Source organism: Phaethon aethereus (assembly GCF_964289735.1).
Source record: "Phaethon aethereus genome assembly, chromosome: 1".
In the NCBI taxonomy this organism is placed as follows: Eukaryota; Metazoa; Chordata; class Aves; order Phaethontiformes; family Phaethontidae; genus Phaethon; species Phaethon aethereus.
In genome coordinates, this window is record NC_138575.1 from 192,660,076 (window position 1) to 192,804,254 (window position 144,179).

A 144,179-nucleotide genomic window follows, 5' to 3' on the forward strand; every position below is an offset into this window, starting at 1 on the left:
CACCTGAAAGGAACCAGGAGTGCCTCCCCAAGCACCTAATGCTTTGTGAGCCTACAGTTCATCCCTGCAAACGTGCACACGGTTCTGTGTGTGCCAGAGTTTCAGCTCATAGGGTATCACAGAACATTTTCTGTTGCATTTTTTCCACAGTCTTTTTAAGAATTCCCTATTTTTACCCTCAGCTGCTGCTTACTGAGTTAGAGGGACTGCACCTGCAGAGGATATTAATCCCTGACATTCATCCCAGGTTACCTGGACGGCTGTCTGAGAGCCTTCATGTACATGTTTGTTCATAACTTCTTGAGCCCTTGTCCCATGGTATAGCTTCTCTTGGAGAAACCTGGCATCTGACCCTAGCATTGCTCCTCCATTCCCGTGAACAGTTTTATGGTTTGCACGTTCAAGGCTGTGTTCTGCCTTTCCGTCTATCTAGTACACAAATACTCACCGCTGGAATGATCCTCTAACTCTGAGCTGCCCACGAAATGCTGTGTTCAGCAAAAGCAGGTTCGCTCCTCAAAACCTGTCGTGCTGCCTCTTGGTGCATCATCAGCGCTTTGTGAATCAGTGTCTCAGTTCTAACGGTGAAGAGTCCCATTCATAGTCAAGATGATGTTTCTGGCACTGAACATACCGTTCTTTTGAAAAGTCTCTCCTGCTTCTATTTAATCTTTCCCTTTTTAACTGTGTGGATTGCGCATCTTCTGCTTCTCAGTAGGTACTAGAAGCCCTTGTCTGAAGATTCTTGCAAAAAGGTTTTGCTACTTTTAAGTGAAACAGCTTTTTGGAGAGTCTGACACTGCTAGTGTGTGTTTCTTTCCATGTTTCAGACAGTCTTCCCCACTGTTTTCTCTAAGTTTATTCTCAGTGCTTCTTGCAGGCATCTCCCTGGACCTTCAGTTTTCATCCCCTTTCTGCACACATTGCTTTAAAGTAGTTCTTCTTGTCTTCACAAAAAGGTAAAAAATCCTCTCGCTGTGGTCAGTGCATTCCTGGGATGCTTCGGTGCCCTAGAATCCCTAGTTATTGCCACAAGGTTCCTGCTCTGCTGGTTGCCCTGCCTCCCCATGGCTCTTTGCCCTGCCTCTACTTCTGGTACGAAAGCAACGTTCTCTGCTGGTAGATAAGGTGAGACCCGTGACAGAGCAGCTAATGAAGACGAGCCTTTGATATAATAACAGGTTAACAGGTGAAGGGAGCAATCTGAGAGGGGAAATCTACTTTACCCTGTAGTACCAGTACCAGCTGACTCCATCAGCAGCTCTTCCAAACAAGAATATTCTGGTTTCCCAAAGGCCACTATAATTTTTTGACTATAACCCATGCAGGGGATCACACTTTAAAGTCCTTGTCAATCTTTTCTCCCTTTCCACTGGCACCAGCCTATTTTCAGGTCAACACTTTCATTTTTAGCTTGCTATTAAGTCTAGAACACTGGCATGGCATTTGAAGGAAATTCAGTAGCAGAGGTTGAACGACATTCTCAGATTACTAATTTATGTAGCTTTTATCAATAACAAACATCAATACTATTATTACATGGTACTATCAAACATAAAACCTTACATTTAATTGTGAATTTATTTTACAGAAAAGAAGATGGTTTGCAATTCCAGCTGAAGATCTTCCAGGTTATGAAATGGTGTTGTATATTGTATGGCTGCTGGCTTTGATTTCTTGTCTGGAATGATGTGATTCACCTTTGTATAAAGAAAATGCTCACTCTCTCAGTCTTCATTGCAGTTGGGAACCTGTAAGTCGCCTCAAAACTTACCAATATGTGAAGGTTTTCCAACCAGAATTGAAGTGATGGTGCTAGCCAACACGTTGTCTTCAAACACAGAAATTGCCTCAAAAGTATCAGTTGATATTTGCTGTAGATTGGATCAAGCATTTGACAGGCCTTTAAAAAAAAGGCAGTTGATTGACACCTGTGAATCATTGAATCATAGAATCATTTAAGTTGTAAAGGACCTTTAAAATCATCGAGTCCAACTGTAAACCTAACACTGCCAAGTCCACCATTAAACCATGTCCTTAAGCACCACTTCCACACACCTTTTAAATACCTCCAGGGATGGTGACTCAACCACTTCCCTGAGCAGCCTGTTCCAATGCTTGACAACCCTTTTGGTGAAGAAATTTTTCCTAATATCACATCTAAACCTCCCCTGACACAACTTGAGGCCGTTGCTTCTTGTACTATCACTTGCTACTTGGGAGAAGAGACTGACACGCACGTTGCTACCACCCCCTTTCAGGTAGTTGTAGAGAGTGATAAGGTCTCCCCTCAGCCTCCTTTTCTCTAGGTTAAACAACCCCATTTCCCTCAGCCGTTCCTCAGAAGACTTGTGCTCCAGAGACCCCTCACCAGCTTTGTTGCTCTTCTCTGGACATGCTCAAGCACCTCAATGTTCTTCTTGCAGTGAGGGGCCCAAAACTGAACACAGGATTCGAGGTGCGGCCTCACCTGCACCAAGTGCAGGCATACAATCACTTCCCTACTCCTGCTGGCCACACTATTCCTGATACAGGCCAGGATGCTGTTGGCCTTCTTGGCCACCTGGGCACACTGCTGGCTCATATTCAGCCGGCTGTCAACCAGCACCCCCAGGTCCTTTTCTGCCGGGCATCTCTCCAGCCCCTCCTCCCCAAGCCTGTAGCGTTGCATGGGGTTGTTGTGACTCAAGTGCAGGAGATGGCATTTGGCCTTGTTGAATCTCAGTGATGAAGGCAGATTACTTTTTTTTAATAGTGCTTTGATGGAGGTCTTTCTTGGTGAATGTCCTGTCAGTGGTGTGACGGTAAAGTTTGAGGCAGAGCCAAAGCTTACCAATTCTTTTGGTCATTGATGTGCGCTGATGTCTGGTTTTGTGAGGTTTGAGATTGCCCTTGGAGAATGAGCACAGGCTACTGAAGCAGCTGCACTTATTTCTAGCAGCCTGTGGGAAGGGTGAGCTTTGCACCCAGCTGTAGAGGTGTGAACGTAACTTGTGTCCAGGCCAGCAGTAGCTCCTCTACATTGTTCCCATCAAGTCAAAACAGAGGACTGCTCAGCTCTTTGACCTTTAAAAGTCCTTCCAACCCAAACTATTCTATGATTCTGTGATTCTATGATTCGCCTGGCTTTCAGGCCAGGCTTTGGATAAGTGAATTTTCTCTGCCTGTTCTTCCTCAACTACAAGTGGAGATGAAGGTGGTTGGCAAGGACCTAACTGTTAAGTTTTAGATGCCTGAGTCATGGCAGGTGAATCTCACGCACACGTTGAACTGCTGAACGAAGCTGCATGTGGACTCTTAAACACCCATCTCCCCAGAAGCCTTGGCCAGCACAAAAACGACTTGAAAGTCGCTCTTCCACCTTATGACTGGAAAGATTGCAGGTACTTTCCCCTTTGCCTGGAGATATTGTTAGAAGGCAGTAGAGCCCCTTTTTACCACCGTAACAAGTTAATTAACTCCATTTTCCCCCAACTAAGCTGAGCAAGGCTTTTGTGCAAGCCACATGCTCTATGCTGAGAAACAGAGCTTTTCTCCCATGTTCATTCTGTGCCCGCAGTGATATGGCTAACAAAAGCTGTTGTCTTCTCAAAAGGAAAAATCACACTTCTGAATTGTTTCCAACGGCCTGGGTTGCTCTTTTAGTTTCTAACTAAACTCGCTGCATTAGAAGAAATCCCTGTCGTGAATTGCCTGCTTCCTTCACCAAGCCCTTGTGAATCATCCATGAGGGAACAACACGGCGCCGCTACCGTGCTGAGCACAGCAGCTGCCAGACTGCTCTCCTCGTCTGCTGCAAGACGATGCCCAACATGAGCATTCAACAGCTTTTGTGGGTCGTTCATATGACTTACAACATTTTTGGTCTTTTTTATCCCCAGTTGATTCAAACAAGATAGGCCACCAAGGTTTTGCAAAAGAGGTTTCCAGATAGTTTTTTATAGCAGGGTTGCCTACAACAAGAAGTGTAAAAAGCCTCTGCAAATCAGGAAACTTATTCTGCGGTGCAATCTGTGTAGGAAAAAGTTCGCTTGCCACTTTTTGTGCTTGGCTCTGCCAGTGCAGATTCAACATCTTGCAGCTTCGATTCCTGTGAAGCACTCTCAAAATATTTGTCACAGACTGCTTTTGCTCGAAACCTATAGGAGCAGAGCAAGCTGTGCAACACAGCATGCCAGCATGCTTGTGAAAAATCCCTTCTGGATGCCTGTCACCGCTCTGCTTAGCATTTACCTTTTCACTCACTATAGCCATTTTCTTGACCTTGCGTTTACCTCCATGGCACTTACCCACTTCCTTGGCCAGGTGCAGATCTCGTTGTCTGGCTCAGACATTGCTGCACACACAGCTAGACCGTAACACCACTGAGGAAGAGATGTGCTGATTTCATCTGACATTGGCACATGAATTTGACTAAAATATCAAAGAAAGAATCCATTGACGTAGGCGTTTTTGTAGACCCACTTGCACGACTTCACAGACGTTGCTCAAATAGATGTTTTTTCTGACCACCATAAGAAAATCTTGGGTTTGATCATGGAGGAAGAGTCACTACCCATGCTGTAAGAGTGATGTTTGGGGTGAAGAGTTGTGTAATCAATGTGTCAGTGACCCACAGCTGATGATTTGCAAGCCACCCATCTGGCTGCTGAGCTACTCTGGCTGCTGATTTCACAGCATCAGCAACCACTGAGTCTTCTTTCTCACCTGCAGCTGGATCAAGCTGAAAACAAAAGAGGGGATGGAAGTTATCTGGGTGACTGCTTCTGCAGGGACTTTCTTCTGGGCTGTGTTGGGCCACAGAGTACTGTCTTGTCCTTGGAGAAACAAGAATCGAGGGGAAAGATTATGATGCAAACCCGTAATGTGGCAAAACTGCAGGAGGACAAAGACATATTCCTGAAAACCTGTCAGAAAAGCAAATGAAACTGAGAGCTGTTCTGGTGAGTCAGAAATGTTTGGCCATCACTGTCTGCAAACTACAACCCTTGACAAGCATTCAGCTGCTGAGAAATTCAGCGTACTGAATGATGAGTTTTACAATCTCCCCTCTCATCTACCAGATTTTTGTAGCTTTTTAGGAACATGATGACATCTTTTTGGAGTTTTTGCCTTTGTCCTCTCCCTTTGTTGTCTTTTCCTTTTCTTATCCTTCCCACCCTTCACAGAGACCCCCACAAGTTGACTGAACATTGCCGCCTTCACTCTTTCTCCCTCTCTTCAAGCTGCCAGATGTTCACCACTGGTTAAAGTTGGTGCCCTAGAGGGGTCTAAATGATGTACGTGCCAACACCATAAGAAGTGTAAAACACAGTTATTGTCCGTTGGTCAGTCTCCAGGTTTGTCACCCTGGAGACTGTTGGTGACAAAACCAAGTCATCTCCCAGCCTTGAGCTCCTGCCTCTGTAGCTTCCTTCTCCACAGCCTTGGGACTGTGGAGAGGGTAAGTCCTTTCTTCACCTGTGTGCTTTTTGGCAGGCTGAGGCGTGGAGCCTGCCTGGTTTGTGGAACTGACTTTTAATGTTACATGCTACTGTGCTGGATTTCAGGTGTTGCTCTGGAGAAGACTAGATGTGCTTGACACTGTAAGTGCCCCTCCTGCTAACAGGGCGTTGAGGAGGAAGGGTCTAGACAAGGTCAGACTGGTGCCTGTATTTTCATTCCTGATATAGTTCCAATATTAAAAAAAACCCAACTCATTAGATTCACATGATGGAACATCAAAGAAAGTGCCTATTTATGGAGCCCGAGGAGAATCCATGGAGATGTGGGTTGCTGTCATTTGTCTGAATGGCGCCTCCTGACATCACGAGTGGCTGGAAAGGCTTGTTCAGGAACAAAGGAGGAGGCAGCTCTGCCTGGCTGTGCTAGAATCATAGAATCACAGAATCATAGAATCATAGAACAGTTTGGGTTGGAAGGGAGCTTTAAAGGTCATCTAGTTCAACCCCCCTGCAATGAGCAGGGACATCTTCAACTAGGTCAGAGCCCTGTCCAACTTGACCTGGAATGTTTCCAGGGATGGAGCATCTCCCACCTCTCTGGGAAACCTGTGCCAGGGTTTCATCACCCTCATCATGAAATATTTCTTCCTTATATCTAGTCTGAATCTGCCCTCTTTTAGTTTAAAACCATTACCCCTTGTCCTAAAGCAACAGGCCCTGCTAAAAAGTCTGTCCCCACCTTTCTTCTAAGCCTCCTTTAAGTACTGGAAGGCTGCAAGAAGGCCTCCCCGGAGTCTTCTCCAGGATGAACAACCCCAACTTTCTCAGCCTGTCCTCAGAGGAGAGGCTCTGATCATTTTTGTGGCCTCCTCTGGACCTGCTCCAAGAAGTCCATGTCTTTGCTGTGCTGAGGGCTCCAGAGCTGGATGCAGGACTCCAGGTGGGGTCTCACCAGAGCAGAGTAGAGGGGCAGAATCCCCTCCCTTGATCTGCTGGCCATGCATCTTTGGATGCGGCCCAGGATATGGTTTGCCTTCTGGATTGCGAGCGCACATTGATGGCTCACATCCAGCTTTTCATCCACCAGTACCCCCAAGTCCTTCTCAGCAAGGCTGCTCTCAATCCCTTCATTCCCCAGCCTGTATTGAGACTGGGGGTTGCCCCGACCCATGTGCAGGACCCTGCACTTGGCCCTGTTGATCCTCATGAGGTTCACATGGGCCCATTCCTCCAGCTTGTCCAGGATGTCTCTCAGGCATGACGACCACACCACACCACTTCATCAAGAGCCATCAGTCCCCGGCATCCCTGAGCCCGTCAGTCGATATGTTGCGCCTGTCTGTTTGAGACGGAGCACCACTGGGCGAGGGTTACTTTACCAACTCCAAATCTTGTGCCTTTTTGCAGCACCGCCTGGCTTTGCTGGAAACACTGTGGGGAAACGCAGCCTGAGGGTGCTTACTCTGGACTTGTGGGTGCTGCAGGGCGATGTCAGCCGTGCCCCAGGATTAAAGAGAAAGGAAATGCTGACTGGCTGACACATGGCAGAAAGCAAGGTGCAGGACCAGCTTTGTAGCACACACTCGACCGGGTGAACTTCAATGCAGTGTAAACTTTGGAAACGCAAAATTACTTCTGACTGCACCAGGGGTAGGAGGTCTGGACCCGTTTGCCCATTAAATCTCTGCAGTGCACACTGTGGTGGGGACAGGAATGGGGCCAGGGTGAGCTCTCTGGGAGACACTCGTGCAGACCTGCCCTGGACACCTGCGGAGGTCACCTGTTGTCCTTTGGAGGCACAGATCTGGGGTGACAGTCCTTCAGTGCCTTTTAAGTATGCTTGTGTGTTCTTTGTTTTGCAGAAGTTCCAATTCAGGGTGCTTCGATACATGTCCTCTTTCTTCATACACTGGCCAACTTTAGTTTCTTTCCTTGTTTCATGCTCATTTTCCTCCTTTCTCTTTTTTCCTTCCCTTTCTTGCCGATTTTTACCTTGTTGCAACTTCTTTTTGTGATTTCCGTATCTCCTCCCACCTTTTCCTCCTTGTCTTTTTTCTCTCTGCTCACCTTTTCCCTTCTCCCCCTTCATTGTGTTTCCCATTCTCCAGCACCTCTGCACCCATCGGAGAGGACGAGGAGTCCCTGCGAGTCTGTGCCTCAATGAACCAAGACCCCCGCCGCAAAGAGGGAATACCAGAGACTCCAGTTGCTGTCTGAGACTCCACTTTGGTTTGGTTTTTTGCTTGGTTTTTTTTGTTTGTTTGTTTGGGGTTTTTTTTTTTTTTTTTTTGCAAGCTGCTTCAGCAGCCAGCGAGGTTGATAGCCACAACTGGAGCAAAGAGTGAAAGTGGGTGGCTTTCAGAGAGCCACTGCTGATTCCTTTGCAGCTGCAGCAGCATTTCTGTAACGTGTGGGTGGACGGACCTGAACAGCCCCACCATCTACCCCTTTGCACCTGATGATTTTCTCTACCCCAAGTCCCCTCTTAAATCCCATCGGAGATACCCATCTCCTTCTCAGGTAAAAGAGAAGCCACCAAACTGCCATGTGCCTTCCTATTACTGATCATGTGGCACAAGCTCGTTGGATCCTGGTTGAGGTTCACTATTTGGGGCTTGGCAGATGAAAATGCAAAATTGAAACTGCTAGTTGCTTTTCTTATCTGCTTTCAGGCCGGTACATGGTGAGCCTCTGCCTTTAGGCAGAATCTGCCGCTGGGACATTGCTGGTTTCAGTTTCATCGGTATATTCTCCTCGCAGGCCAGGCATAAGCAAGGTTTGCATTTGCAGCACCAGATCTCAAAGCTCTTAAACTGGTAACTAACAGGGTTGCAATAAGCAGACATTTTTTATACCCATTTTACAGAGGTAAAAAAAAAAACCCCACAGAGTTACTGTGTTTCACAAGAAGAGAGTGTAGCTTCCTGGGGTTGTCATCCTTCTGCTGTGGACTTCTATGCTGTGGACAGCATTTGTACACTACAAACATTACCTATTGAGCACACTGCCCAAACACTCTTCTGTAATGTGTTAGTCACCAGCAGCGTAGGAATATATGCATATATGTCAAAATACTGTCTTACTATTATTGTCTAACCACGTGTCCCTCTATATAAATCTAGTGTAAAATGTATATAATGATACCATGCATATGCATTAGTGTAGCATATACATAATGCAGTAATTTGTATGCAAATACATTTGTATACATATATAAATATGCTTTTCAAGCATGAATTCAACAATGGAAAAGTATATTTGCTTTTAAAAAATAAGCCTTTATTGTGCTACAGCCTCTGTGCTAATTCTAGCTATACATTATTTTTCTCGCTGATGACAGGTAGCTATCAGTTTTCTGGTGAAACAAAGGGAAAGAAGATGAAATAGTTGTCAAGCATTGCATTGTACCATGCTGTGAATTTTCCTTCCTACAGGCTGAAGAGAAACCACTGAATTATACCATAACTGTCAAGCGTCCTGTTTTTAGTTTGTTGCTCAAACACAATAAAATTATTTAATATACAAAAGCTATCATGCGAAGCCAGTCAGTTTTTCCTCCAGCAACATATCAAGGAAAATAAGAAATGAGAAACGCACCTGAAAATGTTGAAACATTGACCGTAGGATGTGGGAGAGTATTGTAATAGATCATATTTACGACAAAACAGAAACCCAACACCCTGGAAAACATACACACCACTTGAACTGTGTTTACTTCCAGGCACATTGGCCTTTGCATAGGGGTGGGCCGGGTGATTCAGCTGAATCTGAAACCTGATAAACTCTCGCCTTCTGTTTTTACATCACAGCCAGAGATTGCACATGACACATTAAAAACAGATATCGCTACGTAGACACTACCTTTGGTATTTATCATATTGATCCTGGTGAGGATCACCTCTTGGGCATATTGTACTTCAGTCTTTCACTCGTGGATATATCTGGGTGCAAGAGAATATACGTTTAAGTAGGAGGTCTTGAGCCTGGATTGTGAGAGAGTCGAGAGATGAGTTTGTGTCAAGTATTTTCTTTAGTTTACCTTCTTCTTCTGTTTATGAAATGTGACTGCAGACGGTGGTTCCCGGTAATGTACGCCTCATTTGAGCTTATTCAGTGAATATGGTTTTGTCCAAATGCTAAGTAAGGGCCACATTTAGTAGGAATTTGAGCTGCATTAATTGCACCAACCAGTAAAGTTGTATTATGGTTTATTTTCTTTGTCTGGAAAAACATACAACTGCTTCTGACATAAGCTCTTGTACAAGGAAATTTAAAATTAAATTCTGATTCCTTCAAATAGTGCAACTTAGAAATGGTTTCCGTGAAACTTTGCCCTGAAATCTTAATTGTTTACATTTTTGCAGATGCTGAGGACAAATGAGGTATGAACAACATCAAAGGCAATTGCACAAAAATACATAGTAAATATTTTTACTAGTTATTTTTAATTAAAAAAATACTTCTTTTTTTTTTTTTTAACGAATCCTTTTTTTATTTATTTAACTAAATACTTATTGTGGCACTTCTTTTGAGCCAGGGTGGCCTAACCTCAGCAGCCATTAGGTCTGCATCAAGATTTTGGGAGTCCACACCGCAGCAGCTCCATCTCCCAGTCTGGAGAGCACAACCCCCACCTTCACCCCTCTTGATGGCTCCCTTTCGTCCTTCCTCCTGGCAGCAGCGCCCGCCGAGCCCTCCGGCCGCTCTCTACTACCGAAGCTGCTATAGAGAAATTGGGGAAGGAAGAAGGGTTTGGCTGCGTGTTGCTGCTGTCCGGTTTGGAGACTTGTGGTCGTGCTGGGGATGCAGCAGCTGCTGTGAGACGCCCGGTCGCAGCAGCCCGGTTGCCTGTGGCAGGCAGTGAGGACGTGAAGGAGAGGGCGTTTGGCTGCTTGGGCAGCTCTCGCATCTCCAACCCTAGTTGCCCATGTCCTCTGAGAAGAAGGGGTGGGCTGCCTGGAGGCTTTCTGGGGGCTGGAGCTGCACCACACTGTGTGAGGATCTGGCAATTCTTGACTCTGAAATACATCCAGTGAGGCGGGCAGGCAGCGTGCAGCCAGCATTTGCAAAGCTCTCCCAGCCCTATTTTCAGCCATACGGATGTAAATCCATAAGGGCCTTGCTGCCTCTACTGGGAACATTTAAGATTTTCACCTGTGTGTTGCAGAAGGTGGAGCTGAAACAAGGCAACTTCAAACCCCTCACCAGCAAGTACCCTGACAAGTATTTGGTGATGTGAATTTTTTTAAGCCTAAGGACTGGGACTTGGTAGACCTGGCTTCAAAGCCTGGCTCTGCCCATGCGTTCTCTGTGAGGTCCTCTGCACACTATGTGAGTTCATGGTGGCCCAATTTCTCCCCCTGCAAAGCAGGACTAATAATTTTGCCTGCCTTTTGCTGTCTGTCCACAGTGCTCGGTTGGCCTGTTAGCCCGACGCTCTGCGGCATGGCTCCTTTCTTACTGTTGAGCTCAGGAGGGTTGCAGCCCTCCTGGGGTATACCGGTGCTAGTGTAAAATCGGTAATAACAAGGAACATGAAAGTTGGTGCCAGGCAAGGCTGAGTGCCACTTGTTTTTCTTGAGCAAGTCATCCCTTGAGTTCAGCATCGTCCTGCCCATCACTTCTGGCTTGTACAGAGCCACCAGATGCTTCTGGAGCCCCGAAAATCCTGGGACGCGATGGTAGGGGAAGTGGCGATTACGCGTTCTCCACGTGCTACAGAACGCGACGGGTGGGATTTGCTGGCCTGAAGGCACCTGGGCTGAAAATGAGTGTGAACTACTTGGAGTGAGAGCCTGGCATCCCCGTGGCCAGTCAGCCCTACCATCTGGGGTGGTGAATCATCCACAGTGGGACATGTTTCCCTCCATCAACTGTGGAGGGACCCTAAACGTGACACCCACCTCTCCCTGGGACAGCTGGACCTCAACCTGCATCTGGGTGCTGCTGTGCGAGGTGGGAGGCGAAGGGCAGGATGGAAATGGGGTGAGGGCATTAGCACCGCCAAATTGTGGCAAGGGATTAGCAGATCCTTAAAGTCCTTCTGTGGCTCATGGTTGGTGGGGATTGATCATAGAATCATAGAATACTTTGGGTTGGAAGGGACCTTTAAAGGTCATCTTGTCCAACCCCCCTGCAATGAGCAGGGACATCTTTAACTAGATCAGGTTGCTCAGAGTCCCGTCCAACCTGACCTTGAATGTTTCCAGAGATGCGCACTCCCAGGGCAGTGAAATTAAGCTCCTGCTCCAAAACGTGCTGTGGAGGGGCTGCCTTTCTCCAACAGCTGTATAGGAAGCCTCAGACCAGTTGGGAGAGCTTCAAGCACCTTGAACTCCCTCAGCTGGGCAGTGCGAATGCCCCGTCCACCCGGGACATGTCCAAACCCTGCTGTTTGGGGAGGCCCTGAGACACCCCAGGTCGGGAGGGGATGAGATTGATGTGCCACACCACCCATATGGAACCCAGGCACCTCGGAAATGCAGACTGCAAACCAAAATCAGTCCCTTCTGAGAGACGTGAGAGGAAACTGGAGGTGCTGAACTCCCCCATCCTTCCTCAGAAAATAAGCTTTCTCTCAGCTCTTACGATACGAGGCGCAAACTGGCATTTCATCGTTGCTTTTGTTCTGTTAAAACATTTGTACTCTCTCACTGTGCACATATATGTAGAAAAACCAGCTGTACATAGAGTACAACGGCTTTCAACTTCATGTAATCTCCTGCTGAATTTGATCAAAACTTCGGAAAGTGAATTATACAGACAGTAGTAAAAAGACAGTACAGATCCTTTATTTTGTCTGCCTCGAGCCCAGAATATGAATAGAAGGCTACGCTTTATCCCAGTGATGATAAAAGGTCTTTAATTTGAAAAAAATACAAGTTGATGCTAAGGATGATAGGAGATACCGTATTGTAGAGGAGTGGAAAATGGGAGCAGGAGTAGGAGTAGAGAAATGAAAAGGTGGAGTGTAGGAGGAGGACCGTGGGAGTAGAAAATGAATTGTGGTGCATCCATCAGCATTTCAGCGTTGTGGGAGATGAGATAAACTTAATGCTGTCATTTGTAGATGTGGTAAAATCTCTTGTACTGAGCTGTGCTGAGCTGCTTTAGGGGGAGGAAGCCGCCCTTCAGCAGCTGAATGGGTGGGTTTGTTCATGGCAGTGTGTCCTAAGGGTGGTCAACAGTGTTGGGGTGCACTGAGAGAGCGGTGCAGGCGAGGTTACAGCACGCAGCTCGTGCGACCCTCATATTGTGCATGGCATGTGTGTCACTTTGTTGCTTTGACTCTAAAATTGGTTGACATGAAAGAATTCAATCCCCCAGAACTTGGCGGAGAGAAGTCCTATGAGGAAAGCAGAGGATTACATATGCGTGGACCGGGGCCTTACAGAAGGACTCACTCCCTCACCCAGGCAGTTCCACCAAAGTCAGAGTAGACTGCCTGGATTACCCATCCCAGGAAAGTGCACAGCATCGTCTCATTGGCCTTCGTCCTTCCTCCAACCCTCGGCAGACCTGGACTCAGCCGATAGCATGCAACGGTCAAAATCCCCGCGGCAGAGCTGAGTTCTGCGTGTTGTGAGTCACGGGGCCCAGCTCACTGAGGAAATGCAGCATTTTGAAGGCTCTGGTTTTGTTGCTCTCTACCTCCATGTCCCTCACCCTTCACTGCAAACTGCTCTCCGACTGTATGCACTGCTAAGGTTTGAGCTGGAAGCAGTGACATTGCAGTCTGGAGAAGAGGAGGCTGAGGGGAGACCTTATCGCTCCCTACAATTACCTGAAAGGGGGTTGTGGCGAGGTGGGTGTTGGTCTCTTCTCCCAAGTAACTAGTGACAGGATGAGAGGAAATGGCCTCAAGTTGCACCAGGGGAGGTTTAGATTGGATATTAGGAAAATTTCTTCACCGAGAGTGGTCAAGCATTGGAACAGGCTGCCCAGGGAGGTGGTGGAGTCACCATCACTGGAAGTGTTCAAAAAACGTGTAGACATGGCAGTTCAGGACATGGTTTAGTGGGCATGGTGGTGTTCGGTTGACAATTGGACTTGATGATCTTGAAGGTCCTTTCCAACCTTAATGATTCTGTGATTCTGTGATTCTGTGATTCTGTTACATGGGGCACAAAGGTGGCAGAGACCTGCCAAGAAGGAGAAGTGGGTGACAGCAACGCCATGTAGGGCCAAGAAAGGGTGATACAACCCTTATCCCGCAAAACGAGCAGGGCTGAACTACAAATATGCCAAAGCTTCCTAAAATCCCCCAGCAGCAGCTTTCTTCCCAGTTTTCACAGTTGGCATCCGAGAAGGGAAAGCTGTTTTTTCAACATCTGCGTATACCAATAGAGGTCAGGGAATAACATCTCTACTTCTGACAAAATAAAAAAGCAAAGAGTGCAAGATTTTAAAGAAATCCTTAGAAGAAAGCCTGGGTAATAAATCCATTTCTTTTAACAGGATGGGTGCCAGTCTGGCTCTTAGATTTATTTCTTTTTTTCAGACTCCAAGGAAAAAAAAAGAAAATGTTTCAGTGTTCTCGGGCACTTCTTTTGTTTTGGCTCCCATTTAAACTTGTCCATTCGCCGCGCGTCCCTGGCTGCTTCTCACCATTATATAATCCCTGCTTCTCCAAGGCAGGGTGCTCTCCCTTGTTGCAGGGCAACTACTGTAGCCGAGTTGTGTAACACTGCCGGATAAAGCTGTTCCAAGCTGAAACGTGGCATGCAAGTTATTAGGTTGAACTAGGACTATTTTACCTTTTTTTTTTTAAACTGAAAAAAAAAAATTGTTGGTTTTTGGTTCCCCCCCCCAAAAAAAAAATCTGTGGGCTAAACAATGTGGATTTGTGGGTTGAATCCTTTGCAGGATTTGGGAAACACAGAAATGACTTAAATGCAAAGCAACTCTGCAATTTGACGAGCAGCCAAGCCATAATAAGGTATGATCACCTTTGGCATTTGGGAAAATAAACATGACAAAAACTGTGCTTTAAAATTTGATCAGTTACTATGCACTTATGCATATGTTGCACTAACTGTATAGTTAGGTGTCACCGTGTGTCTTCAAAAGTGTTTTGGTAATAGACAGTATGTGTAAATGTAAATGTGGATGATCTGTCACTAAATTATATGCTGTGGGCCTAAATCCAGTCTCATACTCTCCCTCTCTCATTATTGTTACTCATTTTCAGAAAATATTTTTATAGGAACAATGAACCGCATTTAAATAACATTAACGCTCTCCGCCTTGATGCAGAGAGGAGTGAAGAGTAACAGGTTGGCCATCTCAACAGTAACAGTTACCCCACTCCAGCGGTTCTTTGACGGGCAACACCAAATGCCGTGGCTGGTCATGAATTTTGTGACTTACTAACCCGTGTCTGAAATGTGTTTTTTAAAAGCACTCCTGCTACTGAAAGCAAAACAGATTTTCTAAAAAGAAGGCTTTGCCAGTTTGAACACGGTGTGTTGGGATCGTTTCTCTAGCTTCAGCAAACGTCATCCCTTCAGTTTTAAGCAGAACAGCGCTTCTGTGTTGCCTCCGACATATATCTCTCTTTATGGGCTTGGGGGGCAGAGGTGGCACGTCCTGTAGCCGCTGCCTCCGTGGAGGGGAGGGGGAACACAAGCCTTGCTGAGTTGTGTGGCCTTGGTATTTGCCGGGAAAGAGATAAAGTACGTTTAATAGTCGGCTTAAAATGACAGGATCCCGAGCTCCCATGCCTGCCCACGGAGTCAAACACCATCCCGCCGTAGGAAAACACGCTCAGCCGAAGGGGAGGGTTACCACCGCGGGAGGCGCAGACACTTTCTGGCGAGGAGCGGTCCGGGAGGGAGGCAGGGCGGCAGCGGCCCCAGCCCCCGGTCCCGTCCCCCGGGACGGGGGCTGCCCGGAACCCCGTCGAGGGATGCCCCCCAGGCCCCCGCCGGTCCCCGGGGGCTACGGGCACCGCGGCCGTCGGTGCGGGCGGCAGGACCCCGCCTGCAGCGACCAAGGCAGAAACACTGGCGGGGGCATTTTCTGTGGCCGCCGCTGGCCGTGCGAGCCCCGTCACCTCCTTCGCACCCCGCTGCCGAAGGGCGCTCGCTGCCCGGCGGGGCAAGGGAGCTCCGGCGCCCAGCCCGGGGCTGCAGGGGGGGCACCGCCGGCCACACGCCGCTCCTCGCCCCCCTCCGCCGCCGCCGGGAAACAAAAGCCACCCAGAAACAGGACGGGGGCACCGGCACCCTCCTGCCGAACCGGCCCCGCGGCGGGAGGCGGGCGGGCGGCGCGGCGCTGCCATTGGCGCGGCGCGGGCCGTCCCTCCCCGCCGGGAGGAGGAGGAGGAGGAGGAAGGCTGGAGGCGGGTCCGCACGGGGCGGTCGCGCCAGTCGGTGCGCGCCGGGCGGTCGGGTCGTTGCTGCTGCCGCCGCGGAGGGCAGGGATCAGGGAGCCGGGCAGGGCGGCGGGGCCGGAGCCCGAGCCCCGAGGGGAGTTGGCGGCCGCGCCGTCGGGGCCGCGGCGGTCCGCGCCCGGAGCCTGCATGGGGCGGCGGCGGCGCTGAGCCCAGCCGCCCCGCTGCCGCCGCCGCCGCCGCACTCGCGCCCCGGCCCCGCCATGGCCGAGGCTCCGCAGCTGGTGGACATCGACCCCGACTTCGAGCCGCTGCCGCGGCCCCGCTCCTGCACCTGGCCCCTGCCGCGGCCGGAGTTCAACACCCCCAGCTCGGCCACCTCCAGCCCGGCGCCGTCCTGCGGCGGGCAGCCCGAGGGGGCGGCCGGGGCCGCGGCCGGGGCCGGTGCCGCCGCTTCGGGAGGGCTCAGCGCTGACTTCATTAGCAACCTCAGCTTGCTGGAGGAGAGCGAGGACTTCGCGCCGCTGCCCCCCGCCGCCGCCCCCCCGGAGGCGGCCGCCTGCCGCTGCGGGGACTTCTCGGCGCCCGAGGCCGGCTGCCGCCTCCACCCGCCGGGGCCGCCGCCAGTGCCGCCGGTGCCGCCGGGGCCCGTGGCCGGTCTGTCGCCGGGCCCCGTGGCCGGGCAGCCCCGCAAGAGCAGCTCGTCGCGGCGCAACGCCTGGGGCAACCTGTCTTACGCGGATCTCATCACCAAGGCCATCGAGAGCTCTCCCGAGAAGCGGCTCACCCTCTCCCAGATCTACGAGTGGATGGTCAAGAGCGTCCCTTACTTCAAGGATAAGGGCGACAGCAACAGCTCGGCCGGCTGGAAGGTGAGGGGCGGGTGGTGGGGGTGAAAGGTGAGGGGCGGCTGACCCCCCTCCGCCGTCGGAGGAGGGTCCGAGAGGTTCCGCCGCGGGGCTGCGGGCGTCGTGTTCGGCGCTGCACACGCTGCCGCCCGGGCAGGGAGCCGCGGCGTGGCAAACGGCCAGACACGCTGTCCTCCGCCGCGCTGCCCGCCGCCGAGTTTGCAAGGCTCCGTCTCCATGCTTTTGTGTTTTTTGTTTTTTTTCTTAAGATTTTACTTTTTGCACCCTTCCCAAAAGGAAAAATCCTAAGGGGGGCGGGGGGGAAGCGTTTCTGCCCTCCCCCCCCGCCCCCTGCCGCCGCTCTCCGCCTCCCCCCCGCCCTGCCCCTCCGAAAGCAAAAGTTCACGCCGTGTCACGGTACCGTCCCCGGGCAAACCCGGCGGGAGCGCCGCCGTCCCCGGCTCCCCCGGGGCAGCCGGTGCCGGCGTTCAACTCCCGTGTGGTGGGGTGGCCGTTGGGCCCTGCAGAGGCACCGCCGTGTCCCCTGGGGTGCCTGGGGCGGGCGGGGGGGGGTCCGGGCCGGCAGCCGTCCCGGCGCGGCGGGGTTTGCCGTCGGGCGGCGGGGAGGGGGCAGAAGCAAACAGCGATGGGGAAAGAGCGGAGGCAGGATAAGGGTTGCAAAAATACTGTGTGTTTAATGAGTAAGCCGCCGTGTTATTTGTCTTGATGGCTTTGTTAAACTTGGGTTGCGGGAGCGCCTTTCTCCTGTTAAATCGCGGGACGGAGCTGAGCCCTAATCCCCGACGCCATCGGGCTCTGCAGCCGCAGCGGGCCGACCGCAGGAGCCCGATGGCGGCGGGGATTTGGGCTCAGCCCTGCGCAGGCCGGAGCCCGGCGGCCGCTGCTGCTCAGCGCCGGACCGTAGGGCCAGCTCCCGGGGGGACCTGCTCGCCGGGCCCCGTGGGCATCGGCCGCCCCTGCCGGGCAGGTGGCCCTAAGCCTGGCGTGGCTTTGCGTGGGGCTGTGTGGCCATGCTGGTACCTCGCCCACCATGGTGGTGGCTGCGTGGGGCCGCTGGTGGCTGCGTGGGGCCCGCGGTGCCCTGCGGCTCGGCATCCCGGTGGGTGCCGAACGCTTAACACTGCTGCGGACAACTCCTCTTCCTCCAAGGCCTCTGTTGCGAAAGCGTCACCCACTCGTGCCCCGGCTGAAGGCAGAGGCAGAGCGCGTAGTGCCGTGGCACCGTTGCGTGAGAGCGTCGTCGGAATAAGCTTGAGCTGTCTGGCGTGGAGGCAGAGCCTCCTCCGCCCCGCGAGGAATTAAATGATGGCGATAAATGTGTGAGGTGCACGCACTTGGCACGGTGTCGGCCTGGTCTGCTGTGTTCGTGACTTAGTTTCAGTTAGGGCCCGCCAGACTCTTCGCTTCACTTTCTGGCATCTGTACTACTTGCCTCTTTAAAAAAAAAAAAAAAAGTGTCAGCTCAAATCCTGTATTTATGCATTTTTAATTGCATAGCTAGGCATGTTTGTTACATCCTATTTTTGTAAATTTACTGTTTTCAGAGGTAAGGGGCATACTGCTAAGGAAATGCAGATTAATCTTAAACTCATTTTTAGCTGAAGGCTTTTAAGGCTTTTAAAAGTAATTTATTAGTTTCTATCGATGTATTTGACTAGAAAATGTAAAGGATAATTGTGTGAAGACATCTTTCATGAAAACCCTTAATAGGAGTGAAATGATTGATAGCTGACAACTTTTAAGTAAGGTAACTTGTCACTTGAAAATGCTGGATTTTTTTTCCAGTGGTATTTCAGTCTCCTTGAAAAAAGCAAGATACATCAAGTGCCTTTTCAGAATGAGTAGAAGAGAACTAAAAACCAAACAAACCAAAATAAAATCAAAGCGAAGAACTCCCAAATTCAAGCGAGCAAGTAAGAAACTCTGCTATCTGCGTAACTTCTTAGATGCTTCCTATTTTATTGCTGCTCTTCCTGTGGTGGTTCAGCAAATAATCTGTCAGAGGGAGGTGTGCAAGACTTCTTGAGCTCTTCCTATGCCCACATGACTCCGCTATGACAGGGAGAGCCATTACCGGTATGTTTTTTTGGCTGTGTTACCCTCTGCTAGGGTGCAGTAGGTATGGGGGGGGAGTAAATACGCGTGTACTCTCCTGCTGTAATTAAATAGTTACCGTGTTCTGCGTTGGGCACATGTTGCCCTAATCCCTTCCTTTGGCTGCGTCACTGCCAGGCTGCGCAGAAAGTTAAACGCTTGCAGGTTTTACCGCTTTAGCCAGATAAGCGCAACGTCTCTTAAACACGTTTTCAAGTTTAGTTACTGGCAGCCGCTGGCTGTCAATGCTATAACTGATCTGGTTGAGGCGTGCAGCCCCTTTGCCTCGTTTATCGCCGTTTCTCCGCGGCTCAGCTCGAGTAAGGTTTATTTTGATTTTTCAGGTTGGGAGCTTGTTGGTTTGCTCGTGCTCTGGGGGCCGGGGACCTGCCGTAGGTGCGGGGCTGGGAGCGAAGCCTGAGTCAGCCCAGGGCCCCGGCAGAGGAGGAGCGTGGCTCCAGCCGCGAGCACAGATCGGCAGCCGACTTTTCTGCTGACAGAGGGAGCGCAGCTTCGCATTAGAGCCTGGCACCGACTTAGGGCTGGGAGTATGTTGTGCGCGGGTGTTTCGCAGTCTGAGAAAGGGAGGATGGTTTGTGTGTTGTTTTAGTTGGGGGTTTTTTTGGTTGTTTTTTTTTCCCCCCTTTCTATAAAGCTTCGAGACACTTCATCTTGTTGGAGTTTGCATATTTGTAAGAGCAACAAGGCACCTCTCCAGTTATGCACAAAATCTATGAAATACACAAGAAATTAAAAAGAATGTGCCCTTTCTGCATAGTGGCAAGGCTGCGTTTCTCACCCTGAAATTGAGGGCTAACTGCTCTAATGCTTGTGAATATGTACTGCCCTCATTTAATATCTGATGCTGAGCTGCTTTTTCATTTTTCACTGAATAAAGAAGTTCAACGGTGTCAACGTTATCTGTTCAGAGCTCAAAATAGCATCCAAAGTTCTTCTGAATAAAAACATTCAAACGAAAATGGCTTTTTAAATAAGGGTAGAAGCCAAAGGTAGTAACATAAAACAATACTAGCTTATTGAAGTGGGTAAAATTGTTCTCAGCTTTACATACAGAGTGGTTTATTCCAGACTTTCTTAGCACAAACTCTGCTTTATGAACAAACCCCCCGCTGAGCTCCAGGGGAGCGAAGTCCTTGTGACGCCCGTGCGATGGCTACCTTGAATGAAGCACTTGAGGTGTGCTCTGCCAGCCCTGCTGTATTGTTGATTGTGAACGATAGTGACTGGTGTTGCTCAGAGAAGGCTGAAGCAAGAACAAGATCTGTTTCAGAGATAACAAAGAAATTGTTGTGAAAGTTGCATGGAAGAATGAAACTTTTCTCCTAGTAGTCGTCAAGTGAAAGCAACGTTTTCCCTTACCTGTGCTAGTGGGAGACACAGGGCTTAAGACAGTCTATAGTCCTCCAAGAACTTCACCGCAGCTATAGATAACTCTTCCTTTACTCAAATCTGATAACTTTTTGGCTAATCATCATGTACAAAATATAACACATCTGTGATGTGCATATTTCATGATGTCTTTGCTTTATGGCAAGATTGTTGAGATTTATTGTAAAGGAGCTATCACAGTTAGGCTTCCTTGAATGGTCTTATCCTTTTGGCCTGCTTTTGAAGATGGGTTCAAATCAAACCCTATAATTTTTCTTAAACGGAAAACACAGAGTTTTGGTAGCACTCATCTTGAGGTGGATGTGTTGTTTATTTTTCACAGTGGCGGGTGTTAAGGTCACTTGGGTATTTATACCTCCTCTACTTCTAGTCCCAAGGAAACTTGATCACCTAAATTTATTTGTTGCCATTGCTGAAGGAATGAGAATAGATGATACCTGGCTGAAGAAGGATAAATGGCTGTAAGCCTGGAAGCCTGAAGACAAAACAGGTGTGGGATGGGTGCGTTGGGTGGCCTTACCATAGGAATACTCTGTGGTCATGGCTCTGTTTGGTAGTGAATCAGTCTCCATGCAAAATAAATTCTGGGTTGTGGTGAGTTGGATTTGAAAGCCACACATAGCATGAAGTGTTTGAAAGACTCTGAGAAAACAAGAATAATCTTCACCGAAGTTGTCCAAAGCTTTTGATTCTAGGTCAGTGAACAATTTAAACTGCAGAAATTTATACAGTTTATTTAAAGTGAAATGGATACATCTTTGTGAGGTTTTTATCACGCATTTCTTTTTCTACATGGAAATACCACAACTGAAGATTGCCTTGAAGAATTGCTGTTCCCTCAGTGCTGGTTACACACCTGTAGACATTTACCTCTGTCCCTTTAGAGGCTTCCCTAGGTGATTTGTGGACTCCCTAGCATCACGCGCTGTATCGCACATACATACAGCACACATACGCATGGCAGTATGTATGTTTGGTTTTCCATTTATGGATTCTGACAAGTTGAATGCTATTGCAGTCGAACCTTTTTACATGTGGCACTAGTAATAGGCTCAGCTGCTGGAAGCGGCAATTGCATCTGCTCTGCCGTGGTGCCTGACCTCGGCTGGGACGCGCTCGGAGAAACGGCCGGTTCCAGCCTCTGCCCACCCCGTTGTGAATTTTATTGTGCGGTGGCTTGCGTCCCCGCTCGCTGCCGTGGAAAGGGCCTTCGTAGCAGCCGTCGTTGGCTGCCTGTGAGTCACCAGCTCGCGTTTCGCTTAGTTTCAGGTATGAAAGTTCAGCTTAATCTTTGCAGGCGCAAGGTCCTCTCCTTGCCTGCGCCGGAATAACTCATGGCGAAGCTGTATCCCAATGCCAGCCCTTAACTGTTTCCTTTAAACTTAATTTGGTTTCTTCTTTTATGTTGACCCTTTTGACCTCAGCCCTTGCTTGAAGGAAAAAGCCCATTCTAACCTCAAACCTGTTTGTTGCTGCCCTGTTTTTGGGGTGGTGTGTGGGCTTCCCCGACCCCATCCCGCAGGCAGGTTGCGGCCAGGAGGGACCGAGCCGCCTCTCGCAGCTGGGGATGCTCCAGATGTGCCCGCTCCCAGTGACTTGCGCTCTCCGGTGCGGCCTGTCCCGGTGTTCATCGGTGGTTTTGAGCTTCCCGCCGGGGCCTTGAATTACGTGTTGGAAATACTCTTCATTTTCATTGCCCACTTTCTATTTGCTGTCATGTCTGTTCGGTTACTTGTATGACTACAGGTAAGATTAAACACCAAAACGAAATGCCTGCGTGGCTTTGTATGCTGACATAATGAACTAAATTTTCCTGAAGTGCTGGACTTTAAAGAACCTCAATACAAAAACGAGGTAACCGCTCTCATCGCCGCTGTATTCCTTAGGACGTGCTCAGCTGCTTTTTACTAAGGCATTATTTTTGTATCACTCACTTAAGGCATTATTTTTGTGTCGCTTACCCGGTTTCACAAGTTGTCAGTGAAGTTGGTGGTTTAGGGAACTGCGGCTTTTGCTGCCTGGGATGGAAAGGAGAAGCAGTGTGGTACAAGGGGATAAAGATGTTTAGGTAAGGTATGTGAGGTTTTTATTTTTTTTTTTAATACAATGATCAACAATAAAATAGGCAATATTTTTGGTGTATTAGTTTTTTAATAAGACTGCAGAAATGATGTACTCTGGAGATGTCTGTCAGACTTTTTTCAGTTTCCAAAAGCATAATACTACCTAAATGTGTGCTCCTCTGTTTACACAACTGGTGAATATCTTGTAAAACGAGTGCTTGGCTTTTGGAACAAAAATGCTGATACATTTTGCAGCCACAGATTTGTGAAATATGTAGGGCTGTGGCTACAGAGATTCAGCCTTCAGCCTTTTCTGTTTTGGGAGAAAGTTTGTATATGAAACAAGCATTTCTCATGGGAATGATTTTATAACCTTGAGTAATGAAGTAAGACGTAGTGGAGATACCTGGCAAGTAGTTTATTGTTTTCCTTTTTCAGAAATGTGTGAAAGATAGATATATTTATGGTCAACTCCAGTGAAGAAGGAACTTCAAATTCACTGATGCTGGCTGCAGCTAGTCATAGTTAAGCATACAGTAGTGCATACTAATATTTTAATGAACTTTATAGCATTTTGTTTGTAAGTCTAGTTGCCAAAATGGGGTTTAAATATTGGGGAAACACTGCTCTTCGTGATGATAGGCTGCACTTCAGAAATGAAGTGCACTGGGAAGAGTCACATTGCGAGTAACAGCATCTCTGCTGCTCCAGAGAGAACTTCAGCATGAATTAAATTGACGTCTGAGGGCAAGTGCTATTCACGTTGAAGTATTGTTTCTAGATATACTTAATAAATGTTATTCACTTGTGTTCATCGAACAAAGGTGCTTCATTCCTGCGCTGTAGTTCGTGATATGCAGATGTCTTAAGTTAGCAGTGCAGCAGCTCTATCATGAAGGTTTTTGGTAGGTCTCCGTTCCTAACGGGGGAGGCGAAAGAATAAAAAGAACGAAGTCAGCTGCTGTTACTGGATTGATGATTATCTGCTAGGAACTTCATTAGGCCTCACGCTTGTGCTAGATTTCAGTAGTGGATACTGATCTTTGCCAGATCACTTAAAGGTAATACCTAAGGAGGCAAATACATTTTATTTTGAAGCACTTCTGCAGTAAATGGTAAAGGTTTAGCGATGCTTTGCTTTGTGGTAATGGGACCAGCAGTGGCTAGGTTTAAAAATGTAGTCTCTGAAAACCTCCTGGGACTCTGACAGCTGCAGCATCAGACAGAGATTAGAAATTTGCTGGAGGAGCGGAGGGCGGCACTCGCTTTGCTCGGACAACTTACTGTTGTTAAAGGCATCTTGCATCACTGCACAGTATCAATGATGGTATAGTTCTGTTTGAAAATGCATCTTATTCTAGAGTTAATTAAACTTAAAGGTACAAGTCTTCTCTTGTTCTAGCCTTAGAAACCTAATTTTTGGGAATGCTAGGAATCCATGCAGCTGGAAGTGCGTTCAGTCCCGTTGCCGCTTCAAGCCAGCGTGCCAGGGATGTCTGTGATTGCATTTCTGAGCAGCCCGTGTTTCCCGAGTGCTTTGCTGGTGTGTTAACTGCAGCCCAGCCCAGACGTTGGTGTGAGCATGTGGGGCTCCTTTTTCGTTTTGTCAAGGCTGTTTTTGTTGAATAGGTCTAAGGGGTGTGTGGGTTCTGGGGCCTGGCATGTGCGTACTTGAGAGAATGTACTGTGTATGTATGGGACATGGTCTCTAAAATAGGACATATTTCAGATTTAAATTTGGATTGATTGCCGGAAAAAGTGTTTCCGAGCAGTGGTGCCCTTAACCCATAGTATTTGCCAACTAAATTGTATCTCCTAGCTATGCTTTGTAATATGTAAGAGCTCTTATTTAATTAGCATCATCTTTTTTTTTTTTCAGTATCTGTCATTCAGAGGCCACTTCATGCCAGGCCTCCATGCTTCTCCTGCATCAGGGTGTGAAAGGGTGAAGTGGGCTGCTCTGCTTCTTGGGTGTTGGCATCTCCCTCTAAAAAGGTTAGAGGCATCCTCCCCTTTTAATTTACTTAGTGCCAGAATAAAATTTTCATCATGTGCAGAAATCAGGAAATTAATTTTTTTAGTGAAATGAGCGGCGTGCGTACATGGAGTTATACATGCAAGCAGCCTTGGTGCTCGCTGTGGAAACTGTAGTTCTGGGGTAAGTGGGAGGTTCATGAAGACAGGAGATGCCGCGGGCAGCCGCTCGCTGGTGAGGCTGATGCGCAGCTGGGGAGCTGAGCCGCCGGGGCACCGCGCTCTTGCTCCGCTGTTTCGGAGGAGGAGGGCAGCAAGCCAGCAGAAGCGCTGTATCTGGGAGGGCCCTACACCACCGCTCTTCGCCTGGACCCGGTCTTAAGTCTCCGGGCTGGAGCTGGCCGTGTGTAGACGGGCAGCAGCCGCTATGTGCAGGCTGATTGCCGGGCTGCCCCGCTGCCCTTTCTGCGGGCAGATCCGCCTTGGGGGGAATGCCTGTTCTTGCTGGTGGTCTCAGCTTCAATGCTGCGGTGGTATGTGCCTCCTGGCACAGGCAGAACTTGTGACCGTTTTGTTATATGCTGACCTGTTTAAATTTATACAATTTAATTCAAGTTTGATTCGTTTTCCTTTTTATTTTTTTTTTCCCCCCCTTTTTCTTCTTTTTGGCAGTTACCGCGAGCGGGCAGCAGAGGGTCTTTGACTTTGCTTTTTTTGGGAAGGAGATCTCTGGAGCTTTGGGATACAGACGTTCTTTTTGTAGAAGAAAACTGAAGTGAAAATTGCATGCTTTCCCCCCCCCCCTTCCTAAGAAAGGGCTATCTGCGTAGTTCAGAATCTGGACTCTAACTGTCCAAATACTGCTGGCAGTCTCGCTTGCAATGAGAAGGCAGCAAGTTCTTCAGTTTTCTTGTGCTTAACTCCAGAAACTGTGACGTGGGTGGAGTTTCAGTTACCCATCACGGACTTTTCAAACTACGCAGTTAGATAAGACTGAAGCAACTTGCTATAAATGTGGTGACTTGTTAGACCGCATTTATTGTGCAAATGAGCTTACATCCTGCAAGATCAGCAGAAACGCTTAATGTTTGCCTGGATGGAAATTAATTAAAATTTGGCGACTGAAATTAAAGGAATGGATTTGTTGCCCGTTGTGTTACATGAAGCTGCCTTTCAGTTCCCACAGTGGGAATTAGCGCAATTGCAAATGTTTTTTTGGCATGTGTGAGTTTCAGGACCGAGTCGGTGCTAAGTTCTGGCATCCGTAGCTGCCTTAGATTTAGACAAAACTTGTTTCACTTTGTCTGCTGCCCTTTAATATATGTTAAATGTATTTGATGCCGCTAACGGGAGTACGGATACTAAGAATCCAAAAATACACTGTTGTGGTGGTGGTGGAGGCTGATTTGCTTGTAACTTGCATTTGCTTAAAACTGATTTGAGTTAATCTGCCAATTGAATGTAATTATTAGATTAAAAAAAAGTACTTGTGCCATACATATCTCGGATATATATCCAGATTTAAATTTTGATTGCCAAAAGCATACTTACAGACTGAGAGATCTTTAGTGTTTGCCAACGAAATTATATCTTACAGCGATGCTCTGCAATATATAGAAACTCCTAATTAGGTATTCAAAAAATGAAGATGCTGTTCTTCAGAGATGCTTCATAGCAGGCCTCCGCAGTTCTCCCCTGTCAGGATGTGAAAGGATTACGTGCTCCGTGCTCTTGCTCGATGTTAACATGTTGATTTCTCTTTCCAAAAATATTCTCTTTAAACATGAACCTTCGAATTAAATGTAATTGTTTGCAACCCCCACAACCCCTTTTCCCAGAAAACCTGGCTCTGAAAGCATCCCGCGGAGGGAAGAGGGGTTATTCCTGCTGTCGTCTCCCCTCTGGAAATGCGTCGTTAGCGGGTGTAATCTGTAACTGTTTGGTTAGACCCCCTCTCCTTTCCTTCCCCCCCTCGCCCCCCTCCCCTGCAGCACTGCCCGGTGAGGCACCGGCGTCAGAGCGCCGCGGCGCCGGGTCCGAGTGCCCTTAAGGGCGGTCCTCCGCTCCGGTGCGTCCTTGGGAGGCATGAAGAGGTGGCGAGGTGTGAGCAGAAGGCTTTTTGGGAAAGCCTGGAGCCTGCCTTCTGCCCCGGCGCTGGCAGGGTGCTGCGGTGCAGGTTTCTTTGGGCGTTGGAGCTGTGATCCGGCGGCTGCTCCGCGCCGGAGCTGAGCCCGGGGATGGGGTCCTGCCGAAACGCTGCTGTCTGTTGGGCTGGGTGGTGGGTACATCTCTGCTGCTCAGGTGTGAGGGGATGGTCAGGGAAAGGGATCACACTTGCTCTTAGCGGCTACAGGGAGAAGTTTGTAGTGCAAACTTCACTACTTGAAGCAGTTAAGGTGCATCCCTTGGCCTCTCCGGAGGACACTGTGCTGCTGTGTTGATTCCTCAGTGAGGTTCCTCGATTCCTTTCCACAGATTTAAGGTGAGGAAAGCCATGTTTGTGCTAAAGTGAGAGATTCATGATGGAAGTCTTGGTCCAAGATAAATGTTTATTGATTAGATTCATTAGTGTTACTAGTATTTATTTATTTATTCATTTATTTAAATGAGCATTGTGGTGGTGTGAACGAAAGCGAGTTGCCAGAGCCAGATCTGGTGCAGGTGTTTGCAGTCGCTGTTTGCCTGTCGCCACTGCTGCGCTTGTCCTACTTCAGCCCTGCCGCGCTGAGCTGAGCTCTGCTCAGCTGAAGGATCTGCAGCTCAAACCAGAAGCTGTTTGAAATTCAGGGTGAGGATACAGCCTCACGTGTGATCTCATCAGATTGTGTTATATAATTCAAACATAAATAAAAATGCTCTACGTATTTTTATCCAGCTAAATATATTTAGCTCTTAGTTAATATCTAGGAATCTATAGTGAAGGAAGCAATACCAAAGAAAGGTATAATTTATTTTTTTCCAGATGTGAAGATCCAGAGTGTGACTGCGTATTTAACTCAGAGCAGCTTCACTTTTTCATGGTTGTTATGATGTCTGGGCCCTGCCATTCTTGGGATGGCATTAAGGCAGAGCTGGAAGGCACTTCTGCATTTTAAGCGCAGGCGGCACGATGCTTGGAAACCCTGGAGCATGATGGAGGGGGCTGAACCAGAAGCTTTCTCTTTCGACTCAAGTTGAGGGATTAATTTTTTTTTTTTTGCCTTATTTCCCCTTCTTCCTTGAATATATACAGCCTCCGAGTAAAAGTCAGATTTTTATGGGTGAGGGTTTGCCCTTGCTGCAAGAGCTGAACATTTCTCTCCTAACATTATGTGAGCATATATTCTAGCTGGTGGAGTATTAATGCTGGTCTAGGGTCTGGTCTCTGGTGCCTGTTGGTGTGTTGCACCCTTATCCACAAATGTAGTAAATCCAGTAAAAGCCTTCTTGAAATAAAAGCAAGGATGGGAGTTTCAAGCAGTATTTTAAAATGCGGCCTGTTGCCACTGATTTTGGGAAAATAAAAAGATGCTATCTGAATGCAGACTTTTCCATGCTTGGTAGGAAACTTGAGTCGCTCTTGAATAATCCAGTTTGTTCAGTCTATGAAAACCTGATACTGCACTCTTGCCTATTTCTTCTGTACAGTCCTGTGGCAATGACATAGTAATAAGTATTAAAAGGAGAAACCATAATCTTCTCTGCTTTGCAGTCCAAGCCAACGCTAGTCATTCCCTGATGCTATGAAGTCATCCTTTGCTTTGAGGTTTCTAACTAAGACTTTGCTCCCAACGTCCGCTCTAGGTGAGCGGTAGTGGCATTTGTCAGGGAGTCCTGGCACCCCCCCACCGCCTCCGACCCCTCTTCAGACCATCCTCCTGTGCCGAGGAGACCAGTTCTGCCAAGTTTGACAATGATCCCTCCTTCCCCCTTCTGGAGCACTGGAACAAAAAAGATGATGTAAATGAATTTGCCATGATTGCACAACCCGGTTATGCAACGAGGCTGACGTGGTAGCGTATACATATGTAGAAAACGCCTTTTTGAAGAGATGACATTAAGCACAGTTTCACCACCTTCTCCCCAAAGATGAGGGCAACTGTGTTACTGGCTTCACCCCCTGCTTGGTTAACCTGGGTATTAAAGCACACAAAGTATTCAGCTGCTGTTGACTGAGGATTATTGTTGGTGGAGCAAAGGAAAAAAAAAAAAAATTGGTTCTTGTGGACTGTTTATTTGAGAAGGAGTTTTTTAGCTTGGGGCCCAGAGTCAAGGCAATTAATGTTACAGTAGTTACTCCTGGGGAAGTGTCCTGTGCTTTAGTGAGTTTTTGTACTGTCAGCATAAGCTAAACCATCTTTTAAGTGTGTGGTGGGTTTTTTTTAAGTTTTTTTCAAACGAGTGATGGAGTTTCAGTTGGAGGCATCGTGTGCTAGTCCAGCAGGTCTGTGAGCGAGTGCTCCATGTTCCTTGCAGCTGGGAACCCAATTCCTTACATCCTATGGTTTTTAATTTCTCTGGAAGAAGTTGCGCGGCACCGCTGACTCCTGCCTTTCGTGTGAAGGAGGGGTCTGATGGTGTGGTCCTCTAACTGCGTTTTTGGGGCCGGCTGGTTGGTAAGGCTGCCTTGACAATGAATGTGACGTGGGCATTTTTGGTTTTTTGGCACTTCCCTGGCGAGGTGCCCTGCGGGTCATGGGGGCTGGTGGCCAGTGCTGCCCGGGGAGCCCGGAGCAGGGCTGTGGCCGAGCAGAGACATGATGCCCCTCAGTGCATTCACTCCCCCCACAGGGGTGTCTGCTGGCTACCTGTGTCCTCCGTGGAACTGTGAGTGAGCTGGGGGGCTGCGACTGGGGCTGGAGGTGGCTCCCTCGGTGGATGTTCTTACTAGGCAGCTTCTTGCAAACGTCTCGAACTTAACTGCTGGTGCCTTGGGAGAAGGGATAGACTTCCTGAGGTCCCTTCCGTGTCTTCAACTGAGCAGATTTACATTCAGCTACGGGGCCTGTGGGAGGCTGCTCTCCCAGCTAGGATGTGTGGTCTCTAGAAACTGAATCCATCCCATCTCGCCAGAAAGTGGCTGGTGCCGTTGTTAATGTGATGTGCTGTGGCTCTTGGTCTGACTTTGGCTGGTACTTCTTTACTTATGTGTGGGAAAATAAACCTTTTTGTTCCCTCAGTTGCTTCCCTTCTTGCTTCTGTATTAATTCCTGGTAGGTAGAACAAATAAATGACAGTATCTTCATATGTAATGCTTATTGCTGATCGAAAGAAAAATTCTGCAAACTAAGCAAGTAGACTGACCTGATGACTCCTCATGACAGCTGCCTAATTTGAGTTAACATTCAGAGTATTTTTATCCTAGTTTACTCCTTAGAGGCTAATAGAGTGCTGCTAGAGTAATTTTCAGATGAATCATGCCATCTGCCATGCGTGCTTTGCTGTTTCAGCAGTAGGGGAGGAGAGAGGATATATACATACAGCGGTCTGAAACTGTGTGTTTGCATTCACTGTAAAACTAATTTAAGTTTCAGAGTGCTTTTTTTTTTTTTTTTTTTTTCCCTAGCAGGCATTTTCTGTTTCTTGCTTTGGTTATCAGTTTAACATGTGGCTCCAGCACTGACGCTGTTCTGCTGGGCGGTCGGTGCCAAACTTTGCAGGGACCCACAAGGCACAGGGCATGCTTGATCTGGCTTGCCGGTCAGTTGAAGTGGAGCATTGCAAAGTCCATTTTTGAAAACACAGTTCAAATGTTTACCCTTGGGACTGCCAAAGTGAGCCAGCTGTAATTTGGACCCCCCTAAAAATAAAAAATAAAAATAACAAAAAGGTTGTAGACAAATGAAACTGGAGCGGGTAGCCTGGCAGCATAGAGGAAAAGGTCACTTGTGGAAGGAGGTCTGGAGGGCTGATGTTCAAGACTTGTTCTTCCAGGAGCTCTCCTGAGCCGGGGAGGAGCGTCCCTAGCACACAGCCCTCTTACCTGTGGGAAAGAACAAGCTGGCATTTGAAACCAAAAATTCATAACCACAGTGGAGCACTGGACATGTTGTGTCCCATCTTGTGTTTTGTCCAGAAGCAATTATTTGGGAGACTGGCCAACCTGTTATTAAGGTTCATGGGTTTGCATTTGGGTTTGGAGAGGACTGGAATACTAATCTTGAGGAGTTTGTACTTCAACCCTATCCCATCTTTGAGAACAGGCTATGTTATTAGCTAATGCTTTAATTATTACCAGGCAGAGTAAATTCTTCTGTTCTAATATATTAAAAATCTTCCCTTGCTGCCTGTCTTAAAGATCTAATTTTCTCATAAACTGATTTGGCTGGTGAACTGTTGCACTGAGAAGTACTAACAGATTTTGTGCTTTGTTCATGTCTTTAAGCTTTTTTACGAGAGTTTTATCTCATGTGCTTGGTTTTAGTGTCCTGACAAATGGTATTTGAAGAAATTGAGAGTAGAATACTGGAGTGTGGAGCAATTAAACTGTTTTCCTCTCTTTTCATGCATTTCACCCCCACCCCTCAAGGGAATGATATATCTGGTAAACTCCAGAATTAATTATGTGAGGTCAGATGAAGGCCTGAACAATAGCATGCTCTCTTTTTCAGGCAAGACAGACAATTTTTAAATGCCAGGAATTAAAAGCAAAGATTGCTTGCCTATGGAGAGGAGTTGTTGCACCAGATACCGAGCTGACATGCAGGCAGATCTCTGCTACCCTTAGATGAGGATTAGTTTATGCCCTGAAGCAAATGGGTTATTAACTCTTGTAATTTTATTTTAGCATGTTTAACAACAGATACTGTTGTTTATAAAACCCATTTAATCCCTTTTTAATCACTGCAAGTTATTTTCCAGCAGTTATCCTGCAGCCATGGGTTCCAATGGTTAGTTATTTACTGAGCAAAACATAGCATTTGTCTCTTTGTGTATTTTTTTAAGTAATTCTTTAATGCCTTGGATTAGTGTTAAGTTAAAAAAAAAAAAAAAAAAAAGTTGGGCCTCTACTTCTGTTACCTTCTCTTCCCTCTTCATTCCCCAACTCTTCAGATACCTGTAGCAGCCCCTTTCTTTTGCTCTTTAGTCTTTGGACTCTTTGCTGCATCCTCATTTCCCTCCACTTTTCCCTGGCCACTGCTGTTGCTTGTGTGAAACACCAGCAGATAATCCTACCAGGTTTTTATTAGCTTGGGCTTTGCTCTGCACCTCAAGGCATTTATTGATAAATAGGGGCTTTGTATTATGGGATGTATAAACAGGAGCATGTGACTGCCCTCTGCATTGGATTTGAGAACGTGGGAAATAGCGGCGGCGGTGTCGTCATGATGCTCTGAAAGGAGGCAGTGATGACTCTTAGAGCCGAGGGTGCTGTGGGGGAAAGGCTGGCAGGCTTTCAGGAGTGCAGGAGGTTCTTCGTGTGTAAAATAAAAGCCGTTGACTTCAAAACGATGTATGGCTGAGAAAAAACGTTTTTGTTTTCAGAGATGATCAGAGCAAGAGCATCGTTGGTAGGTGGAGAGAAAGCGCACCGGCGGGGTGGAGGGCTGAGTGGCTCTCCCAAGGGAGAGAGAGATGGAAGCTGTTGGAGCTTGAAGAGGTCGGTGGGAGGAGAGGAAGATAGTAACTCAACACAGTTATTGGCATCATTGCTTGATCTTTTCACCATGTGTCCTGTCTACTCCTGGAGCAAGAGCTGGTATTTGCTGTGTTTTTTCCCTGCCAGCCAGCTGCTGTGCCGTGCGGCACAGATACCCAGCAGTCAAACTGATGCTGCAGCCTGTCCTTTGGAAACCAGGCTAAAGCGAAAGCGCACCAGACGTCTTAATTTTCAAGTTACAATCCAGGTTGAGACAGAGGTAAGAAATATTTACACCAAAAATCATAGTATCATAGAATGGTTTGGGTTGGAAGAGACCTTTCCTTTAAAGGCCATCTAGTCCAACCCCCGTGCAGTGAGCAGGGACAGCTTCAGCTAGGTCAGGTTGCTCAGAGCCCCGTCCAATCTGACCTTGACTGTTGCCAGGGATGGGGCACCTACCACCTCTCTGGGCAACCTGTGCCAGTGTTTCATCACTCTCATCATAAAAAATGTCTTCATTATATCTAGTCTAAATCTGCCCGCTTTTAGTTTAAAACCGTTAGCCCTTGTCCTGTCGCAACAGGCCCTGCTAAAAAGTCTGTCCCCATCTTTCTTATAAACCCCCTTGAAGTACTAGAAGGCTGCGATAAGGTCTCCCTGGAGCCTTCTCTTCTCCAGGCTGAACAATCCCAGCTCTCTCACATTATCAGTTTAGGTGTCGTTGTGTAAAAGTAGCAGCAAACGATGTTTAAAATGTGACTCCTGCCAAGGTCTCTGGTCCTTTCACGTTATCCCGTCTGTGACCCAGGGCAGTGCTGTGGCTGCAGCGATTTCTTCTGAGGTAGAAGTTTCCAAACCGTTCCAGTTGTTCTGCTGAACGACAGGGTTTAGTAACACACCAGCTGAATTCGCAGCTGTGGCTCAGGGCAGCGTTTTGTTTTTGCAAGCCAGCTCTCGGGGCGGCATCCCTGCGGTGGCCGGGCGGCTGGTGTCCCTGCCCCACGGCAGCGTGCAAGGCTGGGGACGCGGGCATGTTGGGGGGGTTGTCCTCTCTAAGCTATTGGGGTCACTGACTTGAATCCTATCTCCCGTCCTCGCTGGAGATTGAGGACATGGGAAAGGAGAATTTTGCTCTTCTGGACTAAGTATGTTTGGATACACGTGGACGGCTCATCTGCACAGAAGGAGGGGTGGAGAGCCTCAAGCCTTTTCAGGTTTGCCAGCCACTGTGCCAGGACCTTTCAGCATCTGTCCTTTCTGTGCCAGCCACTGGGATGCCATGTAGCAATGCTGCCTTGCACGTGCAGGTAATTTTGTGCTCTGTCAAGTGTGCGTCTGGGGGGGAAAATATATATATATATGCACCCTATAAGCTACTTTCCAACACAGTGTGAAGGATTAGGAAGGAGAATGAGAGAGTGATAACATTTCTGTCTTTCTGGCTGTAGGAGCTTTGCCTCTTGGCTCTGGTTAAGCCAGTGTTTAGCCCGTGAATATTTTTTTCCTTAATGTTGGGAGATCTGCTATTACAAGAGATTTTGCCATCGGGGCCGGATGGCATGAAGCGAATACCTGACTGACTTGAAATAATTTGATTAGTCTGTCTTTTGCTGGGAGAATCCCTTGCTCAGGCCTATCCCAGGGATAAATGAATCATGCAAAGGAGAAATTGAAATTGCCAACCAAGGCTTTAAGTTTGTTGCTGTTAAGTGACTGTTAAATGAGCTTTGCTGTAGGAAACGTGCGTTTCCTAGAAATGTCTTTAACATGGTCTGAATTATACTGAAATATGAAACTTCTTTCCAGATTTAAGGAAAAAAAATCCGAGGGCAGAATGTGCTTTTATTGTCAGAAATTTGCGACCGGCTTTGTTGCTTGTGCTGCTGATTTGCTTAAGTACCTCTTGAACTGAGTTTTGTTATATGAGGAACAGAAATAGAGTAGCAAAACATATCTGTACTGACCTGAATATTCCCTCTCCCCATTAACACCTTTTCTCCCTGCCATGTAAAACTTGTGTTTATGTTCACATAGGTGGCACTGGTGAGAGAAGTAGATCCTGTTTACGATTTGAGATTTGACTTTTCATCTTGTACTGGCAACCTAAAGATCAAGTGTGTAACTGCTGATGGGAACTGGTTGTCTGAGAGTCCAATGAGGTTCTGAGGTTCCTCTGCAGCACTGAAGCTTCAAAGTAGGAAAGAGAGGTTTCTTGTCCCTGACTGGTTAGCTGGTGTGTAGACCATAGTCCTCTTCTGAACTCAGTGTGAGGTTGCCTGAAGTTAAAAAGCCTAATAGCTGCCTTTAGTCAAGTCTAGTGGTTCCCTTCCATGTGTTGACTTTTGTGATTCAAAGTACCTCTTGGTATTGCAAGGAGTGCCCTTGGGTAATGGGAGGAGGGAAAGAAGACAGCTAGATATGAAGAGGGTTACTTAGTCTGCTTTTAGCTTAGGAGGCTGGTCTTTTTGGGATTGGTAGTTGGTGAGGGAGAAGAGGTTCCTGCTCTAACCGTTCGCAAGGAGAAAATTCATCAGGCATGGTGAATAACTCCCTGGAAATGCCCTTGTGAACATCTCCAGAGATCCTGTTAGGTTCAAATTACGAGATGCCATCATGTTAGGGAAGAGGACAAAGGACAGTTTCAAGTGTTGACAAATAACCTCATCAAATTCAAACCAGTAGTCCTGAGTGCATGGGGCTAAGATGGTATCTCGGACCATGTTGTTTCCAGCTCATGTGAGGACTTTGTATTTTGTCTCCTTGTGGGATTGGCCCAGTTTTCCCTGTTGTGCAGATGTTGGGAGTTTAGGAACCTCTGTCTTTCTCTGTACAGGCTATATTTTGGCAAACTGTTTTGGAGACCAAGTTCTGTCCATCTTGTCCATACCACAGTGTCCACTAAAGGAAGAAGGTCCTCTTAAGAAGGATTAAAAAAGCAAGAATCTCCTAGTCTGTAGAGAAGTCACGGATGTCACATGCAGTAGCAACAGTCTGCTCCTCCAAGGAGGTGGAAAGGTGACGGTCTTACATGGGATTTAACCAGCGCCTGACTCCCTGCTTGCCAGTGCTGGGAAGTCTTAACTCTGGTCTCTTAAAGACTGAGCACAACCACACAGTTCACACAATAGCATTTTTTTTTGTTGTTTTTTTTTTTTTTCTTTCAAATAAATAACATAATTTCCATGCATGTGCAGTCTGAGAGGTTTCTCCTCCTTTTCCATTTCGAAAGCCAAATGGGGTATGGAGCAGTACGCTGTGCATCCTGGTTACCTATGATGAAATGTGCTCTTTGAACCAGAGATGGCCATGACGTCTGTCAGTCTCAGGCTTGTCCGCTCCCAGGGCAGACGTAAGAAGTATCTGAGCTGCAAGTTGTTCTGTGCTTCCTAGAAAGTCTGCGAAGTCAGGATGGTTTCGATATGGAGACAAAGGCTATAATGTGCCGGTAACCTCAGTGGGTTGCAGAGACATTTCCTCATATTTGGGAGTAGTAGGGTTTTGAAAATCAAACAAATGTGTCTTGGTTGTGGTGTTTATAAGAAAAGACAAGAGATGAAATGAGAAGACTTTGAAATGTGAGTTAAATTGTGAATGCCATGAGTTGTTGTGTTTTTATCATTTTTTGCTTTGTAAAAGCCCACTTTCTCTTGCTGAGGCTTAGTAAGGACAGTTTTACTTTCTAAAGCAAAGACTATGTGTGTCACAAAGAAAAGGAATATCTTAAAGGTATACAGTCTGCTATGTAATGGAAGGATTTGTTATGAAGAAAAGCTACAACATTAAAACCTCATAGGATTTCCTATTAGTTCAAAAAACCAGTCTTTACCTGGAAGCATGTATTCTTCAATAATAGTGTAAATGCAGATGAGAATAAAACAAAAATATACAGAATAACATGAATGAGACAAAAAGAACAAGCTGCAATTAAAAAGGAAGGTAACTTGCTATGAATTTTATTTGTGAAAGTGGCTATTTCTGTGAAGAAAATTAAAATAATAAAAAGAGTCAAAGGAAGAGCTTGTGTAATTCAAAGCTTGTCTGCTTTTTCCAATTTTGTTGTCCAGTACAGGGTACAACGTCTGTCTGCAGATCTTGTCTTTAGACTTATGTATTCTTTTTCCATGACCTTTGGGTCAGAAGGATGAGGGTTTTTTGCTCTTACTGGTGTAGGATGGAAAAGAGCAGACTTTTGCTTTCAGAAGCAGTGCTGTGTAATGTCATTGAATGGATCTGTTCACATCACAGGCCAAAATGGAAATAAAAAAAACCCCAAAACACTCAGAACCTTAAAATGAACCATTCTTCCTGTATTTTTTAAGGGTTGAAATGCAAAGTGTGAAAGGGATTAAAAAATTATAAATGTGTTTGTGGGATATTTTTAAATCCTAATTTCTTGCCATTCCAGATTCTGTGTTCTTGTGCTTCCCTGTAGTGTTGTCATCAAAATTGTTTTGATTTGTAACGCTTTTGAAGTGCAGCTCTGATGTGAAATGTGGCCCCAAAATTATGGAAACTTTACTCAGTTTAGAAAAAACCTTTAATGAGTCACGAGGCTGTTATGAATCCAGCTTCTGTGTTCATCACTGTAATATTCATTATTATGGCTTACTGTCATAAAACAAAACAAAAAGAAGGTTCAGTTCAAGAGTTAAGTAGCCTTGCTTGGGATCACCTGTTTTGCTTCTGGTGGGTAGCAGCTTGGTGGCCAGTCCACGCTCTTTCGTGAACCTGGTGGACCCCCAAGGGACATTGTTTAGGAGGGGCCGAAGGGTGCTGTGGAGTTCGGGGGCCATGTACTGGGGGTTTGCAGTGTTTGGGGGCCGCAAAACATAAAGGAGTGAAAGTAGCTAAGTTGAAAAGGGAGTGCAGATCGTGGGGTTGAGGTTATGCCCGTGGGAAGCTGTGCGGGACATGAGGCAGGGGTAGATCTGCAGGAAACCGTGGTATGGCTTCTGGTACTTGCATAGCTTTAATGTATCAACCCTTCACGTGCCAATATTGTCACTTATTTTGACATGTATTTGTATTGAGGGCAGCCAAGAGGAGGAATTGCAAGCGAAGGCAGCCCTGAATGTATCGGAAACCTCCACAAAATAGTCCAAAGCCTAGGGAGGCCTAAGAGGAGAAGGGTTTTGCTGTCCTCACGGGCAGTGGTGGGGCAGCTGAGGACAAACATGGGGCAAAGGAGAGGGCTAGAGCTTGTTTGGGGGCTGGTGGTGAACCTGGAGCTGAATCTGGGACCGTGAGTCAAAGTCCCATGACTCCATCGCAAGACCATTAGTCCTTTTAAGTAGCTGCCTCAAGGTCTGCCAAGAATTAGGGCTGGTGGATAGCACCAGAAGAGAACTGGAGTTATTCGGGGTTTTCAGCTAGAAAGCAGCATGGGGTGGTAACCGACACTGCAGTGTGTCTCGCAGGCAAACGCTGGCACAGCAGAACGTGCATGGCAAGAAAAAGTCTGGCCTGCTGCAACTGTAGCTCCGAGTCCTGACCACTGGTTACCCAAAGGGTCTTGAGGTTCTAAAGGTCATGATAAACCTGAGTTACCGAAGCACGCATAAGAAGCTGCAGAAAGGATATGCGAGAGGTGGAAATTGTTCATTTGTACATTTAAATTGTACGTTTAAAAAACTTGCAGTCAGGAGGCACCACTTTAAAAGCAACTTTGTACTTTTATCTGCATTTTAGGTACAGTGCTAGACTCTTGATCATAAATAGCTTAGTAGTTATTGATTACCAGTTTATTAGCAGCACTACTTTGGGAATTTACATTTGCTTTTCATGCTCCAGTCTAAAGCATTAGTTTACAATTTGTTATTCCACATACAATGCAGAAAAACACCATTTTTTTTCCGACAATGAAATATTGGAGAAATCTTATATTATCAGTACATGTTATTTTAATTCAAAGAATTTTGCATTCTTTGTATGTCTAATGTCAGTACACATATGTCTAATGTACTATATATTTCAAATACGTAGAATCGTAGAGCTTGCAATTTTTTGAGACGGGAAACAATCAGGGCTGTCTCTGTGATACCCCAGATTTTTTTCTTTTACAGTTTCTGCAAATACTGGTCTATTTGTGTTTTCTACTATTTTAGGTATTATTCTTTCTTTTAAAAAAATGGATGCTACTTAAGACTTCTAGATGTAATTTTTTTATAGATTTTCCTATATTGTTCTATTCTATTTTTTTCTATATTACTCTGTTTTAAGTGTTCTATGTATATAAGACACTGTATGTGTGTGTATAAAAAGATAGGTGCTCCAAATTTGAGCTTGAAATAGCCATCTTAATATGTCTGTGCTTTTTGTCGAAGTCCATAAAATAATGATGCTTATTTTCTTCTACTTGTTACAGTTCTTTTAGTTTGCAAATGGTGTAAGGACTGATTGCACCTTGCTTGCAATACTCCTGCTATTACGTATTTCTGTGTTAGGTAAAGGATGAGTGTGTTGGGGATGCTGATGTTTCATCTGTCCCTTAATACTTTTCAGTGGGACAACTTGTGTGGTTTGTATGTAGTTTTTGGGCAGACCTGCCAGAAGTAGGATACTATTTGCTTGCTAGTAGCAAGCAAGAGATAGCACCTTTCTTCTGGAGTTTACAACCAGAAGTCCCGAGTGTGCAAACGCTCGGCTGAGCAGTTGTGAGCGTGTTGTGAGCACTGGAGCCTGTTTTTTGGGAACGACTTCTTGGGAGCAAAAGTGCAGGTGAGGTTAGAGCCTAGACCTTTACCTCAGCTCAGGCAACCCGTTGTTTACAGGAGCAAAGTGGTGGAATCACTTTGGCAAAGAGGCTATTTGTCACAAATTTCATATTCTTTGGCTACTTGTGCAGTATTTTTTCTTCTGTATTTTTTCCTAAGGTATTGTTTTTGCAGACCATATTGAAAACATGATGCTTTTTCTTTTCTAATTTGATTGTAATAAGGGCTTTGTTAATCAAAAATAAGTGCAATAAGGCAGAATGAGTTGGTTATTTTTACATTTTCCTGTTTTAAAAAAAAAAAAAGCCTCAGTAAGTGAGCCACAATGAGCCGTGATGTATTTCCTCCATCAGGATGGAAAATAAGCCATTTATTATTTCAGCTCTGACTCACAGTGAACCTGCTGACACTGAGACATTTTATAATCATAAGGAACAGGTTAGGGCAGTAACTTGGACGCCAGGCTGGGGATTACCTACTTATTACAGTGTTTTACAACCTGGATGCTTTAGGTTTTCTGGCAGAATGTCCTAAACCTCACACTAAACACCACGTTGTTATTGTACAATTACTGCTTGCAGGTCTTGCTGTAGGTGGTGCCAGCTAGACAGATGCCTTCATTATAATTATCCTTTTTACTATATATAAAGATTTCATCCCTTTAATCCATGTAAATTTTACTGCTCTTGAAAGTGACACTAATAGTTATACTTCTCGCCCTTCCTCCTTGTCCTGCGTTGTTCCCAAACCAACCGGGACTGGGCTTGCTCAATCCAGAAATGGAAGATTTCCAAGGAGAACCCGGGTTCTGCGGGAAGCGGCGCTGATGACTCAGTAGACAGCACTGGTGGTCATTGCATAGTCCCCTGACACAGTCTGCAAGAACAGCAGCGCAAACTCCAGCCTCCTGGCCAACCTCCAGCTAAATAATTGCTTTCTGCCTGCCTCAAATTCCTCTGCAGCTTCAGCTGGAGAAGATGAGCTTCGTTTCCCTTTTTATAAACAATCCCATAGTGTTCAAGCAGCGTGGCTGCTTCATCGCACCTTGGAGGTAGCTGTATTTTGATGCCGTGTGAGTGACTTTATCCTCGCGCTTGTGTATAGCCCGAGAAATGCTCTGGTGCGTTTTTGGGTGGTAAGTCCTGGGTTTCATTCTTTGCATTCATGAAAGCATTTGTCCCGTCATGTTTGGCACTTGTATAAATAACTTCAAAATATACGGCCTGGGAATAAAAATAACCAGAGTTTGAGTGTTTGACTGGCCAAGCCAACTGCTAAAATGCTGCTTTTACTGTGAAATGTAAGACAGATCATCTTGTACTCTGCTTTTTCAGTAACAGCCTGTGAATACTATTGTATTTACTGATAAATGAGGGCATCTGTGAAATTCATAGCCTTTTGATAGCTAAGTGTTGAAAGATGACTGGGAAGGGGTTATTGAGATCCTCGTTAGAGGATGAGCTAAGATGACTCCACATAGCTACTTAAGCATAGTAGGTGGTCTCTTACTCTTTGATAAGCGTAACAGTGGGCGACCTCTGACTGGATGTCCCAATCTACTCAAACCCACAGCTCTACGTATATAGTGAATCAGAGAAGTAGGAAGGTAGGTCAGAAAGTCATGTCTACTTTGAGAGTGTCTGCAAAAATAAGAGCATAGCCAGTGCTCTGCTCTGCTCTGGGCCTTGGTGTTCAGACTACCTCATCACCCCATATTGGGAGGAAGGCTGGCTTGCTCAGGTGGGTGCTGCACCCCCTTCCATATACGGGGGTTTTGCCAATAGATTGGGTTTTGCTGGTCAGTTGGTTTAATTTGGTATCTGGCTAATGTGTTCCCTGAGCTGTGTAGCTGATTCTCATCTTGACTTGAGTTTTGTCAGTAGGTGACAAATGGAGTGTGATTCAGGTGTGCCCTTAACCATTTAACACAAGCAAAAGTTACTTGCAAGAAACAAACTGCATGTAGAAGAGCCGGTTGACATGGCTGAAGATCTTGTCCCCTTGATTTTGTGTTGGAGCTCGTGTGCACAAGAGCTTGAATTGCTTTCTTGTGAGGAAATAGTGAAGTTAACCTCAGAGTTAAGCTTACACTGACATTTGCTGTTAAGCTTATCTGACAAACTCTATACTTTTGCTTGCCAGGTATTGAGTACATGTTTGAGTACAAATATGAAAAAAAGATTCAATGAGACTTCCAATGCATATAAGAGCTACCTTTCCCCATTTTTTCTTCTGAAGAAGTTAGGCTTTGCATGATACACTCTTAAACTGCCCTTTGATTGTTTCATCCCATCTCTTCTTGATGAGGAGTCTACTTATGTCTTCTTGAAGCCTACTACTTGACAGTGTTCTGTAACCATCAAATCCTCTATTCAACACACACTTTCCTATTTTGCCTCTTCTCTCCCTGGCTGCTCAGGAAGTACACCAGTGTTTGAGTCTCACAATATTGGATATATGCAATATCAGATGTTTGACGGGAGTCAAAATAATTGGTTGCTTAACCAATGCAGGTTGCTCACTTAGCTGTGATGGGTAATTCGAGCAAGGCATCAGAAAGACTGCTTGGTAGGTTTCCATTGCGAATTCTGCTTGGCAGTTTGTTTTGAAATCATCTTTAGGGAGTATGTGGTACTTCAATGTGTTGTCAAAATCGGGATGGAAGAAAGCATATTGTACTAAAACTTAGCAGAGAGAATCTGATACCTTCAGGCTCCTCGGAAATGGCCAAATGGGGGAGGTACAAGCAGTTCATCATAGTAGCCCAGGAACTTTCACTAGCTGTGTTGAAGCTGTAGCGTGTGTAAGAGTGTATGAAAGCTGAAGGTGTAGACTTCCAAGAAAAAAATCTGATGGTGAACATGCAGTTTTCTTAATAAGTAAACGTTAATGCCAGACTTCATAACTTATTGTATGATAGAGGAGGCAAATAAAGTTATCGGTCTCCTTGCTTTCCTTCATTTCTTTTTCATGGAGGCAGGGCAGCTCTGTCTATGAAGACTGTTTTTAAGCTGCTTCTTCATAAATGCATAATCTCTGCATATCTGCATGCAGAAGAAACTAAAGCGTGCAACCAGTGTAGTTCTGTCCAAGGATACAAAATCTTACCTGTTTTTTTGTAGGCTTGTTATCTCCCAGTGCCATGGGTCTGCAAAGATCTTCCAAGATGAAGAGGAAATACTAGATTCTAGGTTAAAATACTGTCATATCTAATCTGAAAAATCACAGTATGGGGAGAGGTTATACAAAATACACAAGCTGAAAGGTGATCTGGGCCCAAGGGAGAATTTATATTATGAATCCTTCATTTATCATATGAAGCATGTTGGTAATCTGTCATTTACTTTAATGAATGATGATGATTATTATTTTTTTTTTTCCCCCTGAATTTGTGTTGAAGGAAAACTGAAAGGCACAGGTTTTGAATGGACTTTGACTGTGTTGTTTGCAGAACCAGAGTGCTTCTCACAGAACAGGATTAACATGTGAATGGCACTGGACCTCCTCTGTGAGAAAGGTGGCAAGTTTGGAGATAGAGCTGTAGTTGGTAGGTGCTTTCTTTGGGGCCATGTGGGTGTGTAAGTAGGAGGAGCTGTCTGATTTAAATTTAGAGTAAGAAATCAGCCTTGTATGTGTATCAACAAAGAATGTTAAAGCTGTAAGGTGGTTGTTTTGTCAAAATACTTTGTGTTTTCTCTGCTGTTGTTACTTAGTCTGGCTGTAGCGCTGCATTGCGTGTTTGTTACCACAAGTTCTTTTCTAGGTGAGCCACATATCCAGCTAAGAGAGCTTTCTGCTTGATACCTCTTTTAAACTTAGAAAGACTGATGCAAATAATTATTTATGAAATAGCAAAGGCGTTATTGCACATGTTTTGGGAGAAAAAGTGTTGAAATAAAAATGAGAGTTGCAGGACTAAATTCTAGGTACTTAAATCCAGGTTAGTAAAGAAACATATAGGGGTTGCATCTTCCCTTAGAAGCACAGTGCTGGATAATGAGTGGCTTATAATCATAAGGCAGGAATGTACTGATGATTAACTCTACTTTACACGTGCCAGGCATCTTTCTACTACAGTTATTTGATATTACTAGCTTACTATGAAAGATGAGGTTAAGGCTAAGAATTATTTAAATCCTACCAACCCATATTCCCATCAATTTATCAAGGTAGATTTGTATTAAGCTCAAGTATGTGGGCCTCTCTCAAGCCATTTGCTTTACGATAAGAATTACTGTTGAGAAACTGTAGCTGAATATATATATGTATATTTTACCATATACTTCTGAGGAAAACTTGGGAGCATTCATTAATAAAAAATTGAATTATTCGTCTAAGAACAAGTATTTATAATTGGACCATTTCTGGATTTGTCCTACATAGAGACTGAAAAAATTCTGTGAGCAGTATTTTGCTAGGGCCTATTTGTGGTAGTTATCCCAAATACTTAATAGGAAGGGTCTTTCAGGGAAGCATATTATTTCTTTAAAAAGGCTACAGTGAGAGTACTGAGCTCACAGTGCAGAGAAAACCCAAACCATAACGTGTCATAAACCATGGTGTGATCCTTATTGCACCTGGGTCTTCACTCGCCTCATTTCTTTGCGCCATTGCTTGCTCTGTGAACCCACCACTAAATATCCAGCTCAGAAACCTCTGCCCCCGCAAGGTGATACCCATGGAAAAATCAGAGAGGGCAGCAAAGAAGTCTTAAGCAGTTGCATTGCAGGAAGTATTTAGGTGTGGTTTTGACTCTTCTTTCCTTCTGGGACATGGAAACAATCCTTTTTTTAAGTGTATTGCCTGGACACAGTGCTTTTCTTGGGATGGAAAACTCCATTGCTTTGTGCAACTATGCCCCATTTTTTTTTGTTTTTAAGTTAAAAATGGCTTGTTCTTCCTTGCTACAGTATTCCTGTTACCTCCCTTCTGTTACAAAATACGCACCCTTTCTGCTCCCAGAAAGAGGTTCTGCATTGCAGCGAGCTGCTTTTTCTTGACACCTGTTGGGAGATGGACCTTCTAATGAAGATTTCTACAGAGCTGGGGTGAAATCACCTCCTTGTGTCCCTGAACACTAGCCCTTGTGTGAGTCATGGGGGGATGTCTGGGCATGCGATGGCATGGGTGAAGCTGACAGGGTGATGGCTGCCAGTGTTGTTTGAACCAGAGGCTGTGAGGACCAACCTGGATGCCAGGTGGCTTATTGTACTTCTCCTCCACATAGCCCTCCGCTGCATTGGGAGGAGCAGCCTGCATTTGCATGGGAGGAAAGCCCTCTTCAGCAGCATCAGTCGTCACACCAGCTTTGTAAGACTAGAGTAAAAGAAGAAAGCCCAGCTCTTAGTCCTGGTGCTTTTGCCCCATCCCACTGCCTCCTTTCCCCAAGGCAAAGAAACCCCCAGCCTGGTGCTTCCTTCCCTGCCGCAGCAGCCTGAAAGTTGCCTGACCATGATTAAGGATTGCAGCAGGGCGAGGTGGAGGATGAATAGCTTTTGTAGAAGGAATGAGGCTTGGACAGATGTGGTTAGTTGAGTCCAGGTTTGAGAAGAGAGAGGACGAGCATGCTGCAGTGGGAATGTATATGAGGTAGACGGATGGAGGAGGTTATGCTGCAGGGAATGGAAAACACCTTTTTGGGGCTGTTCTCAGCTTCCCACTTACCATCCCGGTAATGCCACCAGATTCAATTTTGCCTCTGCTGTTGAGAAACCTTGAGCTGGTCCTAGGCAAGTATCAGTCACACGTACTTTGTCTGGGTCAAGGTTTGATGCCAGAATTACTAATCGGATCAGGAAGTCTGGGTATGCTTTTTTTCCTGCAGCAACGTGTGGGCAGAATGTTGTGCCTCCTGCTCCCGCAGGTGATTGAACTTGCCGGGTTTTACAGCTTTGAGACTTTGGCCTCTATCACATGCATCAGCATGAAAGCGGTGCCAGGCTAGAGCTTCTCAAAGAGGCGTTTATGTGGGGAGGCTGAGTTCAAAACCACCCTTGGAGTCACTGGCTGCAGTAACATGACAGAGGGGCTGTAAAATATAAGGGAAGCTGTTACTAGAAGTATGAAAATACGCACAGCCGAAGGCCAGTGTTTCTGCTGTGAATGGCCTGGGCAAACGGGAGTGTTGACTGAAATGGGCTAGAGAAATGCAAGTGAAGGTTATATTTTTATTCCAGTATATATAGGTAAACAAATCAGAAACTCTGCTATTGCTAGAATGGGCTGCTTTTAGAGGATTTTCAACTCATGTTTATATTGGAATTTCAAAACTTACAAATAAATGGCGTGAAATTAGAAATGTGGAAAACAGGATAGACACATGACTGAGTGTTTATGAACATCTGTCCTGTCCCAGACCTGCAGCGCAGCATGTGATGTTGTTGTTTCTTCTCCAGCAGAGGTGAGGGGAGAGACAGCACGGTCACCGGGAAGGAGCGAGCATAACTTGCTTTAGCATAATCTGAAATCCTTTCACAAGGATTTTTTTAATTTAGGACACGCAGTACTCTGAATCTTCTAAAATAAATGTATTCATTTTTCAAACATCCTTTTTAGTTCATTCCTTACTGCACGATTTCTGTTGTAGTCAATGTTAATGGTGTTGGAGACTGCAGCAGCTCTCAAATGCACCCTAGTCCCTTGGAAGCCGCAAGTCTGTGTTTTGGTTCGGCAGATGCTTTTCTTTAAAGGACTACCTTGTTGCCACCGTTGGAAGTCATCTTGGGAGCCAGAGAAGTCCTTCCTCTAGGGGAAGCAGTGCTGAAATTTTTCCCGACTTGAGCAAGAGAGATGCTTGAATCCCTTGCGTGGGGCTAAAGCGCTGCGGAGCAGAGCCCGCGGCGAGCTTTCCAGCAGCGCGGAGCCAAGCAAAGCGGGCTTTTGCAAGCGTGAATCTCTCAGGTCTTTTGTAAATGCAAACGTCCTGCAGCCTGTGCTGTACAATGGCTTTGTACCTCGATTCCTTTCAAACAGTAAAGAGCAAAATGCATTTCTTCCTCCTCTTCCCTCTGCTGCCCGAAAGTCGTAGCCCTGAGAGGCCCGTTGCCAGCCAGGACAGGGTCCTGGTCTCGGCATCGTTTCCTGCGCGAACCTCTGCCCTCCCGTCTCGAGGCACCATAACTCTGCGGCCGGGCTGTCACAAGCTCTCTTCCTGTGATTGTTATCCCGACATCTCCCCTCCAGTTTGTTTTACAACACAATGATAGCGAACGCAGGGAGGAAGGAGCGGGGAGGAGCTCCAGTTGTAAAAGGATGTCGTGTCCCCCGCCCCCCCCCGCCCCGGTACGGCTGTCTGTCCGGGCGAAGCTGTGCCTGGCTTTCTCACTCGCTGGGGAAGGGCGGATGCACAGGGAGGAGGCAGGCGGTACCCCATGGCAGGGCATCCCTGAGATGGAGCAGGTGAGAACGGGAGATGTTTGACCCGTTGGGCCTGATGTCAGCATTAAAAACAGTTAATCCGAGTACACTGGTCACTACCTGCCTGCAGGCTGTGTTCACTACCTGGCCCCAGCCAAATGATGCTTTGAAAGTGGATTTCAGAATATATAAATGACCTTTAGTGAATTAGGCCGAAGATCTTTCTACTCCAGTCTTTTCTCTGCCTTGGACCTATTGTATTTAGAGTTCAAGATCAAACCATGCATCTATCCAGTGAAACATCTTCACCTTCAAGCAAGGACTTTGAATTTATTTTGTAGAAAGCATGTAATTATAACTTAAAGCAGATGCATAGCTGGAACACACTGAATTTTCAGGTTACACATGTATCTTGATAAGTACTGTATTTTAATTTTCTTAATTTGTCATGTTAGATTAAATGAATAGCAAATAATGCTAATGGTGTCACATCGGGCTCCTGAAATTCGATGTAGTATTACTGTCATAGGTGTGCGTAAAATGCTTGTTAAATTTTACAAGCCGCGAATCTTCATCAAGAAGGTACTTGCTGCTGTTGAAGCGTTCAGTCATATTACTTGTTAAGAGGAAGAAATCACAAAAATATCAAATAAAATAAGTGAATGCCACTGGCTGTCTTAAAAAAGAATGCAGTAAGGGTCTCTAGGCTTGTAGAATAACTTTCACTAACACTGTTAAAACTTTCTTGGAAATAATGTCTTGTGTATACTACCTGAAGTCCTAGAAGCAAGAAGGCAGAATAAAGCTGACGTGCATGTGCAGACACGTCTGCAAGTAGCAGTAAGGACAGAGTTCACTTGTCAGCTGTGAATGGGACTTGTGAAGGCAAATTGAAATACTATGGGTTACTTAATATAAACTTTCGGTTAAACATGCAGTCAGAGCAAATGTGATACACAAAAAGCAATTGAAAATACATGCCATGCAAAAATATTGTAGCATTTGTGTGCTGCTATGAACCTTAGATGAAAGTAAGTTATCTGAGCCTGCCTCTGCTTATTCCTTTGAGGGTGGAGAAGGGGAAAAGGAGGTGTTACCAGCTGTTGAGCAATGTATGTCTGCAGGATGCCTCATCTAAGGATTTACCTACACACATATCTAAAAGTAAATGTGTGTATATGTGTGTGTGTATATATATAAAAATATTAGTGTTTTCTTGCTAATTTGTCTATGGTGTGTTTATATTTTAAAAAAACCCTAAACCATGTAGAGTGGCCAATACACAAGTAACAGTGCTGCTGCAAAGGCAGATGCTGTAATTGCATGAGGCTTTTAGGAGACATGTAACATCTATGTGCTAAAATCCTGTTTCTGCAGCAGTTATTTTCATGTCGTGGATGTAAAAGTGGAGCAAATGCGTTGTCATTGTCTGAAGATTAAGGTGAATCAGAGTTGAGACATTTCTACTAGGGATCAAGTCTTTCATTTTTGTAGTCTTACTGCTGAGTTTCCACACATACAGTTTCTTTTTGAATAGAAACTTTTGTTGCTCTCATCTTTTCTCTGTGCCGTAGGTCATAGTTATTTTCACTCTCCTGGCACATGGTTTGATAAAGCCCATTTTCATAGGAAGTCACTAAGTAGGAAATACTGTTTGAAGGGTAAGACTTAGACTTACCTGTGCTATACAGGGCGTTGTTTTCAGTTCTTACGGGGTTGCCACTAGATTTAATGCGTACCCTGGGAGAACTACTTTTTAGTAATGTCTACATAACTAACTTGGCTTTAGCAGTGTGAATGGAACGAAGGTATCCCAAGACCTGATTTCATGCTTAATCCATTTCCTCTATTCACTTTTCACTCGGTTGTTAAGGGTGAAAGATATTCTGGAAACCAAAAAATCATATTCATGGAACTGGAGGGAGGAAGAAGGATTTTCGCAGGATCATGGGCTGTAAATAAGAGTATGCTATAAATTTTGCAGGTAGAAAGATTTGCAATGCCAGAGCAATGTTCACGTGCAGCGTTTTAAAGGAAACTTTGTAGGAAACAAAGCTTCAGTGTGTGGTGCTGTTAATGAAGCTGCTAGCTGTTATGTCCAGAAAACAAATGCCCACTTTGATTTTGCCTTTGAAGCGTGGTCTTCTGATGCATAAAGAAGAAAATGTCCTGAAGATAAACCAGTCCTCTCCCCTCTGAAAGTCACGTTTCTCAGCACGGTGGGAGGTTGGTGTGGAATAGATGCTTCCAATTTCTGTCTCCAGATCAATTATGACTTGCAGGAGAAGCCTTAATGGGCAGGTGTAGGTGTATTTGGGAGGAGGACTTGTTTCCACTGTAGTACATGTAGTACATACCCTCCTCAGTCTCTTTTCGTAGCCTGGTTGCCCTGGGCTGCCAGCTTTTTGGGTCACTGACTCGGTAAGCCTCTGTGCCTGGCACAATGAGGCCCCTTTCTGCTCAAGGTCTCTGGGTGCTACTGCAATACAAATATTTAACGATAAAACATGCTTATCTCCCGCCAAAAATCTGGCAACATCCTTATCGAGATATTATTAAATTGTCAGTTCAACCATATGCCGAGCATTTTAGGTGAACAAATGTTCACGCTGGCTCTCGTGCAATACGTGAAGATTTGGAGAGAGACAGGTGGCCATGTTTACACCATTGAGTACTGCCTGGTTCCTTACAAACAAAAAGTTGCATTAAGTGATTCTTGCTTTATAGCAGCTGAAAAATTTATGGACTTGATACGCTTGAGACAATGTTAATTTGATAACACTTAAAACATTAAGTGTAGGTTGGTGGAACCTATGTAGTTTGCATATTAAAGATGTCTCTGCACTGCCCGTGAAAAAGAAATGTGAGAAGCAGATTTATCAGACCCTCCCCACAAAAAATAACCACCCTTGGCAATGAAAGTATGGCTTAAAGTTTAATAGTGTTTTTTATTTCAGAGTAATTAACAGAAAAATGCTTTCATCCATAAATTTCAGGATAAATGCTCAGGAAAATCCTGGTGCTTTTTTAGACACTCTGTTCTGTCTTGTCTTCTGCTTTCTGCGGATGACATCACTTATTATTGCACCTTGTTTTTTGGAATACATGAGATTTAAGATCCATCAAATAATTGTCAACTCTTTCATTTTATCTTCAGTTTGTCTCTTTTAGGAGTGAGAAGTGATGATGTTGCTCTGTCACTGTACTTGAATTTTTTCCCACACTTTTATTCTTGGAAGGTAGCCTGTCTGGCAAAAAAATCAAAATACTGCAATTTTTGTGCTTGGAATTTTCTTTCATAAATCTGTAGTAATACCGCACAGTTAATCAAAATGGTATTTTGATTGATTTCAGCGTTGAAGATTTTTTTTTTTTCCTCTCCTGTGGTCTTGCTTTAAAAATAAATTAATAAATTAGTCCATTGTAAAAGCTATCTACTATGACAGCTATTTGCATTCCTTTCATTAAGAATTGTATTCTGTTCTGGGGGCCTCCTACAGCTTGTGGGATTTGATTCCTCTTCCTTTTTTTCTTTTAATTTTATTGAAGGATAGACTGTGTACCAAACTTCTGTAATGATAAATGAGTCAAGAGGGAGATGGTGTTTCTTCTTTCTTGTCTTTATTTGTTGATGGCATTTAAATGCATTGGGACGTAATAAGCTGAAAATGAATTAGAATTTATACTGAACATTTTCTTCAGAAAAAGAAACGCTTTCAGAATGCTTAATGAAAATTAATTTGAAGGAAGTTGCTGACCTGTTTTTATTGGTGGATATTACTTTGTAATAATTTTGCTTTTTCTGCCTTTATAGTTTCTTTGGGAGAGAGAAGTTCACATGCAAAAAAAAAAGTGTATAAGTATAAACATCAAGAACATAAATAAGTTTGCAGATGACACCAAGTTGGGTGGGAGTGTTGATCTGCTGGAGGGTAGGAGGGCTCTGCAGAGGGATCTGGACAGGCTGGATCGATGGGCAGAGGCCAACTGTATGAGGTTTAATAAGGCCAAGTGCCGGGTCCTGCACTTCAGTCACAACAACCCCATGCAACGCTACAGGCTTGGGGAGGAGTGGCTGGAGAGCTGCCCAGTGGAAAGGGACCTGGGGGTGCTGGTTGACAGCCGGCTGAACATGAGCCGGCAGTGTGCCCAGGTGGCCAAGAAAGCCAACAGCGTCCTGGCCTGTATCAGGAATAGTGTGGCCAGCAGGAGTAGGGAAGTGATTGTGCCCCTGTACTCGGCACTGGTGAGGCCGCACCTTGAATCCTGTGTTCAGTTTTGGTCCCCTCACTACAAGAAGGATGTTGAGGTGCTGGAGCGTGTCCAGAGAAGGGCAGTGAAGCTGGTGAGGGGTCTGGAGCACAAGTCTTATGAGGAGCGGCTGAGGGAACTGGGGTTGTTTAGTCTGGAGAAGAGGAGGCTGAGAGGAGACCTTATCGCTCTCTACAACTACCTGAAAGGCGGTTGTGGTGACGAGGGTGTTGGTCTCTTCTCCCAAATAACTAGTGATAGGACAAGAGGAAATGGCCTAGGGGGAGGTTTAGATTGGATATTAGGAAAAATTTCTTCACTGAGAGAGTGGTCAGGCATTGGAACAGGCTTCCCAGGGAGGTGGTGGAGTCGCCATCTCTGGAAGTGTTCAAAAAACGTGTGGATGTGGCGCTTCAGGACATGGTTTAGGGGACATGGTGGCACTGGATTAATGGTTGGACTTGATGATCTTGAAGGTCCTTTCCAACCGAGTGATTCTGTGATTCTGTGAATACTTGCAATCTTTGATGCTGTTTCAGGTGAACTTCCCTTATTCAAAGTACTAGTTGCTTTGCCAGTGCCTTCATTATCTTTTTGACCTACTTTGTCTGCAGTCTTTCTTTTGCTGGAGAGCCTGTGACCATAGAGCTGTCCTGCAGCTCCAAAGTACCAGGAACAATGTCACCCAGCCCCCAGACGCCTCCTAACACCTTCCTTGCAAGTTGAAGCTAGAAGAGCTGGATGCCCCCACTGACAATGCACCTTGGATCCTCTCGGAGGAGCCTTGCGGCTGATGGTCATCCCTGGGAACGTGGAGGGAGCAAGGAGAGGCTTGCTGCTGTTTTGAGCAGAGCTCCTCAGATGCTTGCTCATAGCTGTCTGGGCCTATTAAGGGTAATTTAAACTTTATCCATATAGTAGCTGAAACACAGCTTGCAATGACTGTGTCTGAATGCTGTTTTCCTAAGTAGAGAGATAGTAACATCTCCTCAACCCACCTGCTCTTCAGTCTGTCCTGTGCTCAGTGGACAAGTTGTTGTTTGATGACGATATTCTGCAGGGAAGTCCATTGTGTCACCAAAACCTGCTCCAGAGCAGTGTAAACCATAGCTGTGCTGGGCCAGCTCTGTTTCAAGGGGTGGATAGAGTACATGGGAGCCGCAATGACATGGTTTTGGAAGGCTCGGACAGTGATGAGTCAGTGTCCGAGATGGTTTGGGAACATGAGGTCTCTTGTAATTTTCCATTTAAGTATTTGAAAGTCTTTTATTCTTTTCATAAAATACAGAGAGTGCAATTCCTTTGGAATTTCCATGGGCCAAGTTACCAAAAGAGCACAGAGGCAGCATGGATCGAAGCACTGTTTAAGGCAGGGTATGTGACCATCCCTCCCGTGGCAGTGCTAGAGTCTCCAGGGTATACAAGACCATCAGTGGAGATAAGCTAAGGGAGAGATCACAGAATCACAGGGTAGTTGAAACAGGAAGGTACCTCTGGGAGATTTTCTAGTCCAGCCCCATGCTCATAGCTGGGATCTGCTAGGGCTGTGCTCAGGACCAGGTCCAGTTGGGTTTTGAATATCTCCAAGGGCAGAGACTCTGCAGCATCTCTCGGCAAATTTTGCCACCATTTGACCACTGTCACAGTAAAGGTGTTTTTTCCTAGAACAGGTAAATGGTGATCCTTTAGGGAAAAGGGGACCTGTTGAGGTGGTGTTATGAAAGCAAATGACCACTTTCAATTTTTCTAAAGGACCTGAGGCGTGTTTCAAACTAACTGGAGATCACTGTTGAGAAGCCAGAAGCTGCTCTGTGTTTGCACTGTGTCTCTAACCATGAGAAAACCACCTTTGCCATTCTTGTGTCCATTCACCATGTGGTTGCAAAGATGGCACTCCACATCCCATACTGGGCCGTGCTGCATCCTCCCTGACCACCTCCTCCCCGCTCATCTATCTATTGCATCAGACCCGAGTGTCTCATCTTCACTTTCAGGGCCTCATTTCACCTACTGTTATTTTCCCTTCCACTTTTACTCACTCCTGTGATGTTTATACCAGTATGTAATTTGCCTGCAGTACCCATATCCATTGCCTACTTGATGCACCTGTAAAAAATCTATTTTGTTGGTCTCTTACTGGAGAGAAACATTCCACAAAATTGCTTCATTATCCTCATTCAAAAGCCCATTTCAAGTCTTTGTAGTGTTTTAAAGACCTTGGTAAGAGGCTGGGTTGCTGGTGTGCTCCTACTACTCCCTTGCAGATACACATTCCCTCATCAATTCAGCATTATGCTGCTCCCATATCACTGGTTGTCTGTTGCTATACTCTCCTGTCTCAAGTTGTAACCCCCTGCCTGAGAGACCATCGTTTTCCTCCCTCTTCAGAAGGCGCAGTAGAATGGGACACAATCCCTGTGTTGACAGGATAATCCATAACACAAGAAAATGATGGTAAATCTATGATGTAGAGACCTGTTTTGTTATCTATGAATAGCTTCCTTGTGTAGAGAGCCCTGTGGTCCAAAGGGTACAGCCAGGTTTAAGAACTAAAGTGAAAACATATAAAAGGGGACAACAGAAAAATCTTAAGTAGTCTTGTAAGGTGACCTCTGTTAGATGAAGAGGTCTGAACTCTTGAAAATGCTGCTGCCTAGCCTTGGTTTGAGTGGGAGGGGAACAGTTGTGGGATGATTTGATCTCTGCAAAGTTCTCTGCATCAGTTTGGGCAGGATTATCAAGGAAGATCAGCCAGATTGAAGCCCACATAAAATAAGACAGAGCAAGGTTGTTTGCTGGGAATTTTGGCATAACTCCATGTGTCTGTACTCCAGTGTATGCCATCCCTGGCTTTTGGGCAATACGCTGCTCAAATCAGCCTTGTGCTTCTGGTGGCAAGAGGCTGCCTGTGGTTGGGCTGGAGGTGGGGAAAAGTAATGAAGTTGCTGATGGGTTGATGTGGTCCTGTTGGCCTTGGTGTCATGACCAGCTGAATTTGGGGACTACTGATGTTACCCTGTCTTGTCTGTTGTTGTGTTTGTAATGCAAAGCACCCACCAGTTGGCAAGATTAGGTGGCTGTGAGTCTAGTGACTGCTGTAATAAAGTTTCTATAAGATGTTTTTCCTCCTTTTGAGAGGTGTAGTATAGGTAACATCACTATATAGAGAAAGTGAGTGATCTTGTTGCACTATTACAGAAAATGAATTTTTCTTTCTTTCTTCTTATAATGTGTCATCTATCGGTGGCCTAAAGCAGAAGTGTGTTCTTGCTGTGATTCAGATACTACAGAAATAAATGAAAGTGAAGTTAAATGAATCAATTTAAAAGTAAAGTCACCTTTATAGTTCAATGCAGAAAGATGTCTCATCACAGCTGTGCTTAAGAGTTTTACTAGCAGGAAATCAAACTTCGGGTTATGTTAGTAGTCATACAAACACAGCGACACTTACATGTTGGCTTTGAGTATCTGAGCTCTTTTTTAAGAGTTGCTCTCCATTATGAAATAACTTCGGACTGAACTGAGGGTTAGTAGTGCTTTGTCATTAAGATTAGTGTTACACTGAGGGCTCTAAAATGCTAGCTTTAATGTACTTAGTAGTTTTTCTAAGGAAAAACTTTCTAAGGAATTTCTAAGAAATATATTTGTTCTTAGTTTTTGCTCTTATTGCAAGGCCCAGATGCAAAATCAAGAAAGATGGTAGAAGGTGATTCTTTTGCTGTTAGAAGTTAAGCATATAGGAGGTCTCTTGCTTGTCTTCAGCTGCTCTGTGGACAGAAGGTTTCAGGATGAGTGTGAAGCTGATGGTGTCTTGCTACAGCTGGTATTTGCATGCACGTGCATGCTGCAGGGGTCTGTCTGCTGCCTTTCCGTGTACCAAACTAAGTTATCTTCAGTTTACCAGTTTTTAACCGTATTCAGTTTTGCTGAACTTCGGCCCCAGATGAGATAGGAAGGGAGCAATGTGCACTGAAGTCTTACTGGATCACATTGTCATCTGTCCTCTTTAGCAGGGAACCTTCTTCCAACTTCCCTTGAAATCCAGAGCTTCTGAAGCAGAGTCCAGCAGGACTGCAGACTTGTCATTTGATTTTGGTTTGTCATTGAGTGGCCCTTCCCATGCTTTTCTTCTGAAGAAAAAACATACCAGGTGGAGTTGGGCTGTTTGTTTATCACTGGCCTTTGAGTCCCTGTGGGTTTTCTTGTGCTCATGGAGGTAGTTCCCTTATTCCTTATTCGAACTGTGAAAAGCTGCATGTTTTGTTTTTCTTATTTCACCTAATTCTTCAAGAAAGAAGAGAAGATCTTTAATGAAATTTTTTTTTAACTGTGATAGAAAGTTTTGACTACTTTTGTTTGACAAAACTTTGAATTGGCACGTAATACTGCTTGTCCTGAGTAAGCAGGTCGTTTAATAGATACAATGAACACTTATTTACATGCAGTAAGTATTTGTGGCAGAGAGCCTTGCCTGTGAATTCAGACATATCTCTTGGTAGCAGTAATCTGTACGGTCATCTGCAGATTCTGTCCGGTGATTTGACCTGCTCAAAACAAAGTTATATTGCATGAGCATTAATTCAAGCCTTCTTGTGTGTGTGTGTGTCTTTTTTAAGAGATTTGCAGTGCAGTTTAAATAAGCCTTAAATATGTTGAAGCAAGAAAAATTGCACATGGCTATCCAATGTGAATAAATGTATTTGGTCAAAGTAATATGAATAATATGATGGAGAAACAGTAGAAAGCTGGAAAGTGGTAGAGTTTCTAAAGTCATAAGCTTGATGCATTCTTTTTGACTTTTTTGGGGGCAGAAACTAAGTTTTGGTCTAATTGTCATTTGAACCAATTGTATGTAGGGAATAGTGTATACTTCAGATGGCTGCTGTGGTAACACCAGCAGCTTTGGTTTTTCTTGAAAACTCAGGATTGTAAGTTGGAAGCTTACACTATGCCAGAGAATGAATGAACTTCAGTGTGTGGCTTTGTAATTATTATAACCAAAAATACAGGCATGTGCTGTATCTCCTGATGTTATGAGGTTGTGAGTTTGTTTTCTGTTCCTCTTATCACATTCTTTTGGGCTCTACTGAGTGTGACCAAGCTTTTAGTTTAGGCCCTGATTTTTATGTTATCTTTTATGCTTAAAAAAACCCCAACACTTTAATTAACTTCATATATAGAGGGAAATGTGTAGGGGAAGAAAGGAAAGGGAGGGCACTGTTTGCTTATGTGCACCAGACTGTAATGCTCTCTGTTATAATGAAATGTCATTATCCCATTCTTGTTTCACTTCTCCTTCCCCCATATCCATGTTACATTTTTAAGTCTTTTATGCAAAATACATCAAGCCAGTTATTTAATCATCTTAACGGAAAAGTTTGGTCTTGGTTGAGTGCCAAATTTCAAAAAAATTTGTATTAGCTTTTTCATCTTAGGCTAGAACTGTTAACGTGTGCCTGTTTCCTACCGAACGTCACTAACTTTGCATAGCCTTTATGAACAGTATTTAAATGTATGAATTGGCCATTGCCAAGTAAGACAAGCTAACGGTGAAAAGTTTGTTGAAGGCTCTAGATTGTAGGGGTGGGGAATATATTGACTAAATATGTCTTTTAAAACAAGGTTCCATTTTCTTACCTGTGTTTCAAAATATCCTGGAATTCTCTATCAGGTCAGTAGCTATTGACAGTAAAAACAAAAAAATACAGTAAACATCGTTGTCTGGCTGAGTAAGGTTCTCAAAACCAAACAGAGCCTTGAAAGCAGTGCGTCCCAAAACCCAGGAATTGTTTAAAAAAAGGTCAGTACCGTCCAATGTGCTTCTGATTCCCCTTAGAAAAAGGGGAGGACGACAAATAACCTGCAGGTTTTAAATTTCTCCATCCATATTTATAAGGGTAGTCTCAGACATGTGTTTCTGTCTTGGTGCAGTCATGCTTCGGTGCTCCCCCCACTGAAGTGTGACATGTCTCCGTGCCTCAGTTCACACGGTGCCTGCCCCGATGCTTTGGGGAGGGCGAGCGTTTTGGAGGTGGTCCCAGCTGTGCCTGGGCAGGCTGAGACCTGACCAGGATCCCCACATTTCCAGCTGAAGGCAGAGATGTTCCTGGCTCTGCTGGATAGGATGGTCCCTCTCCTGCTGCAGCTCAGAGCCCCTGTTGGTGGTGGCCATGCAATTCGGGGCTGGCCCAATGCTCAGGTTCGAGTTCATTGGCAGTAAAATGGCTGGCCACACCGTAGCGTGCCATTTTCTGGGTTATGCAGCCAGGGCATTGGACTTGGTTGCAGAATCCCCGTCTCGTGTATTTAGCTGAAGCTCAGACTTCAGAGGTTTGTGGTTAGCAAGTGTCTTGTGTGTGTTGAGGGTGGGACCTTGGGTAGGGACTTGCAGTGCCCTGCTAAGTGAACATCCAGTTTTTGTTTGAATTTAACTCTTATTTTTGGAACATGGGTGACTTATTCTTGGAACCCCGTTTTTCAGAAACCCATCTGCATGCAACGCTGCCAGAATTTATGGTACAAATATTTTGTCATTTGCTCTTGAGACAATCTGTTGTTTCAGTGCTGGATGAAGTTTTGTAATATGTTGCTTGAGATATCATGGAAAAATATCTAAGTGGTGGTGTAATCTTCTAGGTGAAAACGCAAGGTTATGAACTTTTTTAGAAAATTGATTGTATGGATTTATCAATGAATAAAATCTATAAAATCTTTAAAAAAAGGAAAAACCCCAAAGACTCTAGTGCACCTATTCTTTCCGTATCTGATTGCAGCAGTTGATGTAGAAGGGAACCACCTTTTCTTTTCCAAGGAATATTTGGAGTTCTCACATTTGGTGCTCACTTTGCTCCATCCTTTCTCACTGATTTCACATGCTCAGAGCATTTATTGTGCCTGGAAGCGTGTTTGTTTTAATCTTTTTTTTTTTCCCCCTCTAGAGATAAAGCTCATTCCTCTCACTAGTAGCTCCCTCAGCGTACGCACAAAATCTTGCCTTTGTTAGACAATGATACAGCAGAAGAGTTGGTGAGAATTGTTAGAAACTGGAGATTTAAAAACAAGGACCAATCTTTGCTTTTGAATGACAGTTCTTTATCAGACTTGTGTGATGCTGGACGAATCTCTCAATTTCCCTTGTATGCATGTGTACCAAGATAGATGGTACTTTGGCGTGCTGTTTTAGTAACAAATGGCAGTATGTTACAAATAAATTTCTTGGGGAACCTAGACTGAATATTCTGAATCTTAACAACAAACAATGTTTGGTTGTTAGTGTTGACCCTTCTGGTGTTGCCAACAATGTGATCTCCCTTTGGGGAGGGGGCACAGGCAGGTACTGTAGGCTGCTTGCTCATGGTAACACCATGAGTAGCTGCACCAAAGGGTAGCTGCTGAAATTCAGCTTACTGGGATTTTTTTTTTTTTCCCCAGTTTTCAGATGTTTGTATTATTCTTCTCTTTTTCTTCCAACCGCAAAGAATGAAATGGAAGAGTCCCCTAAAAAGGAAAATGACTGTTTTTTGTCACTGAGTGGGAAAGAAAGGGGAATAAACGTACTTGCCGTGGTTGATGCTGGAGCGTGTATGTTTACCTGTTCTCATGGCTTCCCTGTTTAATTGTCAGTCTCTGAAAAGTTAAATCCCCAACCTAGAAAATGGTTTAAGATTTCAAATGAATGGAAAAAAATTCTCGGTCTTCCAAAATAGCCTTCTGGAGGTGAATCTCATGGAACCTGTAGACGGGCAGGTCCAAAACCTCGGGAAGCAGCTCCAAGGTGCTATAGGAGAAAACTCTAATTAAGAGTTAGGTCAGCTTTGTGCGTCTGGGAAAGCTGTTGCGGATGAGGTTTCTAACTGTAAAGGGAGAATGATCTCCTCCCGCTCCAAAACTGGAGCATGAGTCGAGTGTTGCCAGGTTTGTTTTGGCAGAAGCGGCATTGGAGGTGGTGGCTGATCCTAAAGGTGTGCTAAGAAAAGCTCCTTTCCACAATGAGCAGCTTTAAGTTTGAGAAAGCTTCACGTACTCACAAAATTAATGTACGTTCCGTACGAATACTGTTCATTTTGGCACTTGCCCCTCTGCCCATTCCTATAGCTGGGCCTAGGAACAGGCAAGCAGTGCTCCTTGCTCGGACGTTGCCAAGCAATTCTTTTTCCTGGTGCTTCGCTTGCTCTTGTTTTGCTCTCTGGATACCATGCGCTTGGCAAGCTTTCAAGCGCTGGTAGCTCCTGCGTGGAGGAGAGGTGGGCAGGTCTGACAGCACGTAGCTCTGCTGGTGTACTTAACTTTCACTTGTCTTCTCCCTGCAAAATAAATAAATAATTGACGCGTGAAGGGGAAAAGCGTGGGAGGAAAAATGTCAGGAAATTCAAAGGTGAAGCTATTTCCTCCCTCAGTAATATTTTTCTTCTGCGTGTTTTTTCTTCTCTTCAAACAATGGGGTGAGTTTGAATCCATTCTTAACTATCAGCCTTGCCATTGTTTATTCATAAGTCCTTTCATGTGTGTGACGGACCTCAGGAAAAACCCACACTTCCCATTGTGAGTCCTCTGGGCAGGCTCTCTGTAGTACAGTGCCAGTCCTCCTTTGGGGTCCCTGAGTGCCAATGAATTAATATTGATTTGTGTGATTTGAAAGTGTAGGCTGTGAAATCTGATAACTCTAGAAAAGCTTAGGTTTTGCAACAAAGCAAATGAATAGCCCAGATACTCAGAATAAGGAATTCTGATATGAATTACTTAAGTGTAACAGTGTTTGTTAACTTTTTGTGTGTGTTGGTGTTGTATGCACGAGCTTGCATTTGGGGGAAGGGGTGTTTTGCTGAAACAGGTGAAAGTTCTGTAGTATAAAACAGGAAGCAGATGGGTACTAATTAAAGCCCTGTTGATGATAAAAGGGTGACGGAGCTTTTAAAGCAGCTGCTTTCCTAATTTTATATATAGCTGGTACGTACTTTACATACCAGCCGGCCTCCCCACACTTCATTGTTTTTGTGAAGCCGGAGGAAATGCGTGTGCATGTGCGTGCGCGCTGCCATGGCTGAGGGATGGCGCTTGCAGCGCTTGCTGTTTGCTTCCTTCTCCGTGCTAGAGAAAATGGTGTTTTCTGAACGTCTGACAAAGGTGCCAGGCACCTTTTCATCACCCTCCTCTTCTCCCTCCGCCTTTCCACGTGCAAGTAGGCACCGGGCTGGCGGGACTGCATGTTAGCAGTGGTGCTGCAGATAAGAGAGGGCAGCTTACTGTGTGTCGCAGGGCTTTGTGTCTTGAGTCAACAGGGAGAGATGCATCTGGGAGAGAAAGCTACTCTTCGTGGCTGTTTGTTACTACTCTGTTAGACTTTTGCAAAGTGGTGAAGAGAATCAACAGCCGAAATGCCAGTGAGGGTGTCAGCCTCCTCTGTGTGCGACCTATGATCATCATTATGGTCTTCAGTCTTCACAGATACTCTTTATACTGTCTTTACTGCCTTTTCTCTTGTCTTGGGGCTTGTAGGATGGATAATAAACTCATCTTCCAAAAAAAAAGGAAATGAAAAGATTCAAGCATATTGTATAGAAATGCAGGCAAAGGAAAAATAGCACCAGAGCAGATCTTCATACGGTAGAACAAGCAGTGTTAATTGTAGTATTTTAATGCCCTAAATAGAAAATGGGTGTTGGACATAGAGAAATAAATGGTAAGTTTCTGTTGACCTGAGTAACGTAAGTTTTGTCCATATACTGAATCGCTGAAACCTGTTTACTGGCAGATTTTGCCTCTGGGAATTGGTGTGGAGGAATTGGTTTCTTTGTTGAGGAAAGTACCAGTGTTCAGTTCTGGTGTTACAGATGTCATCATTCCGGTAGAAATAAAGTAAACTTGGTGTGGGCAGGAGGAGAAAGAGGAGGAGGAAGATTTTGGTCAGTGATGGGCTTGAGTCCAGTAACATGCAGATTCAGGGGATGGCAGCTGAGGTGTGGAGGAGTATCTTCTGTATGGGGAAACTCCTGTCACATTGGCCACATTTCTTAGGGAGCAGTGCTTGGGAGTCAGGATTGTGTTTGGCTGAAGCTCTCAGAGAGATGCTCTCTGGGTGTCTATTTGGAAGAAGCAGCCTTTCTGTTTTGAACCTGCTGCTGAGGCTACAGGTTCCTGATTTCATTTGAAGCAGAAACAGCTTAACTTCAGTGGCAGCCTCTGCTCCTAGCACCCTGTAAGCCCATGACTTTCTCGGAGGAGCCGGGCAACCCAGAGTGTTCAGGGAAGCGTTGCCTGATTCAATGGCCGACACTCCTTCCCTCTGTGTCACTGAGCGACTGGTATCTACTGTGACTCGTCAAGCAGCTGTGATGAAACTGCTGTACAATATGAGTCATGGTCTTCAAATCCTTCTCTGTTAATGCTGTTAGTGGGGGTTATTACCCCTATGTCTTGTCACATGTGTGGGAAGACAACCACAAACTGGCAGAGCTTCCTAACCTGGGACCTGCTCTTATTTGTTCCCTGCATGTGAGTGGCCAGCAGGTCTTTTCATAGGAACGATCCCAAAAGCCTCTTGCCCCTCACAGCAGGAATGAGAGGAGGCAGCCGATAAGTCTGCCTCTTTCTCTGTCCTTTGCTAACGTTGCTGGTGGGTTTGTGGATGTTCCCATCAAAACTGTGCACTTCTCCCCTACTGCATCTCTCTGTGGCTCCTGGCAAAGCAGAAAGGAGTAGAACCACCAGGTCCCAAAGTGCATGGAAGAATGGCAACGTCGCCTTCTTCATTGGACAATGTGTCTCTTGGAGGATTTTCTTACTTCAAAGTCATTTGGGTTGTCTGCGTTTCTGGTTATGGGCTCAGTGAGTTGTGTTGCATCACTACAACAAAAACTATTTGTTGGAGTTTACCAGGTGCTAGAACCTGATCTGGGAGAGCTTTCCTTCGTGCTCAGACTGTGGGGTTATGGATTCTTCTCTGCAGTATTGGTTTCTTAAATGTTCTGGTTTTTATGACCCCTCAGTGTTTGTCAAGAAGGTGTTGCTGTTTGGGTGTACTTTGACATTGTACTTGTGTTAATCTCCTTTGCACTTATCCTTTAAATGAGCCTTTTTACGAAGTCTGGGGGCTGGGTTTAATCTTAGGCAGTTCTTGCTCCTTTTCTAGAGTCAGCAACTTAAAATGGTCTATTTTCTTCCTGTGGTACAGGTGTATTTAAGCCAGGATTACAGGAAAGCCAGTGCAATCAGAGAGGGGATGTTTGACTGCCACTACCTCCCCTAGCTGCCTTCTGAAGGGTTTTTAAAGTGTTTTGGAGGCCCTAGGAGACTGCGGGCTTCAAGCTGAGACCAGCTACAGTAGAGAGGATATGAGTTTGCCAATAGACTTGACTAAAAAAATGAAAAATCTCTATGATTAAGGCTATTTGAGAAGTAGGCAGCCTCTGTGGCAATGCAGGAGTCATGCAAGCTGATGCAAAAGTTGTGGTGTGCCCTTAAGCTGTGCTGGGAAGCGAGCGCCTTGTCACTGCTGCTCTCTGGCAAGTTCGTTCTTAGGGTAAAAGGCCTTTAGGCCTGCTTTAAACATGTTTCTGTGGCTTTTATTAGCCAGCCATACTGCACAGAAATTGCTGCAACTGGGGGATTTGTAGGAATCACAGACTTCTCTACAATTCTTCTTAGGAGTGAATGTGTATCTTAATGCTTTGATCATGCTCAATCTTGAATGTTTTCACATTTGAATACTTAACACAAAAACAGATGGAAATAGGTGAGAATTGCTAAAAAATTAATCTTTTCAGTTTAAAATATCACTTAATTTTTTTTTTTTAAAAGAGCATGGACATTTGTGTTTTTGTTGTTAAAGTTACTCAGCTACTACTGTCCTGGAAAATCAGTCAAATGTGTTGAATGTACGTGTGTGTGGGATGGCTGCTGCTGTTAGGCAAACTTTGAGCAAGATAGCTCTGAGCTTGCTTATCAGACGCCCCAGAGATGCCTAGTGTTGAAGGAAGTAGACAGCAGTACAGGAGTGAACAAGGGGTCCTTGAATAATTGACAGAGCAGGAAAAAGGAGGATTGAGCCCACGGCTCTTTTGCCAGTTTCCATTATTTGAGCCTGACGTGTGCAATGTGTTTTTAAGTGATAGGTCCTGAACTCAGCTGATGCCTTAAGGATTTCATTACAAGAAGTGTCTAAGGGGGTACTAGACTTTGTTAAAATAGTAAGTGGTGCCTAGATATCTTCAAGGTACCTAGGTCCAGGTCCTTCACTCATTGCTCCAAAGCTGAGTTTTGGAAATACCTTTTTTACAAAGCCAGTCTTGGAAGAAATGTTCTTCTTTCCTTCAGCTCCCTCTTGTCCTAGGTAAATGAGGAACATGTAGTTAAATTGGAGCAGTTGTTAATTGTAGTCCTTTTAAGAGATACAAACTTGGTCTTGTGGCAAACAACAACTAGCTTGTAAACGTTGAGGTCAAGACTCTGCCCTGTGAGCAGGTAATTGTTCTGTTGTTATCTTCTTTGATCTTCTTACTTTTTTTCCAGGGGGGAAACAGGGAGGAAGGGAAGAGGAAAAGATGGAGAAGGGGTAGGGTAGGTAAGCTTTCCTAATATTATTTAAGGCCAAGCACTGTGAAGTAAATAAATGCAATATTGCTCAAGTGTAAAAGCAGATAAACTGCAATTACTTATGTTTACTCTCAACTTCTACCACTGCTTTTTTGAAGCTTCAGATACCACGCTTGTCAGACAGAGGCTCCAGTACAATATTGCTCTATTGGAAAGGCTCCTTTGTAACTTAGTCAAGCTGGCATACTTAAATTTAATTTGAAATAAAAGTAGAGAATGGTGATGCCTGGTGTCAAGCCTGGCATACATACAACTGATGGTGGGAGGGAAGAAAAATTTAATTGATGCACATGGTCTTTTCTTTAGGAAGACTATCTTTGCCCCAACTGTTATTGTGCAGTTGGCAATAATTTGGCTTAATGCAGTTCCAGTTGCTCTGTTTCAGGGACTGACATAGCAATTTTGGAAGTTGATGGGTCGAAAAGGTACATGAGCTCTTCTGATTTACAGACAAGCAGATCTGCTCTTTCTTGCATGTCTCCTTGTACTTTATTTCGTTACATACTTGAAATTTTGGGGTAGGGGAAGGAGTTCTTCTCTTGTTGCTGGTTTGACAGAAATGTTCTGCAGGTAAGTTGGTAAATGTGTTCCACCTCCAAAAGAAGGATATTTTTGGATCGCTGTAGTGCACTGAGGTTTGCTTGGGTAGGCTGTAGATGTCTATGGGGAGAGGGAGTTACGTTGCCAAGCACCTTTATTTTTGAGTCAGAAGTCTGTATTTTCCTAGAAAATTAGGTCTTTCAAAGTTCACGTTAGGGGAATCCAAAGTAAGGTGTTTTTAGGTGGGGTCATTTACGCTGCCTTTTGAGAACAGAGAGAGTTATTTTTTTGAGCCTCTGTGCTTGGAGGACTGGAGGCCTGAATATGATGTTAAGTCAAAGCGCAAACTCTTAAATATATCTTCAGAATTTTTCACAAGGATGGCCAAAGGAAAACGTAGTAAAACAGTCAGGTTTCTTCCCTGTTATTTATTGAGATTCCTAAGACTTCACTAACAGAGGAGAGGCGGAAATCCTGCTGCATGAGAATTGAATGCTTGAAAGATAATGTCCAACTTAACCCTATAGAAAAAATCCATGAGAAATTCCTGAAACGTAGTTCCGTAATTTGGCACAGAGACTGTTTTGTATGAATTGTGTGACTTTTGGAACGACGTGTCTCTTTTTTCTAATCCAGAGGGCATATTCTTAGGAGCCATGACGGATTAGTAATCGTGTCCACAGCAGACCGTTATCCTGATGAGCAATGGGTATGTCATGTAGTTCAAAGCCTTTTTTCTAACTCCCTGCGTCAGGTTGAACGTAGACAAACGGTGCCTTGTTGGGGCTCTGCCTCTTCCAGCTGTGTTACCTGCAATGCCTGGGTGTGTGTGAGCTGACTCCAGAAGAGCTTTGTTGGTTTTTCTTATGCTTTCAAAACCAATCTTCAGCAAATATGGTTACTTTATATTCTGCTCTTTTTTTTTACATCCTGTTTCTTGCTCCTTTTTGTTTGTGTTTTGTTCTGGCCATGCTTGTGAGCCAAATCATAGCTGTGTTTGCAGGTTTCAAAGCTCTGTAAAATTATGAATTATCTTCATGCTGCTGTAAGTCAGCAGCAGACAGGAAGAAAGTTGAAAATACTGAATAGGCAGCATGTTGCTGTGTAGGCACTTAATGTTGTTACAGTGTGATATAAGTTGAAATATTGCTTATTTCCTCTTTGCTGCTCAAAACAACCTGAAACATGTTATGACCAGGATCTAAACAATAACTGAAAAAGTAAAAACAAATGTTTTAACAGAGAAAAGCATGGCTTGCCAAATACTCTTCGTAATTTATGACTACGTGAATAATCAACAAACAAAATACTTGAAAACACCTGACTTTCCGGGGGAAGACTTTAATTTCTTTTTAAAAGAAAATGAAAACGTGGAAGCATTCCCTGTAATATCTTCAACGCTGAAAATAATCCAAAAATTAAACAAGAGCAGCAAGGGCTGCAGTATCTGCTGGAGTATGCCAGAGGTTTAACAAATCTGCGGACGTAAACCCATAGATGTATCCATGACAAATTATTATAAAACTTCATGAACAAACTTGGCTAGATAAATAATATTAGAAAACAAGCCTCAGTAAACATTCTTGCTTTTTTTCTGTTCCATCCTTGTTTTTAAAGAGGCCCTTATGTGAGCCACGGAATAAAGAACTTCCTGTGTCTTGATAGCTATTGCAAATGACAGCTCCTACTGCTGACATTCCTGCTATTTTTAATCCGATATAAGTTTGTGTCCTGTGATTTTTTTTTTTTGTATTATTACTTTTTTTTTTTTTTTTGAGTGCCCCATTCTGACCTAGGAAGCCTATTCTCTCAAGAAAAGAGCTTGTGCATCTTCAGAGCTGTGCAGGGGGCTGTATTGTCTGAACACCTGCGAGAGGGAAAACTAAACTGCAGTACTTAAAAGAAGCAAAAGCGGGCAGGAGGAGGCAAATACTGAGCAAGTCCCTGCAGAGTGTCTTGAGACTTTCTTCTTGCAGCCCTTTGAATTGATGAGGACACTTTAGCTCGCTGTCTTGGCTGTGCTTTTGCCGTAGAGCTTTAGTTCAATACAGGAGACCTTCTCTGCCTTCCATGTCTTTGGGCAAAGGCACGGGAGGGATGGGAAGCCCATGGCAGCCTTTGTGATTTAGAAGTTGGATGTTGCAGTCCTTAAATCTGAATAGCTAGCCAGGCAGGCTTAGGCTGCCCAGTTACCCATGGGCTTTTCATTGAAGGAGTATGGGAGCGATGATGGTGAAGTTTGCATCAAGTGAAGACTGTGACCTCCAGGAGGAGGGAGCCTAATCTGAAAGTTGATAAGAGCTTTTTGAGTTTGTGGGATTAGTGAAGGGTGGTGGAAGGCTTTTCAGAAACGTATGTTCTCCATTGAACTGATGAGGGTGATGGCAACATCCTCCCTGAGACACCTCCTGTTGCACCTTGTGGTCCCCAGTCTGCCCAGGGGCTCCTTGTGTCAGGCTCTGTCCAAGGGGAATGGGAGGATGAGTGAGGTCTTCTCCAGGCAGTTAGGGTGAGGCCAGTCTCTGTGTATATCAAATGGAGCGAAATAGTAACGAGGGGAGATTAATTAGACCTCGTTAGCAGGAGAAAAATAGCACCCAAAGTGCCTAACAAAGCTTGTTTTTGAATAACAGCATCCCACTCTGGGAGCTGTCTTAGTTTGTGTCCAGCATGGTCCTGCACCTCTCTAGCAGCAGGTGTGTATGTAAAAGGTCCCAAGCCACAACGGTGTGGCTTTTCTTCCTTTTTATTGTCCTCAATGTAATATTTTAGTGTTTTAAAGCAAATGGGTATTTGGGTTTTGTGATGAACGCTGATGCACCAGAGCTCTTGGGTTTTACGCTGTTAGATTCTTGTCTTTAAAAACATGGCTTTTTCTTGTTCTTTTTACTCTTCTTGTTTGGGAAGGAGGAAAGCAAGTAAATACAGAGCTGATGGTTTAAGTCACTGTTGCCAGATGACGTTCTATGGGAATGTGGACTTGCCAGTATGTAGATTGTAAATAGTCCTTTGATTTAATAAGGGTCTGTTAAGTAGAGAGCACAGCCTACAGTCATGAGGGAATAGGAATGCTTCCAAAGCTGGTGTGAGGGAAGAAATTACCCTTTAGATTTCCCTCCTCTCTGTGCCCAGCTTCCTCTGAGAAATAGTACTCTGCCTCCTGTAGCCTTCTGAAAGTTGTGCCTGTGTCTGGGGGTGACTTGGTTCAGAGCTGGCGCTACACATTTTGCAAGAATGGGAGACTCTGGATTTATAATGCTGAACAGATGTCATAAACCCCTGTGATGAACGCCAGCATTTCTTGAAACTGCAGCCTGGAGAACGTCATGGAAAGCAGTGTTCGAGAGGAAGACGCTGGCGTGAACAGTGCAACCACCCGTCAGGAGTCCTCCGAGTCCCGAGACCCTCTTGCGAGAAAATAAACTAAAACCCCTTCAAGTATAAACCACACCTTATGTGAAAGAGGGGTGGCTGCAACTGGCCAGACAGTGGAGAAGAGCAATACACACTGGAATATTGCTCAAGGCTATAATGAAATTTGGATGAGGGATTTTTGTGGGCATTGTAGTCGTAAATCATGTTATATAAAATCTACTAGGCTATGGGAGCAAGCTTGAATTGGGAAGAGCTCTTCTGAAGAGAGTGTGCTGGTGGTCTGGCATGCTTCTGTGGTGGCGGAAAAAAAGTACCAAGGCAAACTATGTTCAAAGAAGCTGAGTAGAAACACAATACCTAGTATGTGTGCTGCCTCTTTAGGATGTACAAAAAGGAGTAATTGGAAATCGGTACTTGCTTCCTGTAACTTTGGAAAAAAGAACAAGTATGAAAAACAGAACAGAAAGAAAAATGAACAAATATTGGCTGCATAAGGCAATATTCTTTATCTACATATTTGCAGATGATGTAGAAGTTTAAAGAGAACTTAAATCTGATCCTGTTTAAGCTATTTTAATGAAGACTTAAGAAATCTATTTTTTTCTGTTAATATTTTGTTAACAAGAAAATTACATTTTACTTTCTTTTTATATGTGAGACGGATAAAGGGAGAATCGGCTAGAGGAAAAAAATAGTAAAAACAGTGGCTTTATACACTGGACTGTACTCATGTACAAAAGAAATGAAAGGAAAGAGAAATGTCCCTGTCTTCTTTCCTCAGTTTCTCTTGGTTACTACAGCAACATCAGATATTTACAACATTAGGTGAAATCCAGAGGGTGGTTGTTATTTTTAAGCTGATACCATCCCCTTACAAATGTGAAACCTTCAGCATCTTTATTACTAGATGCACTGAAGAGTCTCTAAAGATGCACTAAAACAAACAAAAAGTCCCGCTCAACTCTTTTATTTTCCATTTTGTAGTTTTGGGGACTATGCTAAAATTTTGCTAGCCTATCCTTGCACTCGCTGTAGCCAAAATAAAGATCAAATGCATAGTGAGATGTAGCGTAAGATACCGTTCAGCCTGTAAATGGAAGGCTTTGCCCTTCTTTTTACAAGACTTGCAGTTTCCTTCAGCCAGGGATTTCCTGTGGGGCACAGCTAACCCTGCTGCAAAGGAAGCTTGCTGCTTTCATTGACTCTTTGTTTCAGAAAAACTAGTATTCAGTGACACCCATGTCCGGAGAATTTGGCTCCTTTGCTTGGTAAAGGAAAAGGCTCCCTCTGCTACACCGATGCAAGTGTAATAGGGAGATATATTTAATTTTTTTTTTAATCTGCACAAAGTTTCAGTCAACCCAACTTTTTACATTATTGCATCTGTACATCCCCTTGGTATGTTGCTTCCCAAGGTAAGAAAACCAGACAGGCTCGGTGCCTTTCCTGCAAACAAGCAAACATCTCTCTGCTGCCCTTGTCAGATGGGTTTGTGCGTTGTGGGAGTCGTGGGCGCAGTGCTGCAGGTGTGCTTGGCTCCATCCGTGGATCCACGGCTGCAAACTGGCAGCTGCTCCTCCCTGTGTCCCTAAGGAGAGGTCTATGGTCAGGCAGTGGGCGTTGTTGCAGGTGAAATAGTCCTCAAGCCTCTCCAGCCACAGCTAGCCTGTGGGCAGTCACAGCGAATGGGGCAAGTGTCGTGGACTTAGCCCGTGTCTCCAGTGCATCCTGCTTTGCTTTACCAGCCTCAGTGTTAACTTATTTTCCACTGTTGTGGGTAGCACATTGCTTGTACCTCCATCAGTTCGTGACAATCATTCTAACCCTTTAGGTTATCAGTGATTTTGTGAAAGCAAATAGTCTTGATCCATGAAGATGAAGAGAAGATGTGTGGCTCCTGGGTAAGGCATCCAACTGAAACCAAACATTTAGGGTTAGGTCTGCTTGTGCCTTTACCTAGGCAAGTGGCAAATAACTACTTTGGTTATTATGCAGAGCTTTTAACATGTAAAGCTTGTGTAAATCCTCAGGTAGGGATCTTTCCAATTGTTTCATTTATCCTACTAAAGCTTTTGGAGTAATTGCATCTATTTTTTTTCTCTCTCCTTTTTTTTTTTTTTTTTTTAATTTCTTGGTAGTTCTCTGTGTGTCCACCTAGGCCAATGCAGAAAATTAGTCCCATTTTTGGACTACGGTATGTCTCACCTCTGTGGTTTAAACTGAGACTTTGGCCTGTTTCTCACCTTACTGCTTCTTGTTGGTGAGAATATGTTTCTAGGGCACCTTTTAAGATGATCTGCTTGTCCGCTTAGCATTGATATATTTAGCACATATACACATTTGTACCTCTTCATTAGAGCTAACGAATGTCAATAAAAGGCAGCTTTAGTTTTAGAAAGGAAAAAAGGGGGGAAGCTTTCTATAAACAGTGCTGTAGTCTTTGTGATGAATTGGGTGTAACCGTGGAGAGTGGCAGAGATGAAACAGGCTGTCTGTTAAACAGGAAACGAGTGATTAACATTTTTTGTCCTACTGATCATAATTATTACCACTGGCTGAAAAAAAATAAACACCCCTTACTCTCTCTTTACTATAGTTGCAGAATAACATTTTAACCTATTAGTCATTCCGGCGTTGTATGGATGAACTGCTACTCTAGTACTCCAAATTTGTATTTATTAATTTTAACAAACTTTGCTTATAATTGTGATTTGTGTTTTCCTTGCAATAAGCTGCTTGTGCTCTGCATCCAAGGACAGCTTGCCTCAAACCGTTACTGCTGCTGTGGTGCCCGCATCCCCTCTACAAGTTGCATTCCTGGTCGCTGCGTTAAGAGCCTGCAGTGAATAATTGTAAGGGACCTGTCAGTCATGAATAGCAGCAGCCTTCCTCATGGCTTATTGCACTGCAGATAATTTTAATGGTTTTAATCCCTTTGATGAGCGTATATTAGCAGCGGTGTGTGGTGCTAATCTCGGCTACGCTGTCGTTCGGTGTGGCATTGGCATGTCCGCAGGTGTTCTCTCACTTACCTTTCTTGAGCAAAATATCTATTTTTCTTGTACATGTGATGGCCTACATTCTGTGGGACTGTTTTGAAAGACATTAATTATATTTCTGACCTCTGATGGTTTATTAATTGAATCCTTTATCAGCTTTTCTATGATAGCACCTGGGACTGATGTCAGGGCACTCAGGTTACGCATGTTTCCTCCTGCTTTGCTGCTTTTGTGTTCCTGATGTCATTGCGGCACAGGCTGCTTGCAAAGGCAGAGGTCTGAGCGTGCTTAAAGGGGGAGAAGAGGCCCCAGTTATAAGGGCATCCTGACTTTGAAAAGTTCTTCTTCAGTGAGGCCTCAGTGTTGGCCTCCTGTGTCACTAGTGAACTTGGGAAATGCTTCTTCATCATAAGCTATATATGTACATATGTATATATGTGTGTTCCATATTTGTGGAAAACAGAAATGTTTATTTACAAATATGGAACCCTTATATTTGTCAAACACTTCTGTCTGTTGGAACAAAAAGCTTACAGCATCAGTTTTGTAAAGGAAATATTAGGATTTGTCTGGATCACCAAATATGTAAGTTATCCCTGCTAGCTTTGAATTTTTTTCATCTGGTATTTATTTCTTCCCTTATTTTCCGTACTTCACAACTTCTTTTTTATCCTGTTGGCTATTTGCTTTTGTTTGTTTATAACACGGTGCTGCTTCTTATTGTTGCCTTTCTTTTACCCCTGAAAACCTGTAGTTTTTAGACAAACCTGTTGGCTGTCTTGGCTTCCCAGATGATTTTACCAGAGGGGGAGGAAGTTCCATTTGACAAACCCCTTTTAAAAACCCCACAATTTTCATATGCATCTTCATCTGTTGTTTTTCCTAATCAGTGTCACTTAGTTTTCTAGGCTTTGAAATGCTAGCAAATGTTTATATATTTGGTGTGTGCTGTGTTGATATTATATCTTGCCTCTATTGTGGTTATAGAAATAAATGTAGTTATAAAATGGAGTGTTGGCACTGATATAGATAATCATTAACCTGGTTGTGGCTCTGTCTCTCTCTTGGAGGTAAAGAAAACATAAAGGGTGGTCATAAGAAGTTTTTATTTGGGGTTATAACATCTGAACGTATCCAGGAGTGTGCTTGCCCTGTGTGTATATAATTCCCATTTTATGCTGTACCTTTTCAATGGTTTTTATGCTCATTTTTTCTAAATGCCCATCTAGAGGAAGTAGGCAGGTGTTATCTCATTAGAAATGTCCAAACTACCATTATGGAAAAGTGCTTCAAAGGGAGTCTGCCTAGAATGAAGAGGAGGGTGTCTGGGGATAGCAATTGGGAATTACTCAAATACATGTCAGTGGAGTTGCCAGTTCTGACATGTAAGCAGGCACAGCCAAGTCCCTTAAACGTCAATGTCTGCAGTTATGCATGTGTTTTTCTGTTACTACATACCATGTTCCAGAGGAGAAAGCTCCAGTGGTTGTGAAATCCTGTCCAGTCCCCGGTGCCACGTGTGGCAGCAGGATACAACCTGGAGGATGGCTACGCCTCTTTGGTGTCCAAAGTTTTTTAGTCTTTTACAGCTATGAGAAGGAAGTGTAGGAGGTTATAAATCTGTAGACTTAACTGCAGAATGCGCAGGGCTTAAATTAAAGCCACTGACGTGTGGTCACAGTAGACACAGCTTTGTGCAGGAGAGATGTGTATAGCTACCATATGGTAACAGAGTCCTTCCCTGCATGAATGTATAAGAATGGCACAAAGGGATGCATTGCTGAAATCTTATCAAATGAAACAGTCTATGAAAGTATCTCCATGTTTGGAGATGGTGTTTCATGGGTGATGTTCTAGGAAAGACTCTCGCTATGCCACCATCTGTCATGAAAAGCACAGAGAAACGGTGGAAGGTCCCGTTAGTAGGACTGAAGTCTTTCTGCACTTTTCCCAGCTGATGCTTCTCAACTGTATAACAGCGCAGGACAAAAACGAAGTCAAACAAAAGCCTCCCCCCCACCCCCCCGAACGAAGGACCCAAAAAAGCATGACCTGTTAAGGAGGAAATCCTGCCCTTCCACCTTCATGCAGCTGCAGGTGGCAAATTGCCAGCATCTTCTAAATACAACTCTGTGACCTGAAGCCAAGTGACATGTCTTCTGTCCATACTCTTATCTGAAAGCAGGGAAGGTTTCTGAGCTGTAAGCAAAGAATGCTGCAAATTGGGTGGCAAAGATAGCGATTTCGTTAGCATTTGAAGCCTCTGACACTGCAGCCAGATGTGCAGTTATGTTGGTGAACATTGTAGTATTAGGAACGCTTTTGAGAGAGAAATGTGGCTAAGGCTGTTGTATGAAGAATTGTGCTATCTGTTGACCAAATGTTTTTGGGTGTCCAACACTAGCTCTGAGGCAAACCCAAGTGCCATGTGCAGCATCTGCATCTGAACTTCTTGTATCTCATAATCGTTAGGTAAGATAACAGGATTGCCTTACACCAGACTGTGGTACCAAAGGAAATTCTGGTACATCTGGAGTTATGAACGTTCTCTTTCCTCCTTAGCCTCCTCACCCTGCCCCTGCAAACTTGGCAGGATGGGTTGGAAACCACAGCAAAGCGTGTGCAGGCAGTGTAACTATTTCAAGCAGACCTGCCTGTTTTGCCGGCATGGTCTAGCTTAGCCTTGGATAGATGCTATGTGGTGCCACTTGCTACAGTTAGCCCCTGCTGCTGCTCTCTGGCTGCTCATGCTGAAGGAACTCTGAGCAAGTGTGGTGGTGAACTTCCTGTCCTCTGCATACTGTCCTAGGAGGTCTTCTTGTGACTTCTTTTTAGAGTAGTGCTTCCCACTGAGGCTCCCGGAAGAGGGTGGTTTGTACATCTGGAGCTGCTGTAGCGTCCCCGTACACAGACCTTGAGAGACAGGTCTGATGTCCTCTGTAACGGCATTTGGAAATCCTGGGGTCTTTCTTTCTCGGCTGCAAAGCTTTTGCTTTGGTGTTTTCTCCACAGAGGGACTCTGCTGGTTCTGAATCCTGCTGTCAGCTGGCAGTAACGTGGCACACTAACACAGCTGGCTCACGTGGCAGCCACCACTGATCACGGCAGATGCCTCTCAAGAGCGATGTTGTTAGCTGGTGGGTCTCTGAACTTCTCTCCTACCAGTCCTCAACCCTGACTTTCTTGTCAGGCATGTTCCTATTGTAATATTCTCAAACTATCAGTTAAAATAAATAAATCAGCAATCTCCCCCTTCTCTTTTTTTTTTTTTTTCCTTCCCATTTTTGAATTGTGGTTATCTTAGAGGTCACGGCAGAAGTAGCGTTGAGTGTCATATTCCCTGAAAGTTTCTCCAAATCCGTTTCAGATATTGTTTGGAAAGATCTGAGAACCACAGTCAGAAGCTGTGCCCCAGACTGCATTTGCAGCCATTACAGCTGATGGTAGTGCAAGCAGACTAGCAACATAGAATCATCGAATCAAGTTGGAAAGACCTTTAAAATCATTGAGTCCAACCATTAGCCTAGCACGGCCAAGTTGTGGCTTCACGAGTTTTACTAGCTGGTATGTGCTCAAGATACCGCATTTAGCAGATACCGGTTGTGCATATTTTGGCTCTTAAATGAGCGAGTAGCGATAAGCGTATCCACAGTTCCCGGTCTGTATGCTGAAGTATGGCATGAAGCCGGTTCGCAGACCAAACAGGAGCAGAGGCTCTATGCACACGTTATCTCAAAGGTGGAAACTCAATCCCAGGAAACACCCCACAGGTGGCAGCAGCCCTGCTGCCGTCCTGACGAGGCTTTGATAAAATTCCAGCGCAGATGCTCTTCCAGCGATCTGGCACGCGTCGCTGCTGCGTGGAAACCTGCCTCAAAACGCGGCTGCTCGCCTTTCGCGTCGTCGAGGCCAGGTTTTGGGAGGCTTTGCTTCAAAGGCCCGGTGAAAGCCGCAGCTCGCAGCGTGCCGGGGCCGACGGTGCCGCCGAGTGCCCCGGCCACTACTGACAGCCGTGCTGCTCCTCCGGCTGCCAAGATCCACTGCTGAAACTATACTTTTTTATCAGGTCATGTTTGCGTCTGGCAAAGATTTGTAGACACAACATCATTAACAGCAGTGCATATTTTCACAAGCTTTACCTCTTCAACGCTTTTTCCAAGTTAGTAAATCATAGCTTCTTTAATGTCCTGCTGGCTGCGTGAAAAACAGGAATTTATGTAACAAGCTCTGGGCCACAAACCTTTTCCTGTTAGGAAAATTTTTTTTTTCATTGCTGGCAAAGTTAGGAGACAGCTCTGTTACTCAAAGAGCGACCTCAGATGTCCTCAGTACAATAATACCAGATTATAACATTTTTGATGACTAAGGAATAGCAGTGATTTCTTAAATATTTTAACACTTCTGTTGCAGAGCAGAGGAAACTGAGCCTTAGCACGGTATTTTCTCTGCCTGATGTTTTGTGTGTTTGATATGCCTATTTTGATAGTAAACAGTAAACCTGAGCCAACTGGGTATGTTTACAAAATACAATTAAAAAAAAAAAAAAAAGAACTGGCACAGGAGGTTTTTTAATCAGCAGATGCGCAGAACAACTTTCTTGCGATGTTTCTAGAGCTGGACTTGTGTCAGCCGGGGATTCAGCTGTGGACCTCGAGTGAAAACAATTGGCTGCGCTGGGCTGGCCTCACGAGGCTTCTTGGTCGGCCCTTGGGGCTGTGGGCAAGTCCAAAGATGGAGTTTCAGGCTTACCCTCCCAACACGTTACCTGCATCTAGTCAAAATAAAATTTCAAGGCCTTCTCTAATGCCCTGTAGCTAGAGAGAGGATGAGAATTTGATTGCGGGGTTACCTGCAGTGAAGAGGAAAGTCCTACGTTAATTAGCTAACATGAGAATGGCATCCTTTCAAAATTGAGTAAGGAGACGCTTGAATTGTTGCTGGTGTTTGTTTAACTGGGATAATTTGTTAAAGATGGTTCTTTGGAGGGGAAGGAGAGGTTGGAAAGGCTTCTGAGGTTAGGCACAGGGTTTGACTTCTTGCTGCACTGGTTGAACAGCGAGCTGCCAAGAGACCGTATTCTGCCATCTTCTGCTGTGAAAGAACACCTTGTGCCCCTGCCTCGGGTGAAGCTGCAGTCCTGTGGGGATAGTCTCTGGATACTGCTGCCTGGAAGGTGTTACAGGATTGTAACACCTCCTTGCTGCCCTCATCTGCTGGAGGTCTCCTCTTTGACCCCAGAGTAACCATTCCTGTGGAGCCGTGCAGGTGGCCGGGCCTGCTTTGGCCAGTTGGCTTTCTGTGGTCCACAACCTGCCGTGGCCCTTGCAGGGAATTTGGGCCTGTTGTCTCTCATTTGAGCCAGGCCCCATGAGATGACTGTTTTCACCTGGCATGCCTCCTTTATGGTCTTTGCTCCTTTTCTTCTCTCAGATGGATGTATAGGCAATGGGGAAGGATGCGTGTCTTTGAGACAGCAGATGTACGCAGGAGGACAGGCAGAGTAGAGATGGTGAAGGAGGACATTTTTGGAGATGCTGGCATCACGGGGAAATACAGCAAAAGCAGCCAGAGTCCAGAGCAGTGGCTGTGTCCCTTGTCCTCAAAGCTCCATGAGCTGTATCGTGCTCGTGGCTAGGTGCTCTAGTGGGTCTTGGGGTCAGGTTGAAAACTGAGAGAAGGCAGGTGGGAGGAAAAAGGTAGGAAAAGAGGAAAGGCAGAACAGAGTTTGTGTAGGTCTGGCAGCCATTTAGTGTTTTGAAGTAATTGTCCTACTGGCCTGCTGGTCAAGACCAGCTTTACTACTGATTTCTAGAAACAGTCTTTCTAGTTTTGCTCCCCCAAATTTTTCTTTAAACAACCTGCTACAAATGGCTCTGAATGGAATGCAGCTACTGCATCATTGATTCCTCTGCCATAGAGGTGTAATTTCTGTTTTACCCATTTCCTGCATTGTTTTGTGGTTCCCTCCTGCTTGTTCTGCCTGAGCTGCAGTCGTAGCGCAGGCTGGGGGTCCCCGTGTAGATTGTGCTACTGTCCCACTCTCCTACGAACAGCTATGGTTGCCTATTTCAGCAGTCTTTGAACTTGTGGCCTTTTATTAGCAATTATGTCGAAAGGTAGGACAGCTTTTCTGTTGATACAATGTTCCTTACGCATGCTCATTGGAAAATTACAGGAGGAATAAAGTGGTTATCTACAGCTTGGTAACACAAAGGGGCATCTCTTATTAACAGGTCAACCTGTGGGCTTGGATTTTGGATTTTTTTATTTTTTTTCTTCTTTTTGTTGGATTTAAGAACAAAACATGAAACATTACTCATGGCTGAGGAGATAATGAAAAGCTTCAGTACCTCTGGTCAGTCTTGACACAAGATATCTTGTGCCTGCAGGTATTAGAAGAGTTGTTATTGCATATTAAAATGTTCATTTTGAAACAGAAAGATGGTTTTAAGACTGAAGTTTTAAAAGCAATTTTGTCTATGCTGTTTGCATTCCGTTCTCCCTTATGATTTCTTAGGCAATTTGTGATGTTTATATATAAAAATTAGAAATGAATCCTCAACTGGTTTTCTATATGTTTTCTCACATAACACAAGTAAAATAAAACTCACTGATGTTCAGTGGCAATACTCACAGTCTGGCGTGTTTGCAGGGTTTTGGGGTGTGCATGATGAGATGCCATTATAAGGACCATAGAACAGGACCTAGCATTCCTGAACCTAGCATTTCTGTAAAATAATTAAAAAAATAAATCCCTAATGCAGTCAGGTTCAACTCATTAGAGTGAAGCTGATAATGAGATCGTCGGTCATCATCTTGGTGTTCTGGTATATTTTTTTCTCCTTTATGAGGAATTTGTATTTCATAAACATTTCCTTCAGTATTTTATTTAACTTTTTATAATGTCAGATGTGATAGGGACACATGACAGACAAATTGACATGGCAACTCTTTGCAAGTCCGTTTCAGCCAGTTCTGAGTGGTGAGCTGATAACACGTTTCCAGACTGGCATGTTTTCTCATTTTATGATTACCCCATGTTTTCTAACAAAATTACAGTATGTTTGCAAAGACAAATATTAGTACGCCTTAAAACCAGCAAGTTTTCTCCATTTCTTACACCTTATTTTGTTTTTCAGAACTCAATCCGTCACAACCTGTCTCTGCACAGCAAGTTCATCAGAGTGCAGAATGAAGGAACAGGGAAGAGTTCCTGGTGGATGCTCAATCCTGAAGGAGGAAAGAGTGGCAAATCTCCTAGGAGGCGAGCAGCATCCATGGATAACAACAGCAAGTTTGCCAAAAGCAGAGGCAGAGCTGCCAAGAAAAAAGCATCCCTTCAGTCTGGTCAAGAGGGGAATGGTGACAGCCCTGGATCGCAGTTCTCAAAGTGGCCTGCAAGCCCCAGCTCTCACAGTAATGATGACTTTGATAACTGGAGTACATTTCGACCTAGAACTAGCTCTAACGCTAGTACGATTAGTGGAAGACTTTCTCCTATTTTGCCAGAGCAAGATGATCTTGGAGATGGGGATGTGCACTCCATGGTATATCCATCATCAGCCACCAAAATGACTTCTACTCTGCCCAGCCTTTCAGAAATGAGTAATTCCGAGAACATGGAAAATCTTTTGGATAACCTTAATCTTTTGTCACCTAATACATCAATGACTGTGTCAACCCAGTCTTCGTCTGCTACCCTGATGCAGCAAACACCAGGTTACTCGTTCGCATCCTCAACCACAAGTATAGGTTCAGCAAATCCAGACTACAGGAAATTTACGTATGCTCAAGCTAGCATGAACTCTTTGCCCCAGATTCCTATGCAGACTCTTCAAGACAGTAAATCAAGCTATGGATCGATGAGCCAATATAACTGTCCCGCAGGACTTCTGAAGGAGTTACTGACTTCAGATTCTCCGCCACACAATGATATCTTGGCATCAGTAGACACTGGTGTTTCCCAGGCTGGTGGCAGGGCACTGGGACAAAGTGTGCTGATGGTTGCTAACTCAGTGATGCCAACTTATGGCAGTCAACCGCCCCACAACAAAATGATGAACCCTAATGCCCGCCCTCACCAAGGACATAGCCAGCCAACACCTGCAGTTAATGGTCGTGCCTTGTCACACTCAGTGAACACCATGTCACATACTTCAGGTCTAAATCGCTTGTCGACAGTGAAGACCTCGTTACAAGTGCCTATGAGTCACCCGATGCAGATGAATGCTATGAACCCGTACGCCCCTGTTAACAGTTGCAATGGCTATGGAAGGGTGGGAATTGTTTCCCTCCACCAGGAGAAGCTTCCCAGTGACTTAGATGACATGTTAATTGAACGGTTGGACTGTGACATGGAGTCGATTATCCGTAATGACCTTATGGATGGAGAAACGTTAGATTTTAACTTTGACAGTGTATTGCCTAACCAAAGTTTTCAGCACAGCGTAAAGACAACCACACACAGTTGGGTATCAGGCTAGGATGTAGCAGGAGGTAAGCTGTGCTTTTTATAATAAATCTGAAAAACAAATAAAGGGAAAAAAGATCTCAAAATGCTTAAAATCTGGGTGATATTCTGTGTTGGCATGTGAAATGCTTCTATTGCAGTCAGTCACTTTCCAGTCCTTCATTAGTTTGGAAATCAAGTTTGCACCGGTGCATTAGGATTGCCATGTACCAACTACTGTTATTTCATGTGGAGCACTAATGTTTTGCCATTGATATTTTAAACAAAAAGCTTACTGGTAACTAGCAGTTAATGATTTTTTTTTTTTCCCCCCATTTATCTTAAAGCTAGTTTGAGCATATTTTAATAGATTTAATCTTTTGGTGTGAATGTTAATTTGTTCTTTTTGTTGTTTTTTGTTTTTTCCTAGGCTACGATTAAATTCTTCAGACTTGTCTGACAGCAGGAACTGAGAAAAGCAGTACAAAGATGTCCTTCACCTTCCTTTTTAATTTTCTTAACAAAGCTGTGCGCATGCACTAGCTTTTTTTGGGGGGTCTTTTTTTTTTTCTTTTTTCTTCCTTTCGTCAGAGTTGGCAGCAGACCGAATATTTTCCTGTACAGGATGTTTGCCCAAGGTTTGCAGGTTATGTGCTGCTGTAGATAAGAACTGTGCCATTGGAAATTTCATTACTCTGAAGTGCCAAATTCACTACACCATATAATCACAGCAAAGACTCTTACATCATGTTGTGCTTTCGGTTTTGTACAGTATGATCTGTAGAAGAAGAATTGCTTTTTAAGACTATCTGTTTTGGTCCAAGAAAAGTTTATAAACTTTTGTAAGAATACTGTGATGATCTCATGCCCTAAGTAAGTTTAACCTTTGTTGATGTTACCTGTGTTCTGATGAATTGAGATAACTGTGGACTTGCCTTGCAGCAGTACAAACTGCATTATTTTACTCAAAATTGCCACACATTTCATATGGGAACAGAATAGCCTGTTAAATATGATCCTACTAAACTCACTGAGTATTCAAAGCAAACAATAGGTTAAATGCCATTTGATAAATCACCTGTATTCATGTAAATTTATGCAAGAATATTTCTGGATTTCATTGTCAGACTAATGACTTTATTGTTGGACTTAAGATAATTTTGGGAATACTTTCCAAGCTATTTTTCTTATAATTAAAACCTACTTTTGTTACATAGGCAACTTAAAAAAAAATAAATCTGAGATCTGGCAGCATTCATAACCTCTTCATTTTGTACAGTATTTTAACTGGATTAAGTACATGTTTTTATAAATTTCCCTAGCACTTGGGAGTGCTAATAAAGGAAAAGCTTAATAAGTATCTTGAATACAAAACATTTCTGCCCCTTTTTTTTGTTGTGTGATGTATAAATATAGACAACGTTATGTTTAGGAAATATTTAATCACTTTTATATATGCATTTTTAGAAGTGTCATCTGCTTCTACTATCTTTTTAACTCGGACTACCACAAAGTGTTAAGTATTCATTGTTAGACGCTTGTACAATGCTTCACATTTATATTTATTTCATGGAGGTCTCATAATGTTTGTGCACTCAAGAGCAAGACCTTTTGGAGAAAATCTGTAATTTTAGAAAAATTACTGACAAAATTGTCATTTGTCTTAATTAGCACTAGTTTTAGGGTCTGTCAGTGTTTCTGTTGTAATGCAGTATGCATGAAGCAGCAGAAGTGCTGCTTTTCAGTGGGAGGCTAAAACTTTTGTGACCCCCTATTACAGGGCAAAACATCACTTTTTTTAAAATACGAAAGGTAAAGTAAGTGGCAAAGTTATATGAAGACACAAGCTTTAGGGTAGGGGAGAGCTTTAAAGACAGAGGCCTTGTTCCTGTGGAAAAACCTGCTCTTGTTGGAGTAGGCACACTGACAGCTACCTGAGCATTTTCAGGATTGGATCTTGGATGAATATTTTCTGATTTTTGGTAATCGCATGATGCAGGTTTCATGGATGTGTGGGTAATGGGCCTCACCTGTCTTTTCACTGGTTGCTGCACATCGTTTGTGTTGTAGAAATCCTTGGAGCGTTTTTATCCGCTGACGGGATGAACAGTTTTTGTGCTAGGGCTGGCTGTTGTGAAGAAGAGGAGAAATAAATATTTTTCGACTGATTTTTGTTTTGTCTGCGTCGACCACAACTGGGAGATGTTCTAATTGAAACATATCTTCCCTGTAGTGATGGCGTGTGGTGGAGAAAGAACTGGGATGTGCCAAGGAAGTGAAGTTTAGTAACAAGCCATATATTTAATGATCCTGTTATGACTTTCCTAGGGCTCTGCAATGTATTTATTGATGTGCTAGCATTTAGCTCCCTGTTGGGCTTAAATCACTACTAATTACAGCTGGTCCTACTTTTTTAGATATCCTATTACGGTTGTCAGCACTTCCAGAGGCTGATGTTAAGCTGTCCTGTGATATAAGATCTCCCTCAGCATGAAATCGGTCTTTGAACTTCCGTTGAGCAAAGTGAAACGTTCTTAGTGCCGAAGCCTCAACGAAGCCGTCTGCTTTTACAGGCGAATATCTCTAGTAGCATCTTCACCATCACATTCATAGTCTCTGAAACGTGATGGTAAATCGTGGCAGCGGAGCAAGGAAGGGGCTCACGTGTGGGTTTCTAAAGATCCTTCTTTCTGCTGTGTGTGCAAAAATGTTTGCTCCCAAATGGACACCGATATGCATAAGCCAAAGTAGGTGTAAAATTCACCTCTGCATGCAAAGCAAGCAGTACTTCATGCTATAGTCCATGGGCTTGCAGCTGAACATGCTACATTTAACAATATAGCTCCTGTTTATTATTTACTGCTACTGCATAACTTCCTGCATACAGGTATTTTCTTCATTTCCTAACTATGAATAACATAAATGTAGCTGTTCCTTAATTACGACAGTCTGTAGGAAGCCCCTTTTAGTTATTGTGAGAAAGCAGTTGTAGATAATCAGAGGTTTGGGCTGTGTGGTCAAATTTATTTTCTCTTTTTTTTTTTTTTTTTCGGTGCCATTCTAATATTTTGCAATTGTAATTCTGGAATACTGTGAAGTCTGGTGAAGGGGCATGTTGTCTGCCTTGAAAACAAACATTATGTGACCTCTAGTAATAAATTCTTTTTCAGTAAAAGTACCAAGTTTCTTAGTTTGTCAGAATTGTTGTAAATGATTGGTTTGTGAATTGTGCAGATGCTCTTACCTATGCAGCCTTGTTTTTGACTTTTCTTTGGTTTGTACTGTTATTAAAAGTTTATTGTATTATAGACCTGTTCAGATATTTTAAATATAAAGATGTATTGTTTCCATAATATAGCTATATGATATATGTTTAGGTGGTAGATGCATTAATTGGAACGCTCTGCTTTGATAAACTGACAATTGCCTACATTTATAAGCAAAAGTCATATTGCTTATTATTGGCTTAAGTCAACAGAGCATCCCTAAGAAGAGAAGTTAAAATTGGACCAATTATAAAACAGTATAAAACTTGCACTTGTTAAACCACTGGATGTATGTTAGTACTTTTTTATTTTTTTACTGATTTGAATTTCCTATTTTCATTATGAAATTGCTAGGATCCTTAATTTATGACTGATTTTAAGTAAGGTATTCTCATTATTATTATTATTTTGGTAATCATAATGTAAAAAGCAGCATGGTTTATGAAAGCAAAAAGCAAATTACTCGGCATTAAAACTGGCCTCCTTTTTGAGGGTGTTCCACAAACCAGCAATATCGTGAGAGATTGGCATGTACATACTGCTAGTTCTACTTGCGAGTGGTGTGACAGCTCTTCAGCGCTTCACTGCTCTTAGTCACATTGCAGAATTAAAATTCATACGTGGATATTTTTCAGAAAAAGTGCCTGATGTACTTCTACAGACACATGAGAACAATCCCTGACAGTTTGTTGTATAAAGCCATAAATGTATATAAATAATGTTTAAAAGGTTTTGTGTCCTTTCGTGTATACAGAGAATGAGATTTGTACCAGGATTCTACTTGTGATTAGTAATCCTTCTACTCAGACGTTGTCGTAATCACTTTCCTTACTGCGTAATCTTTTTAATGATGATGATCCCATTTGGACAATCCTGATGGCATTAGCAATTTTATACGGAAAAATACCTCATGGTATCAAGTCTTGCCTGGCAAGATGATACCATATTAATGAGCAAACACTAACTGCAGAATAGTTAACAAATTTTCCATTACTTGGTATAAAGGGATTTCTCTCTCTTGGCGTTGCTTCTGGAATTGGAACTGTAGCAGGTACAGGAACATAAGAGGGCTGTGTTACCAGTGTTTTATCACAACATAGTGTGCTAAAAGTACCTTGTTTACAAGTCTTTGAGACTAAGCGCAAGAAGAATCCATGCCTGACTCTTAGGGCTTGTGAGACATCTTTGTGTAGAGATGCTTTGTTACTAAAAGCTGCATTAGGCAGCATCAGAAAGTGTTGCCAGTGCTTCAACAAGCCTAGTTCAGAAAAAATGACAAAGAAGTCCTGAAATCCTTTCAGAATGAGTATTTGTAAGTATAAGCTCTTAATAAAATTGCTATGACATGAGATGGTAATTAGTGTATCATAATGTTATGTAATACATTGTTAAAGGAGAAAGGAAAAAAAAAAGGGATGCTAACATCCATCAAACAGCAGGAGAAAATTAGTCTTTTAGTCCAAATTACACGTTAGATGCTAATGCTATTAAATGTGGGAGGGAGCCGACTCCGGAGAAGCATTTTTCTCTTCCCTCTGCTTCCCCTGTTAAAGGGAGATGGTTCACAAAGTCCTCTTGGCCCTCTTTTCCCTCGTTTTCGCCTCTTGCCTTCCTCTGCCCCTCCTGCCTTCCTGAAGTGCGTTCCTTTTCCTGGAGTACGAGTTTTTCCTTTGCTGAACACTTGGGCTATACAGGCCAACCTGCATGGTGCCGCTCCTTCCGCAGCCATGCTTTACGCTGCGGCGGCAGAGGCGCTGATGCGAGTAGAGAGAGCAGGAATGTCTAATTTTTATTTTTTATTTTTAAATTTAGATTGTGTTTCAAAACAGAGCTGGAAGAAAGGAGGAGAGGCTGCCAAAACAGACAGCCAATAACACCCACGCCACAGTAGTCTTGTGAGGCCCGGATCCCTGCTTGCCTGCAGGTGGGGAGGGAGAGGGGTGGCAGAGAGCAGGCTTTTAATGAATTGCTGGCAAAAATGCCAGTTTGATCTTAAAGTCAGCAGAGGCAGACCTAAAGAGCATGAAAGAACGCAAGAGTATCGTTACACATAAAAATGGGAATATTTGAAGACATTTAAAACATGTTTTTCCCTTGTACTTTGCCATACCATCTTTATTTTAGCGTTGCCCCTTTTTTTCTTCAGTGTGTATTTTGGAAGCATTTCTGCACGTTAGGGGCAGCTGAGGATATCTTCACTGACGTTTTGAAAAGCCCGACTCCTGGAATGGGAGAGTTGTAAGATCCAAAGATACTCTCTTTGGGTGTTCGCGAAGCCGTTTTTGGAAAGGATGTGCATCTAATTGGTACATGGCTAGTTACTGCTGTTGGGAGAGATAGTCAAAGCTTGTCTCTTGGGAAGGGACTGGCGAGCAATTTATGCCAATCTGGCAACAACGGATTTGAATCTGCTGATCAAGCACAGAAACCTCAAAGCATCCTTGTGCTCTGAGTCAGTTCTGCATCAATGTAATAAACATGTTTTTGTGCAGAAGCTTCAGTTATTATGTCACGTCAATTGATAATCCAATTAAAAATACAAATAGCATTAGGCCATTTATTGTGCAGCTGGTGTGCAAAGATGGGCTTTGTGAACACCCTGAGAAGGAAGAACTTGCACTGATCAGTGCCTGTGGTCATGCCCACTGCTGGAATTGCATGCAAATCCATGTTCATTACCTGGTGATGTTTTGCCTGGGGTAATGTGCTGGCATGTGCCAAAATGATAGCTAAAATCAGGAGGCAGGGGCAGCGCCCCATCTTATTTTATTTGGTGTTTTTCTACTTGCTGTTGGACCCTGGGGCATTCAGAAATTTTGCATGTATTTTTCACAAGTAAACTTCTTGCGTGGGTGTTCATCACCGAGATGATGGGAAAAGGGATGAGGGCTTCCTGCAGTACAACTGGCGGAGCGCTGCAGGAAGCTTCTGATGGGTATAACAGGGCTGTGGAGTGAAGAATCTGTCAAGGAGCTGGTTCATAACTTGAAATGTCAACATTTTACATCCTTGCTCTGTGCTTATCTATAGTTGCTCATGTCATCCTTAAATGAAGAGGCCTTCCCAGGTGGTTGAATTTCATTCTCGGTGCCCTAGAGTGGCACTACCTGAGCAGGCAACTGTCCAGACCTTGCACAAGAGCTTTTCTGCATTTCCAGGGAACCGTGGAGTTAGGCAGAAATGTGTAAATTGCTTCTGAAATATTTGATCACCTTCAATTTTGATGAAGTCAGAGGAGTTCATGGAAAAGCCCATTATAGAAGTGCATGCAAGTGCCTTGGAAAGGGAGGGGGGAATGAGAAATTCTGCAGGTATAGTGAGCTGTTTCTGGCATGAAGCAGGGCAAGTAGCTCCTTCCAAGGGCAAAGCAGGCTGGATTTCTCTGGGGTAAGGGCTCAATGTAGCAAGACAAGACCTTCCTTTCTGGTGGATTTTGTAGTTGTGTCCAGTAGCAGCCACAGATGATGCAACGTCCTGGGCTGATTTGTTGCTTGGGACTTTTTGACCAGGTGAAAAGAAGTGATGAGCTGTGAAACACTGAGATTCAGGAGTCCAAATAAATTACCACTTCCTGCTCCTCCCTTTCTTCCCCCTTCACCCCATCAATTTATAGTATTTGAGAGGAGTGTTACTGTTTGGGTTTTTTTGGTTTGGGTGTGTTTTTTTTTTTTTAAATCTTTCCACCCTGCTTAGCAGTTGGGCTAAGCAAGGCCTTGTGTCCTCCTTTCAGCCCCAATGGTGATGGCTGAGCTATGATACAGAGGTTCTTTGCCTCCTCGTCCTCCTCCCTCAGCCCATACAACAGGCCTCTCAAATTAATGCCCAAATGAATCCCAAAGCCAAAGTTGAGTTACTCCATGGGGGACTCCAGGAGCCCTTTGAGGTGGGAAGTCTCATCTGCCTGTGGCTCTCCTGTTGGGAGGCTTCTCAACTGAAAATAGACTGGGGGTCGTAGGGGAAGTCCTGGGGAAGGGGCTTGTCTTGGGGCCATGCAGCTGCTCCACCACTGGCGCTCTTCCCACCCTGCTTCAGTGTCCTTCAACACTTGCACTGAGCCTTGTTGGTCTGCAAGCGAAGGCTTTCACAGGAGGGGTTTCTGAGCAGGGTTTCCGCAGCCCAGATGTCTCAATCTGCTGCAGGAAAACTGCTCATGTAAGCCCATGTGGCTGGAGGTTTATTTTCAGCACAAAGAAAGAAGTGCAGCCCTCCTGCCTACAGAGTCCTTGAGCAGCTGGCTATCTTCATCTCAGTGATCCTGGTGTGGTAGGGACAGACAGCCAAGTGCCTGCTAGTGACTGAGCAGCATGCCAGGCAGATTGGGCTAGTACTGGCTCCAAAAATAACATTGAATAACAATATTCAATGTAATTATATTGAATACGCTAGACTCCAATGTAACTGCTAGGGGACCCGTTGCTAAAACAGGACTTTGTGCTGGATAAATTAAGTCAAAAAAAATGGTGATGCTGGTCTTTGTAAGAGGTCCTAGCATGATTAGAGGAGCTGGGTTTGACTTCAACGTGGGGTAACTTCACAGAACGTGTAACACAGACACGGTAACAGCGTGAAGAGATGGGAAACAGTGGCCGTGTCCCTGGTGGAGGGAGCTGTGCTTCACAGATGTGGCCAAGTCAGCCAGCATGGGGACATGGGTGATCAGTGTAACCTGTTTGGATTTTCAGTGGCTTCAGTAATTTTGCTCATTGAAGTTCCCGAGACAATGGGGATGTAATGGAGGTCCTCTCAGTGCCTACACTGCTTTAAAGTGTTAGACAGCTGAATGCAAGTAATACTTGGCTTTTCCAAACTCGGGAAGCTGCCATTGCCTTCCCTTAAGGACCTGTGCTGTTCAATGAGTTTGAGTAACAATCAGCAGAAGCGGTTGATGATCTAAATCACCGAACGCACCTTTATACAGCATAGTGAAATGTCAGTCTGTGGCAAGAGCTGTGGAAAGGTTTCAGGACATTTTGTGACTAATAAACCAGCAGATATGATTAAGTGTCAATAAATGTGAAATAATACACAGGGGAGAAGGGAAAAGTGAGTCTAGCGCATCAGGATGCATAATGAACCCTGGATGAGGTGCTGCCACCATAAGAAAGATCTTGGAGTCATTGGAAAGATTTCTTACAAGTCTCAATTTTGTCCAAAAGGTGCAGTAGAAATGAGAGTAGAAGAGAATGGCAGTTTTGCTACTGCTTACATGCAAAATGCACCTATAGCATAAATATTGCATGCTGTTTGGTTTTCTAAGAGCATATTGCAGGGCTACAAAGAGCTGGGAGCAGAGACTAAATAGAAGAAGGGATGAGTGGAGGTGGGTATAGATGAGTGAGGTGATGGATGTTTGTAAAATTATGGATGCTGTAGTGAAGGTGAAGAGGAAATGATTAATCAGTACTTCTCATGACACGATTAGGGGCACCCAATGAAATGATCAGGCAGCAGGTTTAAAACAAACAAGAGGAAGTACTTTTTCACACAGTGCATAATTAAATTTTGGAACTCATTGCCACGGGATGTTGTGGAGGCCAAAAATATAAATGGATTCAAGAAAGGATTATACAAATTAATAGAAGATAGGTCTATCAGTGGCTATTAAATACAATGGTCCGGATGCGGCCTCAAGCTCAGGAAGTCTCTAAATGGTCAGTTGCTGGAAGCTTGGAGCATGTACCAGGGAAAGGATTACTCAATCTGTGACCTGTTCCTTTGCTCTTTTCTCCTACGCATCCGCTGCTGGCTACTATCAGGGACCAGACATTGGTGTAAGTGGACCTTTGATCTGACCTCACAAATCACAGAACCATTAAGGTTGGAAAAGACCTTTAAGATCAAGTCCAGCCATCAACCCAACACCACCATGCCCCCTAAACCATGTTCTGAAGTGCCACGTCTACACATTTTTTTGAACACTTACAGTGATGGTGACTCCACCACCTCCCTGGGCAGCCTGTTCCAATGCTGGTTCAAATACATAGCTAAAATGTGTTTCAGAATTGTCTGTAATGCAAAAGAACATGAAGAAATACAGATTTTCTTTAATTGAAATTCACTGATCAGAGACATGGTTTTGTGTTGTTTTGAGAAAAATAAGTAAAAAATCCCCCATCCTTCTCATTAAATCTGTTGCTATCAATATATCAGAATCCATTCTCATCTGAGCAAGAAGCAGATAATTTTTAAACATGGTAAATGCATCTTGACCTTAAAAATCACACTTTTAAAGTTTTAAAACAGCAGTCCCCTAAAAAATGAGAGTTGTCTGGAGAAGTGTGTCATCTTTTTAGCAGATAGCAGCCCAAGTAAACACGGCTGCTGTCTTCCCATGGTTTCCAGTGCGACTGAAGTTATGCTCTTGCAGCTGCTGAGCGTGATGTATTATTTTATCTGCACCACCAGAGTCTCTAAGAATCAGAACATGCAGAATCAGGGACCATCCTACCTACTGCCTTTGATGAGTGTTTTCCAACTGGGTAAACTAAATCCTTAAAAATCAAACAGAAAGTCAATGCCATCGTGAGCCGGTCCCTTGAGACAGCCATCCGCAGGGAGGGCTCAGGGCTCTTTGCGGGCAGCTCCCGAGCACTCGTGTTGGAGGAGCGACTTACCTACACAGAGCAGTTTTCAGAGCTGGGGGCAGCTAAGGCTTTGGCAGCGGGCGAGGCAAGCCTTCGTTTGCCAGGGTTCGTGCTCTCCCCTCCTGCCGTGGGTAGGAGTCACATTCCAGCAATTAGCACAGCAGCACCAGAAACACGGCGCGAGCAGGGCTGCCTGACTGAGACCCCGCGCCAGCAGATCTGCCAGCTGGATTTCATCCCCTCGGCTGCCAGAAACAGCTTCGTATCATCACTCAGTCAACTAATGCACAAAAGGCAACTGTAATGTTGGTATGCAATTGCCTCTTAAATTAGGGAATTATGAGACCTTACTCAGTTAAATTATGAGGATGCACAGAAATGCGGTCAATATTAGAGCTGTCATGGTCAGCTGGGTTGTGGGTTCCCTTTACGTGGCCAAAGGTGCAAGAAGGCATAACTTCTGCTTGATAGAGGTTACGCCTTCTCTACAGAGCCTCAGTAACTGACTGTGTAAATACCACCATAACATTGCACATGAGGGGAAAAAAAAGGAAAAAAAAGTTGATACAAACCAAACAAAAAGTTGATATAAACTTCTGAATTAAGTTTATTCCGAAGGAGTAGGCTCACATGTTTCACTTTGCATTTGCAATAGCCTCAGAGTATCTGCACAGCTTCTGGAGTGGGTGGCAGAGGGCTTCTTGAAGCTCTTGTAATGACCTCAACTCATCTTAACGTTGCTGTTAGTTAGTGGCTAATGCAGTCAAAACAAGGTTCAGGACAAACTAGGAAGCTTTGAGGAGAGACACAGCAGCATTCAAAACCAGTCATACAAAACCATTGCTTACTACAAATGGTCAGCTGCAAGCTTTTTCAGAAACAGGAATATTTTCATCATGTTTGTAAAGTGCTTCACACGTTGCGAACACTAGTAATAAAAGCCAGCAGAAGAGGAGCTGCTGAATAATAACAGTTGAGGAAGAAGCTCTGGATGCCCAGTCCCCAACATTGCACCCATGATTTGGGTGTCATGAAGCCATTGCCAAACCTATTGCCAAGGAGAAGGTGGGTAAGAAAAGACAGAGAAAAGAGAATGGATCTGCTTGATAATAAAGCCTGACCAGTGCTTTATAAACACATGGTTCTCTATTATTCAATTTGAAATACATTAAAAATTCCAGGTTTTAGTCACTTGAGGTGCCAAATGTTAAGTTAATTTAAACAACTTACAGAAGGCATTTATAGAGGTTTAGATATCTCCATTTTCTTTTAATGGTGGAAATTTAGAGAAAATGAACACTTGGTTTTGAAGGGGAACATACAGATGTGACAACTTTCTTAAAAATTCTTTTTGGATGTTTTGAGAAGAGTCAGCATTGATCAGACTTCACATTTCAAAGCTCTGCAGAGGAAGCAGCTTTGGACACAGATCTAAGGAAAGCAAGCTACATTTGCAATGCATATGGCAGTCCATTAGCATTATATTTTCAACACTTGAGTGAAGTCTCTGATTTCCTGCATGTTGACTGGTGAGCTACAGCATAAATTCACTCTCACCCAGTATTTATAGCGGCTGGCATTCAAGACTCAGTTACGATGTCTACTTAGTGTCTCTTCACATGAATTCGTATAATGGGCTGTCTCAGCTACAGGCAGGATAACAAGCCTTACCTTCCCTTCATCTTTAGGTCAGCATTTCTTAATCGGTTACGATGAGTTAACAAGCCCGGTGTCATTCTGTTAACATACAAAGGAAAGAGCTCAAACTATGGATCAGGCAAGAAACTGCTGCTCTGTCCTCCACTAGAGCTCCATTCTACATCACTAAAATATTTAGAAAGAGATAAAACTGCATATTTCACACACATTTCTCTTCTGGGTGACCCCAGCTGTCAGCACTGGAGAAGCTGCTACCACTGACACACCATTACTTCTAGACCGGTTCTTCTAGGCTCACTGTCCAGTATCACTGTTCACTATCTTTGAAAGGCTTCCACATGCCCACATGAATGACTTTAACCCCTTACCTGCCAACAAAAGCAAAAAAAAAAATAGTGCTTTAATCATGGGTGTGGAGGGGAGGCTAGGATTGGTAACATACTATCTTATCCCTGCCCTGAGCACAGCCTCCGTAGAGCTGCTAGGAAGAGCTAGAAGAACGGAGATTTTGTTTCTCCCTGCTCTGTGCACTTTTTCCTGCCCTAAAAGGTTGCAAATCTAACAGGGTATTTTGCATTTGTTACATCGCAGCTTATTGTGGTGAGAACATAACCTCAGCTGACGCTTCTCGGTGAAAGGTATCAAGACTCCCAACAGAGAGATAGCCAGTCCATGACCACTGCCAGAGACCTGAAAAGGGACAAGTGGATGTTTGAAACCTCCTCACAGAAGGGTGCTGGGTAGCTGTTCTGGCTGTACCTATTCCCAGCACAATTAAGAATTTGAAGACACACCTTGTGTCTTATGGCCTCATGTTGCGCCAAGGGAGGTTTAGACTAGACATCAGGAAAAATTCTTTACCAAGAGAGTAAAGAAGGAGTAAAGCACACCCATGAAGGGGTGCTAGGCTTCTGGGTACCTGGTTTTGTCCATGTTCCTATGGTCCTGCCATTTTTGAAGAGATTTATACTGCTACTTATCAACATTGTATGTGGCAGAATGGGAAGCCACTAGGCTGGGTGTTGGAAAAACCCACTCCAGGAAATTATCGCTGATTTGCAGCATTTATGGTCTTTGTTGTGAAAAGGGAAGCAGGGTGGGGAAAGAGAAAACAAAGAAATGGATTGAGTAGCATGCTGGCAACTGGTGTTATGATGCTAAGTCTTTGATATTTGATTTTGATGTGTTTAGCAAGAGAGAAGATAAGGAGAAAGAAAACCAAAAGGACATGAGTTGCAGAAAGGAATGGAAGTAAATGAAAAGAGGTTGGGAGGAAAGGTAAGGGCCAGATGGAGAAAGAAATGGGGAAGACTCAGTTGCTGGTCAGTGCAGAAGAGAGCAAGCTGGGGAGAGTTACCAGGCATTCAAACCGGTGGCTGGGCAAGATGTCCCTCATCCGTGATGCAGAAAGCCAGCAAAAATTGCTGGGGGAGCACGATCTCAGTCACACGTCCAGGCAAAGCAGCTTCACAGCCAGTATGTCCCAAGTGGCAATGTATGTTCTTTATACCAGAGCTTGTAAAGTACCCAAACCAATGAGTTTAATGGAGGTATTCATAGCTGAATTGATGGCTGTATAATATTATGGACTGTATTAACAGTCCTGTATAAAATGAACAGTCTAGACTACATATGGAGAGTGTTTGGCCACCAGGCTCCTCGGAAGTATGGACTCCCAGCTCCTGGGGGAGTCGTTAATGGTGTTTGTGTGGCTGATCGGGTGTGAACTGGGAAAATGAACACATTGTCAATCGCTGGGAGAGTCTGACACCAGGTAGAGCCTTTCTCAGCGCAAGCGTAGTACTAGTGGAATTGAAACGAAGCAGATGGCAATGGAAACGGAGATTATTCAGAACTCAAAGCAGCGTTTGAAAGGCAAAATGTTGCCTGAATCCCTCGGGCTACAAGTGAGGATATATCTTGGGTTTTGTTTCCAAGACATCAACTCTGATCTCAGATTTTGCTAAATACACCTTGGCTTGCTATATCAGCTTCTAATCTATCACCTATCTGCTCACAGGATCAGGGTGAAGCAGGTGAATTTGTGGTGTCTAGGGAGACAGTCTCAAGAAAATGGCTGGTGCAGGCACCCCCGAAAGACCTGTTGTCAAGGCTGTGTGGGGCTGGTTTTCCACCCGTCTTCAGGGCAAATGGAAATGAACTTGTGTAGCCAAGTGCTGAATTTTGGGATGGGGCTATTAGTGGTCTGTGCAAAATGGCACTCACCTGCAAAAACAAACAGCTGAGACACACCTTTTGGCTCCAGCCAAACCCAAGGCTGTTTGTGGCTCCAAGCGTTCGTGACTGCAGAGCGTAAGAGACTCCGGCTACTTGTCCAGGCCCTTTTGCTGACCACGCAGGGCAGCTGCTCAGGGAACCGGCTCAGGGAGCTGATTCAGCCAGAAAATAACTTGCCAGAAAAGAAGTCCTGGGAATTACAGAGTTAGAGAAGAGCAGCTGTAGCTAAGAGATGGAGCTGTGCTAGGTCAGCACTTCCTCCAAAGCAAGGCACAGGAAAACCCAGGCATTACTCCCCAGCCTAAAAGGAGGGGAGAGTTACCAGGCATGAGTAACTGAGACCTACGCCAGTGACTGTGCTCATGAACACAAGTGACAGAGAGCACTGGCCAAACAAGGAAATGTTCACTTTTGTGAGAGTCCCGAAGGACGGTGCTTTAAATATTACTTCACCCATGCCCACCACATTTTTTAGACCTGCAAAGACATACATTTGATTAAGACAGGTCCAAATAGTGCTCCTGATGTACAAACTTTGGGGTTCTTTTTTTATCCTTTTATCAACCTTTTTCAGTTGAAAGTGAGCTGGTTGGAAGCTAAACAAATGCTGAAGCTGAAACCTTAAAACTGGAACACATTTGTGGATTTAGCAGCTTAAATTTTGCAACAAATGTAGTCAGCTCTGCCTGACTTGGGGTCTAAACTTACTCCCGGCATGGAAACTCCCTGGTGCTTGTTCTTCCAGTGCTGGCTGGAGAAGTCCCCGTTTATGGTGCTAGCCACCACATTCCCATTTGTTTGAGAGAATTCATGACAATTGACATGCCCTCTCCACCCACCCTTCCACCTTCTGGTGGCTGTGCTCCACTGTTCAACCCCCTAGAGAAATCAGTAGAAACCAGCACATGCATACAAGATTTCTAGGAGGCCCTTTACTTTTAGACATGAATGGATCTGTGCAAGATGAAACTACCTATACATAGTCCGATGCTCAAATTTACTCCCAGCTCCTCATAATTCTTCTGGAGAAAAAAGTCTGTTTGGAGGAGAAGACTGAAGGTTTTTCCTCCTCCTATTCTTTCTCCATCCCATCTTTAGTTGTTACTTTTTTAAAGCCCATGCTTGGTGTGTGGCAGATTTCACTTTTGGAGAGTTCAGCTTCCCCTTGCAATGGTCAAGTGCTCCACAGCCAGGTGTAGCAAGCTGCTGTTTCCAGTCTAACGACCTGTTCAAACATGACTTTGTGATAAGGCATGAGCATGCCCATAACACATGGTACTTGAAATAGGTCACTGTTGAGATATTTTGCTGTGCTTTTATTAAACTGGCTGATGTCCTCAGTTTGAACTGTCTGGTTCTAGCAATAAAACTCAGCAGCTGTGAAGTCTATCAGGTGCTGAGGGACCTTTAAGCATAGGTTAAGCTCAATGTCTTTAGGTCTGAGATGTTCAGCTTCAGAGACATCATGCTATAAAATTGCATTTGTTGGAAAATTTAAGCTGCTAAATCCACAAATGTGTTCCAGTTTTAAGGTCTCGGCTTCAGCATTTGTTTAGCTTCCAGCCGTCTCATTCTCAACTGGAATGGGCTGGTAAAAGTTTAAAAAAGAAGAACAAATTACTCCAGAGCTGCTATATCATGTCCCCAAAGCCATGGGGCTGCCTACCTATTTCACAGGAGATTTTAGGTGCTTAGTTAATGACAGTTTCTAAATATTTTGAATTCTTCAGATGAATACACATATGTATGCCTATATGTTTTTCCTACAGAGGCCACTTACTTAGGCTAGAACTTCTATTTCACCTTTGTGCACACAGTAGAGAGGAGGTCTGTGCGTACAAGAGCCTTGCACGGGAGAACTGAAGGAGTCCTTTGGCCATTCCCTGATATTTCTGAGGAATTAAGCTGATAAACGCAGCAGGTGTTTGAGCTAACTTGGAGTTTTGGGCTCAGAGCAAACACAGTGAGAAAAAAAGTGCCTGAAATACTCCTCAACTTGCAATAAACTATTTTTTGTCACCTGGCAAAATACAGAAAGCGACCAGACATCCTCTGTTCTGAGCAACTTGTCTTAGTAACACTATCCTCTCTCCCTGTGGCGTCTCGACCATTTGTTAGCGGATTGGATTCTTGTTCAGCAGCTGTTCTTATTCGGTGTAACAGTGACCCAACAAATCTGAGCTATGTGCTGTATTGAAGAACAGATTTCACTTGGTGGTTTGAAAATAATCACATCTCTTTCTATTTCTTTTCCCATTGCTTTATTATCTTTGCTCCTAGGGCTGCCAGAACAGTGAGAGCACCAGACCCAAGCTGGCATGGACAGGTTAAGCAAATTGTTTGCTTCTTGGTCACACATGGAACTGTAATAGCCCTTGGCTGGGTGTCAGAAAGCAAAGGTGTGCAATTCCGTGGCAGCTCCACCCCAGTCAGAGATGAGGGAATTATTCTCCCGAATTTACAATAGCGAGAGCAAGCGTTCCCTCCCACAAAGTTGCAACACGAGACATGAACTTGCCTAGCTAACTCCTGCTTTTCATTCGGCCTCTGCTTCGCGCCAAGGTGGAACCCGAGGAGCAGAAAAACAACCAACTGGTGTGAATGTTGTTATTAATTAGACGTGCTAGGCTGGTCTTTGTAGGTATCATCTTTAAAAATCTCAGTTTTTACCGGGAGTGTGGACAAACCAAGAAGAAATGCTGTCAAGACCTTATGTCTAGTTACTGAGCCTAAACTGACAGTGCTTGCAAAACAATTTAAATGGTCTTTTTTGATATGTTTTTGCCGTTGCTCCTGCCTCTCTCGGTTGAAGGACATGGTTGCTACTTCGCAGGGGACCAATAAACAGTATCAATAAACCTTGCCTTTTTTTCTTATACTGTATGTCGCCAAACTGGTGACTCTTCACCACTGCAAGTGTCTAGGTAGAAGCTGCTACTGTCCTGAAGCAAGGGGCTGCTTGGTGAAGAAAGACACCAACAGCCTAGATGTAAGTGTACTGGAGTGAACAGGTATCTCTAGCTTGCTCATTGCTGATCAATATCCAGGCATAAATGTGAAAACTGAGTGTGTGTGTATGTACATACATACATTTACATAGGTATACACAAGCACACATACAATGTTTATTTAAGCCTGCATAGCATAGCCACTGTTATATGGCAATAGACAGTGAACAAAGATTGGTGGTGTAAATAAGTGGAATTGCTCATGTGAAGAATTCAAGCTACTTTGCAAGAAATTTAGCCAAGCACAGACTGATGGAAGGCCAGAAGGAAGCACTGCAACAGTTCTGCCTGACCACCTGCATAATGCAGGCCGTGGGACTTGTCACAACAACAATGAACTTTCTGACCCTGACTTAGATGCCATTGCTGAAGGAAAATCTACTCTGCCTTTGGTACTTTGTTCTGCCAAAAGTGAATCTGACTCCCAGTTAGGCTAGGTGGGTTCTCTCCCTCCCAACTTCAGATCTCTACAACAGGGGTATCTAGATTCAAGCTCGTTTCCCACCACAAGTTAGACATCTAAAATGGGCATAGGTGAACTGCATCCTGTAAGACCCTACTTTTGTCTGACTATAAAGGGAATCTGAAGTAACCAACCCTGCTGAAGATGCTACACTGGTTAGTGCTAACCTCTGCCTTCAGTCTTTAAATCTTGCCCTTGTATTTTCTGATAAAGTGGATAAATTTCTGCTCCCTGGCAAAGTGCTGTGGTTTTCTCCCTTAATCTTCTTTGAGGAACAAATTGGAATTATTGGCTGGAATCTTCATAAGGCACGTTTTTAAAACCCTTTAGTCATTCTTTGAGTTCCTCTCTGATTTCCAGTGTTCCCCTTGACATCATCTGAGCTGGATGCACTGAGCCAGCAATGGTCATATGGTTCCCAGCATGGATTTAGTACAGGTCTGGTCAAACATCCAAACATGACATTTGTGTTTTGGCCAAAGTGCAGCACTGTAAATTTGCTGTCAAATCATGACCCATGATCTGTCAGAGTCCTGGATGTCTGAGGGGATTGCCTGCCTATGGAGCATCCTTAAAGACAGTTGCTTGGTGATTATTGCCATTGCCATTTTGATAATACCAGTTTTGATTAAACTTATCATGCATTTTAGTAATTTCTTCATCTCCTGTCTTCCTGATCCAAATGTTAGTGTCCATCAAAATATTTTATATATATTTAAGCAGTTCTACCACCCTTATTACTGCTATGAAAAACTGTGTCATGTAAGAACATCAGTTTAATTTGATAAGATTTATTTTCTGTAAATCCATGTTGATTATCATTAGCTATATATAATTCTACATTGTTCTCAATCCTTTTGTCAAATCACTTTCTCATTTTACTAGGGTCAGTATCAGACTGATAGAATGGGGTTGACCTATTTATTCACTCTTTAGCCTGGGGTACTAATATGACATTACTATTTGTCCATGCTCTTCCTCTTTTTCCAAGTTTCTTCCACCCTTGAGTGTTGAGGAGTTTTGAAGTCCTGATGCACTCCTGCCTTCAGCTTGCCTAGTACCTTGACTAGTACAGGACTAGTATTCTGAGTGGAGTCACAGAAAAGTTGTGGCACGAAGGAGTCAGAAATATAAGCATTTGGGTTGTCTTATTATCTTACTCCACAAACATAATTCTTGCTTAAGAGTTGTAGTGTTAAGGGTTTTCTTCCTCTGGTAAAGTGAAAAGGTTTGGTGGGAAGCTTGGAAACTAGGCTTTAGAACGGGAGTAGTGATTTCAAAAAAAGTTGCTGTTTATCTGCAGATCCATACAGGTAAATAGTTTTGACAAAAATTTAAGCCAGGTATGAACTGTCTGCATTACTACAGCCTGAGTTAGTGGTTCCTAAAATCGTAATTTGTGGATCCTACTGATTTCTAAGGTCATGGTAAGTACCCTTTGTATTTCACTGGTGCATCAGATTTACCAGCTGCAATGTGATGTCTTGTCTTATATGGGGAAGATGCTATGATGCTGATGTGCATGCTGGGAGTAGTCCACCTTCTTCAGCCCCTTTGAACAGTGACCCTTCACTCTGTGGCACAATCTCCCATTGTGCAAAGGATCACAGCAGACTACTTTCTTCTCTGATGTACCTCTCAGACCACCAGACATGATGGGCTCTGTCACTACACATCTCATGGCTCTGAAATGGCCCATGGGAAAAAAACGTTCTGGGAACTAGGTGTGTGGAAGCACTGCTTGTTGGTTGTCCTGGGACCTGGGGCTGAGCTCTTGAGAGGAGCTTTTTGCAGCCCAGAGAGTTCTGCAAAACAGGCCTAATTATCACAGAACAGTCACTTAGAGGCACTGAAAGGCATTGTTGTTTGCTGTAAAAAAAGGGTGTGGACCAAGATATACTGCTAGGTTTTTGGAGGCATAATTAAGAGGCCATCTACAATGTAAACAGTACCAATAAAGTAGGCAGAGTCACTGCCAGAAGCTGGACAGTGAAAGCCAACCTAGCTTATGTTAGCCCACTGACTACGTTAGTTTATTGTCTTGAAGTTAAATCCTTTGCAAAGGATTTAATGATGTTGTGGATGTTGGATTTTTAGTTGTGCCTTTGGGTTATAAGGGTGTATCAGGCTACAAAGATTTTGGAGACAAAGGAATAAACCTATAGACCTGTCTGACTGGATGATCTTGGAGGCAGCACAACTATCTAAGTGAAAAATATCCTTCTAAGGATATTTTATGATGGAAATGGAGTTGTTTAGTGGGAGGAAATGGATATTATCCGGTGGAAGCTATTGGCAAGGTCCTTCCATATTCACAGCATCAACATATTCATAGCTCTAGGGAAAGATACTCCACCAAGCAGGGTTATAATTCAGGAGTTATTTCTCTGAGAACAATAGGAAATTCAGAAATGTCGAGAAACCTGTAGAGGGAATGGAATATTTGCTCTCCAGGATAGTTGTTTGTGACAGCTTGGGTGCTTTCCGTGGGAGGCTCCAGGCGTGTCTCTGCTGGCAGGATCCAAAGCTCATGTCACCTTGCACACCTATGCAGCAGGGTGCTCTTGCCAGCTGGGGACTCCCAGTCTGGAGGGAAGCCACTGAAGTTGGACCTGGGTTGTGCATGTGAATTGGGTGGACCATTCCCATAGTTCAGCAGAAAGATCAAGGGCTAGCAGGAAGAGCCTACTGGTTTGGAATAAGGACTCGCACCACCTGGAGCACTTCTAGCTCCTGATGTACAGTGTTCATTGCCACATCGACATCCCAAAGGAGCAGATTTAACTCTGATGGAGAGATGATGGAAGAAGCAAACCAGACAATGGAAAGGTCATTCAGGGGCTCCAAGAATCTGCTTTGAAGATCGTGTAGGTGTCTGGAAGCTAATACTTTGAAAGCTTTCCTTCCTCAAAGAGGGGCTTAAGACCACCTTGGTGCTGATTTTCAGAGTAGCAGCTCATAGTGCATGTTGGGAGGGGCAAAATGGAAAAAAACCCTAAAACACACAAACCCTTTACAAACTGAGCAATTGCTGGTGCACATGCTGCTCCACTGTGAACTTTATGTCTGCCTGTAGATCAGAACAGGAAGCAAGGCTTTAGGAGCTTTTGTCAGAAAACCTCAAAGCTTTTGATGGTATTATAAATGTCAAGTATGTTTTAAAAAGGAGGAAAGTACCCGACTCTGTTCTGTGCAAGACAACAGGGACTTTAATATTACAGGAAGCTGCATGTGAGAATTACAGAGAAAGTCGGTGGTATTAATGCACTGTAATAACGGAGCTCTCAACACATTTAATTCATCCCTCTTTCAGTATATTCCCAGGCACATGCAGTATCGCACTGGTTGAACTGTGGAGTATAGACTTGTCATTTAAAAAGAACTTCAAGAGACTTTTCCTCCAAGTTTCGGTCCTCCTAAGTGAAAAGGTTAAAATAAAACAACCAAAACCAAGCTCTTATGCTTGATGGTACAGCAGATAAGTCGGTCAGTAGAGAGCATTGTCTTTAGTTGCTGGTCTTGAAAAAATAAGAGAAACAGCAATGTTAGGACAGAGAGTGCGAAGGTAGACTCTTTCTGGACCCTGCACAATAGGTGAGCTGGTAGTTGTTCATATCTGAACAACATTTGAAATAAGCAGGGAAGTAAAAACTTCTACCTCAGACCTGGATATGGGCTGAACATAAAAAGCTAAGATTACAATATGCTTGAACACAGTGTAGGAAGCTCAGAATAAGAAGTGACCCTGAAAGTACTTCAGCAATCTGCCACTCCTTTGCTGCTGGCCTTGTACCAACCATCTATGATTCTCTCTTGGCTGAACTGAAGCAGAACCTATTATAATCCACCCAAGACTAAATTGTCTGTAGATAATTGGACAGAGGAGAAACTGAATTTTAAAGTACAAATGTATCCATGGGAGAATATAAGAAACACATTAAGGAGTACTGAATGAGTGTTCTATCTACCTTATTCAGCAGTCTTTTAAGAGTGTTTTTTTGTTCTTCATTTCTTACCATAGATTGTTGTGGGGCAGATTTCTGAGCTGATAATACACATGGCCCGAAAGCACTATGTTAAACCTTTCGGATTTTTTTTCTATTTTATACCGGTAGGCCAATGTTGACTGTGTATAAAGATGGATATGTGAAATTTAAAAAAAATTCAAGTTGTCTTTGTAAGCTGAAAGAGAGAAATAACAAGTGGTATGGACTACCAGAGCCCACTGGGGCTATTTCTAGGCTTTATTTTGTTGTTGTGAAATGTTTTTCGAGTCTAATGAGTAGTAGAGGGAGAAAGTATCCTGTAAACTTAAGGAACATCTTGCCATTCTAAAAACATTCATTTATGAGCTCAAGAGGAAAACCTCCTTTGTCACCTTTTTCAAGCACTATCCTTCCCCACTAGCCTTGCTAGTACATGCCAAAGCTCCCAGACCAACAAATATGAGAACAGTAGATGTGGTGAGGATAACATTTCCTGAATTACTGGTGAGTACAAGGCTGAGCTGTTACTCACCACAGGAATAAACACCAGTCTGCTTGGCAGGCTGTAGCATGGCTCAAGACCCCCAGTGCACCTTCTCCTTGTATAAAGATTTCTTCCTGACTATTGACTTTTGTCTCGTCACATCTCTCTTCGGATGGCATGATGAGTCAGGGCCCAGGGCTTGGGCACAGATGTATCAGAGGGAGGTGCCTGCAGGTCAGTAAGAACGAGACTCCACAAGAGAAGCGGTGGAAGGCGTAGCTTAGAATGGTGCAAATTCAAATTCACTTCCCAGCTGATGCCAGTGGCACTTGATGGTGTGCTCATTGTACTTGCCTGTGTAAGTGCTGCTCTGAACTGTGTTTTGGGTTGGTAGGGGAAGAAGAGGAGAGAGAGAAAAAAGAACATAATTTTCATAAACTATTTTGAAGCATTATAAAACTAGCCTCCTTTTAAGGCCAAGAAGTTAAACTTCACAGAGATATTTTTGATGATTTACACTTGCGGATTGAGATTTATCATGTCAGCGACTTGCACTTGCTTAGTATTACTTTCCTAACTGTGCTGAATCTCTATATCTTTAGGTTTTATTGGTCAGATCAAATTCCTGGTGCCTGGAGTAGGATTTGTGTAGGCAAAGAATGAGGAAGATTGAAGTCTGGGTAATCATTATTATTTCAGCTCTGCTTTCATGCCTTCAGAGGTCATAAAAATCATCTCTTGCTGCAGATATTATTTTTCACACACTAAAAGGAAAGATTAGAGTAGGTTTTCTTTTTTTTTTTCCCTGGACTTAGCAAAAAACTTTCAGGAAGTATATTTCCCTTTCTCAAAACAAAAACATGGGGTGATGGAAATGGAGGGAATCATTTTCATATTGTTCATTTCCCACTGCAGCTCAAACAGATCGCACTTTGGAGCTCCCCAGATCATAGAGTTTTTGATAATGTCAAAGATATGCTCAAGATCCAGTCATCCTTGAGTTAAAAGGATGCAAACTGTGTCTAGCAAACATGGCATTTCCATAGGAGATTTGAATTGGTTTGCTTTTGTAGTGCTGTTGCAAAACAGGCACACAGAACCACCTCTCAAGCAAAACAGAGGCATCAAAAAGACAATATACCTTCCTTCCTGAGGCAGATATTTCAGGAGTTGGGGAAACACAGCTTCCTGTGTTCTCACACGGATTTAGATAATGAAACTCTTGCCTGATTCAGAAGAAGTAGAGCATTACACAGTTGCTTGAAAATATTACTATGTTATTCCACAATGTGCCGTAGCATTAAACTGACAGCTGTAGTGAAATCTTAGAATCATAGAATAGTTTGAAAGGAACCTTTAACGGTCATCTAGTCCAACCCCCCTGCAGTGAGCAGGGTCATCTTCAAATAGATCAGGTTGCTCAGAGCCCTGTCCAACCTGAGCTTGAACGTTACCAGGGATGGGGCATCTACCACCTCTCTGGGCAACCTGTGCCAGGGTTTCACCACCTTCATCGTGAAATATTTCTTCCTTATATCTAGTCTGAATCTGCCCTCTTTTAGTTTAAAACCATTACCCCTTGTCCTATTGCAACAGGCCCTGCTAAAAACTCTGTCCCCATCTTTCTTATAACCCCCTTTAAGTACTGGAAGGCTGCAAAAAGGTCTGCCTGGAGCCTTCTCTTTTCCAGGCTGAGCAACCCCAACTCTCTCAGCCTGTCCTCAGAGGAGAGGTGTTCCATCCCTCAGATAATTTTTGTAGCCCTTTTCTGGACCCTCTCCAACAGGTCCATGTCTTTACTGTGCTGAGGGCTCCAGAGCTGGACGCAGGACTCTGGTCCTGTGGACCCCACACTCTGGTGGGGTCTCACCAGAGCAGAGCAGAGGGGCAGAATCCCCTCCCTTGACCTGCTGGCCACGCTTCATTTGACACAGGTGCAGGACCCTGCACTTGGCCTTGTTGATCCTGATGAGGTTCACACGAGCCCATTCCTTGAGCTTGTCCAGGTCCCTCTGGATGGCATCCCATCCCTCAGGCCTGTCAACTGCACCACTCAGCTTGGTGCAAAGCTGCTGAGGGTGCACCCAGTCCCACTGTCTATGATGTCACCCAGTCTGCATAATTTCTACTCTATTGCAGTTCTTTTCTTTTAACAGGCTTATACTGTTCAAAAGGAAGGAAAGCGCTACAAAATTTCATAATTCCCAAATCTTGAATTATAAATGAGAATGATGTTATCTGAAAGCTTGTGGTGTGTAATTCTCTACCTAGCGTGTACAGTACTGTATAGATAGATGGATCCATTTCCAAATTTCTTTCAGTCCAAAGACAAGGTGAAGTGAGAGGCTAATGCGATAAAAAGGATCAGGAAAGTACATGGCAGCAGTGGCTACACACATGGTGATGGCAGAGGTTGCACAGGTGAAGTCTATTTTCTACCCATAAAGAGATAAGCAAATATCTTTTTATTTTTCTCCCTTCTGAGTTTCTGAAAACCTGTTTATCCCTGTGATGCAGAGGTGGAAGCAGCAAAGAGTGCTTACAGGATGGCCAGGAGTCTCTGAGTCAGAGCAGAACTTCATGTTTGAGGTCCATTTGTCCCCAGTGTGACAGAAATTTTCAGTGTCCAAGGTTGGATGCGTTCTTCTACACGTGAAAGAGAAGGGTGAGAGCCTTTTTTCCTTCAGAGAGCAGCCTGGAAATGTTAGCTCCTTTGCAGGGTCCTGACGAAAGATCCATTAAACAGGCATATTGTGCTGCTTCTACTTCAAAATAGCCACCTTTTTTCCAAGCATGTGAGAACATGGAGAACCATAACTGCTCATGCTAATGTGGAATTGGCAGTACGATCTCTGAACACCTGAGGGTTTCTCATGCAAGATGGCAACACTGCAGTACTTCGTGAGAACAGCAGAAAAGGCAGGGTCTGACTGGAAATTAATTCCCAGACCTCTTGAAATATTTTCATTACTGTTGATACATCTATGTAAGAGAAACGGGGATTTTTGTCTTTGACTTGATTCGTGTCAGAGCCTTGCTGGAAAGCAGAACACAACACAGCTGTTATCAAGAGACTTGAGTTCGTATTCAGTTGAAACATCTGGTGCACATCAGTGGCACCACTTGCCAGGCTTTCCCATTGCCTCTCAGCATCAGGCCCAAGACAGCTTTTGGCTAAACAATTTGTCCTTTCTTTGAGGGCATTACCATGTCATGTCTGTACCTGAAGAGAAACAAGACTTTGCTGAAAAACAGCTATTGAACATGGATCAGCGTAATAATCATGGAACTTTAAAGCAATTATTACAATCAAAAATTACCTCTGAGCAAGCCAGCCAAGGTAAGGTAAGGCTGCACCACTGATTTGCTGGTGGGAAAGTGAGTCTGTGGAGGATGGAGTACCTCTAATTTTAATGGGAGTTTCTGGTAGCTAATTCTGCTGTAGAATGAGGGTCCCTGTTTAAATTTTCTTCTCCCCGTTTCCTTTTTCTCAGTTCAACAGAATTAGAACTGATGTGTAAAGTGCTTATATTACTAGGAACAACAGTAGGAAACCCTTTGTTAACCTTAATTTCCCTTCTAATATTTCTCTGCAACGTCAGCCAGTCTCCAAGGAGATAGGGTTGTTGACAATAACTCCAAATTGCTACGTAACTGTCAGATTGTGCAGCTTCTAAAGAGCAATTTGTTAATTTTGCCCCTGCTCATTTGTTGGTTGTTGGTGGTTTCTTTCTTTTCCTCAGAGCTCGTGCAATATCCAGAACTTCTCACATCTCTTGAATGTTAAGTAAATGACAGACCTGAGTTTCCTACCTAAGAAACAGTATATTTCTATCAAGGGCTAAATCCAGCAGGTTGCTGAGATCCTACTGCAAAGCACTGAGAATCCTGCACGTTTTAGGAAGCCAAGAGAAGATGAGAGCACTCAGTACCATAGGAGTTACACAGTTATTTGCAGGATCTAGAATTTGCCTTTTAAGATGAAATCCTAAGATATGCAGAAACCCTACTTGCCAGCGTGAAAATCTGAAGGTGTCCAGCATGATACACAGTCCCATTTCTGGATGGCATGGTGGTGGGTTTGAGAGTCCACGCTGCTCTACGGAATGTACCAGAAGAAATGTGGGTATTCTGTGTCTGTGAAACTCTCTCGGGAATTACAACACCCCAGTGTTTGTTCAGTTTTGCTGTTTTACACAGTCCTGTTGAGGAAAGAACCTCAGGAATTCATGAAGGAAATACTCAACTGTGTGAAATGCTGACTTTTCTAAATGTATTTCATTCACCAGTCGTAATTTTCCAACAGAGCCTGTGTCATTTTTCCTCACCACCTTTCTCTCCTACCTGTGGTGCCTGCTCTCCAGGGCTATTGGTGTGACTTTCATTCTCCTGGCAGGAGGGAATGTTAAGACTTTGGAACGATCATATTTATTTTTCATTCAGGAATGGTAAGAAGATGGTCTACTTAGGATATTTCACCCATTGCTGAGGCATGAAAGCAAAGCAGGGGCCCAAAATAAGAACAGGTCTTACCTCTGTGGCAGAAGAGCTTTTCCACCCAGTGGAAAGGTGGCAGGTGAAGAGGCATAGAGCATGGGTCAAAATTGTCGTTCAAGCTCCATCAAACTCCATGAAAATAATTTAACTTCCCAGGAGCTACATTTTATGTGAATGAAAACACAGCCAGGTTTAGCATTTTGGTATTTTAGCTGCTCTTAGCCATTAAATTGATTTATGAAGGCTGGAAAATTCTAACATAAGTTTTGGAACATCAACATGCTGTTGACAAAGAGAAATGAAATACATAAGAACATGAAAAGAAAAAGATGCAAGGTAAGGAACAAAACAAGATTGAAATATTCCTTTGCTTCACTCCTGGAAGAAAAAAAAGTGAAGGAATTCATAGAAGCAGTGACTCAAAGCAGTAATGATTAGTAAAAGAAATGATTAGCTTGTGATTAGCCTTTTTTCCTGTGCGTTCTCATGTTTGGATAAAGCGTATTGTTCTTACAGATGTTGAGCGGACATTTATCACATCCTCTATCATAATTATTAGTGACAAGTCAAGTCTGAATGAAAACAAATGGAAGAAGTAAGTGTTTATCTCACTGTGAATTCTTTCTGATAATGTCTCGTGAAATTCTTTCCATCTTGTACTTGCGGGAACTGAAGGAGCATTTTGGCCCTGGAACATACTGGGTGTATTGCCATCATTAATTGAAAAGAGTATCCCCTTTAACTCCTCTAACAGTAGTAGAAGAAAGAGGCCAATTTCATTCCCGGGAACTTTGCACTTCTGTTTTCACACATTTTAAAAATTTGAACTGCATGTAGTTGAATTATACAAGGTACCCATTTAGTCCCTCTGACCTGCTCATGCAACACCCAGAAGGGCTGCCAAGTTTTATACTGGGATACTTAAGCCTGGATGAGTTCCCTCACTGTATGAACTGGTTTCCTAAAAGAGGAAAAGAGAGGGGCTAGGATTCCCTCTGATGGGTACTCAACCTGGGAAGTGTGGGACCATGTTTTGAGGAGTAACCCAGTGCCCTAAAAAGTAAGAAGAGATGAAGCCTCTGGCATTACTGCTCATTCACAACCTTTCCTACTAGTGGTGCATTGATGCTGGGAGTCGTACTCAATCAACAGAGGAAGGAAACAAACCTGTTCAACAGAGGATGCTTTTGCCATGTGTTTTCTCTCAGAGACTAGACTGGATTAGACAAAGAGGACTTAAAGGAGACAACCTTCAGAAGAGCCTTGTGATGGTCACTCCTTTTGACCCTTAAGGTAAAATCCCTGTGAATTTCAGGGATGGCTTTATCCTAAGGTTCCTGAATTGATCCTTCATTTCTGAAGCCAACTGGCCCTGGGGCAACCTGTATCTCACAGAAGAGGGATCCAAAATTGCCTGAAAGAGAACTGCTTGTTTTTCTTAATGCTTAGATAACATGCTTGAGGATTTTATTTAACTTTTTTTTTTTAATATTCTAATTAGTTTTACATTAGGTACAGGCTGAATCAACACTTCTTGTGGGTGCAGTACATGAGCACTAGGTAGTGTGTCTGATAATGAGGCATAGACTTGGTTGCTCTTCATGCTGTTGCGGGAGAACCACTAGAAATCACTGTATGGAGCACTGAGACTCTGTAGGTGCTTGACTGTGGGGAGATCAGGTGAGTTCAAGCTGATCATGTGAATATTCCTGGACTTTCCATTACCTGTTTGTTGCAGGGCTACTCTCCAGAACATGCCTTTTGGACTAGGGGACTACAGCGACCAGGGGAGAAGAAGTGGTTTCAGAAGAACAGCTCACAGTTTGGGCAACAAATCCCAGTGACTGACTGTTAAAGGCAGCCTGCTTTGAAGTGGGAAGGACAATGTCACAGCCAGGCCTAAGAAAGCTGCTTTTCACCTTCAAAATATGCCCAAAAGCAGAGTTATATTTATTTGCTTTGAAACCTACCAATCAACATGAAACAAATCACCAAATTGCCCCGTCCAACCCGACCTTGAATGTTTCCAGTGATGGGGCATCTACCACCTCTCTGGGCAATCCATGCCCAGTTTTCATCACCTTCTCTGTGAAAAATGTCTTCCCTATATCTAGTCAAAATCTACCCTCTTTTAGTTTAAAACCATTACCTATCGCAATAGGCCCTGCTAAAAATTTTGTCCCCATGTTTTTTATAAGCCCCATTTAAGTACTGAAATACCTTGCAATAAGGTCTCCCTGGAGCCTTCTTTTCTCCAAGCTGAACAACCCCAACTCTCTCAGCCTGTCCTCAGAGGAGAGGTGTTCCATCCCTCGGATCATTTTTGTGGCCCACCTCCGGACACTCTCCAATAGGTCCATGTCTTTGCTGTGCTGAGTGCCCCAGAGCTGGATGCAGGACTCCAGCTGGGGTCTCAGCAGAGCAGAGTAGAGGGGCAGAATGCCCTCCCTCGACCTGCTGGCCACGCATCTGTGGATGCAGCCCAGGATACAGTGGGCCATCTGGGTTGCAAGCGCACATTGCCGGCTCACATCCAGCTTTTCATCCACCAGTACCCCCAAGTCCTTCTCAGCAGGCCTGCTCTTGATCCCTTCATCCCCCAGCCTGTATTGATACTGGAGGTTGCCCCGACCCTGGTGCAGGACCTTGCACTTGGCCTTGTTAGTCCTCATGAGGTTCACATGGGCCCAATCCTCGAGCTTGTCCAGGCCCCTCTGGATGGCATCCCATTCCTCAGGCATGTCAACTGCACCACGCAGCTTGGTGTTGTCTGCAAACTTGCTGAGAGTGAACGGGATCCCACTATGTTATTGATGAAGATATTAAAAAGTATTGGCCCCAGTATGGACCCTTGAAGGATGCCACTCATCACCAATCTCCATCTGGACATTGAGCCATTGACCACTACCCTCTGGATGCAATCATCCAACCAATTCCTCATCCATCGAACAGTCCATCCATCAAATCCATCTCTCTCCAATTTAGAGAGAAGGATATACTCAGAACATGAACATAAAATTTGAGTCCTGCCTAGCACAGTGGGCTATTGTGTAGCAGCATGATCTGGTGGATCAGATAGTCTGCAGGTGATTGTGGTTGGACCCCATAACATGTCTGTGGTAAAAGAAACCACCTCTGGTACTTGGTTACTTGTCGTCCTGCCTTGGGACCTCTATATAACCCTATCCATAACATCATTCTCTGGTTTGGAAGGGACACTGGTTTGCAGAAATTTGATGCCAGTAGTATGCAAAGGCAGTGGGAACATTATTTGGAGCCAGTTTCAATATCTTTTATTGCATGGCTTTTTTCTGGCACTTCTTCTTGTGACCTTGCTTGGGAGCAGCTCATATTCCATATTCAGCACCTTGAAGGTGTATTTATGTGACTGGTCGTGCACCTTTGCCAAGCCAAGACCAGGACCTGTCTCTGGCCCATACAGAAGCTCAGGGGAAAATATATGGATGCACCCCTGAGCGCTGGTATGGAAATGGATCCTCAAGGCTGGCAGCCAGCAGTTAGAGAGAGGTGCCAACCAAACTGTCAAGCAGTCAGGTGTACACGGGGATGAGCAGAGGTTGAGCATGAACCTTTTGTCTTTAAAAGCCATCTGTTATTTAGTTTGCTTGCTTTTGGAGAGATTTCCTCAGCGGATGAATTGCACTGGGAAAAGAAAGCAAAGTCTTCTGGTTTTAGGCCACAGCCACTCTGGAAAAAACAGGGAAGAAAAATCTATTTGGTGGTGAACTAAGTGAGGCTGAAATCAAAGGAATTTGGGGAGCAAAGAATTTGTCTGTAGCAGTGGGTGTTCCTTGGTGAGTCTGTGGCATGGTACCAGTTTGAAATGGACAGATCCATGTTTCAGATAATATATTACCTAACGGCCCTTAATCAGACAACTTTCCTAGGGTGAATGAACTGAGATTACTTTCAGGTCACACTGCTTTCTCTTTAATTTTCCAGTCCTTGCTGAGCTGAAAATACAGTAAATAATATTTTCTTTCACGTGGTATTTCAGTATTTCCCTCCTGGTCTGAGCAGAGGAAGCAGAGAAGAATGGGAAAATAAATAAAATCAAGTAAGTTTTTCTGGAAGATCAAAAAAGTTTAATTTGAGTTTTTGGGAAGAAGTTTGAATTGCTTTTTATTTTCTATGAGTTTATTTTCCTTCCACCCTGGCTCTGAACACTATGTACTTTCAAGATAACATTGTTCAAAATCGTATGAAATTTGCACATAAACTGTCTTAAATGAAAGGTAATATTTAAGTTAGGAGATAGTTGTAGAGTGTCATGATCTAATTACAATAGTATTTTTGAAGGATAACAAGTGTCAAAAGAAATAAACTGTATGTTATGGAAAATAAAAGTAGGGCCAGGAATCTAAGGCTAGCCAGAGAAATTAAACACTGAGGCTTTTCCTTTGGAAGGTTTTAAACCAATTTAGTGTTGGTGAAAAGTGCCAGATTCATAGCAGAGGAAAATGATGCCTTTTATTTATTTACAGGCGAGGCTGGCATGCGCCAGTGGCAGCATCTCTTCTTTAGACTATCGCTGTACTTTGACACTCAGCTGAACTGGCCACCAGGAAAAGCAGCTGAAAAGTCCTTCTGTCTCTTCCCTTCTGCCCTCTGAGCTTGCCAGCAGCTTGACTACACATTACTTTTGAAAGTGGTTTTGATCATGTGGATCTATCCATCAAGAGCTATGCTGAGACAAACGACTCCTCGCATTCAAGTCCAGGAACAGCTGTCAGACGGTTAAAAAAAAAAAAAAAATCACGACTTTTTTTTTAATTTGCATGCAAATTTGAATGCCTGTGGATCAAGAGATGAACTGGAGACAGAGTTTCTTTTTTTTGAGCACACAGTTCACGCCTAGGTTTATTCACGACGTATTTCTACCATCCTTTGGGTATGGCAGGCAAGGAGACCCTCCGTAAATATTAGCTACCCTCCAGTGAGGCAACATGGTGAGGGGGCTAGCGAACGAAAGTGGCGGTTTTCAAATTGCTTGCGAAGAGTACAGATTTTTGATGGCAATAAATGTGTCTTCTCTTAGTTCTTCAGAGCAGCTTTCTTTCAGGGCTGAGCCTTCAAAATTGGCTGATTCAGTGGGATCGGCAAACTTTGTACAGTCCCTGTGGGACTCCTTGTGGGAGTCCTCAGGTGGTAAGTTAAGTTGGAAGATCAGGAATTGTTCCATAAAATATAATTTTTTCATGAGGTTCTGCCTCCTACTGAATGTAGAACTGGGGCCAAATGAGGTAATTCAATTTTTGTTGGGTGTTCAGTAAGTAGCTGAAAAGAGAGTCCTTTCATAGGGCCCCAGTTGCAGCGGTGGGACTCGATCGCACAGCGAGGAACGCCTGGCGACCTGTAAACCTCTTTAAAGCCCATCTCCTCTCTGAAACACAGTTCAAAGCTTCCTATGGCTCATACGGAAGGTGTTAAGGTATGAAGCACATCTCATTTTGAGGGAGATTCCCCTGCCTTGTAGGCTGAGGCTCCATGTTGCTGGCTGCTAAGAAATCAGGCCAGAGATGCCGAATACCTTCACACCATTTGGAGAGTTGCACTCAGCAGAGGGGAAGAAAGCAGTGCTCGTCTGCAGCTGCAGATGACACAGCTTTGAATCACCACCACCAGATCAGTGGGATCCACTGACTAGTTGGGTGTTTCCCATAAGCAGCCACTTGCCAAGGAGGTGAGGGAAGGGAAGGTGCCTGTCAGGAACTTGTCTCTCCGGCATGTGGTACTACGGATGCTGTGAAATTTGGCCTGGGATAAGGCAGAGCAGTTGCGCAGAGCCTGTTTTCTGTCTTGGAGTTCAGGACCCGGGTATTAAAACAAAGGCTGAAAAAGAAATGGCGATCTGGTTTGAAAATGAAACGTGATAAGGCATTGTGAGGAAAGACCGGAGGGGAAACTAGTGCTGAGGGCTGTTCTCAAACATCTGAAATCCAATTCCTAGGAAAGGGACAAAAAAATAAAAAGCAGGGTGAGTGGTCTCCAGGAGCTGTTGTGGCCCCAGTGTGGACACGGGAAGGGAGGCTGGGGTCAGGTTTTGTGTTGCCCACTACAGCCGGTGGTGGGGGGATCCCCATACCCCACGAGAGCACCCCCCTGGGGTCGCAGCCCCTTCCCGGAGAGCTTCTGTGCTGCAGCAGCCCTGGCAAACTCCCCAAGACTCGCAGCTTGGGACATTGCTTTGCTCTCCTGAGCAGGGAGAAGGACTCACTGCAGGCAGCCCCGGCTCCCCCGGGCACTGTGGCTGGCCGGGGGTGCTGGCCCGGGGCGGCTGGTCCGTCGGGGCTGGTGCTGGCAGCGGAAAGGGCCGATGGCTTGCAGCCGCCCACAGGGGACGAGTTTTCACGCAGAAGAGTCACCGCTGGGTCTTTCAGGAGAGAGAGACATGGCTCCCTGCAGAATTCAAGAGGAAAACGTGAAAGTATCCCCGCCGCCTCTGATAGTAAACTTGAAATGGCCAAAGGAAGAAGTACTTAGCACTCGCAAAAATGTTTGGCTTCTTGAAAAACCCCGGAGACATCAGCACTCCACTGGTTTGTATAGAGGCTCTGCGCCGGTAAAGGACTTGCCAGCTTTTATGCACTGCCCCACCAATCTAAATTAATTTGAGATCTTTGGGACGGGCTCCAAAGGTGATAAAGTCGGTCAGCTTTCATTTCCTCTCATTCTTTGATCTCTCTCCTGAGGCTGCCTTCAATGGAACACAATGAATTGATTTTATTGTTATTCTTGATGATGAGATGACACAGCCCCGGTGGGAATAGAACAGAAATCATGAGGGGTTTTTTGTTCTTTTTTTTTTTTTCAAACAAGATTTCAAGAATTTTAATTTACTGGGACTGTGTTTTAAGGAGGCTGTATTGCTCTCTGTCCGTCTCTCTTCATTCACATGGAAGCTGGGGCTTCTTTGTGAGGTGTCTATAGCTGGGTGGTGTGAAACTGGACCTCTGAAACTCTGCAGCTGCTGTTATGATCCATCCCTCCTCTATTCTTGAAAGAAAAATACAGAGGGCAGTTGTCAAACCCACATTTGCATGTTTCTGTGACAGGGAAAAGTATTTTTGTTGAGAAAAAAATGTATCTGTGCACTGGCCATATACACCAGGTAATCAAATAAATAATTTTAAACAATCTTTACATGCATTTTTTTCTATGCACCTTATAGAAAACTTACATTACTATTTCGTATTCTCATGTTTTAAGATTACTTAACAAGATCTACCTGTAGTCAGCTCTAAATCTTGACCTTTCTAGACACTGGATTTTGGCTGGATGACTTTGGCACTAAAGCACAGCATTTTAACGAGTGTCACGAGGCTGAATCTTCTAGAGATTGTCAGTGACATTAAAGAGACTGGCAGCTGTTTCACAGCCGAGGTAAAGAGAGATTTACGGGACTGGAAGTAAGGAAGAGTTTTACTCTTCCTGCCTGTGAGACAGGATCTCTTTGAGCATATGGAAATGTCTCCTCCCAGATTTCTGATCTCCCAAGAGAAAAGAAATGCCTTAAAGTCGCCTTACACTTTTCTGAAATGTGCCTGCGTTATGCCAGTGTATACAATAATACTTTTGACTATTAACTCTCCAACATGTATCTGCTAGTGTTTTGGTCATATATTGAGTGATAAGGAAAACAATGAGCCTAAAGACTTGTGGAGGCTATTTTTTTGTTTGTTTTTAGTGTGGTGCTAGTCTGAGGTTTTATAAATGCTGAGGCTGGTAAAGAAACCCCAAAACCACAAACTACCAAAAAGCCCCTTATCCCAAACCAAAACAGTTTCTTTGCCCATCCAGTGCCTGGTTCCATGCTTCTGTTATCTGACCTACTATAAGCTCAGGTATTTGCAGTAATGGTTACTCCAAGATCATCTGCACAAGGAGCAATAAATGAGGGGATTAGTCAATCCATAAATAATTGCTTAAATGATTTAAGTATTTAATAAGTATTGAATTATTTAAATGGTTAGGTATTATGTAACCTGCTCCTCCCACCACTTTGCTCTGTGGTAGAAGGCTTAATGTAGGTTTCTTACTCCCATGTACCTGCCCAAGCTGATTCTTCATCTGGTAATGGCTCGTAACCTTAACCAGCAGCAAACTTTACAGCCTGTCTCACTTCCTCTGCCTTCACTTCTTTGTGGATGCTTTTGGTAGGTCTCTGGATGTCTATGTGCAAAGAAACGTAATCCATCCTAAAAGGAAAGCAAGCAGCATCGCCCTTGGGAAGGTCTCAACCGAGCCGCAGAGGGAGCTGGTGTGAAGCACCTCACATATTATTAAAGGCATACCTAGGTGGGGCCTTCCTGTGTTACAAATCTCCTGGTACTGCAGGCAACCACCCTTTCACAAACTGATTGTGCCCCATGTTTCATTTTTTACCCCCTTTCTGTTGACAGGCTGTTCCATAGTCTCCCAGTCTCTGTCTTTCTTCTAACCACCAGTCTGAATACATCTAAGCCTGATTTACATCTAAACCCCATTTACATCTTTGTCCTAACATTGCCTTTCATCCTCAATAACTCTGTTCCTTGCCTGGTGCTTTCAGTGATACATACAGAGAGAAATCATAATTTTTCTTTTAAACTCAACTCATATGATGGACTTTTCATGTCTCTCATCATCTTAGCCTGATTTTGTACTTCAGTACATCTTCAAGGTGAACCTAACAGTTCTTGGGCACAGCAGACTAAATTAGACATCAGTTTTATACTCATCAGAAAGCAAAAAAATCCCCATCCACATCAAATGTACGAAGTATGAGGAGCAGAATAGAGAACACAACATCTTTATGCCCGTGACTTGACCATACCTTTAATGCTCAGTGCAGTCCTGCTCTCCTTAGCTTAGAAAGGGTTTATTGAAACTGAGAGTAGGGCAGCAGGAATGATCAGGGATATGGACTGACTGAATACATGGGGTCTGTTCAGCCTGGAAGAGAGATGACTTGGGAAGAGATGATTGATAGAATTCTACACAATTTGGGAAAAGGTTGATGTGGATTCACTGTTCCTTGTTTCATCCCATACAAGAATTAGGGGCCACATGATGAAATTATTAGGAACTAGGTTCAAAACAAAAAAAGGGCGTGATTCTGCATGTGATAAGCAGCAAATGTGAGGAAGTCCTTGCTGAAAAACACAGTGATTCAAGGAATTTACACTGGCTTAAGGGTAGATAGACTGAGAATAATTTGGAAGAAAAATCCATTGTGGGTTGCTTAATAGTCAAACCACAACTAACGAAGGAAATCCCCTGAGCTGAAAATGTTTCAAAGCTGTAAGAGTATCAGAGGGAACTCTTACATGTGCTTGTCCTATTCTTATTCTTCCTGTTCTTACTCTGAACGGCTGAAGAAAGGCTAATGGGCTAGGAGGACCCTTGGTCTCAACTAGTATGGCCATTTGTATGTTATTACCATTCCATGTTGCACCACTGTTTTATGCCATGACAACAATTACCTGTCTCCTCTGGAAATACCTTGACTGACATATCTAGGATCACATTTGCTTTTTCTCATAGTTGCATCACTTGGTAGCTTAAGTCAGCCTATAATTAACTAGTGCTCCCTAATTCATCTCCTCCTCAGTCATCTTCAGTTAATGAGCTCTCAGCTTATTGAAGCAGTTCTCACTATTGCTCCATCAATATATGATCTTGTCATAGCATCATAGAATCATTTAGGTTGAAAAAGACCTTTAAGATCATTCAGTCCAACTGTTAACCTACCACTGCCAAGTCCACCACTAAACCATGTCCCTAAGCACCACATCCATGTGCCTTTTAAACACCTCCAGGGATGGTGACTCAACCACTTCCCTGGGCAGACTGTTCCAATGCTTGACAACCCTTCTGGTGAAGAAATTTTTCCTCATATCACATCTAAACCTCCCCTGACACAACTTGAGGCCGTTTCCTCTCGTACTATCATTTGGTACTTGGGAGAAGAGACTGACATCCACCTCCCTGCAACCTCCTTTCAGGTAGCTGTAGAGACCATGATAAAGTCTCCCCTCAGCCTCCTTTCTTCCAAATTAAAAAACCACAAAATTGTGTTGAGTAGCTTTGAATTTCATCCCATTTTTGTGTCTGTGGTCACCTTGCTCCTCCAGTTCTTAGCTTTGCAAGCCTCTCCTAGAAGAGCGGGACCTGTCTCCTTTATGCTACGAGCAAATAGCAGCACACTCTCTTTGTATACATTACACAAGATGGGGCCAAGACTGCTCCCTGAGTAATTCTATTAGTAGCTTCTCTACGGACTGATACTTCCCCTTTTGTCAAAACTCACTGCTGTCTCTTCTTCACCTACTTCCTTCCCACTTTGAAGTTCTGCTATTTGGGCCCTGATTTTGCACAACCTGTGCATGTGGAGAACCTTCTGGGCTGGGTCTTCAAAGGCAGGTAGCACTGGGTTAACCCCGCTCTACTGAAATGAATTGCAGTCTCCGCATGCCTTTGACTTCGGTGCTGGTGGTGATGGGCTAACGTTAATGTTGCAAAAAAAATGCCATTTGGATCTTTTTTGAAAGGGCAGATCTATTTTCATAGCCAAAAACTTGGTTTGTTTCCTGAAAAACATGGAAAACTACATTAGATTCAAATTATGGTGTTCACTTCTCTCCCATTTAGAAAAATGACACAGTGGCACATATATCCTTTGGTTAAAACTGCATTTGCTTCTGAACTACGTTTGCCTATACAACATTAATTGGTGGGCTGTGGTTAAAGCCAGAAGGCTTTGCTATGTCATTGCTACAGTTGCATATAATGTGAGGTGAATTATAGGGATGCTGCTGTATTCCTGCAAGTTAAGAGTCATTTTTAAGGGGAACACATGACCCTTAAAAAAAGGGTGAGTAGAAGCTGATTATTTTGCAGATGAAGATGAGGACAGCACTTGTGAAGATGTCACCATCAGGGATTGAAGTTAATTTTGGATCAGAGCTGCAGAAGTGTCTAGCACCTGAAGGTACACTTGGGTGTTGGAGGTGATGGTTCCAGGGACCTGATTTCACTGAGAAGGGAGTCCCTCTTGTGTTTGGATGCCTGTTTCCTTCCTTCCAGCCTTTTGGGTATTTCTCTATGCTGTGAGAGGCATTTGAAATTGTCTGATAGGTCTGTGTGTAGGTCCTGTGCAATTCTCTCTGTGCACACAGAGTAGTACTACTCGGGCACCAGCACTTCAGGAGTTTGCATCAGAGGAACATGGCAGTGTAGGCACTTCCAGATGCTAATCCAGGTTTTTCTGTATGCCTATTTCCATGTGCCTCTCCTGCAGTGTTGCTCCTAGCTAAATTGCAACCCATCTTTAAGACTTGGTTTCTTCATCTACAAAACAGGTCCAGGAAGTAGTTTCAATATAAAGAAGTCAATGACGCTCTTCATCTCAGCAGAATGTTCCCTGTTTCTTGAAAAGTAACGCTTTAGAAGAAGAAAGTTTGGCAGACCTGGGGTCTGCAGCCAGGTGCTCACTCCCCAAATCCTTATTTACAGGAACTGGCCAAAGACAAATTGACTTTCAATGGAGTTGCCGAGAGAAGTAACGGTGGGCAGGACAAGTGCTGCAGTCAGAGAGCAAATAGAGTTCTTTAAAATGTCATCATGTGTCAGCTGCTTTTTTGGCAAGAGTGTGTAATATAATTGTAGCTTTAAAAGTGAGCTCAGTAGAAGTGTGGTTAAGGAGGTGAATGTTCCAGAAATGCTGTTTGCATGCACGAGCATAGCTGCAGGATGGCTGCCCTCCCAGCCAGCCCCTCGCTGTCTTCCTCCACTGCTCACTGTATGGACTCAACGGTGTGGCTCCAGGGAAAACGAAATTACTTGGAACTCAAAAGGTTGCTCGGTTACTTAACCATTATAATGGCTCACTTGTAATTTCCTCCAACCTATGGTATGTGTATTTGCATTTTACAGAAACTCGAACAATGATATTCACATTGATTATAATTGGATAGACTTTCCACTGGCATGAATGGACAGAACGCCACACGTTTTAGGATGTGCACCTTCAAGTAGCAGTGCAGGGTCTATAGTTTAAACCATCTGCCTGCAGAGAAGGGGAATTTTTCTACTGTGTACCTTCCGTAATTAATTGCCCTGTGGCGGTTCATTGACTGAATACAAACCTGTCCCGTTGAGAACACTTGCACTTAATTTGCAAGAGTGTTACAGATACTATTTAGTTATATTATCTGTCATTGCTGATGTGCATGAAAAGAACTGTAATTTTACTGTCCCCAGTTTAAAAACAACTGTTTGGAGCATTTAGTGCTAGTGACACTGATTTCAGAACAACTTTAGACTTCCTCTCATGTCATCTGGTTGAGGGTGATTTACAATTATGCTTTCAGTGAGTGGATGAGAAGGAATTATGTTTTCCTCCTCCACTCATGGCAATGTCTTTTCCTCATTGCTAAAGGAATTTCCAGCATGATGGCAATGTCTCTTTGAAGCATTACAATCCCTCAGCTAATACTTAGCACTTATCTTGTGCTTTTGTGTTTGTAGATTTCCAAAGACGGTAAATATTTTCACCTCTGTAAATGAGGCCGACAGAGACCTAGTCAAGTGAAGTGATTTGTGCTGGAAAGAAAACACATAAACAAGTGATGTTTATGCACTTGCCATCACCTCCAGCTAATTGGGAATCACATCTCTACTCCTTCTAAGTGAATTAAAGTGGATGGAGCTCAACACCTTGCATTCTGAGGTCCTTTATTCTTAGCTATAGAATATAGGTGAAGCAACGTCTAATGGAAACAAGCTTTGCAAGCAGGTGCAAAACTAAATCTTTCATGTAAGGTAATACATAAGGTTTACACATAAAGACAACTAGGAAATAAATGAGTACCTTCAGGAACAGATGCAGTCTGTCTACATGCTTGAGCTGTAATCAAAGAAACAATGGCCATGTGCACTGCTCTGGTTAAGATGTTCCCTAGCTGCCCCAGTGCATCTTCTCTCCCTCTTGGAGAGGATGGCTCTAAGAGAGAGCTTCTGACACCCCATGGCAGCCCCTCTGGTGATGTCTGCTGAGCTGACAGAGGGCCTGGGAGGATCTGGGATCGTGCTGCTTGTGAAGGGTAATTCCTCCTATTTATTGCCTGATGCAGTGAAGGGCTGGGATCCTGCTTGTTAGCAATGGTTGCTGTGTGGATTTTTCCCTCTAATAAGTGTCCCTCAGCACAGTCCCCTTTTATCTAGCACAGTCCTCTCTTCACCGCACTGTGACATATGGGTAATCTCGCTGCAACACCACGATGGCTGTAGAGGGCCTTCCCAAAACTGTGATGCTAGGTATTTCTCTTCCAGATGAAGAAGAGGGTATGGGATTTCTTGCAGGGATATGTGACTCCCATGGGTGGTGGACTGCCTTCACATGGTCTGAGCAGCTCTCTTAAGGGTCTGATACCAGAGAGCTGTGTGTCTGAGATACACCCTAAGAGGGTCTGTAGGGGTAACACCAAAGGTAGGCAGGCAATTCCCCCCAACAGGCTCAGAGTGGGCACCTATGGTTGGGCATATGTAGGGCAAGTCTGCACTTTCATGGGAAAGTTTTCCTGACTTCCAACAGTTATCTGTCTAGGCACTTCCTCAGTGGGGAGGGAAGCGGGTTGCCTTGTACTTAGTAGCTGTTGATAATTTCTTTTTCCCAAGCTCTCAAGGTTTTCACAAATTTTGTGAGCTTGTTGGGTTGCATTTTAAACTGTTTAACATCAGCGGTAGCCAGTTATGAGGAGCACAGCTGAACTGTGTGTGTGAGAGGTATTTCTTTTTGTTTGTTTTGAATCTGCCTCTGCTAGTTTTATAAAATGCTCCCTAGTTTTTGCATATGAGGAGAAAAATGAAGAAAAGTTCCCTGCTTTCTCCATACCACTCAGGATTTGATACTGATGTCATTATATATGATGTCATATTCTCCCTCAGTCCCTGTTTTTCTGGACTGAAGTGTTCTTGTCTCCTTGGCTCTTGTTTATACAGAAGTTACTTCATTTTTTTGCCTTTATATTAGTCCTTCACTGTTATGTTTCCAATTCTGCTATATACTTTTTGAAATGGAAGAGCCAAAATATGCCGCAGTATTCAAGATGTAGCTACAGCATCATCACGGTTTGCCTGTGCTAATGAAGTTTTGCATAGGCATGAAGGCATGGGGATGCTGGGCTACAAGATGTTCGTGCAACTGTGTACACTATGCTGCACAGCTTTGCATGATCTCTGTTGGCTCTACCTCTCTGTTGGCAATGCCTGTGTGAGAGTAGGTGTGACCAGAGAACACAAAGTAGGAGAACTGTGCTTGCAAACTTTCCCCCTTGTAACAACGGACATGCTCACTGGGCAGGCTGAGGAGTCTCCAGAGACCGGGTAAGTACGTGGTGGTCGGGGAACGAGGCCTGGAGGGTGCTGCCGAGGTTATTGTAACAGGAAAGTGCAGCACAGCCAGGAACACCTTCTTGCTCTGAGCAATGGCGTTTGATATCATCATCAGTCTGTGAGTCACTGCGGGTGCTGCTCCTTTGCTTCCATTTAATCTGTTGGCTGAGACAGATGAAAACTGTGCTTAGAAGTAGATAAAACAATTTAATCCTCTCCACTGATCGTGATGTAAAGAAGCCGAATTCTTTGCTGTCCTGGGTGAAATACAGTGCCCATTGATATGTCCCTCTATAGAAAAACTTCCTTATTCTTTCAGCTAGTTAGAAGAGCCTGCTGGGTTGGCTTTTCTTTTGAAAATGACAGGATCAGAGGAAGAAAATATCTCATGCCCATGCACAATGCTGCCAGCTCATCTTGCTAGCTTAGATTTTGCTTTGTAAAACAGACATTAAACCAGCTCTGCAGCACTGGCCTTGGAGATGGGGGCCTGGTCCCCCGTGTCTTGATCTCATTAAAACATCATTTTCATAAATACTTGTAGTAATAACACAAATTAGGCACACCATCTTTTCTGCGAAGAATAGTATTAACTGGGGGCAAAAAGATTAGTGATCGAAAGTAAAGAATGAGCTCTGTGCTGAATCAGCTGAAACTATTCAAGGGCATTGTAAAAATTATTGTTCCATATTAGGTCTATGGCAAATAGTTGTCAACACTAGGATCATTTATGCCTGTTGGACCTATGCAGCAAGAGGCCTGTGTATGCAGAAGAGAACATGCCCTTCACATTTCCTAGTTATGCACAGGAAGTATTTTATGGAAAGGTTCATTTAATCAGGATTTTATTTGATTGAGTATTTCAGATCACTTAGCAGAGCCCATTTGATAGAAAATCACATTAGTTTCAGGTACTGAAAAGTGTATGTCTGTACACATTCACCGGAGAATAGCTCCTGGCTGACACTATTAAAATTGATTCCACTGGCGTATTCCTTTAATAGGAAGTCTTGGATCATGGCAGTGAGTAGCATGAGCTCTTGGCCAATTCATGTGGGTGCTAGGCCTGACTCCAGGTCAGGTGGATCACAGCTCTTTTCTGTTTCTTTGTTTCTTAATCTGTAAAATGGGACAAATACATTTCTGTGCAGGAGAGAGTTAGTGCTGTTGCTCATGCCAGCAGGAAACGACTTTTTTCTTGACAGTTAAATCCACCCAGCTGAGGCCATTCTTGGGTGATTCTCACAGAGCTGCTATGGGGAGCAGCTGGCTGAGGTGGAAAGCCTCCCTCAGCCCCAGGGTCTCTGCTTCCCACTCGCCTGGCACGTGCAAATGTTGGTCATGCAAAAGCACTGCAGGCACACCTTCAAGGGTTGTTTCCAGCTGTGGTTTCCAGTTTTTTTCCTGGAAACAGGCCCGTCCATTCCTTCATCACTGTAAGGAGAGGGGTTCTGTGTGTGTGTAGCTTCAACTGCACTCTGCCTGCCCAAAATAATGATACTTCTTTTTCCTACTATCAGGTGTTTTCTCTAGACATATATATTTCCATACAAATACAACATGGCTTCTCTCACTAACGTAAACCTTGAAAGACAAAGCAGGAACTAGGAATAAGTGACAGGGAGCTGCACTTTATTTTTCACCCCAGATGACACCTGCAGACCATGCCCTTCCTGGGTAAGAGGCAGGAAGTCTTCATAACCCAGCACACCAGCTACACGCTCATCCGTTCTGCACACTATTAGTGTGACTTTCCTAAAAACACGTTGTACGGTTGTTTTGTACCGAGGCGGTGGGGAGAGTCTGGCTGTAGGCTGCAAACGGCAGCCGTGAGATGGGTTTGTCCACAGCGTTGAGGTTTGCGCCGGTGAGGTTAGCAGTCTTGCAACCTCACCTCTAAATTACGAAAGGTTTTGTACAGGAACTTGTCATATGAGTTTGCATCGGAGCTGATATTCACACAGATAGTGTACCACACGTGGAAGCAGGTCCTTCATACTTCTTTTGTAACAGCCTCTTCTCTACTGCTTTTCCCAAGCATGGGATTGGCCTCTCAAAGCAGTTTTGTTTCAGCATCATGCCTTTCTCTGACTAGACCTTTTAATCTGGCAGCATCAAACAGCTTGAGGCCTTAATGGGGCCATTTTCTAATTTTCTCTTATTGCTGCATCTCTTTTTGCTCCTGACAGGAGGGAAGGTTCTTCCCTTGTGTGTTTCCCTTGATAGAAGTGGCTTATTTGTGTGCTCAAGAGATACAGACCATCAACAACTCATGGAAATACATCTTTTAAGTGCCCCATGTGGTGGTTCTCGCAACGTCCTGTGCAAGAATTTCTGTTTCTACCAGATGACCAGGGTAGCAAAATTTGCTACCGCAGGCTACTGTCATGCCCCTCCATTGCCTAAAACCCTGAGGCAGCCGCCGGCAATTTGACGGGCCAGAGCACCGACCTGGGAACGGGGCTTTGCACTAGGCTTCCTCTCTTCTGCTATTCACAGGGATATACAGCAGGAATAATTTCTCAGGGGGGTGAACCCAGTGCTGCCAGAGCTGCAAGAGCACAGACCGCTCTGGCAGAAACTTTTTGGCCAGTGCAATGTCTCTCAGGAGGCTCTTGCGTCAGGCGCAGATGCTGGACCACTCTGTTATGAAGAGGGTGCTTCCACAGCCCCTCCCAGCCCCGTGGTTTGTGGTTTCTCAGGTCTGCTGGCAGCAAGGGGAGGAAATGCACTTGCTGCTCAGCTTGCCTCCCCAGAGCTTGCAGACCTGGTCCTCAGACGTGGAAAAAGCGTGTGTGATCCAGACAGCACTTTAGGGGCTGAGTCCTCCAAAACTAGCCAAAGGACCTCCTCAGGCCCTTGGTGGCCGCTCCTGCTCATGCAGGGGCTGTTCTTCACCTCCTTTAGCTCTCTATTAGCAGCATAGCTGTTTTTCAGAGACATGCCAATGGGAGTTCATGGTGGCAAGAGGAGAGCTTGTCTTTCCAGCAGCTGTCTTTTGTGAGATGAGGCTGTTTTTATCATGCGGGGAGGGCTGGAAAGTGTGGCACAGACCATCCTGGCAACTGGCAGTGTTTGCTCCTGAACTCCTAGGATGCAATGTCAGGAGAGGCAAAGGTGTGATCTTAATGTCAGGATAGTCTCCTGCTGCACTGCTCCGGTGCTGTATTTACAATGCAGTTATCCTCTCCTTTTCTAGCTCCCTGAAGTTACCTGGAAAGCTTACTGCCGCTGGGAAGCCTTTTGCTTTACCTGTGGGGTTGCTGTGGGTTGGGGAGCAGCAGTAGATGAGGGATCTGGACATCACAGGGATATAGGGCTGTGCCTTGAGTATTGTCGGGACATAGGGCTGCTCAGAGGTAGGTCTTTTCTTCATGTGACCATGGCCTCCCACAGGTCCACAAGCACAACGTCTGAGCTCAGGTCCCCAGTCTTACAAGTGGATTGGAGATCTCTTTTACCTGTCCCTAGCAGAACGAGCCCTTCTGTGAGGAAAATGTTTAAAGTGCAGGGTAAATTTCAGTATGTGGGGTACAGTTTCACCCACAATCATTGGCTACCAAAAGGATGTGTTCCCCTCCTTTTTAATTTCTATGTGACATCAGTGTCCAGCATGAAACTACAAAAATCAAGGAAGGGAAGGAAGAGTAGTGGACAGGACTGGAGGTCTATCACATTGCCTGTCCCAATCATACTGAGGAAATCCGTCCCTTTTGTAACAAGTGGTGCCTTTAATCTGCTGTGGCAGAAGAATCTGTTCATTAATTTTTATCTCCTCCACAAGGAAACAGTGTGAGCAGTGTGGGATCTGGGACAAAATAGGTCTTCAAACTGGCCTGCCTCATGGCAGCAGAGAGAGAAAGCATCACAAACCAGAGGCAATAAAGGATGCTTTCCTAAAAACTGCTGATGTGAGGGATGGATTGAGATCTTCTCCCTGAGCTGGGAATGAACACCTGCAGCTGATGGGATGGAAGAAAGGAGGAGGTAAGTCATTTGACTAACATAGTATTTTGTACGGAGCAGATTGCTTCCACGGGGGTACTGTTTGCCATGATCACTAGGCTTTACCACACTCTTGCTGTAGAAATGAATGGGTATGTTTATGCTAAGATGCTTAGCATATTCTAGCAGCTCTTTATAAAGATCATTATCTATAATTAGGTAAGTGTGCATAGCTGTTATTGCTCTTGTGCTAAAAATTGCTGCAAATGGAGCTGAGGAGGGAGAGGATTATAATTTAGACATCAGATAATTGGACTTAATTTGCTTAAGAGAACTACTAGTTGTGGCCACTTGAAACAGTAGGTCTTAAGCTCAGGAATAAAATGCTTTTCTAGAAGTATTTAGTGTTGCTGTTCATATCTGTGTCAATATTTCCACTAGAGATAAGTGGTTTTGTGACTGAAACTTAACATGTGAAAATGTCAGTCAGGGCACTGCTGAACATAATGGTCCTGATTTTGCCTTTTCTTACAGACATCTGAAATTAGAAACAGGCTGCCATTTCCTAAACTTTAGTTGGTTCTGCTGAACTGTGGTGAAGTTCATTGATCCCTTTCACACTGATCAGATTTCCAGGCAGGGTTTAGAGGTGCATTTGCTTCTCCTGTGGTCCCAAGTGTGGTAGTAGTGGATTCAGATGTGGCTAATAAAGGTGACTACGAAGTTAATGCATGTTCCCTAAAGGTTGAACTGCACCTCTCTGCACAAGCCTGGTCCTGGGTTGAGATTTCACCAACTGTTTTGTGAAAGGCTGTGCTGCCTTTACTTGCTGTCGGAATGGAATCGCTAAGTGAACGCAACAATCCACAACATCGTCTGCTGCATCGCATTGGTACCCAGCTGCCCTTACATTTCCTGAACCTGCTCTGGGACCAGCACCGCTCCTGAGTAGGGTGGTTACCACAAGTGCGGAGAGCTAGTGTTACAACATGTGTGAGCTAGTGTACTCAGGACTACATGGACTGTGGGCTTCAGTGCAGCCCAAACTTGCTGCAGACGTCAGCACGAGGATGAATTTTGCCCTTACTCTCTGTATCGCAGGTCTGTAGCCTGTTCAAATGCCTTTTAGAGGATTCTAACATACTTCTCTCTTCCAGAAAGAATGGACCCAGATCCCATGCTTTCAAAGCAATTATTTTTAAATGCCTGCACTGCATGCTCAGTTTTGTCACTGAAAAGTTATCTGGTTCTTTTCTGCTTTCTGTCTTACTCTGGCAGGCTTGGAGTTGGAAATTGACTGCTTGTCTTAGTTGATATGTGAAATAAGTAAATTAAAAATTAGCTACGCTGCTTATACAGAGCTGACAGTGTGTAATATTTGGGGCTTAGCATTACCCTCCGGGTATGAGTCAGAGCTGACTAAACAGTTGTTCATTTTCTTGGGTTCCTGTGCTGGAGCCTAACCACTGGAGTGTGTGGGCGGTGCGGGCTAATGGGCTCCATGGACAGGCCAATGGTAGATGCCAGTGACCCCTGGGGATGTTGGCCTCTGCAGGCTGAATCCTCTGCAACCCCTGTGGCAAGAGCACGCTCCTAATGCCCGAATGAGTAAGAAAACGTGTGAACATGAACCCAGAGTTTTCATGCGATATTATTCCAAGGATGGAGCCTACATGGACCAAAGCTCTGTCACTGGATAGGTAGGCATGGCATGGCATGAAATCCATGGAGACAGGAGAACAGTACTTGCCATGGTGCCTTTCCCACTATTTCTGCACTCATGTATAAGGCCTTGAATCTAAAGGTACTTCAGCAAAGTTATCTTGGTGTCTTCAAAATCATGGCTACTGACCCCAGAAAATAAAATCCTAAGCATGTGCACAGGATGGGTGCTGAGTTGGCCCAGTCATGGGGTGGATGGTCTCTGGTCAAACCTTAAATGTGTGCTCAGAGTGTGTCTTGGTGAGTCACAAGTAGTCTACTACTGTCCAGCAGGCAGGAAGAATGGAAGCCTGGCAGTCAAAAACATCCCCCCTCAGGTTCAAATCCTCTTTGATCTAAGCAACAAGCTGAACCATTGTCTGTGGAGAATTACAGAGTGAGGCTTTCTTAATCTTGCCTGTAGAACACTGTACAAATGGGTTATGAGGAGGATTTGATCCTCAACCTCTTGTATCTCAGATGAAAGCCCTGTTGAGCAGATTATAGAGCCAATCACCAATTAACATGGAATAATGGAAGAAGAAGTGAAATAGCTCTAGCTAGAAGTCCACCCCAGAATAGCTGAAAGTTTAAGAGGAGATGTGCTTAGTGTGCTCCAGCTCAGCTGGAAGAATCTTCTACAGATCACCAGGTGAGTAACCAAGGAGATTTATGTGCAAAGATAGTTTTAAAAATACTGTCTTCTGAGAAGAGTATATAAAAGTCTTCTGAGAATATATTCTGCATGTATGTTCTCGCTAGCTCTCCTCTCCAGCCCCCAGTAAGTTTGAAATCCATTATCTATTTTCAATCAAACTCAGCAAATGGAAAGAAGTCTCAAAGATACCAGATATCTTCAATGAGCCTTTACACTGTATAGCCTGGAGACCGTGTATGGCTCCTAGAGCCATTTGTTTGCTCCACAAGAATAGGCTGATAGGCTGAGGTCAAGTCATGAGAGAGCAGCTGGACAGCTAGTGAGTGTGTGGATGCTAACCGGCCAGCAGACATGCACTGCTGATCCATTTAGCCTCTTAGACTATGTCTGTCCTGCTACTACTGTGTTCACATTTTTTCTTGTTGACTTCTACAAAAAAGATCCCAGGTGTGAAGTAATATACATGCAGTATGGGTGGCAAGGGGAGCAAGATGCTGGAGTAAGCATGGAACTAAGCTATTAGATAATGGAAACAACCCTTATATACCTTAAGCACCATCTCTTTCCTCTGTGTCTTTACTAACCTAAGTGAATCCCAACTTGGCTGATTTCCAGGACCTCTTTCTTTAGACAATCCATGCTCCTTGGGCATCATATGTGCTTGGGGATGAGGATTCTACCAGCGAGTGGGGTGCTGTGGGGTCAGACATTACAAAAATAAGCACTGAGTACCTTTGAGGACATAGTATGAAGTGAATGGTGAGATGAAGGATGTGAACACAAACATTTACTCTAGAAAAGATACTGCATAATTTTTTTTTTTTTTTTCAGCAATGATTTCATAATGAGCCTTAATGCCCTGATTAGGTGTGGCTGTGGCAAGGAATGCTTCACCAGCCAGCCTGAGCTATTGCAGCCTAGCAGAGAAATGGCTGAGGACATAAGATAACTGTCTACTCCAGAGCTACTGTGTGTTACCATCACCTGGGGAGAAGGGAGATACAAGTGAGTATCCATCTGCAATAGTCATTGCTGGTTTATTGGCTTGATTATTCTCCTTGGATATGTATTCACTCAACAGATCACAGCAACCCCAAAGAGATTAATTATGTGTATTTTTAAATTCCCTAAGTGCACATTTGCATAACTAGCATTTTTAAATATTCATAAATACATATTTGCTTGATAGATTGTAGCGGCATCATTTGCAGCTTCAAAAGGGACCTTTACTTAATCAAACCAGAAATGTTAATCATTTCTTGAGGCTCAGACATATGATCAGCATATTGTAGCACAATAAATACATTGAGGATCAGCTGGGGTACGGTAATTGCGTGCATGCTCCTACCCTATGGCACATGGGAGGAAATCTGACCCAGCTTAACCCCCTATCACTGTGGTTTAGCTGAGCCCTCTTTGCATTTACTACAGACAGAAAGCAGACTCATACATAACTGCCATGGATCAGCTCATTTGGCTTAAGTAGATCTTACATCCTTGCTATCTCCTCTTTCCCAGTGACAAAAGCCTTGCAGGCATGACGCTGTGGTCATTCCCAGAGAGGGTGTGTGCCTGCATGGCACTCCAAACCCTCAACCTCATAGGGTATGTCCACAGTGGTAAACAGAAAAGGCCAGGAAAGAAGCCTGAGCACTGAAGCCATGATTGACTCTACTGCTTAACTCATTCCATGGCTCTCTTTTGAACTCCTTCAATGATCTGTCTCCAAGACAGAGCCAAGGCAGAGTCCTGGAAACAGCTCACAGCGCCCAGTGGGCGGGCACCAGGTGTGTGTGCCTCCACCCTACACAGTCATCCAGTGCTATCTCAGGGGGCTTTGTATCCTCAGACATGCCCACATACCTTCTTGCCACCCCAGGAGCATGCAACATGGACTCTTGTTGCCATAACACTATGCCTCTGGGGTGGAGCCAAGTCCTCACTACTTCAGATATTTTGAGTTAAGAAAACCATGAAAAATAATAATACTGTTATAGGAGAGCACAGTGACAGAGGTCCACAGTCGTGTGCTGTCTAGTACAGACATAGCCTGTCTGCCATCAAGGGGCTGGGCCCAAAGCATGGTGTGGGCTGGTCTGTACATCCCTCCACTGCAGCAGTATAGACAGAGCTGCTGAAGACACTAGTGGCGGAGGGGGGCTGTATCTCAGACACTGACTGATGTGCGGTTCCCCGTTCTGCTCTCAGCCTGGCTGTATGCTTATTTAGTTCTGGTTGCAGCGAAGTCGTCCTGATTGTCTTCAACTTGACAGAAAGGGGAGTGTAATTTTTATTCTGGCAAGCAGATCACGACCAGGTGTTACAGCCAGGGCTTCCCCCCTCCCCTTTTCCTTTGCGTCGCTATATGAAGAGTCTTCGCAGTATCAAAGCAGGAAACCTCAAAGCTGGGTGACAGGGAAGTTAACTCCTTCTGTGTGAGTCAGACGTGGAGGGTGGTCCCTTGGCCAGCAACCGAAAAGAAAAAAGACAGACAACGGCTGTCCCCACCAGCTGAGTTTTGAGCTCAAGTGGAGGAAGAGAGGATCATGAATTCATTACACACAAGAAATGCCAAAGTTTGCATTCACACCTAACAGCTCATGGCTGGGAAGTGGGGGCCCCAGAAGGGGTTAAGAGCTGCCACTCGTGACATGGGCCTGATGGGAGCAGGGTGCAGGGGGAAGGCAGAGAGCTGGTGATGGGGGATGGAAGGAATAACCCAGAAAGAGGGAAGGAGGATGATTCACATGTGTCGGCATCCCTGAGCTCACAAAGAAGGTCTCTGGTGTCTGGGCTGTGGGTCCCATACCGGCTGCATTTTGGGGGCAGTAGTGATTAGGTGCCCACACATCTGCTGTGCTGCCCTGGGTGTAGGCTGTGTGGCACCCCGAGGAGCTGCTAGCTCATGGGGTGCTTGCCAGAGAGGAGGAAGGCCACAAAGGGGGAACCAGTGACCTGAGCTTGTGCATGATCCCTCCTCACCAGACCACATGCCCGTAACCCTGTTCTGCTGAGTCAGTGTGGGACACGTGCATTTTAGTTTTCTGCTGGGTGATGTTGCATAAACTGTGACATCTACACCAAATCGGATCCCCGCCGCCTTGGCGAGTGGGAAGCGAAAGCCTGCTTGGCAGATTGCTCCAAAGCCAACCTTATGTCCCAGTGCTTGTATTTTGAAACACTTCGCAGCATCACATCTCAGCAGCAGTGATCTCCCGACCTTAACCCTTTAGGGCAAATTGATTTTGGGGTCCGAGTTTGTTTGAGGGTCAGTAGTTAATAGTTGAGTTTTTTGTTGAGAAATTATTGTGGTTTGGTCCATTGCAAATAAAAGCTAAAATGCAATTACAAGTATACCTCTTTATTTAAAAATGCATACTCCTTTACTTATCCAGCATACTTTTTGGGGGATACCAGCCCCCTGCCCATTAGAGCATCCCCTGTAGCCAGTCATTTATTTTAGAAGCACTCAAATTCCAGCCAATCATAAGAACAGTTTGATCCCTGAGAAATAAATAAACTTTCTGTAGTAGCTGAAAGCCAGTCTTAGCGGGTATCTGTGTTTGAATACATTTTTGTCAGGAACCTGCTGGCCTTTTGAAACTCACGGCAGAGAATGATGGAAGATCCTGAGGCATCAAAGTTTCTGTCATTTGTATTTCATTGCTGACAGTTCCTTTTTAGAAGGATAAAGCCACCTCTATTTTTAATTTGAGCTATAAAGAAAATGTACCCCTGCAGTTTTGCATGAGTTAAGACTGTGGTGGTAATGAATGATTAATATTAGTTCCTGCTTCAGTGGTACTGAAATAAGCACCTTACATCAAACTGGGAAAGCAGCCTCACATGGAACAAGATTATCTGACCTGCCTTCAATGAGGAGCAAAGGGAGAAGGGAATACTGAAGTGGATTTTTGCTCTGTACAGGTTTTGTATCTGCAGGAGAGGAATGTGGAGACTGAGAGTTACCAGACCCATTAATTAATCTTTGAGTTCCCTCTGACTGGCTTCTCTCTGGATGTAACTTTCATCATTTGAATGTGGTTGAACTCATAGGGAATCATAGACTTCTGACCCACCTCAAAGTATCAGACCTGCAGCTGGGCTAGTTTTCACCAAGGATTTGGGAAAATAATGTAATGTTGATTGTTCAGCATACTCTTTCAGGAAATTGTGACTTTTTTGGTCACTCTAAACCCTCCTATGTTCCTGCCTGAACAGATTTATTTTTGTCATTAGCAAGTAATCATGGCGCAAGATGAAAGTGTGCATACTTATTCTTTCTACAATGAGTTATTAACTAGCCCTTATTAGGATAAAGAACTGGCTCTGGATGACTTCACGGTGGGAAGGAAAGAGAGAGACAACTTCAGTAGTTTCTTTTTCTTCTTTTCCCAGCTATGAGTTTCAGGGCAATTTTTGCTGTTCAATACATGGAAGACAGGCCAATTGACAGCTCTAGGCTTATAACCTTTAGTTATATTTTCAATCAATAAAATTTAATGTCCCAGTCTAACCATAATTTAGTCTGTTTATCATTGAGAAATAGGATCTCATGAAAATGTACGGATTGGTAATACAAAACTTTTCTTAATTCCTAGTCATGCCCAAACTAAGATTAAATAATTCTTCTTTCCAATTTTTTCCTTCTTACAGACTCAATGATTTGGGCAAAATAACATCTGTGTGGAGGTGAGGATCCTCTGCTTTCCCTACATTCACATCTAGTTGCTATTCCTTTTTGTGCTTAAAAGCAGTGGCCGGGATGGGATGAAGGACGGAGATGACAGGTAAAGTGCTCCCAGACCTACAGGGATGGGGCTGCCCCGGTGCCTGAGGAGGAAAGCCCTTCAGCTTTCAGACTTTCAGCTGGGTGCTTGCTCCCCAGCCAGGCAGGGGCAGCTCCAAGGCCAGGCTGTTTGGCTGTGGCAGCAGAGCCTGCTCACCTCAAGAGGTGGGATGACCTTCCTCCCAGGCCACACTGCCCAGGGGCACGCTGGCAGCTGCCCTCTTTGTAGCTCTCTGCAAGGCAAACACCAGGGCTGTTGCAGCCTGAAATATCAGCCTCGGGCTGGGGACAGTGAAAAAGAGGTAGTCTAACATGCAACTGAAAAACCACAGGCTGAACCATACTGATCCTGTGACTGCTTGTCCTCAGTAGCCTGGGAAGGATGAGTTTAAAGGATTAGGGGATGCTGCCACAGCCTCTCCAGGACACAGCCTCAGCACTTCAAAATTAAGGGTCTAACAGGGTGTCTTGGCTGCAGCCAACCATAAGCCGTTTTTAATGATCATGTCTGCAATGTGTGAACACTACCAAAATGCTGACTAAGTTCCTGCTGCCAGAAAATGAGAGGTTTGATCTAAAACCCGGGATGCATTATTTGGGGACAGTCTTGACTTCAGGTTTTTTAGGTCCTTGGTGAAGAATCCACAGGGAAGCCACATGCAGACATGCATATGTGCCCAAACACACACAGAAACAGAAAGTAGACCCTTAGCTAGGTGTTAGTTCAGTTTTGGTCTAGGACCTACCCTATTGACATATTCTGATCACACCTACAGAAATTATCAGATCTCCCAGCCTGCCAAGATGGTGACTATATGGCCAAAACCAGACAAAGCTCCTCTGAATGCCCCATACCTTTGTGGTTACAGCTGTCTTGTAGGAGAAGTGGTCTGAAATGCCCTCAGGCAGGAGGAGGGTTTGCCCAGGGGTTCTTGTGTCCACAGGGAGTACTCTGGTCATGGGGCTCTTGCATCACCTTTCTCCAACTAAGTCTTGAGGAGACAGGATTGCCCTGTGGTCCAAGTCCTGAAGAATCTCAAAGGCCTGAAAAGCCCTTTTTGTACTCTGGAGTCAAGCTCTAAACTTTCTTAATGGTTACTTCTTAGAACAGCTTTCTGGCCTCCCCACTCTTTCCCATGTCCCCCAGTTGCAGTCATACATTGCACATGGTGTTGCCTAGCTAAGTTGCATCCTACCGTGCAGTGAGACCTGATTGCATACTATCTAATTTTGAACTCTTAAAGGAAACATCTAATTTAGACGCCTGGATGCTCCAAACTTCCCCTGTCAACAGTGGTGGAAGAGTGAGACCTCTGAGATCAACGCAGGTCCTGGGAGGGCTGGAAATATCTGTCTCACTCCACTGACTAATGAGATCACCAAGGGTGAAGAGGCACTTAGTTACACGCCTGAGATGGAGGGTGAATCCAGGCACAAGTCCCCTGGAAGCCTGCTGTGGCACCACCAAAAACCACTGCAGTATTCAGCTGCTCTCACATCTGGCTTGCTTCATGTGCCATCCAGTTCTTTCTGGGGGTCGTAGGATTTTCCTGTACGTTGTAGCCTCCCTGCACATGCTTGAGCCTCCATACAAGCACAGAGCTTGCTGATTTTCTTGCCAGATAATGGAAGCAAAAAAAGTAGGTGGCTCAGCAGGATGTCTCAGCCATCATTTGGATGAGGACCAAGTGAGTGGTAGGATCTGAACAGAATAAAATTTTAATGGAGGGCTTGTGATTGAGACTTGGAGTTTCTGTTTGTTTGGGTGTTTTTTTTCTTTCCTTTTTCTTTTTTAACTTTCATTATCTGGTTTCCATGGAAAGCTTTTTCAATAGAGTAGGAGAACAGCTTCAATATTTTTCTTACAAAAGTTAATGAAGAAATACAATGCATCTCTGTCTCTTTCCTTTTCAAGTGAGGAATCTCAGGCATGGAAAATGGAATTAGCCAAAGTGGATTGAGTGATTGGTTTCTCCTGGACTCCGTTTTCCTTCATAAAATGTGCACACCAAATAAGAGCTGCTGGTTAGAACTCCACTGGAGATGCCTTTTCTCTCGCTCCATTAAACAACTGCTCTATTCTATTTTATTTTTGCATTAGAACAGCCATGCACGAAATAAGCATGCATTCATGTGGATGCCTGTCACTAAAGTGGTTTGATTATGTTGCAGGGAGTGCCAGTTTAAATTACAAACTCACTAGGCCTTCTTGGAAGCTTCTACTTTTTGCTCATTGGCAAAAGAACTTGGAATATATATTTGGCCTAATCCATTATAATCTGATCTCTTTCACAAAGCCATCTGGACCTCATCAAGTGTTGGATGTTTTCAGTATTTGATCCAGGCACTTTTTTTCCCCTACTTAATGGCTATTCTTTAAGAATTAAGGTTTTTGGAGAAGTGTTGGTCCCAGTTCATTTCTATTCATTTTGTGGAAGACATCCAGGAGCAGCCACTGAGATATTTATTGCCTTTAAGGAGCCAATAGATAATTGAATCTGAATCAGTTGCTATCAGTTGTTGTCTTGGGAGTGGCCCAAACACATTTCTCTATCTTTCATGGATGGCATATTCCTGACCAAATGTTAGGCCTAAGTAAGCACCTGGTGGATTTGGATGACAGCACAGCATTATCTCAAAGCATTTCTCAGTGACTGATATGTCTTCCAGTAGATGACCCTACATACTGGGAAGAAAATCTTTCTAATGATAACGATAGTTATACTCTGGCACAGGTTGCCTAGGGAGATGATGAAATCTCCATCACTGGAGGTTTTTAAGAACAGGTTAGACAAGCAGCTGCCAAGAACAGTTGATTTATAGTCAGTTCTGCCTTTGGGCACCACCAGATGACCTCCTGAAAGCCATTTGAATATTTTGATCACTGAGCTTAGAGCTGAACAATGAACCAATCAACGAGAATCCACAAACAGAATTGCAACAACTTTTTTTGTTTGTGTAAGGGTTAAAAGTACAAATAGAATAAAAAGCACATTTTTTATATGACATTTCATTAAAAAAAGTTCTGAATCATCAGATAGAGGCATCTGCAAAGATACATACCTAGGAAGTTAGGTGCAAATGTAGAGAACCCTCATTCCACAAAAACAAATCATGGAAAGCCTAATTACCGCCTAGAAATCTCATTTATAGGGCATAAGGGTGAGATATGCAGTCAGAGAATGTGTTTGGAGATGGCCTGTTAAAGTACATTCAAGTTACACAGGGATACCTGCATTTCACTTGTTACCCAGACTTTTCAGATATAGAGGGCTAAATGTTCCAGAGTCTTAGGCCCATCATTTAAGACAGTGCATGATGGAGACAGAAATTTATTTCACATAGAAGCCCCTCATTCAAAATATATGAAAGAAAGAAAACAATATATCACATCCCAAGAGGCTCTGACAACTTAAGGGCACCAAAGTGTGATATTGAAATACACAACTGAGACTGTTTATGTGACAGTTGAGGTAAAATTCACATTGTGCAGAAAACCAGGGGTCTCTTGTGCTAGAATATGTTCCTCTCCAGGTCCCTGGGCACAGGATGACTCTCACCTTTGTCCTGTTGCAGCAGAGCTTTGGGTACAGCCTCACCATGTGCGTGTCTCATGCATGTCTAGGGTATTTGGCAGTGGGTTAAAGTCTTTTTCAGGAGTATGTTGGACAAATTTCCAGGATGCTGTATTCATCATGTGTTTTTAGTTACAGTCATCGACCACTGGGCTAATGCTACAGCCAGAATTGGTGTTAATTTTTAATCAGTGAAAATCTTCATAGATTACTGCATTTATACTGTAAACAATGAATGTACCTTGTTTTGCAACCTACAAATCAACTTAAATTAAAATGAAGAAAGTATATTTCAAACCATATACCATGACAATCACCTCAAACCATATTCATTACAATCTTTTAAGTGAATTAGATCTCTTCTCTTATCTGAAGAGTAGACCACCAAATCAGCTTAAGCACTGTGCCTCAGTTTCCCCAACAGGTCCTGCTCTGCTCCTTGTCCTCTCTTGGCCTGACCTGGTTCCAGCTGCAGGGTATTTGGGAACAACAGCTAGACTTGACTTGCCCTTTCCTTTTCAATTTTTTTCTTTTTTCTCTTTGTTTCTCTTTTCCTTTGCTTCTTCCTTTTTCTTTTATCTCTCTCTTCCCCCCTTTCCTTTCATTTCCCCTTTCCTTTCACTTCCTCTTTCCTTTTCTCTTTTTCATAGAATCATAGAATGTTTTGGGTTGGAAGGGACCTTAAAGATCATCTAGTTCCAACCCCCTGCTGTGGGCAGGAACACCTTCCACTAGACCAGGTTGCTCAAAACCCCATCCAACCTGGCCTTGAACACTTTCAGGAATGGGACATCCACAACTTCTCTGGTCAACCTGTTCCAGTGCCTTACCAGCCTCATAATGAAGAATTTCTTGCTTATATCTAATCTTTTTTCAGTTTAAAGCCATTGTCCCTGTCCTCTCACTGTAGAGAAGAGCGCCCTTCCTTCTTTCGTCTTTGTTTCTCCCCACCCAAGTCTATTTTAACTGACAATAAATTAAATTGAATTAATTTTCCCCAAGTCAAGTCTGTTTTGCCCGTGATGATAACTGGTGAGTGATTTCCCTATCGTTACCTTGACTCACGAGCTTTTTATCCTATTTTCCCCGCATCGATCCTGTGGAGGAAGGGGAATGAGAGAGTGGGTGTCTGGCAGCCAGTCACGATCAACCCACCACACCCCTGTGGGACACCCAAACAGAGGTCTGTGGAGAACACAACATAGGACGGGGGCATTCAGTCCTATGCGTGGTCACATGCCTGTGAGATCCCTCCTTTAACCGGTGCTGGATGGAAACCACAGTGCCTGACTGGAAGGGGGCCCCAAGCAACCCAAGAAGTGACCCAGCACAGAGGAGAGCCGCATGGGCTCATGCCAGTGGGGCAGGGCTGGTGTGGGTGCTCAGGCATGAGTGTACAGCGGTGCTGAGGTGAAGAAGGCAGAAGTGGATGCCCATCACTATCACTTTCCCTGCTGCAGAGCAAGTTGTACCTCTAACGATGGACTGAGGCAGTTTGGAGGTGTAGACCTCCTTCAGCATGGGCAAGCAGCAGAAAGCGCTCCCTGGCCTAGGAATTTTTCTCTTTTGCTACATTCTACTACTTGTACATGGGTTTTTTTGTAACCTCTAAATAAAGAGTTTCCAAACTTAAATCTCCTGTTAAAAATCATTACATTGCTTGCCTGACTGAAATTGTTACCTGTGACCAAAATGGCTTTGTCCTGCTGCTTCTCACCCATCTCTCCTTGCTACTGACCTCAGCAGGGCTTCTGCCCCATGCAAAGCACAAATCCACATGTTACCAGGGTGCAAGAACCAGGTCCCACACTCTCAGGACAGCTTTCCCATTCCTGAGTCAGGGCTCATTAGTGTCATTAGGGCTCCTCACTTGCGTATGTCTTCCCAGACTGATCTGGCAGCAGGGTTGAGACATATGGGTTATAAATGACACAAAGGGAGGACAAAGTGAAGGACAGTCATGTGCTAGGCACTGTAATAGTCATGTGCTAAACACCACAATTTGAGAGTTGTGTGTGTGATATATAAGACTTCATAATTCAGGAGATTTTGTTCGTTTTTTTATTTTAGGTAGCTGCTATTGCTTGTTTTGTGTGAAGGTCACAGAAATAGGATGCTGAAGAGAGGTTTGGGTAGTAGGGTGGCTGTGCCCCAGCAAACCAGAATAGGGGGGAAATTCAGTGTTTATGGCTGGGAAAGATGGCAAAACTGCATGAGGAGAGATCTGACTGCTTTCAAACACCTTCATATACTCACCAAGGGGTTCTGCGAGGTCAATGAAAGGTGCTCCACGATACCTGTGTATTTCTGTTCAGTTACTAAATAAGTTTTGACATGCAAAAAGGTATCATCTGTCTCATTTCTGACTGGATGGCATATTTTGTGTTGAGTACAGTGCCTGCTCACTTGCAGGTGCAGCCTGAGCTAAGATGTTTCTGAGGAGTCTAGTGGAAGTCCAGATGAGCCATGTTTGCTCCAGAAACCAGATTTTGGCCCATGAAACTTCTCTGCCTCTTTCACCCCTACTGTTTATTTTTAACAAGCAGAAAAGATTTGAACAAATCTAGTGCAGATAGGAATATGGTCTGCTTTGCTACTTGTTATCATGGGCAAGAAGCTCTCTGTTAGCATTTCTGAGATGGTGTTGTCTCACTGCACAATTTTTCATTCTTTTTCATATCACTGCTTTCTTTTTTGGTACAAAGTCCATAAGCTTTTAAATCTAAAAGGCCCATTTTGAGGGGCCAGATTAATGACCAAACAAAATGTATAAACTTTTGCTTATAATTTAAAAGAGGAATAAGAAGTCAGAAGCAAAAAAGAAGTTGTAATTTTAGTTACTGGCTGGATCTGGGGCCAGAGCCTTAGTTGGGGTGTGTGAGCAGAACATCCATCTCACTTAGCAGGTGCATCTCTTTATCTTGCATGAGGTGATGGTCCTACCCTTTTGTTTTCACTCAGCAGGTGTAATGGCTCATCTGTAAAGCAGAACAGCAATTCTTAGTCAGATGTTCCTTTTTCCTCACTTCAAAATAATTTCAAAAATTAATTAATTATTGAATTAATTTCAATTAAATAATAATTCAATTGGATAATAATTTCCATTGCAATAGTTTATCCTCCTTCCTCTTACCCCCTCTCCAGTCCCCTTCTTCCCAGAGACATAACCTCTACTCTGCCTTGCTAGCCTCCCCTCCAAAGTTTCTACCTTTCCCTGAGTGTAGCAGTCAGTAGTATCTACTCACACTGCCTCTCTCCCTGCAGAGATCCTTGAATTCCTGTTCTGGCAAATCCCTACGTGGGCCTGGCCCCACATCCCACAGGAAGATGGGAGATAGGACTGGTCCATGGGCTGGCTGCAGCATCCACACCATCCTTGCCTCTGGCTCCCCATGGCTCAGCTAATCCTTATGATCCTCAGGCTGCTGTCAGAGAGGGTGAAAAGTCTTTCCCCTCCTTCTCCATTACGAGGACCACTGATCTAGAGAATCCTTCATTGTGGTGGTTGTTTCACTTTGACATCTAAGATCCTTGGTTTTCCGTACAGAATGCATAATCTCTTTTTATTTGTTATTTCTGTTTAAGTTGGAGGCACTTTCTCCCAGCATGTCAATGACCCTCTTTTTATTTTATTGGAAAAGCATTTCTAGAGACTGACAATGTCATCTGTATTGCACTGATTTATCAGGTTCTTTCCTTGGCTCTTACCCAGTCTTTATTCAGACCTCCCATTCACTCACTAAAATCAATGTGAGGTAACACTCTGGGGGTTTTTTTTGTTTGTTTTTTTGGGTTTTTTTTTTATCCTTTCATGTACTTTTATACCTTTAAGGACAGATTGTACAATGAAACTGCACTGATTAGGCCAGGCCTAACTGACTACACAAATCTCAGAGCTGTGTAACAGCAGGTCCGATGGGAATTTAGCTGATTAGTGACTAGAAAGATGTTGGGGTTTAGCATGAAGTGGATAACCCATCTTAATAAATGGAAGTGTAGTGTGGAAGGAGCATTGCTGCAACACTAAAAAAGTATCTTAGGTGCTTCTCTCTCATTTGAGGAGTGTCGAGAGGTAAGACAAGGGGTAATATCACATGTACCCAGGGGCTCATGAGCAGGGTGCTCTGATCCTGGCATTATATTAGACCAGTGGCCCCTAATTAGAGACTGCACTTTGTCTCATGAATCCTTGTAATCAGTTCAGTTGTGTACCAGTTTTTTGACTTCATTCATCTGGTACAAATACAGTTCTTAATACTGTAAGAATTAGACCAGAAGTATCTTGGGGATTAAAGAAGAAACTGATCTTCCTTTCATATGACAGAAATTGGAAGTTCAGCATTATCAAAGTTATGGATGTGTTTCCACTCAGTTTTATATCCTGCACAACTCGTCGTAATCAATGTGATAATGGGGTAAGAGGTGATAGATTTGTTTTACAGTCTGTTGCTCTTGTAAACAAATGATGCGGTAATGCAGTTTGCAAAGGCCATTAAAATAAAATAAAATGTTTTTATAGTTTATGCATAATTATTGCTTTAATTAGCAAGCAGAGTTGGGCCATATTTATATATTGGCTTAGATCAATTGGATTACTTCCTCCAGCTCATCTTCCATATTAAATCCCATGCCCTAAGAATCAGTTGTATCTTAAACTCATCCCTATATTTCGAAAGAAATCTGTCAGTGTCTATTAGTTTTCTTTCTGCCTTCATACCTTTGAATGTAAGGCTTTTCCAGAGTGTGCAAAGCTTTAAGACAAAGAAAATCTACTGAAACCTGGTAAGGGGATGTTTTGGGATACCAATAAAGACCTATGGGAGTGAGGACTCTAGCAAAAGGTCAAGAAGAAAATAAGAATGTTAAGCAGAAGGGTAACAAAACTGAAGATTTAGACAGGAGGCAAGGGAAGAAAGTTGATTGCAAGGACAGGAAAATAAACAAGAAACATATTGTGCCAGGGTTGTGTGTGAATGAATGGATAGAGACAGGAAAGATGGTTTTGTAGGTTGGGTCTGTGTCCTGCCACAGAGTTCTCAGAGCTGATTAGGTCAGGTACCTAATATTTCTGTCCCTCAGTTTTATGGCTATAAAACATGGATGATAAAACCCTTGCTAACTCACCAGGATATTTCATGACTCATTTGTGCTATTTAGAAACAGGGTGTGGAAGAAGGGGCACCAGTGTGGCAGGAAGAAGGGAAGAAACAACCAAGACTAAACAGAGAGAAAAAAGAGAGGATGGAGCTTCTGGAAGACTGAATTAAGCTAGGCCAGGGGAAATCTGGCTGGTTCAGTACCTCCATTATGGATTTTTCCTCCAAAGATATTCCACATGCTCAGTGTGGCTGCCTACAGTGGCAGCTGCTTTGGACTGAGGGGGAGGGTGGGAAAGTCAGGGCACTCGGCAGTTCAGCTTTTGCTTTACAATACGCTGAAGACTTGTTGAAAGCAGGGATACTTAAGAGAGTCTCAAGGCTGTGGCGGTCCCTCAAGGATCTTATGGATTTAACTATTTGCAGCACTAAAACCTTGTTTCTTTTCACCAACAGCAACCAATGCAAGTTACAGTTGTTGTTCCCCTCTTTCAACCCCCCCAGCTTCCCTTTCAGCTGACACTGAAGATTAGCTTCAAGCTCTAAGCTTGTAAACTCTCTTTGAGGAAAAGCCTTAATGAGGATCTGATCCTTTTAAACTCTGATCTAATTACTGTTAGAGCAATGTTTCTATTTTGGATGCCGCAAACAGATCAAGTTTGCATGTTTGAAGGTGGCACTATTCGGTGGACAAGAAGCAAACCCCACCCTGTAGGTTAAATAAATTTTCCTACATAAATAAATACATGAATAGCACCTATGTAAAGCAGCTGGCATTATTTCAGAGGAAGTTTGGGAGCTGAGCCTGTGGACCTACAGGAATACAGAAAGATTTTTTTCCCCCTTGCTGTATTGTTACGAGTCAAATGGTAGCAGAGGAGATTTGAGGCCACAGTGGTGTAATCTATTTAGCTAAAGGGAAGGAGGGAAAAGAGGACTGGAAACTACAGGCCCAGTCTTGAGGATTGCTCTGGAGTAACACAGAAGCGTTTCCCAAGGCATGATCAAAACCTCATAGGCTGTAACTCAGTGATAGCAAAGAAAGGCAAGGCTGAGTCCTACAAGCCAACACTTTCACTTGATCTATTGCCGCAGTTTCAGTGTTTTGTGTGCTTTTATCATGTGTTTTTATTACCTCAGAGTCAGCCACTGCTGGGATTTGAATCTATGCACTGAGCTCCAGACAGTGTATGAAGACTGGCTGCCCATTGTGGAGCACGTGTGTGCATGCAACTGTACAATGTGTGTTGGCAAAGAAGACCTATCTGAGAGCCTGCAGATACGGACATGGTTGATTCACAGTCTTTGCCTGAATCCCCTTGTGCTTTCTTCAAGACATGGAAGAACATTGTCTGCTTTCCTGGCTGTAAAACTGTCAGTCATTGCATGGATCCCTGTGCTGCTGTTTGGCTTGGCTGGCAGCCTTTGGAGTGTGAAATGCTACCACTGGCAAGCCAGGTGTGAAATGAATTTGCCATGTACTGCTTAATGGGGTGTTACTGTAACTTCAAACCCTTGTGGTGACCACTTCTAGGTTAACACCCTTCAGTAACTCACCAAAATACAAACATTAAGCAGGAGAAATGTTAAAATGCTATTACGAGCCATGGTTTTGTCCAATTAAGAGACTCTGTGTTAGGCTTGACTCAAGTGGCTTGTCTATGTAAGGATGTATTAGTCACTTTCTTTTTTTATTTTTTTGACTATAAAAACAACAGATGTGATGATCTGTGGTCAGCATAGACAAGCATGATTCATGGCTAGGCATATTTAAACCTCCACTAGAAAACTGTCCATCTGAGACCCTCTCCACCTCTTCCCCCTCATTCCAGACAACCAGAGCCAAAAGCACCTGTCACATGATACATCTCAAAATTCATTAGTGATTCTCTCCATATGTCTTAGTCTTGAAGTGGCCAGGAGATATCAGCTGCTCCTGCCTACTCTTTTGGGACTGCATGGACTTTAGCAAACACTAGGATAGTGACAGGGAAGAAATCCTTGTGCAGTGATGATGCCAGTAAACAGAGGAGCTGTTTTGGCTGAGCAAGGATCAACTCACACATGGTTATTTGGTCTTGTGTAAGGTGGCAGGTTTGGCTCCACTGTCTGTTCTATAGCCATCTATGGAGCACTTTGGTGAGGAATTCAGCTGATGTTGGAGTCAATGCTTTCAGCTGAGGATGTGGGAGAAGGATGGGCTTGGAAAGTAAGGAAAAGGGGCTGTGGTCATGGAGTATGGAAGAAGTCAGCAGTCAGTGCTCCTTCTGTGAAGTAATTCTAGGAGGAGTTGGGAAGCGGGAATTGAAGGACTGGGGCTGTATGGAGCAGTAGGGCTTTGGGGAATGAGACGATCACGTATCATACCATGCATGGGCTGGGGTCCTGGCTTGGGGAGATGGCATTTGAAGGGGTGTAAGAAGAGGGCTTCCACTGGAATAGGCAGGAGAGAGGAAAAGGCTGTTATCCCATGACTATTTTGGTGGCAACATTGAGGCTGCTTGGCTACCCCTAATCCATAGCTAGATGTGTGTAGAATTGGCTGGAGCCCCAGGGAAAGTGTTCTGCCCAGGGCTGGATGCATCTGCGTGCCACCAGGTGCAGTACAAGGAGCTTGATCTTGCTTATGGAGCAGGACTGGAAAGCTGGGTCTGTATATACTGTTACCTTCTTCTTAGTACTGCTGTCAGGTCTGTTCTCCTGCCATTTCAGTAGTACCCGGCTATCTGGTCTCTGAGACCTGCACACCCACGGAGTAGCCTGCTAAGGACTCTGCTGAATGGTGGCTTGTGGCTAAAGGTGACATCTCCAGAAGAAACTAAACTGATGATCTGAGCACCACTGAAAAAAACAGTAAGTAAGAGATACATCAGTGCTTAAAATATGTGGAAAACATAACACAGTGAAACTAAATGTAGGTAGAAATAAGCCAGTCCTCTAGAGGTGATGTAAGGTCTCCTCCCACAGAAAGGAGAAACTGGTGGAGCAGTAAGCTTGAAAAACTAGGATGGGGGACAGGTAATGGAGATGAGACAGCCCTGACGAGCCTTGTCTGGCAACTGATCAGATGTGAGATTAGGTACTGTAATGTGGAGCACAAACAAGACAGGCCAATGGACTTTTCCAGCTGAAGTCAGAAGTGGTAAATCACAAAGAAGGAAAGCCCTGGTTTCACTCCTGGCTTCTGGCATAGAATTGACTAAACATCCTGTGCTATAAAGTACAAATGTACATGCACACAAAACACGTTACAATAATTCCAAGGCTGTGAAATTCAGCTCTTCCAATTTAGACCAAGAGTGAAGGCTCCTTCTAGATTTTTAACTTAATTATAATTTCCTATGTCTGTCTCCTGGCACAGTCTTTAGCTTCCTGATGGATGGCTCAGAAGCACTACTTACTTCAGTGTACAGGATCAACACATCCTTCTGCCTTGTCCGGTGCCCAATTTGGCTGCTTGTTCCAACCCTTTCCTCCATGTCCAGCAAGTTTCATTCTTTCATCTTCAGTTCTGCTATCTCAAGTTCCAGTTTCCTTATTCAGCAAGTCCTCCCATGGCTTCCCACTGCAAATTCCCCAGTTGGTTTTGACTGGAAGCAGTCATTTCCGCTTGGCATTGTACCACTTTTTGTTTTGCCATCAGTTTGTCTTTGCTGCTGAGTTCTTCCCTTTCATCATTTCCTATCTTCACTTGTGCCCCTGGTCTTCTCTTCAGATGAGCTCCATGGGCTAGTCAACCTTCTGGGGCTGCTTGTCTAATGTCAGTGTGAATCTGCCCAGTTAGGCCCAGTTCTCATGTACAACATGGCTCTTTGTCAGGTTGTCCATTGCCTTTCCCTCAGCCATCCATTTCACAGTCAGTCATGGGAAGTGAGGGACTCTCCCCATCTCTTTCTCCAGTCTCAGGCTTTTTTGTCTTTCTCTGGCTTCCAGTTGTCCTTCCTATTTTTCTACACACTTTCAATTTCTGTCTCTCGATCTTGCTCATTCCAGTCATCAAGACATGGGAATGTTTGATATGGCCTTGCAAAGGAAAGGGCAGGACTTTTTAAAGTGGGGAAAACAACAGGTGAAGTAAAAAATCCATCCTCCCCTTTGCTGAAGGGGGGAGGGTTTCTCACCACGTATGGGTTCCAATTCTACTCAGGCTCCTTGTGATCTGTACCTGTCTGGGTGAGCTATAAGCAAGGGCCCAGGGTCCTGGTGTAGTGTTGGAGATTGTGCAGAACGGCTGCCTGACACGAGCTCAGCCAAAGGGATGCGCATCTGCATGTTTTCTTCTTGCAGAAACCAGCCGTGTCGGAGGCAGGGGCTATATGGTCAGTGAAGCATCACGTGGCATCAGAGTTGCTACTTCTGAAATGAAAAAGTCCAGCCAATTACAATGCTGCTCCTCCTGCCCCGCTACCCAGAACCTCCCCTCTGCAGGGAGCAGGCAGAGGACATCTGTCTCCACTTGGTCCCACAACACTGTCTACTCTATTCCTGCCTACCCTGTGTCCCTGCTGCTTTTGGGCTGGCACAACTGGTTGTCCACTCATCACCTGAAAATGTCAGTGTTCTCCTCTGTCTCTCTCTTTCCATGTTTAGGTTGTGGTCATGTTCTACCTTATGGCAATTTTGAGGGAAGAACTGGGAAAACTAGTGATACCAGGACAAAGCGTATGGCGTTGCATCTATTTCAGGAAGCTGAGACCCAGTCCCAAGTTAGACCCAGCACTGAAGATCTCTGTTTTTGCATATGTTCTTTCCCGTTGTTGCTAAAGTAGTTAGGGTGTGAAAGAATCTTCTTTTAAGGTGCATATTTCAGTTGCTGTTCTTGTTTTCAACAGTTCCGTAAGAAAATTCATTATAACTTGATGGAAGGGTGAAGAACCACAATTTTGTCTTCATTGATTTTAAAAACTGAAAACTGGGATCGGAGGCACCTTTCATTTATTTTTAGATGTACAGAACAGAGTTTAATTATCATAAATGGTCATGATAGTGTAAGAACTGTTTATCTTCTGAATCTATGCCAATAACATAGCAAGATGGCACTCAGCACCTTGAGTAAGGTCTCTAAATTGCTCTGAAAAGGTTTTGTAAGTGCCTGTCAGACTTTATTCATTCTGGATACACACTTTGCTAAAATACCACTGTGCTGGTTCTGACTGGGGTAGAGTTAATTTTCTTCATAGTAGCTAGAGTGGGGCTATGTTTTGGATTCATGCTGGAAACAGTGTTGATAATTCAGGGATGTTTTTGTTATTGCTGAGCAGTGCTTACACAGAGTCACGGCCTTTTCTGCTCCTCATACCACTCCACCAGTGAGTAGGCTGGGGATGCACAAGAAGTTGGGAGGGGACACAGCTGGGATAGCTGACCCCAGCTGACCGAAGGGATATTCCATACTATATGATGTCATGCTCAACATAAACTAAGGAGAAGGTTGGCCAGGGGGCTGCTGCTCGAGAACTGTCTGGGCATCGGTCAGTTGATGGTAAGCAATTGTTTTCATTTGCATCACTTATCTTTCTTGGGTTTTATTTCTCTGTTATTTTCCTTTTCTTCATCATCATCATCATCATCATCATATATTTTTATTATTAAACTGTTTTTATCTCAACCCACGAGTTTTCTCACATTTACCCTTCCAATTCTCTTCCCCACCATCCTGCTGGCGGGGGAGTGAGCGAGCAGCTGTGTAGTGCTTAGTGCTGGCTGGAGTTAAACCATGACATCCACTTTATCTGAATATGGCCCTTCAAGCAGTATCCTGTCTGCCTTTTAGAGAATCTCACACGAGCTATGCCTACATGCCAATTATAA

At 44.2% G+C, this 144,179-nt stretch overlaps 1 protein-coding gene across 1 annotated transcript; it reads left to right on the forward strand.

Annotated features, from left to right (window-relative positions):
• Positions 1–16,040: 16,040 nt before the first annotated feature.
• FOXO1 (forkhead box O1) lies at positions 16,041–79,089 on the forward strand (the record flags this gene model as incomplete). The annotated part of the gene is made up of 2 exons (XM_082013912.1): positions 16,041–16,649; positions 76,713–79,089. 2 exons carry the CDS (start codon positions 16,041–16,043, stop codon positions 78,054–78,056), a joined length of 1,953 nt encoding a protein of 650 aa, XP_081870038.1. The 3' UTR covers positions 78,057–79,089.
• Positions 79,090–144,179: the final 65,090 nt, after the last annotated feature.